The sequence below is a fragment of the Labrus bergylta genome, chromosome 10 (genome assembly GCF_963930695.1).
Source record: "Labrus bergylta chromosome 10, fLabBer1.1, whole genome shotgun sequence".
NCBI classification, from domain to species: Eukaryota; Metazoa; Chordata; class Actinopteri; order Labriformes; family Labridae; genus Labrus; species Labrus bergylta.
Window position 1 is genome coordinate 2,284,473 of NC_089204.1, and position 144,179 is coordinate 2,428,651.

At 38.9% G+C, this 144,179-nt stretch overlaps 3 protein-coding genes across 4 annotated transcripts; all 3 read right to left on the bottom strand.

The window, feature by feature from the left end:
- Positions 1–279: 279 nt before the first annotated feature.
- si:ch211-195b21.5 (uncharacterized) lies at positions 280–13,628 on the bottom strand. 2 transcript variants are annotated; one of them, XM_029280055.2, is made up of 9 exons: positions 13,309–13,628; positions 7,079–7,209; positions 6,370–6,967; positions 4,657–5,188; positions 3,622–3,741; positions 3,364–3,431; positions 3,162–3,258; positions 2,938–3,056; positions 280–1,693 (listed from the first exon to the last, which is right to left on the bottom strand). In XM_029280055.2, the coding sequence occupies exons 1-9, from the start codon at positions 13,483–13,485 to the stop codon at positions 1,100–1,102; spliced, it is 2,436 nt and encodes an 811-aa protein (XP_029135888.1). In that variant the 5' UTR covers positions 13,486–13,628; the 3' UTR covers positions 280–1,099. The 2 variants fall into 2 exon arrangements, with proteins under 2 accessions (XP_029135888.1, XP_020503486.1); XM_020647830.3 differs by lacking the exon at positions 3,622–3,741 and having other exon boundaries at positions 13,309–13,627.
- Positions 13,629–23,709: 10,081 nt separating this feature from the next.
- LOC109994473 (dynein, axonemal, heavy chain 2) lies at positions 23,710–90,420 on the bottom strand. Its single transcript, XM_029280052.2, has 87 exons — positions 90,388–90,420; positions 90,104–90,268; positions 89,407–89,635; positions 88,734–88,844; positions 88,255–88,493; positions 87,682–87,873; positions 86,986–87,143; positions 86,521–86,608; positions 85,431–85,636; positions 84,209–84,338; positions 83,554–83,736; positions 81,079–81,293; positions 80,625–80,771; positions 79,684–79,840; positions 79,278–79,387; positions 78,097–78,226; positions 77,145–77,333; positions 76,419–76,563; positions 75,433–75,625; positions 74,483–74,683; positions 73,860–74,016; positions 71,681–71,855; positions 70,883–71,046; positions 70,545–70,706; positions 70,203–70,306; positions 69,000–69,156; positions 68,672–68,754; positions 66,413–66,593; positions 65,687–65,825; positions 63,811–64,028; positions 63,325–63,417; positions 63,067–63,192; positions 62,686–62,796; positions 60,301–60,489; positions 59,907–60,010; positions 59,236–59,425; positions 57,774–57,954; positions 57,428–57,555; positions 56,163–56,315; positions 55,515–55,640; positions 54,733–54,951; positions 53,495–53,612; positions 52,787–52,923; positions 52,186–52,323; positions 51,942–52,100; positions 51,571–51,723; positions 50,692–50,783; positions 50,321–50,516; positions 49,967–50,191; positions 49,394–49,498; positions 48,723–48,911; positions 48,076–48,161; positions 47,861–47,991; positions 47,422–47,571; positions 45,714–45,881; positions 45,281–45,441; positions 44,739–44,878; positions 43,649–43,781; positions 42,448–42,587; positions 41,764–41,974; positions 41,343–41,459; positions 41,003–41,144; positions 40,729–40,898; positions 40,023–40,139; positions 39,575–39,739; positions 39,338–39,460; positions 38,916–39,064; positions 38,663–38,729; positions 37,340–37,490; positions 37,001–37,149; positions 36,708–36,841; positions 36,268–36,412; positions 35,750–35,949; positions 35,070–35,196; positions 34,723–34,909; positions 34,355–34,500; positions 33,644–33,827; positions 33,217–33,407; positions 32,836–33,027; positions 32,237–32,421; positions 31,473–31,707; positions 29,998–30,149; positions 29,530–29,644; positions 26,144–26,320; positions 25,650–25,724; positions 24,714–24,864; positions 23,710–24,346 (listed from the first exon to the last, which is right to left on the bottom strand). Exons 1-87 carry the CDS (start codon positions 90,418–90,420, stop codon positions 24,192–24,194), a joined length of 13,314 nt encoding a protein of 4,437 aa, XP_029135885.2. The 3' UTR covers positions 23,710–24,191.
- A 2,600-nt stretch (positions 90,421–93,020) lies between these two features.
- Positions 93,021–100,761, bottom strand: fam98a (family with sequence similarity 98 member A). Its single transcript, XM_065959763.1, has 8 exons — positions 100,624–100,761; positions 99,807–99,955; positions 99,319–99,453; positions 97,893–98,074; positions 96,743–96,823; positions 96,545–96,661; positions 95,259–95,426; positions 93,021–94,350 (listed from the first exon to the last, which is right to left on the bottom strand). The coding sequence occupies exons 1-8, from the start codon at positions 100,659–100,661 to the stop codon at positions 93,703–93,705; spliced, it is 1,518 nt and encodes a 505-aa protein (XP_065815835.1). The 5' UTR covers positions 100,662–100,761; the 3' UTR covers positions 93,021–93,702.
- Positions 100,762–144,179: the final 43,418 nt, after the last annotated feature.

A 144,179-nucleotide genomic window follows, 5' to 3' on the forward strand; every position in this document is an offset into this window, starting at 1 on the left:
GTAACAATCTCTTCCTGCCTCAGCCAATTTGTAATCTGTATTTCACTGTAATTTGAGGCTGTAGTCCTCAAAGCCCAACTCTCTCTCCACAGGTTTGGACCCTATCCACTGTCTATATATTAACAAATATATCAGCGTTACTTCAGTTTATCTTCCCTGGCACTAAGTTCCAAACATTCTGCCCCCCCCAGTAGAATTAAGCAATTTTGGTAAATGATTAAAAACGATGCACTGTAGACAAAACCTTCATTTGATCACACAAATTACACAAAATCAAGACATTTTTGACTTTTTTATTCAATTGAAAACATATTTCTGTACTTGCCTTTCTTCTAAAATACTATACAGGTGAGAGACATGGGAGTCATCTTGGGTTTCAGATAAAAAAATCTGAACAAAGTGGAAGAAAACAGAACTTGAAAAAACAAACATCACATGTTTAACACTACAATGCTGTTGGTCCTAACCTTGGAAAATATGCACTCAGAATCAATGGTGTTGGGAAAGGTGGATGAATAGGCACATTTTTTTTTTTTGATAAGTAACTAAAAGATAAAACCATGATGCAAGGGCGCATTTCTGACATGTCACATGAAGAGTTCATTCATGGGAAAATTTAAAGTAAGCCATTTATAAAGAAAGACATGCCATCATTTGGATAATTCATGTGCTAGTAGACGTAGCAACATCAAAACATGTCTATCAGTTCCATTTCTGTGCGTCAGGTAGAGATCAGTATTTGGCATAAACATTGGAAGCAGCTCAACCAGGAGAGGAAGATGTTTCTATTTCTAACCTTCACCTGCTTCCAATCTTAAGTGAATAACCATATCTGCACTTGATGCACAAAAATAAACCTGATATAAATAGTTTTATTTGACCACTGATAACTGCAACAAACGCACATCCTGACATGTCATATTATTCCATTAAACCCAGCAATGAATAGCTCCTTTAAACCTTCCTCAGTATTCTGATCAATCCAACAAGAACAAAACTAAAAGGGCAGAAATAAGAAACTAACAAAAGTGGTTCCAAGGATCCCACTCGGAAGCAAAAGGCTTCATGAATATGGAGTCGGACCAGCATAACACATGGATTAGGACTTATTTCGCTTATCCTTCTTCTTCTTTTTGTCCTTCTTCTTTTTCTTTTTAGGTGTCTTTGTCTTTTTCCCCTTGTCACTGTCACTGCTATCACTGCTATCAGATACGTTCTTAGGCGATTTTCTTTTTCTTTTTTTCACTTTGTCAGTGTCACTGTCGCTGCTTTCATCTTTTACACCTTTTTCTTTTTCTCTGCCTTTACCGTCTTTGTCTTCCACTTTGACTTTGCCTCCGTTAGCTTTCTCCTTGTCGACCTCCTCCTTGACCCGGATGGTGGGAGGAGGAGTCTGCCCCCGGGACACCGTTATGAGCATCCTCTCTTTTCTCATCTCCGCTTGTAAGGAGATGTTTTCCTGCGCAGCCTTGTGGCTTTTGTGCTCATCGTTGTGTTGGCCCCGGTGACCTCTCTCATCCTTCCACTCTCGCTGTTGGTCCCTGGGATTCCTGTGCTCTCCTGTATCTCTACGGTAACCATGATCCCTGTGATCTCTCTTGTCTGAGGAGTGTGAGTGTTGGTTACTGCTGCTGTTCGGATAGCGCGAGTGTCGTTCCTTGCTGTCTCCTGCATGCCTTTCTTTCTGGCCTTTCTGCTCAAAACACATAAATACAAATTTGCAGCGTGAAGAAATTGTACAGTGAACAGAGGTGGTCAAAGCTGAAGTGATCGCTAAACCTTCATCTCCTCCTTAGCATTGTTAACAACTTATCGTTAGGTTAAATATAAATATAGCTGTAAGGAACCTTTACCTTGTGTTGAATTTGGCAGCCCCTACTGACAGATTGGTACTTGATGTTTTTTTTGTTGCTGATCCTGTCCTTTACATGTGTGCAAAATAATCTCGTAAAAAATCATCCCCTGCTTCACTTTGACTTTAAAACAACCTGTTTATGGTGAAACTTTGCCAGTCAAACATAAAGGCTCGTTCTGTCTATGAGCTGTAATCCTACCTTAAATCAGTGAAGACATTAAAAAAGCAACTATTAAGATACTTCTGTTTTCTAGCTGATGTTCTGATTTGCTGTTGTAGGACAGACAGGTATCTGTTTTGAATTGAAACTGTTAGACAACTCGTTGAATATTTCTCAAAGTAGGATTCATTTAGGTACATTAATAAGACATTTTAGTCTTACACAAGGATGTTACAAGGGTTATCCATTTTCCAACTCATTTTTTGAGAATTCAAAGACACGTCATGTTTTTCACTCTGCCTTGGGTGGCCATTGGTTTGGATACAAACACCTGTTTGCATCCTGAGTTGCTGATAGATTGGCTCTTCCTTAAAGTCCATCGAGCTTTTAATGAACTTGGTAAAACTGCATTTTCTTTTAATGCCCCAATTTCATGGAATGCCCTCAAGCAAATTATAAAGATTGGAGTTCTTCCCTCTCTTGCAGAGTTTTAATTTGATTTCTAGCCACTTTGTTTGGAATTCTATCCGTTTTTAATTGGATCTCAGTGTTTTTTGTAATTAATTTTGTGTGTTTGTTGTTTTTGCTTGTTTTACTGTGCTTGTAATCTTGATGGCATTGGAAATGAGGGAAACCTCAAGGATTGATTAATCTTATTTCCTATATATCTTTGCATTTTAAAAGAAACAAAAAACTCAATGAACATGGTTGTCTCTCTTTAGTTGCAGAGTTCTTTACCCCTTGTTACTACTAGACTTTTTTTTCTCAACAAAATCAAAAACATTTTGTGTGTTTGCTAATTTTTTAAAAAAGTTTGAAAACGCACTTTACATTTTTTTCATTGGCTTTTTAAAAGACAAGACGTAGACAAACATCACAGACTTATCTACACATGTTGTACGTGAACAGGTTGAATACTTACACTGCTAGAGGTAGTGTTGCGGTGGATGGCTGCATGGTTTTCAGCACTATTCAAATCTCCAATGAACTCCTCACACTTTTGGCAGTAAAAGCCAATTACTGGTGTCAGAAAACCCAACCCTGCAAAAGGACAGGACAAAATCAGCAAACAATATTGAGTATTTCAAATCATGCAAGACAATAACGTAGGCACGAAACACGGCTGTTGTAGCGGAAATACTCTACCATCCTGTTTCAACAATTCCTCAAGTTGTTTCATCAAGGACTCTGTTTTATTCATTATGGCTTGTTTCTCTCTCTTCACATCCTCAACATCTCCCACCTGGGAAACAGAAGAGAACATTTTCATTGTAAGAGGATTAGGCATTTTTTTAAATGTTCAACTTAACCAATCACAAGTTAAAACGTACATAAAACATGATTTTACCTTGTGCTTATCAAAGGATGCTTGAGATGTGCCACTGCCATCACTCTTTGCACGTTTCTCCTTTGTTGCTGCGCAAAACAGAAGAACAATAGTTCTCATAAAGTTATATATTCTAGACCAAAGGCAATAAAATTATAAAGGCAGCAATGATACGAAATAAGGCCAGGTGTAATCAGTATTCCTCAAGTTAAAGGGATACTTCAGCCGTTGAAACATGAATCTGTATTGACATTGGGTCATATTAGAAATGTGAAATACATTTTGAAGTTGATGCCTTCTTGGCCGTGAAAAGGCAGAAAGTGTCTTTTTGGCTCATGTTGATGAAAGACACCAAATCCCAGAATGCACAGCACTGCAGGCCACTCCCACTAAGGTCCTCTAGTTCAGAATCAGAAATACTTTATTAATCCCAGAGGGAAATTCGATCGTTACAGTTTCTCCAAAATATACAATATAGTAGTAGAAATATAGAAATAAAAACATTTACAGACATATTTACTTCAACACATAAGACCATTTCCTCAACTGATTCAGAGATTTCTTCCAGAATTGATCTTGGAAATTCCTAGCAGAAAACAGACTCTATGTCTGTGTCCATAGGCAAACAGTGAGAGCACCGACACTACCAGTCCGCCCCAGCTCGAGCCGGCCCCGGCTCCTCGTCCTCACCGCCGCCGTCAGACAGGCCTTATGTCGCGGCTGCTGAGCTGGCAGCGGCTGCCGGCGGCAATATAGTAATATAGCCACGAGATGGTTGCTGCCGACAGGCCGGTCTTGGCCAGCGACCGGTGGCCGCCAAAACAGTCCGGCCTGTCGGCAGCAACCATCTCACTGCTATATTTATATTTTTTCGCCATTATATGCTTTCTCCATAGAGCCTGTTAGCATAACTTCCAAGCAATATGGCGGACGTTAAGATTCAATTCTGGCAGTGAGTTCCCACCCACTGATCTGTGATTGGTCTGTAGCTTGGTCATGACATGTTCACGTCAAACTTGAACTTCTTTATTCCGTCGATTTGTTCATAAACACTTTGTCAGGGGTTAATTGTGGAGTGGCCTAAATGGAGGCATTAAGAAAAGGGGTGGTATTACTTTGGTTGGATACTTGGTGAATGTTGGTCCCTTTTCCTGGTTTCCCCAGAGTTGCAACCAAAACTTTTACAGATGCTTTTCAAGCTTCAAGTATCATCAAATGTCCATAACAATAAACCCAAACATATTGACTTCATTTAGAAAGCATCTCTAGAGAAATATTTTTAAAAACATGTTAAACAAGTTTAATGATCCTCACCTTTGATCAGTGACTGTAGAGACTCCAGAGCTTGCCGAACATCCGGGTTACTCAGTGCTGGCAACGCTAAAGCTGCTGCTGTTTGGTCTGCAGCTGAAAGTGTAGGAAGCTGCTGCTTCTCATCCTTCTGCCCCTGCATCTTTCCCATGAAATTACTGATGTCTGTTGAGCCCAGACTTTTCAATATGTTTTTGACCTTCTCACATTCTATGCTGTCCAGATTGGCTGAGGCTAAATTTAGGGAAGTCATTTGAAGGCTACTGAACATAGACCTGTTCTGACTGTGACTATCTTTTCTCTGTGGTTTGTCATGTTCGCCATTTCCATACAAGAAAGACTCTTCATCTTCAAGCTCAACAGATTTCTGGACTGCAGGGACCTCTTCACTTTGCGTCTGGAGCCAGGAGAAGTCACAGCCTACTCTGTCATGGGGAAGGAGCATGCTGTCGTTATCGATCGATGCTGAATTGTCTTGGCTGTGCTCTTGCTGTCTGTAGTCATCTGGCATACTCCCTTTGCTGTCATCTGGAGCCTAAACACAAGAGATCACAAAAATGTTATACACTTCTTTACTAATCAGACAGTAACTTCTTCACTTTTGATCTCTACTGAATAAATTGAACAACATTGTTCTAAAAGTTTGCAAAGCAAGATAACAAAGACTTGTATAATCAGCAGCACTTGGTGTTTCTACCACTTTCTTAAACAATTTGTGTCGGTTATTCCTTATGTTTACAACTGCTGTATATGAAATGTCCACTGTTTGAGCAGTTGTTACAAGACATTCAAAACAAGCCATAGCACAACTGCACATGCATGTGTCTGCATCATTGGTTTACACTTGTACTTGACAAAAAAACACTACATTTAGTTTTCTGTAAATTGCAATATGCTAGCACTCCATAGCCCTTTTCACATATGAACTCCTGGCATTTCAAGATCATTTCAGGACATTCAGACCCTTAAATTTTCAGGAACATACCATTAACACATGCACCTCATACAGTATCAATGTCAGACATTCTCTGGTGTGGAGGAGCAGGAGGAGTCTTCTATAATGGTAACAGTTCCTGCATTAATGTCACCACAACATGTACATGTATAAGAATGTTTCCACAAGACAAACACAACAGAGTAATACATCTGAGGCAAGCAGTATATAATATAAATCAGAACAAACTCTGCTCAGCGTAAGCAGTGTCACCGTCCTGCCCTCTTCCTCATGGTACATTTTCCATACAATGGGGCACCAAGTAAGCTCAGAGGCTAAATCGTGCCTTGTATACAAAGGCTATATTCCTTGAAGCAGGGAGTCCAGGTTTGATTTGGCATTGCCCATTGTCATTCCCTACTCTCTATTCCTCATTTACTACTATATTCTCTGTACAATCCAATACCCCTCCAAAACATCAATGGAAAACATACTTTTACCCACTGCATTCAAACACTGCTCACCCCGACTTCAAACAGACATTTTACAAGGGGGCTGGCAGGAAAAGTCTGGATAAAGTCATGGTGAACAGATTCTGTCTGTTGCGTTCATAAAGTACAGGATCTACACTCAGATACTTCTTTTTTCTTCCCCACACAAAAAAACACAAGCGTGATGGGAGTTAAAAATAATATAAGAAAATTGGCTCATCAATTCTTCCCAGTCATTACAGTTTATGATAAAAATACAAGAAATATTGTAAAAGAAAAGATGAACTCTACCTTAATTGTGTGGATGGCATCTTTGAAGTCAGGCAACCGATTTTCCATTTCTTTGCTGTTCATAACCAGCTTCAGTCCTTCTAGGAGACTACTTCCTGCCAGATTACTGTTCATACTGCTGCTGCAGCGGCTGTGACTGGGGCTCCTCTTTCTCTTTTTGTCCTTTCCCCGACTTTTTTCACCACTGCTACTTCGTGACTTGGACCTCCTGACATGGTTCTTGCTCCGTGTATGACTCTTTTTGCTCCTGCTCTGGCTCCTACTCCTACTGCGAACCCTACTTTTGCTTCTCCCCATACTCTTCCCACGAACTCGACTTTTGCTCCTTCCTCTACTTCGGCTACCTGCTCTGCTTTTACTTCGAGCACGGCTTTTGGCTCTAGACCGGCCACAACTTCTGCCACGACTGCGGCTTCGACTACGGCTTTTGCTCTTGGTCACATGCTTCTTGAACTCAGGGTCTGATTTGACTGCTTGTTTCAGGATGCCAGCTGACTTGAATGCATCTGCCAGGTTGTATGCCATGTTCCCTTTGAGATAGTTGGGGAGAGGCTTGTTTGCTGCAATGCATCTCAAAAATTCCTCACCAGCCCGATCACTGAAAATCAAAAACAGGTGCTTCAAATACCAACAACAAAAAGTACATTGGTGCGACTGTTCAAGGTCAGAAGAGCCACAGTTACATTACACACAATTATCAAATATATACCTGTTGTCAGAGGGTTGATGTTTCACAGGAGGGAGATTCCACTGTGGGACCTGCATTGGTTCTGCGATCTGCTGCCTGCCCCCCGAAGGAATCACTGTACTACGATCTACAGGGTAGCTGCTAGAATGGGACTGAGAGTGTTCAGAATTCATGTTATAGTACTTTACAAGACAGAGCTGCTGCATATTTCAGATAACGCTCAAACTGGAGAATTGTTCGCCATCAAGGGCTTGCAAGTCTTGGAGTAATACGTGAACACAGTTTTTGACATTTGCAAACTGCTTAAAATAGCGACTTATAAATAATCTGTGGTTACAACACAGACAGTGTACAGTAACTTTTACAATTGCCAGCGGGTCATTTTACATTTACTGTCAATCATCTACAACTACATGGCTTTCCTAAATACCCAGAACAATTCCAACAACTTCTTGACTAGATACCCAATTAAAGCTTTTAAATACTGTTTCTTCTGAACACCATCTGAGTAGTTTTAAAGTGTAAATAATCTTTGGAATCTTTCAACAAATAATGGAGAACCGTATCTGCCTAAATGAGAAAACATTAGCCAACCAGTGTCATGCGATGATCTGTCATTATCAGGGATGTGATTCGCATATTATCCCATATGCTCTTTTGTAAAGCGTCTCGAGATACCACTTGTTATGAACTGGCGCTATACAAATAATGATTGATTGATTGATGAATCACTGCAGCTCAATCAATGCTGCTTAAAAGGAAACGTAGCATTGGGTGTCTTTCTCTCCGATCACCTGCAGGGCATTTAGACGCTACTCGTGAGGGAGGGTTCCAGAGCAAACAGATCGTCTACTATCGTCTACTGTTAACATACTCACAACTTTACACCATAACAAACAATGATACACATACAACACTTTTCCAACAGTACACAGACTCAAGACAGTTTAAGTATGAAATACTTTCATTGTTGTCAGTATTGGTAAAATGTATAGTAGTGGTGCAATGTGTCGCAGCCCGGTATTGGACCAAATTTAAAATGATGACAGAAAACAGGGTTTTCTTTAAACTCTTTGATATATTTACAATAACATGTCTTAATTCCTTTTGTGGGATAAAACAAGACACAGCAAAATGGGGACCATTTTCATAGATTACACACAAATAAAACAAATGATGCCATTCATGCGACATGAATGAGGCATATGAAATGGTCAAGGGGAAAGAAAACAGTCTTTTATAACTACTGTTACTTAATAAAAAAAATCCATCCTTTAGTTAGTAGATGCTAGCTGTAAGAATTATTTCCAGTAGCAAAGGTCAAAATTGTTCTTTTTAACTTATAAAATGTATTGATGAATGAACAACTTATCAATTAACTACTTGGGGTTTTGAGTTACAGTAGACCTGAATCAAATGTCTACCATTTTCATGGATTGTATAAACTAAAAGAAAAAAAAAAGATAGAAAAATCACTAAAACAACCCATTGTTTTAGTCCTTGAGAAAATCAAGCCAATACGTGATAAATATGACTCATACGGCGGAGTAGCTCAGTCGGAGGGTCGCTGGTTCAAGTCCCGGCACGGACCAAGTCCGGAAATTGGCCTGGTAGCTGGAGAGGTGCCAGTCCACTTCCTGAGCACTGCCAAGGTACCCTTGAGCAAGGCACCTAACCCCCCCACCAGCTCAGGAGCGCCCACTGCAGGCAGCCCCCTCACTCTGAGACCTCTCCATTAGTGCATGTCCATAGGATCCTGTTTGTGGAGCTAGACAGAGTGTAAAAACGAATTTCCCCTCACGGGATCAAGAAAGTATACATTATGATTTTCTTTTTAAAGAAACAAATGCAAAGGATTGCAAGTCATAAAAATAAAGTATTAAAATGTTCAAGAGAAGATAATAAAAACAGAAGCTGAAATGTAAAAAGTTAAAGACAATGTGAAAGTTACAGTGCAGTGTTATATGATTAATGTGGGTGTTACCATAGAATGTCTAAATCATTTAATAAAAAGGCAGCTATAGAAATAAAATAATAATGACAATTCTAGACGCAGAGCACTTTCTGTAGAAGTTGTCTGGACAGTGTTGCTTAAAAAAACAGTAGCATAGTTTTAGGGTCATTTATGAATAAAGCAATCACAGTTTATAAAATGAAATTAAGTAAGTTCAATAACTCTTTCTTAGCTTTTCCAACTTCAATTCAACTAAATCGTGTACAGTGGAATGACCTTAGAATACTCTGTTTCTATGAAGCACAGAAAGCTATTTTACAATTGTACATAGTGGTTACCTTGCTAGTTTTAGTAATTAACTATCCTTGCAGCTTCTTTAAGTATTGAGAAATCACATGTTTACTAAAGACATGAGAATAAACATTAATCCTTAACTTTCTTGTGTGACTGGCCCTTTGGGGTTATGCCACTATGGTTAAAAAACATTTGGCCTTAGTAAAACTGATACGAATGTATACTCAAAAAATCCCCAACAAAGTCTTCCGCTAAACATAAAACACATTCTGTTCAGGTCTGAAACATGATTTATCAATTAGCATCAGCTTTAAAAGCCATCAAGATCATTTTTCTTCTCTACATTAATGAGCTCCACAAAACATTTAAGTCTTCATTGTCAGTTCTGAGCCCTCCATGTGACTCTACTGAAGTGATGACAGGCTCAGGTGCTCATGCTCCTCTTTCACTGCTTTTGAGACTTTAATATTTCCTGGGAAAGACCAGTCTCACTTATCTGCAAGAAGATGCATATTAAACAAGGCAAGGACAGGTTTAATGCCAATACTTTCCATGAACCTTTGCACTCATAAAAATGATGTCAAGCAGCGGGAGCTTTCTTCATCCTTTTCCTCAGGAGTAGAGGAACTCAGCAAACACTTTTCTTCTTGGTCCAACAATTTAGCCAAAGCTTGAATCATTTAACTTTTATCTGCAAAAATTGGAAACAATGTAAAGAAAAGTGATATATTAAAAGGATATCAGATTACACAAAAATGTATTTGAATAAATCGCATTAAAAAAATAGGAGAAACTTAATTTTAGAATAGTCATAAAAAGTAATAATTACTTATATTTGGAATTATGTGGCATAAAAAACACTCACAAATAACCTGTACTATTTCTCTTTAATAAGAACAAAAAAAGCTTGCACTTACCAAATTTCAGCAGCTGTTCGTTGTCAGGGAAAATGTGAAGTTTGTAGAAAGTAACTGCATCGCTGCCGGAGTGCAACATTGAAGTTGCATTAAAAATGCGCAATTGATTGCAGGACCAAAAGTCAGTTATTGTTACAATACTTTGTAACTTTGTAGTCAGAGTTTTACGTGCCTTGTAGGTTTAGAGTAGGGCATGTCTTGAACATGTCTGATTAATGTGATTTATAGAAGATTTAAACTAGACAATTAAACTTGCTTACATTTGAGTTTTTGCAGCACACTGTACATGCACAGTCTGTGTGCTGAGGGCATCCACCACACCCTTTTAATTCTCACACAGTACTGTCATTAACATGCAAAGCACCTGCAGTAGACCTCTTTGTCCAGTTGCTGGCTGGACTGCATAATTAGTCTGATCTCATGTACATGACATCGTTGTCTAGCTGGCTTTGTTTTCATAGCATTGGCAAGCAAGCTATATAGCTACATGGCTATTGAAGGCCGCTCGCTATCTGGGTGCAATATATCCTACCGGTAAAGCGGGCTCCCTTGCAGGATCAGGAAAGCCCTCATTCAGAGAGGCTTGCTGACTTCTCATCACTTCACTTGGATAAATGTTTCCCTGCGTGTAAAACAGCCACATCAGAGGCAAAGATGAAAAAACTAATGTCACTTTCCTCTGCAGCACTCTTACTTGATGAGTTTGATTACACTCAAGGTTTAACCCTAACCCCTATCCCTACAGAAACAAACACCAGGACTACGACTGGCGTTTTGAAAAGTTCCACTTGATAGTCCATTATTTATAGGAGTTCAGCACAGCATCAGCAGCAAGCAGCTGTACATTAACAACAAAACCATGATTAGCTTCAGTTCTGATTGGAACAAGGCACCTCAATCAGTGCATTTACAAGAGAGGTGTACGGACAGTGGAAAAAATATTGCAATGTCACTTTTTTCTCCAATATCATTGAGCCCTAGTTAAGAGTTACTTATACCTTGACTACTCTCTGGGTTCATGGATGTTTTTCAATTATCAAAACAAAGATCTGTCCAATGTCAAGAGAGCTTTTCACTACTTTCACACGGTTCAAACACGGGCTGGGCAATATATTGAGTTAGATACAGGTAATAACAATAATGTTTAATATCTATAAAGTTCATGCTGCATTCAAATAATATCATATTTTTATTATTTTGATACATTTCTCTTCTCACTGTGTCGCTCCTCACCCGGCTACACCTCTCTATCTGAGCAGATCTCAAAATATGCCTGCATAACAAAATACACAGCTGTGTGAATTTTAGGAACATTTTTTATTGATCTTATTTTATCTAAGGAGAATATTTATTCAATAAAATGTATTATTTCACAAACTAGTAGTTTATTCTATTGTCCTTTTTCATGATCATGTCACCATTGTGCATAAAGTGTGGCTGTTCATAAAAGTGCCTGTGTGACATTTGTGACAAGTACTGCAGTGTTTCCTCTAGGTTTACAGCGTTGGGGGGGTGGGGACAAGCCGACATGGCGACACGACGACACAAACACTTGAAGGAATCTTGGTGTTCATGTGTTACTTTAAATGACAGCTGTCCTTTTCTATTGGAAAGGTATCCTTAAATGACTTCTTTCCCTGATTACGGACTCTATCCACTATCCTATCTCTACAATAAAGGCACAAAAAGCACAAAAACAGGGGCCGCCCCCCTAATATAATGGTAGGGGAAACACTGTACTGACTTTCTGTTATTTCTTTAAAAAAAACAATAAAAATATTAAGATTTATATTGTTTATCGCTATTCGGCTAAAAAATATCGAGATATTATTTTTGGTCCATATCACCCAGCCCTAGTTTAAACAGTTCTTGTGCAGTGCACGACAACCTTAAAAATCCTAACTACTTATTATCTACTGATAACTGATAACAGCTAAGCATATCTATGCAAGATAACACACATAAAAATTGTATTTGCTTGAAGACACATTTAAATATGATCTTAAAATTAGGTTTCCAAAAATACTGATGTTAATGACAAGGTGTTGCTCACATGATGCCCCTGTCTAGTTCTCATGCTCAGGTTGTATTACTGATGTATAGATGTAAGATTTTATTTTCCTTTTAACTATTTTCTACATGTGAATGCTGCCACATGCAGCTTACTATATAAACATCATAATGTTGTTTCTCTACAGTGGTACAATGGTCTCTATCAGTACTTACTATCACTACACAGGGTCACCTGTTCCTGTGCTGTATCCCTGTGTCATATCTGAAACATGCAATTCATTACTGGACTTTTTTTTAAATCACATTTAATTGTTTGTATTTGACTTCAGCATACCTATTTGCCAGATTAATTGAGTTTTTTTTCACATTACTATGTTTTAGGAATCCGTCAGGAGCTAGGGTTAGGTAGCACCAATCAATGCAAATCATTTTAGCACAAAAAAAATCTTAGTAGCCTATTGTTCTTTTTTTAAGACTGCATGCTGCACAACTTTGATGTTATTCCATGAAGGAGCCTGAAGATTCAGGGTTACCAGCATTAATGCACACTGGACTCAAGTATTGTATGTTTAAATCTAACACTGTTTCTATGTTCACACTGCATATCTCAATTATCATGCACATTCCTGTACAGTTGTACATCTCCATTAATCCTTTAGGAGATATAGTATATTGTTGTTTATCTCACTCTATTTAAGTTTCTTAGCAGTAAGAATACTACTGTAGAATAGCTTGTTTTTAATTTATTCTACTTTGATTTAATCGTATTTGCACTAAAACACAAAGAAATATTCTTTGTATGTGTACCTGACTGTAGTAGATGTGTAGGTCTGTGGTCTCTAAACATAAACCTGGGTCTTATGATGACGTCAGCAAAAGGTCAGGGGATTATAATCTGTATTCTTAATTTCTGAACATTATGAAGATCAATTGAACATAAAATGCACATTAGATAATGTTGTGTTTAGATAGCTTTGTCTAAAAACAGGTCTAACCTTATAGCAGTTTGCTTTTAGCATAATGCTATCTTGTTAGCTTGCTATCTTATTTTTACTCGACTATTGGGTACCTACAGTGATGAAAGGTGACCTGTTGTGGAGGAAGTCCGGTGGTGGTGTCGAAAATGGTCCAGGGGGCAAGTGTCCAGGAGGAGGAAGTCTACAGGGCCCACCGATACCGAAAGGAGGGCCGAGGGGAGGTGGAGGTCCGTACGGCGGTGGACCATGTGGAGGTTTACCTGGACGGTACATGTTCCGACCCAAACAAGGTATCCTGTATCGAGGAGTGGAGAAACTTCAAATAAACAATCACAATGTGTTTTTCACACAATGGCGCATTTCTGGTAAGGTACAACTGTCTGTGGCTCCAATAGAAAACAAGTACATCAGTGACCCAGGAAGTAAAACGTGTCAAACCTTCAAAGTAAAGGTCCTGGAGTCAGTACAGTAACCATGGACTGTAAGAGTAAGACCGATTTTTTTTCTTCTAATTTTATGAAGCTACTTTTCATTATCCAAAATATGCAGTTCATATGCTAGAAAAAAATGAATCAAACGCAAAATGTTTAAATATACTTTTAAAGGAATATAGTGCAAGTCGACTCTTTGAAAATAAAAGCCATGAACTCTTCGACATAATGTACGTTTTTTTTTAAGTAGAGGGAAAATAAGAAAATTGTATTTCCACTCTTTAGGGGTCATGCATTGAATATGATAAACTAGTAAAAGAAAAATAGTTTTAACAAAAAACACACACACACACACAATTGAGAGCACCAATGGTTAAAGTGCTTATTATGCAAGGGGGTCAATCTAAAACATATTTAATAATAATATCATTGTACATTTCCAAGGATAGATAGTGGTTGGATGAATTAAAATGAACATTTTGGTTTTAATGTTGCAGCTTTTAAATGTGTAGCATATTCTAAATACATAAATTAATTTAACATAGTCCAATAGTCCCATACTGCAGGGATGTCAGACATACGGCCCACGAGCCGTATCCGGCCTGACAGCAGGTTTCATCTGGCCCGCGAGACGTTTTGGGAAGAAGGAGGAAATGTATTGAAAAATATTTAGAGATTTTTTATAAATTATATATTTGTAATAAGTATTTTCCCCGAATTGTATTAAAACCTATGTAAAATGAGCAACGTAAAGGTTGATATCATGATACGAATATGAATTAAACCGGGCACTTTGAACTATCTTCTCAGCAGAGTATCACGAGCTGCTCCTGCATTACGCTGGTAATACATCACATCAGCAAACAGGCTGAACACCTGAGAGAGGTGACACAGAATGCAGGTTTTCAAGAGAGATCGAAGGAGCGATATTTCTTTAGTTTTATTTGCTCACAAGTTGCCAGAATTTCATCAAAGCTACAGGACTTAACGACAGGGGGCGCTGCACTGCGCGCATCCTGACAGTCTTCAGTTCACACTTCTTACCAGTTTCTCCTGTCTTGACTGATGTAAAACTAAAGTTTGACTGATAATAACAAAGCTTCTTATGGAGTGAGCCACAAAGAGCAGCTCGTGCAAATAAAAAATAATCCTCTGTGTCCTGCGTAACGGCCCAGACTGTCTCCTCACATCCACACTAAGTGTAGGTTGCGCACACCGGCGTTGAGCCACTGCGGTCAAGCCAGCCGCTCCTCGAGTTTACATGGTGAAGTGAGCCGCCCCTAAATTTGAAGTGCTCACGTATTCTGATCTTTATGGTAACTGCTCCGGACTGCAGAGCGAGCAGGAGGAACAGACAGAGAGAGCGTAGTCATAAAACTGACTATGAGATACACGTGTATGAAACGGGAGCAAACACAGTAATGTTCAGGGACAAGCTTCGGAGGTCGGTGAAATTAGTTTGAGAATAATACTGCGTGTCTGCGGTAACTTTCAAAATAAGGTGTTTTCCTGGGAAAAAAAATATAAAAAAAATATGTTCTTCCATACGTAGACAATGATTCTGATATGGTTGGACTTAGTACTTCTTAGACTACATGCACAGGTACTATGAAGTACTTTTACTTATACTGTGTACTTTTTGAGAAATCCACTGTCAAAGTTCCTTATAAATCACTATAATGAGTCTTTTTTCTGACTTTGATGTTGAGGAGCTGTGCAGTTGTGCAGATATGTGTATGATTTGCAGTCTAAAACAGAATGCAATGTAAACAGAAAATAGTCCAGTGAGCATTAATGTAACGCATCAAATCAGTTTCAGCCTTCACATTACTGTCATGTATTGAGCTGAACTGTACTTTTGGCACAAACCGGCAGCACTTCTATACAGAGATGTTCCTAAATTAAAATTTGGTCTCAAAGGCTGAATTTACACATACTGTAAATGTAGCAGAAATCCAGTATATCCTCTGTAAATAACTCTGTGAGTCATGACTGTCTACAATGAGTGTAACACCTGAGTCTCACTGTCTGTGATGTTGTCTGAGCCGTATCTACACCGTGTTTACATGGACGGGACAGCCGGCCGGATCATCCCCTTGCTTATAAAAGTTGTTTGTAAGTGAGGTACTATAGAAAAGAAGAATAACATACTGTACTCACTGCTTATTTGAATGTCACATAAGCGTTTTTAGATCATGGTCATTTTGTGTAAATTTACATGCAGTGTGAAGCTACGAGCAAAAAAAAGAGCGCTAGCATTAGCATGCTAACACAACAATGCAGCGCGAGTTGTTTTGGTTTCATGCTGTTGCTCAAGGGCGACATCTGCTGGATCAAAAAATCACATATAAAGCCTTTAATGTATCATAAACATAAGAAATGTCATAAAAAAATCATACCTTTTAGAATACACATGCTCAAAAGAGTCAAACACATTAAATTCTGCTATTCTAAAATAATTTATTTTTGAATAGTTAAGGACGAGACCTCTCGTTCAGTATTCATGAAGGATTTGGAGGGCCAAGGTCTTTGTTCGTTATAGATGGATGGATCCTTTATTGTCATTGCAGATTACTACACAATGAAATTCAGTCCAGCCTCAACCCCTTGATACTTAAACAAAATGTTTTTAAATAATTAATAGATATAGAAAGTAAACAAGTTTATGGCACATATGGAAAAAAAGAATGCTTGAAATTACAAGTATTTTTTACCAGAGTTTTACCAGAGATTGTACTCTTTCAAAAACCAACCTCTTCTTCATCATTCCCCCCACAAATTAAAAAATAAATGCACCTGCTCAATAATGATATTAGATTTAAGTCTTCTCATGGGAGAGAAGAGCTCAGTTGTTGAGTAGATAATACAGTTACATTATAAGGAGTTGGATTTTATTGCAAACATGCTGCAAACCTTTGCAAAGAGTAATGTAGTGGACACACATTCCCACATACAAACCTAAATAGAAGATGATTATGTGTATAGATTGCCCTGCCTATAGAAATGTTTCTCTATTCCATACGATTCTCTATTCCTGACAAGTTCATAAAGGTTTGCACATTTTATTTTATAGAAACAGTGTGACACATGCCAAAGATGGTACCATGAGCAGTGCTTAGCCATGGATGAACAACAACTCCAACATGCAAGGGTGAACAATTGGGATTGTGCTCTTTGCAGTTAGGGCAGAAAATAAAATACAAATGTCCTGTGGTCTTACCAAATAAAGACATGAGAGCACTTGGGACAAAATGTATCTCATATTTTTAATTTGATGGCTGTATTTTTTGTTAGTTTAAATCCTTGTTAATATTTGTATTGGTTCAAATTTGAAGAAAAAAGATAGATGTATATAGTTGTTGGTGTTTATAATCTTTGTAATTTCATATGTATGTACTAATGTTAATGTTTATAATAAATGTAAAAAAATGTCAATAGTAATGTTTTATTCATGAAAGATTATTAATATTTGAAAAATGTTTGTATGTGTGTTTATTGCAAAATATTAAAAATGCAACATGTAGCTGTGACAGAGCGTATCAAATTGGTACTGTCACATTCAAAACACTGCAGAGAGCTGTGCTGTGTAAGGGAGCTTGACAGTGGATTTCTCAGAAAGCACAGAGTAAAAAGTACTTCATAGTACCTGTGCATGTAGTCTAGGAAGTACTAAGTCCAACCATATCAGAATCATTGTCTACTTATGGAAGAATTTTTTTTTACATGACATCAAAGTCAGAAAAAAAAGAGTCATTATAGTGCTTTATAAGGGGCTTTGACAATGGATGACGTCACTTCTCAGTAGTGTACAGTGGTAGAGAGACTTTCTTGCCCTCCAGGTGGGCGGTTCCATTAGAGTTTGACTTTACTTGAGAGCTATGAATAAGAGTCACAATGACTTCAATATATTTTGCTGAAATTGAAAATGTCAAGAACATTCATTTTATAACCATGTATAATTACAAACATTTAACTCTGTCCTCACTTCTTTATCTGCTATCTTGCCAGGTCTCTCTTGTAAGAGAGATTTTTTAATCTCAATGGAACTTCCTGGTTTTATAAAATGCGTTGTTGTGCATTGTGATCTCACAACTGTTATCTGACTTCTGCTCCTTCTTTGTTGTTTGATCATACCTGTGCACTTAAAAAAAATGGTTTTAAAGATTTATTTTTTGGCCTTTTGTGCGTCAGAGACAGGACAGTGGACATAGCTGGAAATCAGGGAGAGAGCGAGAGTGGGGAATGACATGCGGGAAAGGAGCCACAGGTAGGACCTGAACCTGGGCTGTCTGCTCGGAGGACTACAGCCTCCATACATGGTGCGCACGCACCAACCACCGCACCACCAGCACCCCATACCTGTGCATTTTTACTCTTTTACTGTTTCCAGATTTTCCCATGACTCTTCAGAACAACAGGTTTCTGTCTTTGCAGGGATCTGGGCACATGCGGTACAGTAGGAACACAAGCAGCTCTGGAGACAGTGTCAAGGTCCCCCATACACCCACACTATCACTATTATCCCATTAATAAATACACACAAGCCCTATTCACACGGGACTAGTATTACCTGGGGACCTCATGTGATTTAGAAATGACCCCACCACGTCTGTGTTTCGTGTGGCGCATTCGCACGGGGGTAAGCGAGGTCTGTGTTTTAACTTGAATTTACTATTATATTTATATTATATTCTATTATATTTAATATTATACACCGGATATGATGTCAAGTGTTAACCTTTCCTGCTTCGGCACTCCGACCACAGCGGAGACTGATTGGTCTGCTTCAGTGCCGAAGTTGTAGCCGTCACTTTAAGTGGGGTGCATCAAGATGTAAACAGACGTGGAGAGTCCGGCTTGTTACTTGAGGTGTAGGGCCGTTTATTATGCACACAGAGCTCAAACGGTATACACTTCAGATGCTGACTAGTTTCTCTGCTCTGATTCTACTCCGGTCCCCGACATCAGTAACGTGCCTCTCACACACACCTGCCTCTCACACACACTCCCCTCGTTCTCTCTCTCTCCTCACTCGCACTGAGCCATTCACAGACATACACTACTAGTATAACACCAGGCTCTGTGTAATCTATGCGTAAAAGATAGAAAAATGTTCCATGCATGTAATCCATCTAATCATCTTTGGAGATTTCTCTCTTCTGATGGATTTGAGTTTGCTCTTTCTGTGAATGAGTCTCCATGCTGTGTAGCTAGATGAGCCTCCTGAATGTGCACTCAAAATGCTGTCAAAACTTTCATTTATAATTGCCAATGCAGCCTCCATAATTTTGGACCGGGAAAAGGCAGAAAAAAGGTGCGGAGAACACAAAAAACCTTAAAAACCCCCAAAACTACCCCAAATCACAGAGATGCCGATTCGCACGGGACTAATATTATCACATAACCTCTGTGTTTAGTGAAATATGTTAGGTAATTTGCAGTGGAATTCTTACTTTACAAATTACAGACATGGCAGATTCGCACGGGATGAAGATCACAGACGACCTCCGCATTAATTACAAATTACTAGAGGTCCCCAGGTAGAGGTCTCATTGTCTGAGATTCACTTTTTTAACTTGATCTATTTTCCCCAAAAATAATTGAAATATGAAAAATAGAAAAATAAGACATCGCAATAACAGTTGCCATGGTTGAATCTTAATGTGTGTTTATAGTTTATTGACAGCTGAGTTATCTATTTCACTTGATGAAAGCTGGATCACATGAACTGAAAAAATTCCTGAAGTCTCTTTTAAGTCTGCTTTTAAACAAAAGAAATGGCATTATAACTTCTTCTACCAGCAGCATGTCCATCCCTGAGTCTTCTGAACATCTTTGGTTAGAAATGAAGCGAGTGGACACGGGTGCCTGTGTGCATTTGTGTAAGTTGTTAAATAAATAAAAAGAAGGGACTAAGTGTTCGTGTCAGTGTTCATCAAGGTGCCAATGTGTCTATATCTGTCTGGCTGTAATACTCCTGTTATCCACATGGTGGTGCTGGTACTCTGCCACCATCTGGCCTCTGTCAAACTTCAGCTGCAGCAATGAGTTGAGTACACAAATACAAACTTGTACATATTTAAAGGAAAACAGAGTTTTACAGATAGCACCTTTATAGGCATATGGACAAATTTTGAATCTGAAGCAGAAATCCAAAGTTAAACCTTGTGACAAAAAAGTATATTACACACATATGCGCCCATATTTGCATACTTGAGGTGAAACTTTTTCCAGTGACGTTATACTCTTTTACATAAGCTGTGGTAGAAAAATATGAGTGAGTGTGTGTGCGTCACAGTCTCTACTTGAAGAGGGGTAGGTTAATGGTCTCATTGCAAAGAAGTCATTGATGTTTGAGGTTAGAAGATATCTCAATGATCTGACACGACCTTCATATTTGATTCCAGCAATGAGGCACTTGAGTGCATCCCAGGGACTCTCCTCATCCTCATCCAGGTACAGACTCAGTTTACCATCGCTCACATAACGGAGAATCACAGCAATGATCTTACCAGTCATATTTCTAATTCTAATTAAAAGATTTTTTTAAAAGGCAAATAAAAATGCTCGGCTGCAGTAAAGACAGAACAGTAAAAATAGACTGTACAAGAAGTCTGTGAGCACATTTTAAGTACTTTGTCATTTTTCATTAGTCTAACTGGCCGTCAGTCTGACAGGCTATAAAAAGGCCTTTCTGACTGAGTTAAGTCTACAATGTGTTTTAATGCAGATTACTGACAAAAGGCATCAGCACTGAATGAATTCTGTGCAGTTGCCACAGCCATAACCATTACCTCATCACCGGCACCCAATCCGTCAGCATGTGTGCCCACCAACAACTGTATTGTACTGACGATGGCCTATCTGATGGCAGATATGCCAATGATTGTAACTGCTTATTCGTTTCCTCCGGTATTAGAAGTCTTCCATAAATTTTTCCATTTAAATTGTAATATTTTCTTACATATAAGTGGAGACTTTTGAAGCTTGTGTTTCACTTTTGGATCTTTAGCTGATCAGCCATCCAGGACAAAGGGGACAAATGTATAAAGAAGACTAACAGTGTGGGAACATACAGTGAGGAAGTATAGGAATCAAGAAACCTTCTAACACACTAAATGCTGTTTATTTATTCACTGGGCCACCATATTTAAAATAGATTATTTCCATACACGTGTTTTGGAACATGAAGTACTTATCTAACCTCTGTCCTTGTTTTGCCTTTATTCAAAATGAATGAGGGAGCTCATTATCCAATCAAGCACATAATGTACAGAGTGTAGCAGGCAAGGCAAGGCCAATGAACTTGCAGTAACTTGTTGTATAAATCCAGCAATCAAGCTATCTTAACAAAAAGAGTGGTTAGCACTAGGGCTGGGAATCTTTAAGCGTCTCACAATTCAGAATTGATTTTTGATTTTCAGAAAGATTCTGGATTCAAAATCTATTTATGAATTGGTGCATAGTTCCGGATCTACTCCAGTCATCTGTGAGACTGGCTGAAGTTCTTGTTGCTCTGCATTCTACTGAGTTAAATAGCTAGCCTTAGCACTTAGCAGGGAGTGACTGATTAGCCCCTCCCAAAAAAAATAATAAATAATAATATTTTTTGGAAGTTATGAATCGATTTTAAATCTTAGAAGAGAAGAATCTAATTTTTAACTTAAATCGATTTGTAATCCCTCCTCTAGGTAGCACTGTGTCTACTTAGGCACCAAACAGGAAGAATCAGGAAATAGACTCTCCTCACCACACAAAGTGAGAATAAGTGGTGAAAACCTGTTTGAACTGTGTCTCTGAATTCTGAACAAACATATGCGTGCATCTATCAAGAACTGACCTGTGTGTCACTTGTGCCCAGGTCATTATCAGATGTAAAGATGCAGGAGGATATGGAAGGAAGAAAATGAATCGAAGGAAGAAAATAAAAATTCCCCAAACAAACAAATTGTTTGATGTAAGTGACATTTCCCTTGTTACAGAGAGGTGTGTCTGAAAAGCAACAAACCATAGAAAGTGACAGTCAGTCCTCTACTGGTATAATAAATAGCTGCAAATCATGCTGATGAGCATGAGCGAACAGGGGAACAGTGGGTCGATGCAGGAAGCAATAGATTCGTCTGAATAAACCAAATCAATCAAATATTCATGAAGTATTTTGTGCACTTTGTCAAGCACAAATGACACTTGAGACTACAAGAAACATTTGAGGGGAAGAAAACACACTGCTATGCAACAACATAAATCAGAGACAGAAGAGCAGTAAGGGAGGTAGAAAAAAGATGGTCTTATTTTGTTCTTCATGCCCTTGTCTGTCATGTTTTTGGCAAATGTAGACTGGTTCTGGCCTTGAGAGAAACAGCATGGAAGGTCTTGCTCATGCTATAGAGAACTGAGCTCCTGTGAGGTCCAGACCCAGAGACAGAAAACAGATCAGAGGAGTCCTGGAAGTAGTTTCCTTAACAACCCAGGGAAAGGATAAAGAAGGTGAAAATGAATGAGCCAATGTGGTGTAACTCACTTTGGCAATTAATAGTAAACAGTGTTAGCATTTAGTGAGCTTCTGGGTTGTCAAGTGAGCCTCAACCTAACAGAGTTTGAGGACTGATTTCATTTATACATACAGTTTACAGTTGATACAGTTTTCAAATTAACGTCAAGAACTGAGAATCTCTGGAGCTATTTCTTCATCAGAGTCAATCAAAGAGAAACACAGAGTGAACCACATGGATAATGGAGTAGAGTAAGAACAGTAAAAACAGGGACAGATTGCACAAACAGCTTTTAAAGCAGGTGGTTGTGTAAAGGAAAAACCGAAGAGGGGGCTATGTGAAGAACAAGTTCTGACACATGGAGAACATGGATGGTTTGATGCAAAAAGGGCAGGTGAGATGTGTCCAAGAAAAAGCTAAGTGGAAAGAGAAGGGAATGCGTAATATAAGGAAGTTTTGGTCAGGCAAAGAGCTGGATCTGAGGTGGACCTTAAGCCTTCTGACAAACAGCTACAATTCTCCCACCCATCAGTCAGATCAGCCACGCCCCTCATTTGCTTCCAGCATTCACACTATTGTTATTCCAAAAAATGTATTATTATTTATAATTTATTATTTACTGTGAGCTTTAAAGCGGCAGGTGGTCCAGAGAAATCTCCATCTGGGCTAATGTTAAACTTCAGCCTGACTTCACTGACCAAACCTCTTGGGACTAACTTTTTAAATCGCTGTGGTTTCCACATTTCTTGGATCCCAGACATAAAAATCACATCAACGCGTTCGGCCATTTGTCCTCTTGCTCACAAAATCATCATTTAGCCACCAACTCTTAATTTAAGCCCTTGAAATGAGCACCCAATAGGGAGATGTTTTCCCCTGCCTCTGTGTGTTTCCGTGTGATTGCCCTGATTGTCCTCACCTGTGTCTTGTTAGTCTGTGTATTTAGTCTCTGTGTTTCTTCCCTACTTTTTCTTCATCTTCTACTATTCCTTCAGCTATTTCTGCTTATTCTTCTTCATTCAGCAGTGTTTTGCAAAACATTTCAGCCGTCAGCATTCACACGCATTTTCCGCAGGTAAATGCAAATTATCTAGTTATGAATTACCTTTATACTTCACAAAATCAATACAGACACGTTTTTTTTAAACATCAGCCCCCGTAAACAGAGGTGCTGCTTGTCAATAGGCAGTGTCTCAAAGTGCCTCAAAATGTGCAAATTTTGCAATGACAGTGAGTAGAAAAAAATCCAGTGTGATTGTCCTGATTGTCTTCACCTGTGTCGTTAGTCTCACCTGTGTCTGATTACCCCTGTCTATTTAGTCTCTGTGTTTCTGCCCCTCTGTGTCAGTTCATTGTAGTTATGTCAGATGTTTGTATGTCAGTAGATGGCTGTTTTCCTCATGCTCTAGTACTACCTGTGGTTTCCTCATGGTTAGTTTTCTCCTTTAGTAAGTTGTGTGTTTGCCTTTGGCCTTTTTGTTTAAATAAGTATTTTTTGTTAGCTCTGCATCTGGGTCCTCCTCTCAGTTTTCTCGATCCGTGACAGAAGCAATATTTCACACAAATAAGGAAAATGTGTTTTTTTTTTTTAATAACTGAAGCATTCATTCTCATTTATGTCAGAGGAGATATTGTGTGGTTGTATTTTTTCTGAAGTGTTTTGTCAAAGATTCAATGAGCACATAGAGACCCTTACATGAGCAGACAGTAACTTTATCCAGATGTTACAAAGAAGCAAGGTTCCACCTCACAGCAGGAGACTATCCCCGGTGTATGCCTGTGTCTATGTCAGCATGGAAAGGCTGATGTAGGTCTGTTATGAGGTGACTTATCGTTAAGCTGACATAATGAAAATAAGACAATAGAGAGAAACAAACCAGACCAGAACGAGACCAACTCAAATGTCTTTAGGAGTGACTCAGCACTTTTACTGTTACCTTGCATGTGAAGAGAAGTTACAGAATCAACATGTCATTTATCCTCTGTTGTGGCCTTGTAGCCTTTAAAAATGTAAAAATAATTAAAAAAGAGTCAATGTGTGAGTGTGTATAGTCCCTTAGTTGTCTAGGCTCAGTAGAAGTGCAGTTCCTCTTTTGATCCAGTGGTCTGGGGTCACAGCTCCAGATTTGAGTTCAATGCTGACCACAAAAGAAGCTCTGCCTGCCCCGCCCGATCGAACTGGGTAGAAGTAACACGGACACAGGTACATACCTGAACACAAACAGAGAGGGACAAAGACAGAGTTAGTCTGGTTCTGATCTCAAAGGAACTCTTGCTTAGTGCTGTGCTCATGACGATGGATTCATGATGGGTCTTCAGATAACATTTGTTTTGAATTGGCACAACACCAATAAAGATTGGTTGGTTGGATGATTGAATGGTTGGTTGATTGATTGACTGACTGGTTGATTGATGATTGGTTGGTTGGTGGGTGGGTGGTTGATTGATTGACTGACTGACTGGTTGGTTGATTGAGTGATTGACTGACTGATTGGTTGATTGACATTGGGCATGACTAAGGAAGACAGTTGGTGGAATAGAGTAGAACATTTCGGTTTGAAAGTCTAGAACGACTCACTCTTGGACATCTTCTTGCGGTTTTCCACAGGTTTGAAGTTAATGGTTGGAATGGGACAGACCATCTGCATTGGTTCTGCTTCTACCAGACAAGAGTTCTTCTTGTCCCAACCAGCCCCTTCCAGGAACAGACCTCGGATAAATACCCCATCCTAAAGGGTGGATGTGGAGAAGCAGAAAAACAAGAACATAAAGGAGAGGACAATCAGGGAACTGTGAAGCTGACTCCTGTTTGGGGGTGAGACATTTCAATAAGATAATGCAATATGATGGACAAAGAAGAGGTAGAAAACAAGGGAGATGGGAGGTGTAATGAGGAAGGAGGAAAGAGAGATGGATGAACATGAGTTAGATATATAGGACATAATGAAAAGTAAGGTTTCTCAGTGACATTTAAAAAAAATAATTTCCTCTTAAAGTTAACACAAGATCCTGGTATAGATAATCGTTATTCACAAAGCTGTTTTCCCCTTCAAGAGAGCTCCCCAGGTGATAAACAGTTAGGAGTAGTGAGGAGGACTTTTTAGAGACTCAACAGTTTCTCAAGCAACGTGAAGACGGATAGAAGAAATGTTCTCCAAACACTGAAGGACAGTGAGTTCATTTAAGGCTACAGATGGGATCGTGCAGGGATCATGTTTATGGTGGATCTCATTAGGGATCGCTCTCTTGGAGTACTCTCAGAATGTTTGAATACATGCACAGGAGTGGAGGTAAGAAAGGACATGGGTAGAAAATGAAAGTGAAGGAAGAAATAAAACAAAACAAAATAAGGACAGGAGGAAAAGTCAAAGTCTAAATTTGAGTTGTAAAACTGCCTCATGCATCTATTTAAAATGCAAGAACAGATTTAAGGAAAAGAAGAAGACAGAGGTATAAAGTGTCCTGCTTTGAATGAAAATTCAAATGAAAGAGACATTTGTGTATAAGGAGTCACCTTAGGCGGGGAGAGGAGGTTGCTGTCATCTACAGTGGACACTACAAACTCCCAAGACAGAGTATCCACTGAAATCTGCAAAAGAGTTTCGAAGAGACATTGTGACTAACAGGCATGAACAAAAGTTTATCATTAGATGAATAATGTAAGTTATTATGTGTAATGTTAAACTGTGTGGTGGTTGGCTGTAAGATCCATTCAGAGCCTAGATAAATGTATGGACTCCAAAATAAAAACATCAGAAAAGAATGTTAGGTAGGATAAGATTTCTGAAAATACAAGGGGATGACCTCAGTTAATATCTGATCACCAGTGGGTGTTACAGGAGTTTTTATTGTTATTGTTGGTGATGCACATACAGTAATCCTGATGATCATATTTCAACATTTTAAACTTGTTTTAGAATCATGTGCTTTATAAGTTAAAATACAGCTTCCTGCTGTGGTGTTACTATATCTGTTTTCTTCTGCGTGTATAGGATTGTGTGAACTCACATTGTTCTGTCGAGCAGAGGACTGCAGAACAGCAGTGAGGAAACTGTTTGGAAAGGTGAAGCCAGAAAGCCAGAACAAGGTGGGGGGCTGAACCGTCTCAGCCCAGCGTGCAAACTGAGTGACTCGCTGGGAAAGATCCCTGGTCCAAGCTGCCAGGGGCTTCAGGGAGGGGTAAGCCTGTTAGACATAATGACATATAGAAGAGAGTGAAGGAGACAGAAAAAGAGACACAAGGCAATTCTACAGTCATTCCATGTTCACCAGCTGATGGTAGCTGCTCATAATGGGAGCAGGTTTTGTCCAGTACAGTATTACTGGTCTCTATAAACATGTAGCTGGATACAGAAAGGATTTGGGAGAAATGTGTGGATATTTGAAGTGAGGTGAGATCTTAATATGAAACCTTTTGCTGATTTAATATTGACGAGATAACCTCAGAAGATCTATTCTTACATAATCTGTCATATCACACACAGTGAAATATTCAGAGTCAAATACAAGTAAAGGAAGAAATAATGATTTTTCCTATAAGTCCAATCATTCAGTTCAAGTCGATATAGAAACAAAGGCAGTGCCATTTATATTCTGAAAGATTTACATTTAATCTGTTGGCAAAAAGACAAACTGTATGTATATCCTCTGCTTTCTTAAATCTTTCAGGGATAATAAGAATCTTTTTTGGTCTTTCATCTCTTGTGAACATTGAGAGTTGCACATTATTGTTACCCCCCCCACCATTGACTTTAAAGTCTTAATTACTCCATTCGTCAAAATCTGCTCAATGCTTGTAGTCTTACCATGTTTGAAAACGAAAACAAAAGAACGGAAACTGAGTTCAACCTGCATAACAGTACGGCTGAAGGCTAATTAAAATATCTTCTGAGTTAATGTCACTTTCATTCAGGCGTCTTTGCACTAACCATGGTCCTATTCATACCCACTGCTTTAAGCCTGGAAACTCGTCTATTGTCTGAATATTTGAGCTGCTTTGAGCTGGTCCGCAGCCAATCAGGAGTCTTCTATGCTAAAGGTGAAAGAAAGAGGAACTTGGCTGTTGTGCCTCAGGAATGCTTGTCTTTGCAGATCTAGCATTGAGTAAGGGGTTAGGGTCTTAGTCTTGTTCTGACATACGTTTCACATCTCTAATTTGGTTCCCAAGTTTTTGTTACATGCAAATCTTTTCTATCTGCTCTTATGATGTGTTATGCTACCTGCCTCACCCTTTCCATCTAGACACAGTCTACCATACATAAATGCACAGCCTCAGTTGATGACCTAAAGACATTAAAGGGGATGTAAGCCCGTCCAATTTGTACATAATATGATGTAACTTCTATGTTTAGTTTCTGATTCCCAGAGCCCTCTTAACTGGTACAGACCAACAAGACACTGAAACCAATATGAGCAGTTACACATGTGAGGAAGGCAGAGGTTGCAAAGCACTAGTTCCAACCTTTTATAATGCACTTAGTTGATCCTTATACACAGACATTTGACCAGTAATAATTTAGTATCCACAACTTTCCATAGTATGTAAAAAACTGTCATTCTTTTAATACTGAAGCAGTGACAGAATGTTACATATCAGCAATCGTCATCTTTTTTGTTTGTTTACAAAAATGACTTTGCATCATTTATATAGATGAATTGCTACGCTTGGCTTCCCCTTTATAAGGCTGGATTGGAAACTGTTGAAGCAGGAGGGGGTTAAATTCACCATCAAAAAAATGAAACATGAGCTTTCTGATTTGTCTGGTTCCTGGGATCCTTTTTATATATTTACCTCTCACTGGAAAATGAGCATGAATGGAATCAGTGACATGTTACCTGTAATACTTTTGCGTAAAAGATATGCACATCTTAAATAAATAAAAATGATATGTACATATGCTGTACAGATTTTAAAACGCTAACTGAATCACCAGAGCTCTGTACAAAAACACAATTACATAATGCCATGAGTCTGTGAGTTCAGAACTAATGAGAGGCTGCCATGCCAAGGAAAGGCGGAGAACGGAGAGATGAACGGATGGAGGGATAAATAAGCAGGACTTCTTGTTGCTGCTTAGACCAGACGAGACATAAAGACGTAGAAAAGAGCAGAAGAGATGGAACACTTGATGGAAGATAGAGAAAGAATGTCATGCTAATGAAGATGAAGTAGACAGTGAGTAATTCAAAATATGCACATAGAGAAACAGGGCAAGTTGTCTAGCTTCGTGGTCAGTAGAATGAAAAGGCTGAGCTGGAGGCTGCAGTCCTGATAGCTGTCCACTACTCATAGAAAGGAAATCAAAACAAACACACCATATGTGCATACATTGTACTGTAATAAGCTGTTGGCTAAGTAACAATGAGCTCAAGGTCCTTTTTCAGAAAGTGGAGCCAGCCCTGGAAGGTACATTGCTTTTAACTGTATGGATTAGTCCCCAGATGCTGGCTTTGTTCAGCCCTATATAGGCTGAGGTAAGCTACACCCCATGAAAAAAAACAAGGCAAACGCACACAAAAACAAACACATGCGTTTGCAGTACATTTTCATGCAAAGCCTCTTATGAAAACTTAATTAGACACTTGAAAAACAGAAAATGAACTACTGAATGACCCTTGCCCCCTCCCCCCCCCCCCATGTGTACTGTTTTCTAGCCATACAACCTTGTATTCTCTCCTCCAGCTTTAAGTGTTGACAAAATTACAACTGGAGTCCTGCCACAGCTGTGCCAACTAACTCTGTGAGTGTGTGTGTGTGTGTGTGTGTGTGTGACTGCAGTTGGACACAGGAGAACAATAAGAGTGTGTGTGTCTGTCTCCATGCAGAGTGATGGATAAATACAACTTTAAAAATGGTTAGAATTTACAGGGACAGGCCCGCAGCAGTGTGACTGCTTTAAGAGAAAGAATAGATAGAATGTTCTCTGTTGAGTTTCTGCTGAGCGGAAAATTCAGTATAATTTGTTGCAAAGAGAATATACCTCATCAAGTATTGTGCCCACCAATAGTCGATCACAATAATCGTGGTTGATCACGTTTTTACAAGTCGTACAGAAATATTATAGCTTCTACCACTGATAGGAAAAGTGTTACCCAGAAAGGTGAAACTCTTGTTGGATCAGGATGAAACTATGAATTTGCTCAAGTTTATCTAAAAGTACTTAAGAGGTAGTCAGAAGTTGTCTATTGACTTCAGCCGTCTTACTTTGTGTAGCGAGTCCACTCTCTAAAATCTCATCACGCTAAGAAAAAGATAAGTAAGGAATAAATGAAAGCACCTGCACATACTGTAATGGTGTTAATTAAGTTCAACCACAAAATATGACTTTGAAGGACGCCTGTGAAGTGTGATATTTTGGCTGCTGTTTGTTGGTGAGTGTGTGTATGTCTTGCACCTTCTCCCACAGTGGTGGTACACGGGCGTCATAGATGCAGTGGAAGATCTCCTCCAAGCTTGATGACATCACCACTAAGCCTGTGATCCCTTTCTCCAGCTCCACCAGGGACGAACTAACACATGAAATGCACAAAAACAACACACTGTGGTTACCTTCTCTTCTTTGAGTATTATTTTAGTTTTGCCTGCCAAGACATTTGTAAATGTCACACACACACACACACACACACACACACACACACACACACACACACACACACACACACACACACACACACACACACACACACACACACACACACACACACACACACACACACACACACACACACACACACACACACACACACACACACACACACACACACACACACACACACACACACACACACACACACACACACACACACACACACACACACACACACACACACACACACACACACACACACACGATAGTTCCTACATGATGGTGTTCAGTAGTGCGTTGTATCTCTGGATTTCTTGCAGAAGGACCACATTAAGAGGTGAAGGGTTGTCCTGGAGCAACGACCGGGTGCCCTCGAAGTCAATCAATGCTGGGATCTTCCCTTGAACATCTGACAGCAGCTCTAATACCTTCAAACATCAATGACATGTTTTACAACAGAAGATGAGACAGTTTAACTTATAAATGCACTGCACTCACGTTTAAAATAACAATAATTTATTGATCCTGTGAGGGGAAATTCGTTTTTACACTCTGTCTAGTAAACATGCCACACAAACAGGATCCTATGGACAGGGGGGGCTGCCCACAGTGGGCGCTCATGAGCTGGTGGGGGGGTTGGGTGCCTTGCTCAAGGGCACCTTGGCGGTGGTTGGGAGGTGGACTGGCACCTCTCCAGCTACCAGGCCAGTTTCCGGACTTGGTCTGTGACTTGAACCGGCGACCCTCCGATTCCCAACCGAAGTCCCTACAGACTGAGCTACTGCGGCCCCCAGAATGAGATATTAAAGCTGCATCAAGTCAAGTTGGACCTTTATTAGTTCCTACTGTAGGACTGTTGATGATAACCCTTTTGTCTTCTCGGAAAAAAAAACAGCTCCCATAATCACAAATATCACTAAAAGGTTTATTGATAGGAGGATGCACATCATCCATCAGCACCAATTTTTGTTCAGATCAAATTAATGCAATATATTTAACTCTGAGCCTTGTAAGCATACAGTTAGCTTTCTGTCTCAAAGATGCTCTAGTTTGCTGAGTTGTTGCTGTTATACTTACAGCAGCAGTAAAAAGAAATCCCATGGCATTAGAACTTAATGGGAGTGGCTTTTTGAAGTATTCAGTCAAGCACTTTGGCAAACCTCAGATAAGTAGGTAAGTAGTCGTGCCTATTTAAAAACTTAAAAATAATCTTATTGAAAACATTAAAAGATAATGGCATTATATTTTTTTAAACCAAGGTATAAGCAGGATTTAACCCTTCAAGGTGTCCACTGTCAGGTCAAAAGCAAACATCCATAATAAACTGATAATGAAATACTTGTTGGAAATCATCTTTAACATTCATCATTGCTGATATCAAATACCATTAATACATCTTGAGCAATTAAATGACTTTTATGGATCACTTTTGATAATCTAATAATCCTTTTTTATATAATACATTCAGATGTCATTAATGCTGGTCTTCAAAATGATTTGGCATTTGCTTCTAATATATTACTGACAGCAACTTAAGTTTAATGCCTTAAAGGGTTATGATATTTATATGTATGTGGACAGACAATTACAATTTCAAAAGCTGTGACATGTTTATGATCCATTCATAATCTTTAGATTCTGTCTATGGCCCTGCTTACTGTTCAACTATTAATAATCATAATCTTATAATTCTTATAAGTCATATATTTCCATTTAACTAGTCATTTTCATCCTTACAACCCCCCACTCACCTTTTCTTCTCTACTTGGCCCGGCCCCTGCAGCAGTGGGACTGGTGACTTGGGGTTGCAGAGAGAGTAAGGTGTCAAACAGTGTCCTGGACTCTGCGATCTGGCTGGCTATATCTGCATTAGAGTGTTGGCCAAACACCTCAGGGTGCTCTGTGGAAGGCAGCATACTGATATGTTCCTTGTATGAGGACTGGGGACCATCGCGGGGGATGTAATAGGAGGTTAAGGAGGACAACCTGAAACATAAAGTGGGAAGACAGAATACAAAGTCAGTCAGATATACTGTGAGCCCCAATTTATAGACGAGTCTTAGAAAAAGATGGCTGACTTTTAGGTACAGCTGTGGTTGTTTGTTGTCTGGATTAGGCTTGTCTCATGTTTGGATGTTTTGCGACATGTATGAGTGTTTTTGTTAAGGGTGGGTGGGGGATAAGAAAATAAAAATATTTCCCTGTACAGTAAAAGCTATTTTCTGTTATTATCTTTCAATAAAAAGACCTTTGAAAGAAAAGAAAAAGATGGCTTGAAACAAAGCAGCATTTGCACAAGTCATAACACTTACTCAATAGAAGACTAAGGGATCTTGCTAGTGCTCAGGTGCAAAGAGTATCTTCTTCCCTGATTGTCCACTAGGTGGAGCTGTCACATTATGACAGTTGGCTTCAGTAGGCAATTGAAATTCAGCCACAAAATATATCTAAATGTCTCTGACATCAGCACTGCCAACCACTGCATGTGTGTGTGTGTGTGTTGAACGTGTCTCACTTAAAGAAGGGCTGGTCTACTGCAGAGTCACAGAAGTAGCCGTTGATGTAAGTGGTAAGAAGACGTCTATCCCAGTCGTCTGTCACATGACCTCCATAGTTGACCCCAGCAATGAGATACTTCAGTGCATCCCATGGAATCTCCTCATACTCATCCAGGTACAGACTCAACAGATTCTCACTCACCTAGGGGGATATGAAGATAATGAGATAAGAAACAGACTATGGTCAAGTTAATACTCTGTGATGTGGATATTACACAAAAACAGTTCAAACAGATTGAGTAGGAAGTTAGATGAATTCAGTTTCATTCAAACTAGGTTGTCATGTTTCACATGTCACTCTTCAAAAGCTCTGTCAATCACTTAAAGTCTATATTTGTGTCAGATATGATTATTGAAATGACAAGTAATGATTGAATTATTACAATTATCCCCACCCAACCACAACCTCAACATAGCAATTTTCATAGCATAGCAATCAAGACGTCATCTAGGTGTTGTCACCACCAACACCATAACCGTACAATACCCCCCACCCCCGTTTTCCCTTTTTTTTTCCAGTTCTCTCTGTTTCCTTTAGTATCAGATAAGTTCTGACCTCAAAGTCAGAATCGTTGAAGCCATAGACTATATTCCATCCCAGCTGTAAAAACTTCTTCCTCTCCAGCAGTATGCTGTGAAAGAAACAGAGGGAGAAGAGCAGCTTCCTGTATAAGACAGGTCTTGAACAGCGGTTGAACTGATCCTCGGTCACCAGCTGGTAGAGACGCTTCATGTTGGCTTTTATACCCTAGATACAAAGAGGGCAGTGTTAAAACTGGGGAGGGTTGAATTACCATATTTACCATACAATATATGAAGGTGCATACATCCAATATACAAAGGATAAAACATGTGGATCTATTGTGATGGATAACATTTATGTATGCTTTTATAGTAAACGGCTAATTTCTGAAATCCTCATGTGTGAGTATTGCACCTTTGGTGGTTCAGTGGTCATCTTGATGCCAGCCTGCAGTATGGTGATGGGAAATTCAGGATGTGGGGAAGAGCTCAGCCAGAGTCTGAAGTTTTTGTTTGGCTTTTCCACCTGTAGCTGCTCCACCAGCTTGTCCAACTCAGGCATCCACGAGAGAGAAAGGTGGCAGTTGGCAAGGAACACCCAGTGACCTGGGCAGAAAAAGAAGGCGCAGGTTGCATTGATGTCTTTGTTAGATATTTGATGTCATGCCTAGTTGTTTTTGAGTACCAAGGTTATCTTTTGTGAACTAAAGGAAGACAAAAAAAGGTTAGTAAAGCTAATATGACAAGTTTTGAAAAAACAAGTGGTTGGAGTAAAACATTTATACGGCTAAGCAACAAAACAAATAAGAAATAGAAGAGCAAAGTCAAAGATGGTATTGTACCAGTCTTGACACCCTCCTCTATCATGCTCTTAGCAATGGGGGCCTGCCCCTGACCCAGAGACAGAGCATGGAAATGATTGCTCATGCCAGAGGCGTCAGCAAGCTGCAACAGGGCTCCTGTTGGGTCCACACCAGAAGACAGCACAAAGATCAGAGGAGTCCTGCATGTGGATTCTTCCACAACCTGGCGAGAGGACAGAAGAAATGAGATGTTATGGTTTGGTCTTTTTCTAGTTTGGTTTTTCAGTGTTTAGTGTTTCATGATTTAGTTTGTAGTTGTCCTCTGTGTTTCTTGTATTCCTGTCTGTGTGTTTTTAGTGTTTCATTCTTGAGTTCTGTGTGTTTCCCTGTGTGATTGCCCTCACCTGTGTCTTGTTAGTCTCACCTGTGTCTGATTCCCCTGTGTATTTAGTCTCTGTGTTTCTGCCCTTCCATGTCAGTTCATTGTTGTATGTATGTTGTAGGTATTGTAAGTGAGTTTACTCATGGCTACTTGTTTTCTTGTGTTTGGATTTCTGAAGTGAGTTTTTTGTTTAATTAAATCATTTTTGGTTCTGCATCTGGGTCCTCCTCTTGGATTTCTCAACTCGTAACATGAGAACCAATTACCAAACATGATGTAACTCACTCAAAAACTAACCAAAAAATGACAACCTCTGAATTAAAACTCAAAACAGAGCAAACCATATTCATTAAATGTTTAACACTCACTGCCTTCATATCAAGAACAGGTGGCTCCACAAAGCGTGAGCCCAGGTTGTTTACAATGAAGGAGGTGACACACACAGAGACACGGTCCTGACGCAACGACCGAACAATCAACATCTTCTGCAGCTCATTACAGCGGTTCCAATTACCTAAAATGAAAAGAGAGAGAGAGCATTATATGTTTTCTGCTGTCAGACTTTGTACTTGAGTGTAAATCTGAAATATTTCAATGCACAGCAGCATGGACAACAGTTCAAACTGTCCCATACTGTTCATATAACAGTAATCCAACCTTCCAACACTTTACCCTCACTGTTGCTAAGGTTCAATAAGTACTAAAGCAAAATCAAAGCTCCATAACACATTCAAACCTGGCAGTGTGGCATTCTCTGGCTCAGCACTGGTGAACCAATGGTTCCAGTCTAGGGGATGCTGTTCAAAGGAGGTCATAATGCCTTTGAAATTTGGAAGCTTATCCAGCTCTGTGATGTTGTCCCAGCAGGAGTCTGTCAGCCAACTGGTACATGGATTGTTCATCTGATCCTCCTTATCAAGAACCTACAAAAGTCATGCTTAAATTAACTATTCCTCCAGGGATCAGTGCATCACTAATAAGACTTAACAACTCATCAGTGTACAGCATGTAACTTGACAGCAGCAAATGTAGTGGTGGAGAATGATAGTATTGATACTTTGTATCCCCCCCGTGTTTTCTTACAAGTCCTCCTCGTAGGAAGAAGCTGTACTCATCCATGTTGAGTTTGCCAGCCACCTCCAGGATTTTGGCACACATTCTGAAGCTGAAAAGCAGCTTGTGGGCCTCAAACAGACCTCGACACGTGTACCTGCAAAGGATAACACACTGATATAGTCTATTTGTCTAACTGTTTGCAATAGGCTCCAATGCTAAAACATATCTCATTTAAATGTTTTGGGATTTACATATAATTTTTCAACAGATGTGAAGTACAAGGTACAAATTTGTATTTGTACAGAGAGAAAAAAAGAACAACACACTCTTCTAACCCCACACCCTGAAGAGGAAAAAAAAAGCAAACTTGCAAAAACAACAAAAATATCCCTTGCCATTTTAAATCTCAGGAAGTTGTTTTACCTTCCATGCATTAGATACCAGAGAAGAGCATTTTAACATTTTTACTTTTTATTTGACAGTTTGAAAAAAGTGAGTCAGGAAGAGCGAAAAAATGGCTGATTGAGAGGCAAATTGTGTTTTGCCTGTAAAGGTTGAAAAGAAAAAAAACGTCTATCCACCATTTTTCACAGGACAGTTATATAGCTGGACTTTGAACACTGTTCTGTCAAGAATACACTCAATCAAGAAAACCTGCATGCAGACTTATATTATGAAAAGGTATCTCTTGATGAATTCTTCCTCACCTGTATACTGCATATGTGTGGTAGTCATTGAGGTTGGTAATCCTTTCTTCCAGCTTTTGGCTGCGCTTGCTTTTTTTAATGCTGAGGTTAAACAGGTTAATGTAGGCATCCAGTGAGAACTGGTACATTGGATCGATGCGGCCCATATCGTTGAGGATGAAGAAGAGAATGGAGGCTCGCTGGGCACACGGGCGATAGGCCTGTTAAGAGAAAGCAGTCGAAGCTTTACAAACAGGTACATAGACCACATTACAACTGTCCCTGCTTCCCTTCACGGGCTACCTGTGAGGTTTACCTGTTCTAACAGTTGTAAAGTTTGTTTTTAGAAAATCAATTTTTTCAAATTGTTGAGGCTTGAGGGCGACAATTATATTTATAATTATTACACTGTAGGCACAAACTGGCATGCAGTTGAACCCTTATCATTTTCATACACACATACATAGTATGCAATAATAATAACACCCGTCACAAGTTAAAGTGACACAATCCTTAAATCCATTCATCTATACACTGACCTCTCTTGCAGAATCAATCTCTATTTCGGTCTGTTCACTGCTCTCCAGCTGATCTGAAACCTCAGTGGCTGTGACTTTGGATGTTTGCAGGGTGTTCACCAGCTGCACATCGTCCAGTAGAGAGCCAGTCGCCTCATTAAGCAGCCTGGCAAAGTAGACATGAAAACATATAACACATTACAAAAACCTCTAACCAGAACACTGCCACCCTAAGCATGATGGACCAAGACAAATATTCACAACTACAAGCTCCTTAGGGTTCACTCTATACATGTTATTTTTTCATTGGACTTAAAAAAAAAAAAAAAAAAGAGCAAAATCTGCTTTACAATATAAAAAATGGACTGATGTAGTAAAAAGATGACCTGTGATAATGGCTTCTACTTCATTACTTGAAATTATAAGTCACATGATTCTAATTGTGTTTTCTGTTTAACAACCTGAGAATCTCATCCTCCAGCTGCTGCAGGCTTTTCTTTCCAGAAGCAATGCTGATGACCAAAGAGTCCTTCTGCTCTTCTAGTTCTGGACACTCCTTACGCACCACAATTCCCAGTAGCTGGGCTTCAAGGCCCTGCAGCACAAACAAAACACACAATCAATTCCAAACACAAACAGATAATTAAGGTAGCAGCTTAGACTCTGTACACAAAATGATGATGTACACAAACAAAAGTTAAAAATAGTGAGTTCACATGGGGAAGGCATACTTCATAGAAACACATGCACACACCTGCTCCTTGACAGCAAAGTTGACTATGGTGGTCTTTGTAGAAATTTCTGGTGTGTAGTGGGGGTTTGAGAGTTTGGTGGTGATATAGAAACGAAACTCTGGATTATACTCCACTTCCTTATCACCAAGCTTCAATAGCAGCCTGCCGCCTGGAAAAAATGACCACAATTATACACCACAATGTGGTACACAATAGATTCTGTCACGGCTCATTTGTATCTGATTTTTACCCAAGATATGTAATCTGTGCATTAATATGTATTTGTGTGTGTATCTGAGTTGTGTGTATTTGTATGTGTATGTTGATGATGATGAAAGGTTGATGTGTGAGAGTCTGACCTGCCCGTGTAAGGGACTTGTTAAGAACTGGGTTGAGAGAGGGTTCCAACTCCTCGTGGACATTCTGCAGCAAAACAGGACTCCCAAACTGGATGGCATTCTCCAGTATATGCAGGTAGTCTGGCATTTGAAAGTCTATCACTTTCAGACCCTGCATGTGGACACACACACAAACACACAAATCATAATTGTTGTATACACATTGCACACGTTCATGTTGACCAATTTCTTTTACATCACCTCTTCTACTCTGTTAGGGTTTGGGACCTGAGGAGATTAACTAATGTCATTCTGAAAGTTGAATTTACCATTCTTGCTTCGAGTAGGATTTCAGCTGTTGAACGGTTCAGGGTCTCCTTTTTGTACTGTTACATTTCACTATGCGCCAAATATTTTGATGGGTGATGTCAGGAATGCAGGCAGGCCAGTGTAGCACCTGGACTCTTTAAAAAAAGAATATTGCAGGGGATTTTGGCAAAATGTTTTTGGGCACTACCCACACGTTTAGCTGTGTTGCTCTTTCCACGATCCTTACAAGTTATACCTCGTTATAAAGGTGACTAATCAGACTTTCCAACGATGTATAATACAACACCAATAACACAAAATAATTGACCAAAATAACGTTTCCAAACTTTTATTGAGGAGTTTATATACTGATATCAAGCTGGATGGTCCCTCTCCTCTTTAGCCCAGAGGATGTGGCGTCCATGATTTACAAACAACACAGCTTTTCACCATTTCGCCTCAGTCCCTCTTAAACGAGCTCAGGCCCAGAGAAGGTGGCCACATTTCCTTAACATCATGATAATATTTCTTCAATACATTTGATTTTCTTCATGCACTGGTTTTCTCTCTGCATGGGGGGGTTACAACTGCAGCAACAAACTCTGGTCACTGACAATGTTTTTATTTTTTTAAAACCCAGCATTTCTCATTTTGATAAGTTGTCTTGTGTTATTTTCAACCAAATATGGAATTTCAATGTTTTGCAAATCATAACATTCTGTGAGTCGCAGTGTTTGGGGAATGGTCTTGTACTAACTTTACTGTTGTTTCAAAGCACACTGTATTTACTGCTCACCATACAGAAAAACACAAGAGACATATGGTAAATGTGAAGTAATGAAAAGCGATCATTCACCACATTTTTAAATTTGATTGAATTTGAATTTTAGTCTGGAAAATCAATTACTTTTTTTCCCTATGTAGTCTCACACATTGATTGATTGTCCTTGATTGTCCCTGAAATGTTTCTGTTTAACTGTAATGATTCAAACATTCAACAGGAATCTGAGTCAGTTTATCTGGATTGATACTTACTCTTGTTATTTCCATATTCTTGATCCACTTCAGAGCTTGGCCTTGAGGGTCCACCATCAGTGGCCATCTTAAAAGAAATGTAGAAGTTTGGAGTTATTTTAATACCTTTCTTTGCAATATTAAACATGAGTCTTGTGAAGTAAAAAGCCAAGTCCAAAAGTATAATAAAAACCCAAAATGTGTTTTTTACTATATACACTAAATAAAAGCTAATTAATCCCGAAACAAATGAAATATTTCTAGTTGAACTGACCGGTTTCCACGAGTGACAATAACTCCATTCTCAGTAGAGAATGCATCAGAGGGCAGGCCTTGAATGTTCCAGTCCCTTACTGATGTAGGCTTGGACAGAAATGTTGAGAAACTGAACCCGGGAGTGCATGGAATTTCAAAGTCTCTGACCTATGGAGAGGGAAACAATGGGTCATGGAGATGAGACAGATGGGAAGAGGCTGAAACATATGTTGTGTAAGAAATACAACCATCAAAGCATAAATATAATGAACAGTTTCATAGAGGAAAATTATCTTTCATGATTTGCCAGTAATGTTAGAAAATTAAAAGAAATGACGAGCATTTCACTAACAGGCAAACTAGGATATACTGTATGTATTTATGAGGTTTGTGAGTTGTTTGTGTGTTGTGTGTGTGTGTGTGTGTGTGTGTGTTCCTCACCTCCTTCAGCCAGATGGCAAGCAACTCATCTCTATAGTTGGAAAGAAAGGGTCCCATGTAGGAAAGGAAAGATGCTGCTAGTAGGCAGTCTCCTACCAGGTATCCCATGTTTTCTTCAAGACCCTGAAGCACACACACAAACACATGTGGGTGGACTATTGGACTGGATTTTGAAGTAGTTTCTAATTAATTGTGTGTGCGTGTGTGGTTGTGTTTGTGTGTGTGTGTAAGACCTACAGCAACTCTTTCCTCCCAGCGGACCCTCTCTCCAGCAAGTCCAGTTACCAGTTTGTCAGCTCGATCAAGCTTCACCTCCATCTCCTCGGATTTCCTCCTCAAACTCTCCTTCATGGCCAGCTTCTCACCGTGCTGCTTCTTCAGGTGCTCTAGCTTTTCAGCCACCTGCACAAACACAAGGTTATCAAATCGATCAGGCTGATGGATACACTAGGCTTTTTTTTTTTTTTTTTTTAAAGATTTATTTTGGGCTTTTTTCGTGCCTTTAATTCAGAGGGAGGACAGTGGATAGAGTTGGAAACCAGGGAGAGAGAGTGGGGAATGACAAGTGGAAGGGGGCCATGGGTGGAAGTGAACCCGGGCCTACTGCTTGAGATGAGAGTCTCAACACATGGGACTCGCGCCCTGCCACTGCGCCACCAGCGCGCCCCTACACTAGGCTTCTTACCTCTCTTAGTTTGTTCTGGGCCTCCGCCAATGCAGCCTGTTTCTCGGCTAGCTGGGTGGTGGCAGTGTTCAGCTGGGCCCTCTTTGGCTCCACCACCCTGAAGATACGCCCATAAACCTGGAGCAACATACACATAAGACAATTACATTCTCTGTCATTTTTCCCTGTATCATTTAAAGGGGGCATATTATGAAAAATCCACTTCTACAGTGTTTCTGAACATATGTTTGGGTAACCTGAGTGCCTACTGACCCCCAAAATGTGAAATAAACCCATCCAGTCCTTTGTTTATGGTCTGCATAAGTCTTACAACACAGAGAAAAATGCTAATTTTCAAATGTGCTCTCCTTGTGATGTCACAGTGGGATTCTGGTTAAAAAATACCCTCCCCTCCTCATTGCATTTAAAGAGACACACACACCAAAACGGAGCATTCTGAGAGAGCTGGTTTATACAGGGTCACAAACCTCCTCTGGTGCTTGATTCATGTTATATTTTGACCAAAGCACAGCACAGATGTTTTATTTAGACCACAGGGGACTGTTTGAAAAGGTGGAGAAGGGGGGATAATATGTCCTCTTTAACAAATAGTACTGTGTTTTGAATAGGCCCTTGCTGTCATACATTGAACAAATACATCTCATATTAGTTTGTTACAGGTGTGAGTGTGTTACTAATTTCTGGTAGCCAGAAGACAACCTCTTACCTCCATGGCTCTGACCCACATACAGAGGGATTTGGCCGCTAGTGACACTTTGCCGATAGTCTCTGGAAGGAAATCTGCCTGCCTGCAATACTGGCCGATCTTCTTCAACACGCGGTCTGATATATTGTCTTTGTCAAAGTTAACTAATGTTTTGATGAAGTTGGACTCACCTGCCAGAAACATTATTAGGAAAAAAACAACAAACAAGTTTGCATTTTTTTGGTCCAATTCCACATATTTATATTTTCCTAAGATTCACTCTCAAAGCTCTCACCCAGCTGTCTCTTGGCCTCTGCCCAGGTCGGCTCTTTGCACAGAAGGATCATGACAGCCTGCATTACTGTCTCTACCAGTGTTGGAGGACGGCCGTATGACTTGATCTCTGTCATGTCCTTCTTATTCAGAGACTCCAGAGCCTATGTGAAAAAGGAGGAAGGAATTGAGAATGCTTGGATAGAAGAAGCTATACTATACTGCCTTTTAAACAAATTCAGACTTAAATGACAAAGTGCTTACATTGGCGAAGTAGAAAAGTGTAACAGTATAATCAGCACATGAAGGAAAGACAAAAAAGGGAATGGCAGGTTTAAAAAGTCAACAGGACAAAAATCTACCTTCATGGCCTCTTCAAGGGCAGGAAGGGCCTCATCCAGGTCTCTCTGTGCATTCTCAGCCATAGCTTTACACTGCAACTCTTCTGCTCCAATTTTCTCACTGTTAGCACTCACAGTCTTAACAAAAACACACACACACACGCACACGCACACACACACACACACACACACACACACACACACACACACACACACACACACACACACACACACACACACACACACACACACACACAGCAGTGTGTTTAGACTTTATCTGTCTTTTTCAATAAGACAAATATCAAAGACCCTTTCAAAGAATAGAACACTAATGTAAACTAGTCAAGTTGATTGGGTAGATGGATGTGAAACATTTACATTTCTTAATCTGACAATTACTTTATCAATGTAGTATTTTGTGTATATTGTAAAACTAACGTACTATCTGCTGCTTATCGGCCTCTCGTTTCTGCTGTACGACGACAGACAGGTACTCTTCACACTGCTTCTGGAAGTCGGCCACCTGCTTCTTGGCCTCCTCCAGCTCAACAGACATGGCCTCCACCTTCTCCCGGGTATCACTGATCTTGAATAGGCCATTACGCAGCTTGCTCACCTGCTCTCCCAATTCACTGCGTTTCTCTGCCAACAGCCTGGGTGGACACACACACACTGTCAGGTGGTAGTGATAGAGACAAGCCTGGGCTGTTGTTTTAGAGTGATACATTAATCAATTTGTTTCTTTTGCTTCCTCTGCAACATAGTTTCCTTCATTGTGTTAGTAAGTATAAAAAGCCATGACATGAGGCACGTTGGCCTAGTGGTTATCTTGCCACATGTACAGAGGCTTTATAGCGCTCTCTCTCTCCTTGATTTCTGACACTATCCACTGTCCTGTCTCTTTAAAAACAGCATAAGAGGCCCAAAAGAAGTCTTAACAAAAATCAAATGAAGCCATAACATTATTTATGTTGATCAAAATATAATTATTATGTACTAAAAACCTTCTGCCAACTGCCCTGGCTGAAGAATATCTCAGTCCTTTGCATGGACACACAAAAATTGTGTTACAGGAGAAGAAACGAGAAGCAAGAATAATTGAAGGAGAAAGTTGAAAAGCTCTTACTTTTTGTATCCAGACACCAGCTCCAGGTAATTGGTGGCTGTCACATAATTATATCTCCTCAACTCCAACTTCATCCGTTCAGAGACCTGCGCTACCGACTGATGTGTTGTCACAAAGATACTGGCAACCTTTGTCTGGATCTACCAAAACAGAGTATTTCAAAAATAGTTAACATGACATTCAAACAAGGACTACAACCTGGTCACATCCAAAATCTTTTATTACACTAGAATTAACTTTTAAATCAAACATTTTAAATGGTCAAATGGACTTGAGCTTGTATAATGCTTTTCTAACTTTCTGACTGCTCAATGCGCTTTTTACATTAGAGGTCAAACTTACCAATTCACATCACATTCACACACACGGCAGAAGATTCTATGTAAAGAGTTAATGAGCATTTACTAATCTCATTCAAACACATTCACACACAGATGATGCAGAAGCCAGAGTGATTTGGGTTTCAGTGTCTTTCCCAAGGACACTTTGACATGTGACTGCAGGAGCTGGGAATCAAACAGCTGACCCTCCAGTTGAGAGACTACGGTGCCACTCCTTTTACTTTTTGGAAATACCGCCTCTGAGGTTAAATAGGGCGCACTGTCTAAATTCACATTTGGACATTTTACATCAGCTGTTCTTGTTCTACAAGATGCTTCCAATTTATTTCAACTCTACAAGTCTTCCTTGGGAACATCATTCATTTTTTCAGACTGCAACTTGGCCCATGAATATAAAATAAGTAGAATATAAAATGTGTATGACTAATCGATTCTCATAGCAGCACTTGAAGCACTTCAGCTCACTTGTTAAAGTTGAAGCAGTGACATCATAGGTTGATTAGGAACAGATTAGGAACATAATTTGGGTTTAGCAGAATTTTGTATGAGAATTTATCATTGCAGGGCACAGATGGCCTAGCGGTTAGGTGGTGTACAATTTAAGAAGCTATCATCGTCAAAGTGAGCAGCCCAGGTTCAAGTCCGACCTGTGGCTCCTTTCCTTCATGTCATTACCCACTCTCTCTCCCCCCAGTTTCCTTTTCTATTCACTTTCCTATCGCATAAAGGAAAAAAAAGCCCAAAAATAAATATAAAAAATAAAATAAAAAATGTATCATTGCTTTAAAGACACACCTCTACAATAACAGGGTGAAATCTACAGTCACTCTTTTTAAGTTGTGTGTGCATAGATGCCTCACCCCCTCCAGGGAGCCCAGGTCCATTCCATCCAAGTACCTCTCAGCTACCTCCAGCAGGGCGTCTTTGGGCCACTCACAGAACCAGTCAATGGAGGCACAGTTTACCAGTGCCGGATATTGAAGGATGCGGTTTCTATTGAGAAAGAGCTTTTTGTTAAAACTTTGATAAGATATAATCTGATTAAATATTAATTTTTTTAAAGGGTCAGCAAATCACTACAAGTACATTAGGTAGTTGGCGTTGATGATGAAACTATTGAAAATAAAGAAAGTTATTTTGCACCCTGTGTATGCTTCACAGTATAAAAACTTTTTTTTCTGCAAAGGCTTTCAATACATGAAGTTCCTATTTAATAGTTCTGGAAAGGCCAAGGGTGTCAAGCAGTGTATACAAAGGCATACGGAGTGTGCCCACTTATTTTTCAGTCTCCAAAGAGTATACCCACTTCTTAAACCACCACTATACCACTGGTGTCAAGGATGTATTCTCCCTCAGAAAAGGGTTAATCTTGGTAATGGTGCATGCCATTAAAATTACCAAGTTCAGTGCCACCACTACTCTCTGGCACTAATTACCAGGAGAAAAAGTGTGTAAATATGTTGGTGAAGGGGGTGAATGCAAGACCTCATTCCCTCAAGTATTAAACAGGCATTAAAATGTTTAATCTGGCAAAAGGCCACCAATGACACTACATCTCCTTTGGATAGAAGGTCCCAGCTGGCTCAGATGTCAAGTGCATATCATTTGTGCAAAAATACTTCTTCATTCTATTACAAAGTTTTAGCATAAATTGACTAATTACAGAAATACAGGTTACTTGGTGATTTATGAACACAACTGCATCAGGATTGGAAGTACTGGAAGTTAATTTAATGACAAAGTGACATACAGCAGTTTATGTAATGTACAAACAATTTTGTTAAAGCAATATTGCACATAGATTTGCTAGAGAAATAACTGCTGTATTGCTGTTCAGCCTCTAAAGACTGCATTGTTAATCATACTTGGTTAATTTCCTTAAACCTGTGAGTTGAAAAGAGTGGACACATTGTGAACCAGAGAGTTATAAGACACAGTGTGCTGCTCTACCTGAAGGGCTCTCCCACTGGACTCATACAGAGAACTATGTGCAGGTTGTTCCTCACTCGCTCGATCAGGTAGTGAAATAACGAGTCAGGAGTCTCCACCACTTTGTCTTTCCTGGCTGACTCTGACAGAGCGTTGCATACCTGGAGAGTGTCATGATGTCAAAACTTCAAATAAATCTGTTACTTTAAAAATATTTGAGAGAAGATTATCAGATCATCAAATTGTTCAAGGAACAATTTAAAAATGCAACAATATTTTAAAAAGAACAACATTCTTGTATTTATTTTATTTTTTAGTTATTTAAACAACTCCAAACATTTAGAATTAATAAAATTAATATAATAATTTAATATTCCTTAAATTAAAAAAAGCTGTACTGCTATGACCAAATTAATCTAATTTTAAACAAAAGGAATATATGTTATTTTTAATATTTGAGATTGAATAACTGAAAAAAACAAAATAGGAAGTGTAATCCAAGGTGTTTACATTACAGTAATGGACAGATGGGAGAGACAAAGAGTTTTTCAGAAAACACTGACCTCAACAAACTCATCCGGCTTGTAGAGGTTAGGCACCTCTCCAGAGCTTAGGATATTATTGATGTCCACAAGGAAGGACTCATCTACAATCTGAGTGTCATTGAACAGGAAGATTGTAGGCTTGTTGTCGACACCAGTCAAACGGTACAGCTTCTTGATATCTGAAAACACAGACGGGAAAATCTCCTAGTGTTAGACAGCTGGCTGACGAAAAGATGAGGGGAGTTGATTTAAGACAGATTATTTATCACACAAAAATCATGGTCAATCAGCTGGGGTCTCATTACATTCACTGAATATAAAGTAATATATTTTTTGAATTCTCAGTTTAAGCTCTTTAAATTTTCCAAAATTAGGGGCATTGGTTGCAGACTTTCTTTATTGACTTTCTGTGTAGGCCTGTGATAGGAGTGTAGTGTGCAGTAAATCTCACCATCTCTGAACTCCTGTTTGCGGTACTGCTTGGTGACTTCCACCTGGAACACCTGGTAATCACAGATGAAGGCAGCCATCTTAGACAGGCTCTGTCTACCAGAACCTCCCACACCGACCAGCAGCATGTTGCCCCTAAGCTGACTGATCACACGTACTGCTCGAGTTACTGTGGACAGAGCACAAAAAATAATAATCACCATAACCTTACTTTTTTTAAATTTTAGATGTGACATCAAGTATCATTTGACAAGTTGTTGGGTGATTGGATGGATGACAGCCTTTTTTCTTTATTTAGTTTTATTATAAAATTTGGGCCTGACTTTATTTAGTGGTAAGGAAAACAACCATACACTGTTCTTTAGTATGAAAGGGTTAGCGTTAGAGGAGGACATTTTTGTATGCATGCTGCATATGGTAAAAATATATAAAATCAAAATTTTATTGACCTCTTTGTGGTTGTACAGCAGACTAGTTTTTTTAAAACATATATTCAAATTCTCTAACAAAATATTATCGCATGTTTGTAGAATATTATTCTGCGTTCTGAACAATCTACAATGTAACAGTTAATTGTAGGGATGTAAAGATTCATCATAAAATCATGATAATCGATTCAAAGGTGTCAAGATTCACATCGGTAAGATGGTTTCTATACTGATTAGAGCTGTCAAGAACTGCCCTCAATGTTGTGCTTTGCCTCTGGTCACTTCCTGTCAGCACCTGTGTGTCCAATCAGACTCAAAGCTGATCGTTTGCTCTTACTGACAATGTTCCCTTTTTCCTAGATCCTTGCTTGTGTTGTTCTTACTCTCTGATGTACGTCGCTTTGTATAAAAGCGTCTGCTAAGTGAATTGTACTCTAAAAAATGAATCGCAATAATATCATGAGCGTCAGCAGCTGCAGAGTAAGATTTAGAACCACTGTCTTTTAAATCGGAGGTGTGGAAGCATTTTGGCTTCCCCAAGACAGAAAATGAAAGAAGTGAGAAGATAACAGACGACACAAAAACTGTGAGCAGATATTACAAGAAGACAGAGAACTACACAAATAACACAACCAACATGATGCAGCATTTAATCTACACCACAACGAGAAGCTCCAATCACCTCCCCTTGTTGAGAGAAAAAAACAACAACATTAAAATGCCAAACCACACTGACAAGCGGGTTTGAGCCCCTAAAGGAATCTGTTTCACTCATCATTTGGCAACAGTCTCATTTTGTAAAATAAATTGTGAGAGATTTGTATCGTGAATCGTATCAGGAGTTGAATGAATCATTACATCCTTTGTTAATTGTATTTTCCAAATATTTGTGGAATATCATAAATCATAAATAAATATTGTCTGGAAATCCCTCCACATTTGAACATACCAACAATTAATAGAAGTAATTGTTGAGCCATGAGTAATGGAGTGATAGTGATTTGGAGTGGCAAACAGGCCATTGACAGCAGAGTGTAGACAGAAGAGCCTGCAGAGACAGCTTCTCTACAGAGGAGTTTAGACCCCCTTATGTTATGCCTTACAGAGGAGTTTAAAACTGGGCCTGGATTGTAAAACTGTAAAACTGTGACTATCAAAGACACATCAGAGTGAAGAGGATTAGAAGATGAGATGGAGTCAGGTAAGTGTGAAAGGGGGGATTGACGCATTAGGAGATTGAACTGTCCCACTAAACATGTGTATAAGGTTGTGTTGACGTACTGTGTTCAATAGCATCACGGAAGAGCACCAGGCTCATGGGCACTACACCCGGTGTCAAGTTGTAGTCTTCCAGCTGCGTCTCCATGAACTTCTTAAGACCTTTGACATCCAGCAGGTCTTCATACACACCAGAACCGCTCAGGAAATCACCTGAACCATACACAGAAAAATTAACACAATAAACACATTTAAAGCTACTTATAGTCGTGTGTCAGTTACATCATTTTATAAATCAATCCTATATCTAATACACACAAGCATTTTTCAAAGCTTTGATGTATGAACAGGATAGGCCGGGTCTTTGTAACATAACAATGAGTAAGGTCTTTTACCTGCTTTTTGTAAAGTGTCTCGAGATAACACTTGTTATGAGTTGACGCTATACAAAAAAAAACTGATTGATTGAAATTGATTTATGTGTTTATAGTCGTAAATGTACCAAATATAGGTGGCTGTTTGTTAGGGCAGATGTTGTGGAACGTGAGGTCAAAGAGTGAGGCCAGTTTCTCCCCAAGCAAAGCAGTAAAGACCTCAATGTCACTGCGATCTACAAGCCTGTCCGAGAAGACTCTGAAATAAAGAAAGAAACACAACAAGTTATCATGTGCATAAACACAGAATAAACACATGAAACTTGACTATTAGGTTGGTTACCTGAAGCACTCATGGATCCAGAGTCGAGTGATGTTGTTTTTGGTATCATGGAAGTCAGGGTGAGCTCTTAACAGACCTTGAAAGACCTAGAACAGGTGTAATGGGACAAAAATACATTTATCTCATTGTCTCATGTAACATTTGAACATAGTATGATCGTATAATCAATCTTCATAGAAATCTTAATCTTTTTCTGACCTACAGTATGTCACACCCAGAATAATTGATATTAGGTGTATGTAAGAGGACCCATCTGTGGACAGTTGTTGAGAACTAGAATGTTTGCTAAAACACTTAAACAAGGCATCTGGTTCATCCAATATATCTGGGATGCCAAATAAAGTCTATAGTAACAAAATTGAACTACCTTTTGTAAATTAGGCTTGTGGTATTAACTTTCTTAACAAACCCATTTTCTGTAGGTACTCTCTGTACAGCTATGCAGGTGGTTTACTAATAAAGCTCTAATCCATCTACAGTATATATATATATACACACACACACACACACACACACACACACACACACACACACACACACACACACACACACACACACACACACACACACACACACACACACACACACACACACACACACACACACACACACACACACACACACACAGTATATATATTAATTTGTACCTTGGAGATATCCCTGAGGTTGAAGAGGTAGTGTATCTTTGCTGGAGTGGGAAGAAAACGAGCAGAAACAGCATAATACAGTTCTAAGGTGGCCTGGGTCAGAATGTCTCCAATGGGCTTCACCTCCTCCTTAAACCCCTGCAGCTTTTGGTTGATCATGGTACTGTAGATCCGTCTGATCTGGGACTCCTGCATAACAAAAAGGACAGATGTGTTCAAGTCCAGTACAGCTTTTTAAGATATAATAACACCATGTTCAAAAGATAGATCAATTTCAACTTCACATGTTCTTGAGTCAATGTAACTCAAGGGTCAGGTTTTTCACTTCCTGAATGCAATATTGCACCCCTCATTTCAAAAGCAACTCTTAATTCTTTGTGGTAATAAAAAAAACAGAGTGAAGAGAAACACTACAAAAACATACACAGAAAAATAGAAAAAAAGGTTGACAGAAGTTCAATAAACAGATTAAAAAAGACAGATATCTTTAAAAGGCTCAAATAGAGTTGATTTTAAGAGGAGTGCATAGTAAGAAAGGTTTAAATTTTAACACATTTGAATGCTTATGAGTAAATACAATTATTCTACTTATTACTTTACATTGTCACAGATTTAAGCAGAGAAGATGGGGCATGGCTTGAAGGGGAGGGAAACATGTCAGTAGGACTTACATTAGGGAAGGTCATATTGATGAGGTTGAATCGACTCTGTAAGCGCCCAGAAATGTGAGTCCTCCCTCCACCAGGAGGTCCCATTGATGCCAACAAGAACATGTCCTAAAGAACGAGACACATACATAAACACACTTAATAGAGTTAAAGGGTTGTTTAAGAAATTAACACCAACTGATTATTTTTTTTTTTTTTACATGTTTTGTTTCTCTCTTACTGAAAAGGATGTTAATTAGTAGGTCTGACCCCAAATAGTCTGATCTTCAACGATTCACTTGAAAGAACCTCAGTCGACTAATCTCACAGTCTAATATTGCTAATGACACAAGGATCATTCCATTCCAGCTATATGGGGTGCTCAGTTTTCTCCAAATAAATCATAGCCTATCTTAGTATAAATATTAACTTATTAATACTTTCAATGCAATTCTGAAAATCCTGAGTTTTAAGCAGCATGTCAGCATATCTAATTGTACATTGTTATACTAAGTCTAGAGGACTAATAGTTTAATTACGTGGTTGATCTCTGATGTTGCAAATAATTTCACACTCTTCAGAAATGATCTATCTCACCTTGACAAACTTTAGGGTCTGTTTCTGGCGGTCATACCAGAAGCCATAGTCGATCCAAAGGCGCAGCAGTTCCAGCGGTGGCTGGGAGCCAAAGAGGTCATGAGCTGGCATGTTTAGGTCATCCAGGAAACAAAGCAGGCGCTTCCCTCCTGTTGGCACAAACACGCCTTTGGTTCTCTTCTCTATGCGACTCTCCACTATGGCTTGGATGTTATTAGACGTTGTCTGGACAATAATAATGACAGAGAAAGAGAAAAAAATACAGAATCTATTAGAACAACAAATAATTTGGCAATCCAATTTTGAAAGGAAAGCAGTGGTGAAAAAATAAATGAAAGCTGTGAAGGCACCAACCTGTGAAGACATGTTGATAGTCAAGGCAGTCCACTTGTTATCTAAGTCCTGCAGGATGCTCTGGGCCACTGAGGTTTTTCCAGTGCCCACTAGCCCAGAGATCAGCACTGGGTACTGACCTAACACCAGAGCCTCCACTAAGAAGTTGTAGCGAACTGTGTCCACTGTAGGAACCATTATTTTATAGAATGGAGCCCTTCAAGAGAGTAGAGAGGGACATGTAAAATGTATTGTTCTTATAGGCTTTGGGTTATCCAGGTATTTTTACAGTCTCAAAATCAGCAGATGGATGAATGAATAAAACATGGCTCCTCAAACATGTCTGACAACAACAGTTTATGGTAGGCATAAAGATTGACTTGGTTACTTACTCTGCATTGTAGCGCCAGCTCTTAGGCAGTTTTTCTTCAAAAGAAGCCCAGATTTTGTTCTTGGTGTCCACATAATACTCATAAACTGTGTCCTGAAAGAGGCGTCAAACAAAGTGTGGAGAATGTTAGTGCATGCTAAAACACATCCATTCAGTTTGATCATGGAAAGTGGGGGTGTAGGGGCGCAGGTGGCGCAGTGGTTAGAGCATGCGCCCCATGTATGGAGGCTGTGGTCCTACAAGCGGGTGGCCCAGGTTCGAATCTGGCCTGTGGCTCCTTTCCCGGATGTCATTCCCCACTCTCTCTCTCTCCCTGATTTCCGACTCTATCTACTGAATCTCTCCAATAAAGGCACAAAAAGACCAAAAAATAAATCTTTAAAAAAAAGAAAGTGGGGGTGTACATATTGAACCCTCAATAGTATCATGCCACTGGTGCATTTAATATGCTGACATTAATGCATTCTAACATGATACTGGTATGCCATAATGGTAAGTGATACTGTAGAAAAAGAGTTAGTGTGTTTGTCTAAAATGTTTAGCTTGGCACAAAATCTTCCTTACTTTTTTGTTAACTGTAATTTTATCAAACTACCTTTGCGATATCAACCCAAATAAAAATGATGGATAGAAAGCTCTGGTAGCCCTCATTGTCACTTTTTGTTGTTGTATCAAAACAAAGTTAAACCACAGCAGTTGAAGTGTGGGGTAAACAAGAAACCTAGGTATAAGGGACGGTACATTTTGACTGTCTTTATATATCAGTAATTCAAAACAAATACACTTTATAAATAAACTTTTTTACCTTTTTTGAAAGGGAAAGGTGCAGAAAAAAATGCGAAGAGAAGACAATGGCATGCAACAAAAGAGCTTTTCAAACCCTGATGGGGAATGTTCCCTCCATCTCCCGCAGGAAGTTGTCGATCTTCCTGCGTCCATCCTCATCAACAGAGGCACAGATGGACCAGATAAGGCTGAAGACGAACCACAGAGAGACCATCCTACCCAGGTTTTCTGTGTTGGAGGTATTTATCTGGAGAATGGGAGACAAAAAAAACTTTTTACAATCGGGATTGTTTTGGATGGGATGATGGGGATTATGAACTAAATTGAAAATTCATAATGCATGTTTATATTACAGTTAGTTACACCAAAAATCATTAAAGCTCAACATTAAAGGCACACTAGAAAATGATTGTTCATGGTAGAAATTACAATGAAAAATGAGGGAAAGAAATGCATTACTCCTACCCCATTGCTGGATGTAGCTAGGGAGTCATAGAGACGGCAGCATGAGGTGATTCCATTAAGCTCAGTGATTGGAATCAGCTCCTTACAGTTGACCTTCTTAAAGTCCTGCGTGCTCTCTATATACTTCTCAAATAACGGCTTTAAATGTTCCACTTCAGCCTGTGAAGAAATCGAGTAATGGTTAGATGGTTAGCGAACCAGGAAAGAGTATCATGTGAAATGATTAGTAATGAATCCATTGTACCTTGTGTCGTTTGTCCAGCCAGGATTGAACAAAAGGCTTCCATCCCAGATCAGCGTAATCATTGTAGACCATCCCACAGCGGGACACAGTAGCTGGAGAGGCCTGTGCCAGGTTCTCCACTTCAAACAGCAGAGACACCTACGACCAAAGAATTAATTTAGCTTTTTCTGTTTGATCGTTTAATTCACTGATCAAGATATGTAAGTTGACTATATTAAAACACCTGATTCATGTCATTGTAAAAAATTAATTTCTGAAGAGACAGAACTCTGAAAATAGCAAACATAAATAATGTACAACAGTGAGGATGTCAAATTAAAACAATTGGTTTTCCAGCACTTGGTTTAAAAGCTAACTTTTTTAACAAGACACACAGTGGTTGTTTGTTCCAGTTCTAAAGTCAACTTTTAAATTATATCATTTTAAGAGTGAAGTAGCTGCAATGAAAGCAATGCATTTAAGAAACTGAATACTCTTAACTATCTACATGGAAAAATGAATAATGACAATTGCCGTATTTCCTGTTTCAAGATGCCTTAAATAATGTAATAGTGAAATAATAATAAAAAGCAGTGACTCTGGTTTCTCATTCTGATCTCACCTGTTCGGGCATGGAAATTCTCTCTCCATTGATGAGTGTTAGCACCTTGTTGTCATCCATGACAGAGTTCATACTCTCTATCCAAAGTGTGTCAACAGGCCCGTCAAACACTATCCACTTCTCATCTGGTTTGTCATCTGAAGAATGAGGAACAGGTGCAAAGTGGGTTAGAAATGGAAAATTACATGCACATAGGTTTGCAAAGTTGATATATCACAATATAAATGATGCTAACAATATTTATACAGAATGATTAATTGGTCAATGTACTGGTAATGCTTTGATATGTAGGTTCCAGTGTTTCCCCTACCATTATATTAGGGGGGCGGCCCGCCCCCCCAACGGCCCCCCATTGAAGGTTTTTTTTTTTAGGATTTCTTTTTGGATTCATTTAAGGATACCTTTCCGATAGAAAAGGACAGCTGTCATTAAAAGTAACCTTGAACCTTGTCGGCGTGTCCTCCCCCCCCCCCAATGCTGTAAACCTAGGGGAAACACTGAGGTTCTTTTATCTAATAATTTGTAAATAAAAAAATTCCAACCTGTGGATATTGAGCTTGAAAACAAATTATTATGTTAAATGTTTCAATGTCGGTATGAACATTAGAAATTGCTACATTGTTTTGGCCAGAGGAAGAATTTCGGATCTTGAATCATTCTCTAGATTGTTGACTAAGGTTACATGTACATGAAGAATGTGTTCAGGACCTGCGCAGGCGGTTCTCATGAGGGTGGAAAGCACTCCATCACTCCACTCATTGGTTGAGAGGTCATTCTCTCCATACAGCTCTCCTAGACTCATCGCTTTGGGGTTTAGAGGGAAATCCTGTTGTTCAAAAGGAGAGAGAATATGATAAACAAGTTGATGAAAAGTGCATTACAATAGCTGGACTATGTTTAGTAGTTTCATAGTTCAGAAGATGGAAACACACAAGGACAGCTTTAATGGAAAAGGATTATATCTCTTCTGATTAGACACATTCTTAAGCTCTGTAGTTGGCTAGAATTTGACTTTTAGACTGGTATAAACATGTATAAGACTAAAGGAAGGAGGAGACAGATGTGTTCTTTTATTAACAACAATCAGTTGAATTTCTCCATAATCTCAGATAGTGTATAATAAGGACAGAGGAAAAGGAAAAACAAATGGGCAATGGTATAAATATAGAAGGATTAGTTGGAAGATAAGCAGGAGCCAGTAATATGTAAAGACAACATAAGAAGAAAACATTAACCTGATTATCACTGTAAAATATTTAAAAAATGGAAATGTCAACCCTAATTATGCACTTAACTTAAGTTTGTCTCTCCCAACCAATCAAATCAAAGAAATGCTTTACAACTGAAGAAAGGTGGACAGTAGGGTAGCTGTTTGCTGTGGAAATAAGAGATATTTTTGAATGCCATTGAATACTTAAGCTCTATTGCCTAGCCTGTCCTGGGAAGCCCGGATGTTTCATTTGACTTTAATTTTTGGATCTGAATTTCAAAGAGGTAAATTCTGAAGAAATAAATTCAGATATGATATATGGTTTTCAAAGTAAAATATTTCAATGCTCTGAATTCAGTGGTGTTTAAATTTCAATATGAAGTATTCAGTGGCTGATATATAATAATTATGTCTCTCTTCTTGCTTCCGTACTCTGTACTTTGGGGCCATGTGTACCCAAATATTGGAACCTGCAAGCAATACACAATCTTTTTTTTTTTTTTAACGTCATTGCTCAGGCGCTCAATTGTTATTTCTTGAGAATAAGTAGGTGCAATCCATTGCCTAAGAGAGAGCTCTTCTTGGAGAATTGAAATAAAAACAAACAAAAATAAATTGTCAGTTTGCACAAATTTTACTACCTGAACTAGTTTTGCTTAAAAAAACCTCTGAATGTTCTTTTATTAAAGCAGTATTAGCCAATAAATCACAGTGCAATTTTGCCACTTTCACCCACCAGGACCAACTGGAAACTAGGCACTCCCTTGTGATGCATGGCAGTGAGAGCACACTGCAGGATCCTCCAGGTAACACTCTTAGCGCTGCCAGTCTTTCCCACCAGCATGGTGGAGTGTCGAGAGTTTTTGGTCTCATAAAGTTGGATGACTTTTGTCAGTGCAAAAGCAGAAACCTGCAAACCATTCTGTCGAAGCTCAGCCTCTATAGCCTCCTTCAGCTGCAACAAAACCACAGAAAAAGATGGACGTATAGTCAGTGATGCATGCTGTCATGACATCCTCTGGGGTTAACATATTAACCCTATTCATGGGATTGTTGGATGGCCTGTCTGAATCCGGGCAGCCCCTTCTGTACATGGGGCTCGCGCACTAACCACTAGGCTACTGGTACCCCCTATTTGGAGTTTTAATTTGTTTTGATGTTACTTAATAAAATATGGTCTAAAATACTTTTTATCTTCAGAGCAGGTTAGAATAAAAGGGACAGCTGACACTGATAGAGTCGGTCAACTCTTAACCAGAAGGGCAGGGGTTTGATCCCCAGATCCTGCAGCCACATGTCTAATGTGTCCTTGAGTGGTGCGTGAATGTGCATTAATGGGATTAGCATGTTTGCACTTGAATATCATTAGCGCTAAAACCTTTGTGAATTAGACCATAACACGGAGCAGATAGCGGGAGCAAATTATGTTAAAGCTTTTAGTGCCCGCAATCCATCTAAGTGAATTAGGCCATTGGTGTACAATAACAATAGGAATTGTAATCTGCACCACTAACTTACTTTGCCATAGTCTATAACAGGTGTCTCTACAGCAGGAAACAAGTCCTGGGTAATCCCGTTGAACAGCGGAACATCTGAAGACGACAGTTTGGCTATGTTCATGTCTTTCATCGCCATAAGCAGAACCTGAGGAGAGACAAAACAGACTTTATCACCATTTCAATTTCTAGCAAACATTTACAGTCTCCAAATGACAGATGACAACCTTAGCAACAGCCTGCCATTCCCATGCATGGGAGTTTTTTTAGCGAGATTCCTGTAACGTGTTTCAAAATCTGAATTTTTTTGCTCATCATTCAGTGGAGGTCCATTAACACAGAGAGCCAAATATGTACAAATTGTTTTAATTTGACAGATGCCAACCTGACTCGGGTAACCATGATTGCTGAAGCATTATATAATACTTCATGTAGACCTTTGAATGTATAAGTTTAGTTAAGGCCAAAATGAAAAGCCAGGATGTTTATAGTGAGTAAGACATGTCTACTTGTCATATGGAAACCAAAATAAAACAGTCAACTTATCTTTGAAAAAATGAATATAAAATACCTGTATTAAGGGTTTGTTTTGTATAAATGGATCCAATGAGCCCTGACCAAGTTTTGAAACGCCTTTAGTGTCAAAGTATTGAAACAGAGAGATACCTACTTCTTCATCGGGTACGTTAGGGCAAACTCGGCGCTTCTTCCCGGCATAACGAAGCAAGGAAGTTAGGGCTCGCAGTCCAAAATCGTAGTGGTCCTGTTTAGAGAGCTGCTGCACAGCTAGGGAGTACAGGGTGAACACTTTCTTAGCCAGAAGCTATAAGGACACAAAAAAGAGACAGAGTTCAAATTATTACATGATAATAGATATAGTAGGCAGAAAAGAGTCAGAAAGCAGAATATTTGTGTATGAGGACATAGATGATCATGACTCTAAACCATTCCTCATTCTGACATTTAATCCAGGCATATCCAACACAATAACAAGACCCTGACAACTTTAGACACACATTGAAATGTTTTACTTAGACACTGAAAGGCAGGGATTGTTTTTGACTGAATAAATCTGATTGATTTGGTAACATAAGTGTGAAAGAGTCTACCTCAGCTCTTTCCATAAAAGAAGGAGGAATAAAGGTTGTGATTGTTCAACAAGATTTTTCTAGAAGACACTGTGTATTTAAACTTAGAGTGAAAAAGAAAAAGAAGATAAATTAAAGCGTTTGAACGCATGTACATTCACTTTAGAAAAAAAAAAAGGTGTTGTAGCGAAAAAGTGAGACAGTGACAGATATTGTAATTACTCCATGTTTTTTCAGGTTTCTGAATGAATTGCATTTTGGTACTTGTCTATAACCAGTACAATAATCTTGGCTTCAGAATGACATTACTGCCCTAACATATATCCCCATTTTGATTTAAATATATATCAGTATACATAATCATAACAGTTTTCAGAGTTTGCCTCGTCTTAGTCTTCATTCCTCACCCACCTTTTCATCTTTACCAATAAAGAGTGTTCAGGAAGTACACTGGTTTTCTGAGTGAGCACTCCAGGTAATATACCTAGTTTTTTAAAAACCAGGATATAATCTTTATATGTGCTTTATTTGGGACTTTGGACAGTACACAACTTTTTGTAGACATTGAATAACGCTGCTGTTCATGGTGTTGTTGTACAGTATTGAAAAGCAAGACACTTTTTATACTAAAGATGAACACAACATAATAATCCTAATAATTTAAGTGTTTACAGAGACTACTGTAGAGAAGTAAACAAACATACTTGTACCTAAAACCTGTATATGTAAATGCCAAATATTTTTAAATAAATAAAGACTTTTAGAGTAAGATGCACATCAGCCTTTTCTTTGTCCATCAGTTCTGTTTTACTAGTTTGCAGTGTAATAGTGTTTTGACTAGTAGAACCTTGCAGTTGTTGAAGCCTTCTCCAAACAGTATTATCTCAGCAATCAGAGTGGAGTCTGGCACCACCATAGAGATAGGTCTGAACATAGACTTAAGGTTGTCTGGGAGCTCGGACCGACCAGCATAACCTTGGAAGAAGAATGAATTGAGACTAAATACAACAATAACAAAAACTGAAAAAAATCATTATCTAAACAAAATAATAATTAAAACACCAACTCAGAATGTTACAAACAATTATTAACAATATCATTATCTGTCAAACTTAATACTCTACTTATTTTTTTTATTAAAAGATGGTAACTTTGAATGCAATATATACAGGTACACATTAATATTAACTTACCAGGATTCATAGTGATAAAAATTCCACATGATCGGACAAGATGTATGTGCTGTCCATCAAAGTGGAACTTGGTTTGTTTGGCCGAGAGGGCAGACAAGATGGAGAGGATCTGCTGGGCCACTACAGACAACACCTCGATGTTGATACGATTGAACTCGTCGAAGCAACCCCACGCTCCTGTCTGTTCAGGGTGGAAATAAAAACAAAATAATCTTTGTAAAACTCTTTTTCATTAGCTTGATAACAAAGCAACTGTCATGTTTTGATCATACCGACCTGGGGCCGTTTCAATGAGCATGTTAATCCTGAGATGTGGGAAACTCTGGGTTTCCCGTTTCAGAGAGGGAGGTCACTCAAACCCGAGAGAGTGGTAACCCAAGGCCGTTCCAGAGAAAGGTAACTTAAACTTAAATATTATACGTTAAGCATACAGCCTACTATAGCCTATAAAACTGTCTTTTAGTCGAGGAGCGTCGAGATGAAGGGGTGCACTACTCAGCAGGGAATAAGAGCCTACATTTACGTCGGGAGATGTTCATTTAATTAGGGCTAATTAAGAACTAAACAGGATAAATGTGAGAGGACAATTAGCCTGTGTGTGAATACAATAGAAATTCAATGAAGATTACTTTGTTTAATCGGCCAATGTCAAATATGATTAAATTAAGGTAGCTTAGTTTGTTCTTATAATTCATTTTGAGCTGCTTTAAAGTCACTTTTCTCTTGCTGGATTGCATCTTTATGAAAATAAAACTTAGGGTTAATACCAATCCACCAGTTGCAATAGGCTATTATAATTCTGATTAAATATTAAATGAATAGACTAGCCTACATTACGTGCTAACGCAGCAGCAGTGTTTTGTTCTTCTTAAAACCTGTTCATATTCACCCTGTGCCCACATGAAGATGTATGTTTTCCAGAGGGTAAACATACGATGACCTCTTTTTTGTCACCTGTTGCCATGGTGAATCGTAGTATCGGGGCTCAATTAATGTTGGCTTATTTTTTTAGTCGCCCAGTTAGAACACCCAATTAACCTACTCAGAGTGGATTTAATGGACTCAGCTGTGTTTCCTACCTGAGGGTAAAAACCCTCAGAGCTCAGGGTTACACTTGATCCTTCTTTCTGAAATGGGCCCCAGGTGTCTATTTAAACATGAATATGGCCGACACAAATACAGAGAAAGAGCAACCTTTCTAAACTAGAACAGCCTGTAGTTCAATGTTTTTTAAAAACATGGCAAAGCATGAAATAAGTGTTTAAATAACAACTTTGTGAAATAAAACTGACCCTGACACGTTTACCAACCCAAGTTTCTGACAATGACCAGTATGCTCACGTACATGGCATCATGAAAAACAAAAACTGTACTTCTTCTTATGTAGGGGAGAAAACATTATCTTTGTTATAAATCAAATCATTGTCACCTTCATTATGAACATTATCAGCATGAGCCCTACCTGTGCCAGACCAGAGTACATCCGTCCCATGGACTTGTAGTCCAGTCCTTCAGAGCAGTTGATTACGATCACATACATGCCCAGAGATTTGCCTAAGTCCTTTGTAGTCTCTGTTTTCCCAGTGCCAGCTGGACCTTTAGGAGAGCCCCCTCGATGGAGATGGAGTGCTGTCGTCAGGGTCATGTAACACCTGAACAAATCAAACATTGAACATTTCTTTAAGAAGACTTTGTTTTTGTTTTTTTGTTAAATGCATACCATATGATCAGAATATTTTAAATTGTTATTTTTGACAAAGAAAACAGACAGGCACTGATAGAAAAATATAAAACAATGCATTATTGGATGTCATGACTTAGTATTGAACACGAGGTCCACAAAAAAAGCAATTTGATGAATAACAATTAAGACTGAAATGAGACTTTTATCTGTGAATATAAAAGAGCCAAGTAGTTACCAAGTCAACGTATAAATGTATGTACCGGTATGTAGTAATATTGCTTTTGGTTGCTTGCCTCTGCTCCATTGTAGTTTACTTAAATCTTTTAGTTTAACAAAACTGGGCATGAGTATTAAATTAAACAAAAACATTTAAGAAGTGACACATGAAGTAACATTGACAGTGTTTTTGCAGAAACGCAGTCTGAGAAGGACTAATGATTGATAGAAACCTGTCAGTAAGAGGAGTGATGACAAGGCGTCCAGAGTTGCCCAGGTACTCGTATCCATACTTGAAATGTGTGTTGGTCTGTCGGATTATGCAATCCTCTATTTCCTATTGATAGATGAAAAAAAGGAGAAAGTTTAAAGATGTTTTTCTAATGCAGTTGGAATAATTCAAAACAATGTATCTGTACTAATTCCCAAGTCAAGGTAGATAGCGATTAGAACCATAAAAAGGAAAAACAGCCATTGAGAGGATCAGATGATTTTTCAGCCCTCATCAAACAAAACAACTGAAAAGCAACGAAGCCAGGACTAAAAATTGCTGAAATTGTGGCTCCCCTCACTTTTCAAAAAATAGTTTCCTTCCAGTGATTCCCATTGGCTTTTCTCAGTACATACCTTTTCCCAGTATAGCCGCAGCTGGCAGAGCCACTCAAAGGCATTAATGTTACTGCAGCCTGCTTTGGCCAGCTTATCAATGACATCCCTCGCATGGACCTCCACTGTGACAAGCGCTACTATCTTAAGACGTAGCACTTTGGTGAGGTTGCCACGGATGCTTTCTGAATACCTCTGAAGCATGGTGACCTTGAAAACAAAGACAGTTGTAACAAAGGTTTAAGAGTTAGTTCTAAGATCATTAAGTGTGCTATGCAATAAATAAGAGAGAACGGCAGGGTAGGGATCATTTTCTTAAAAGAGACTCACCTAACAAAATAGAAACATGAAAGCTTGAGAAAAAAAAAGTTAAACCAAATATTTGTCAACTAACTCATTTAGGGGATCTAACATTTAAAAAACTTTCTGTATTTGGAGACAAAGATTAAAGATACACTTCAGATAAGAGCACACTAAAGAGGACACTCCCTGTGTGCATATACATCATATTACTGCATGTCGCTATCTCTAAATCTCAGTTACTAACCACATGTTTTCCTGGGAGCTCCTATGAGCTCTCATAGGCTCCTCGGGATCGTTGGTGGATGGCCTGCCTGATAAAAGGACGTTTTTTTCTTACCACTGTAACTTTAGCTAAAAGTTGCTAGTGCTACGCTCATTATAGATTAAGACGGGTCTTTGTAATATAGCAATAAGTAAGGTCTTTTACCTGCTTTTTGTAACATAACAATGAGTAAGGTCTTTTTACCTGCTTTTTGTAACATAACAATGAGTAAGGTCTTTTACCTGCTTTTTGTAACATAACAATGAGTAAGGTCTTTTACCTGCTTTTTGTAACATAACAATGAGTAAGGTCTTTTACCTGCTTTTTGTAACATAACAATGAGTAAGGTCTTTTACCTGCTCTTTTGTAATGTTAAAAGACAAACAGTAAGGTCTTTTACCTACTTTTTTTAAAGTGTCTCGAGATAAAACTTGTTATGAATTGACGCTTTACAAATAAAGATAATTGATTGATTGATTGACTAAATCAACCCTTTTCACATGTTGTTCCCCATCGATCAAATTAAACATTATAAAGACAGAAGTTAAGTCTGATCATATCATGTAAGTGAAGGCATTCTGATAAGTGCAAGATATAGAAATATTGGACATATCCACCACTACATCCTCTGCAAGGACTACAAAAAACTCTAATCAGCTAAATTCAATGGGAAAAAAGTTGCTCTAACAAGTTATGTTCAACTATGGAGCCCTGTGTTAGTTCAGGAAGAATAAAGTAATCCTGCCTGCAAGCGGCCATCAGCTGATCTGAGAAAACTGGATGTTTTTTGTTTAATTCTGTGACCACTTGTTTATAGTCATCAGCTGTCTATACTGCTGTACTGTCAAGTTTAAACAAAGTGTTAAAAAATTTATGAAAAGGGACTAGACCAATGGGACAATATCCTTTATCTGCTGCTATAGACTTTAAAGAGGTCATATTATGCCCTTTTTGGGGTTCATATATTTAATCTATGTACCTACTAAAGTATGTTCACAATAGCTAAAGTTCTAAAAAAGTGTCTGTTTTCATGTACTGCCGCTCCATGCACCGGCTCGCTTCTGACTCTCTCTAAGGCTCTGAAGTGCCCACATTCAGAGTCCCCACGTGTGTCAAGTCTGATCTGATTGGTGGGCCTGTTGGCTCTGCCGTAATTGGTCAGTCGCTCAGCACTGTTCTCGGAAATGTCACGCCCCTTTTACCATAATGGGAATGCAGCCACTTTGGCTCCGAGGGCCGAGCAAAATTATTAGCACATTAGCACTACTGTGCTACCGCAGGCTACGGCATATCGTGGGCGTGCTACAGAAGTTGACGGGCGTGCAACATGAGCTGCTGGGCTTGCCACAACGAGCCAATGGGCTTAGATCAGTGATATCATACTGACAAGACGTCACACTGTCAATTTTTTTTTGAGGGGGGCTACAACCGAGCGTTACATGCAGCTAATGCTGCAGCTAGCAGGAGGACGTAGGAGAAGCCGCGTTTCCGCGGACTTTGAATTTTTGCACATAGATGTGCCTAAACATGCACAGGACACATGGAAAACACACTAAAGAGCATATAAAACCAGAAAAAGCATAATATGACCCCTTTAAAGAAATGTAAAAAATGTTACTATATGATGTGTTTAAAAAATATCTACAGAGAGAATTGAGAATATTTATTGTGCCCTACCATGTCATTATTATAGCTGGCTATTTTGCAAAATTCCTTACAATTGAGAGACTTGTGCAGTTAGCTGATATAGTGACTAGTTCTTTATTTCATATACCCTTTTATTTCCCCTTTGAACTTTGCAAAAATATTTGAAACTATTTAATGTCCTGTAGGTAACAAACCTGTTTCTTCTTCATGGACTTAAGAGAGGACTTCTCAGATCTATCCTTGCTGTTAAGAAGAGCTTTTGTAACATCAGTGGTCCACTGGATCTGACTTGCTGTGATGAGCATCTAAAAGAGCAGAAAACATATTGGAGTAAATTGGAATATTTCAATTTAAACAAAAAAACCTTTGTTTCTTTGTTCCAATGCATTTTCATGTTCCAAGTGCAAGAGAAGAGTCTGTAACTAAACATTGAAAGTTAAAAACCCGATGAAAAAGAGAGGTCAATTAGGGTACTGAGATTAAAATCTGCAGAAGAGCAAATATTTTTTTTTAAATTTACTATGTTAGCATGCTATTAGATGCAAATGAAAATAAAAAACTAAAGACAAACGTACCTGTCCTGGCCATTCCTTGACCCATTTGTCTCTCTGTCCTGTCATCCTCTTTAGAGTTTCAAGGCATTTCCATAACAAGTCTTTGAGTGTAATACGCATGGTCGCCTCGACGTCACACAGCCACAACTTCGTAACAAAACAAAACAAAGCTCTAGCAATCTCCACAATAACTCTGTATACATTGTACTCTCAGAACCAACACCATGCTCAGATGGTTGTAACAGAACAGCTTTATGATCATAACCATCACTGCTGTACCTCCACAGGTCTGTCCAGATTAACTTCATCCAGGAACCTGATATACTCCCCATCAGCAGAGAACATCCCCTGCGCATTTGACATCATGCTGCTCTAAAGAAACAAACAAACATAATGACACCTCTTTGTATGTACTTTTACATTCTGTACTGATTTGTATAAAAAAATGTGTAAGCAAATTCAGTGACAGCTTCCAGATGTTGTACAAAGTTCAGTTTGAAAGATATTTCTGGAGCTCATGCAGCTACAGTAGTGGCACATCTTATTATGGCTGGTTTGAGCATACCGAGAAGCTTTAAAGTAAACGATGTACCGTATGAGCTTTCAGTATCACAACATGACATGAAATCAATGTATAATTTTAAGTTACCTAAATTGACTAAATGTCCTTAAATGGATCTCTCTCTGCAGTAGTGTAGTAGCAGTAGTGGTCCTGACAGACAGGGGTAAATCTATGCCTGTAAATGACTTTTAATAGTTTCCTACCTTTTTGATGCGCAAGCTCTTGATGTTGTCAAAGCACTTCTTCAAGTGGGGTTGCATGGCTTGTGGATTCTGTGACTGGCCTAGGATCTCCAGCACATCATCATTAGACAGGAAGTAGAATCTTGGGAAGATCTGCCTCTTGGTCTCCAGATACATGTCGAGGGCCTTCTGGATCTCCTCCAGCTTGGCACTCATCTCTGTTAAGCTCTCCAGCAAGCCTGAAAGGAAGGCAAAGAAGAGAGGCCAAATTCTGAATATTAGCTTTATACAAGTACACTTCCAACTTCTTTTACCAAATGTCTGAGCCTGAGCCAAGCCCCCCCTGTACAGGGCACATTATGTGGCTTTTATCCCCTACCTCATTACCTTGGTCATTACCAAAAGCTTATGACCATTGGTGAGGGTTGGAACATAGATTGACAAGTAAAGGTTTGGCCTTCAAGGTCCACTACAATGCTTGATGTTCGTTGATGAAGTAGTTGGTCCTTCAATGTTACACTCCCTTTAAAACACTGAACAACACCCTTCAACTATTTAACAATACACAAAAATCCTTTAAACTGTTCTGAAATAATAGTTTTTTGGCATTTTCTTCATCCTATATTCAAAGTAAAAATTCCATTTTACTTTTTTTAAGCTGCTGTAGACCAATACCATGAATAAAATAAATACCTTTCTAAATTATGTAATGCAGCACAAAGTTGAGACTTAAAGGGATACTTCACCTGTTGAAACATGAATCTGTATTGACATTGGGTCATATATGTAGAAATGTGAAATCAATTTTGAAGTTGGTGCCTTCTTGGCCGTGAAAAGGCAGAAAGTGTCTTTTTGGCTCATGTTGATGAAAGACACCAAATCCCAGAATGCACAGCACTGCAGGCCACTCCCACTAAGGTCAGGTTTACAGACATATTTACTTCAACACATGAGGCCGTTTCCTCAACTGATTCAGAGATTTCTTCCAGAATTGATCTTGGAAATTCCTGGCAGAAAACAGACTCTATGTCTGTGTCAATTGGCAAACAGTGAGAGCACCGACACTACCAGTCCGCCCCAGCTCGAGCCGGCAGGCATTGCGTCTCGGCTGCTGAGCTGGTAGCGACCAGCAATATAGCAATACACCCGCGAGACGCTTGCTGCCAGGCTGGTTTTGTGTCATGCCACCGGCGGCCAGAGGTCAGTGGTGGCCCCGCCGGCCAGCGGCCGCAGCAGCCAGGACAAAAGACCGGCCTGTCGGCAGCAGCCATTTCTCTCCACTATATTTATATTTTTTTGCCATTATCAGCTTTCTTCATAGAGCCTGTTAGCATATCTTCCAAGCAAGTTCTCACCCACTGATCTGTGATTGGTCTGTAGCTTCAGTGGTCAAAAATATGAGGAACTAGCGTTGTAGTTTCACCCTTCTAACCGCAACAGCTTCCAGTGACGCAGTATGACGATATTTGCGCCACTCCGCCACTGAAGCTCCTTTACAGACTCAGAAATACAAAGATTTCTCATCTCAGGGGAAAATGAGGGAGGGATGCATGACCATTCAAAAATACTACCAGTTTTCTAATGATCCAAAGATTAATGCAAATGGATGAAGTATCCCTTTAAATTCACAAATTTTAACAAGGGAGGTATTTATAGATTTTTTTCATTAGGACAAAGGAAAATGATAGAGTTGTGACTGTGTACTTAAAACATGAATTATTTTTAATATAATAAAAACATGAATTGTATGATACGTTTCTCTTTAAACAAACAAATATATATATATTGGAAAATGTTTTCAAGATAGTTGTGCTTTTTTAATCAGCACAAGATTGAAGTGAAAACATTTATTTTTGTTGAATAAGAACTTTAATAAAAAATGAAATGTTTGTCATACCCGGGTGTTTAGTTCCTTGCAAAGCGTTGTTATTCGCATAGAGTCGTCCCATGATGATCTTCCAATTAGAGCTAACGTCTTGAAACTCTTTACACTCATTAGGCAGTTGCTCTCGGATGTCTTTTCCTTGGAAAATATTCTAGGAGGTAGAAAAAAATACATGAAAAGTGGAAAATGGAAATTGAGATTTGATTGTGAATAACAACTTTCTACAGTAGAATGCATGTCATTAAAATTCACTATTTTCTCAAGACTTAATAATGCCCTTAACAGTCTTTCTTAATTCTCCTCAATAGAAAATCTACTAAAAATATCTGGTTCTAAAAAAGTTCATTTAAAAAATGTTTTTCAGTTGCAGTCACAGCTGCACATCTTTCCCCCCTCTCTTCAAAACCCCAAACAATTGCCAACTTCTGACCATATATTTGTTTCTCGACATATTATTGAGTTATTTAACACAAATATAAAATATGTATCTGTGGTCCTGTTGTAGCATTTACCATTTTGGTGTAACTATGTTAATATGAGAAATAAAGGAGAATTTCTAACCCATACTGTATGTTTCTTTCTTTTATTTTGTAATACTTTTGTTGTCTCTGGCAGACTTTAATATTCTTTTTCGTTCTTGTTTGTTTTCATTTTAACAATTTTGTATTTCCTATTGATGGTGAAATAAAGATGACTGTGTATAAATACAAATCTTTTACTACAATCATTTTCCTGAACCTCCAGATAAATCCATTGACGTTGTACAACGAGGATCATCTCTATGACTTCCAGTATCTGTGATAGTTGCCGTTCCCAGCAGTCCACCTCCCGCTCAAAGGCCTTGACAAAGCGAGAAGCCTTCATTGTTGACAGAATAACCTGATTGTCCTCCAGGGCCTGGAAAACCTCTTCAGTTCCTCTAGAGGAGACAGAGCAGAGAATTGAACATGCCTGCTGTTGATTTCTAAAAATGCATTTCAAAGGTTAAACTTTAAAAAGGTAAAGCTCACTGTTAAAGGAAGAATGTGCAACTTTTTGATCCAGTAGATGTCGCCCTTGAGCAGCAGCATTAAACGTTTGAAAGTGTTGGTACACGTCTGACAGATTTTCAATCATCTTTTCTTTCTATCTTTGGTAAATTACAATCTTACAATTGTCTTATTCCCCCTCTCTATTTAATTTAATTGTGTTTATTTCGTTTCAAACTGTTGTTGACAGCAGCCTTCCCTAAATTGTTGAAAGATCAGAAAGAGTTATGCAATTGTTGAATTTGTTTTTATTTTTTCCTTTTATTATCATTTAATTCTTTCATCATTTAATACATAGATCATAAAGTCATAACCTTTTTCTGCTTTCAACATTTCCTGTTAAACTCACACATACTCGTAGTGTCTATGCACCTGTGAGGTCAAGATGAGTGTGCCATACATTGAAGCAAAACCACATAGGAGTTCATGTGCCATATATTGGAGCAAAACCACATAGGAGCTCGTAGGCGTATAGCGTTTCTGAGGATCAGAAAAGGATCAGCGCTTCTGAGTATCTGCTCGGTTCACGGTCTGCGAGCTGAAACCACATATGAACTTGGTATTACCTATGTCCTGAACTTAGCATGACCTGTGTATGCATCACGTTTCTGCAAACGTGCATTGTTGAGGTGTTACAGGATCTTGAAAAAAGAGAGACTTTTTGGCTATAAAAACCCTGTAGAAAATCTGATCGAGGTTCCTTTTTGCTTTGCAAAACGAATCCACGCCACTCTGACTTTTGAAATCCCATTTTGGGACTTAGTCTCTGAGCCAAGATCTTTTAAAACCTTAAGTGTCTATACTCACAGGTTTAGACTTTGGTCTTTGAGTTTTGTTTTCCTTTTCTTTTTATATTTTTACTTTTACTCTTTTGTATTTGCATTCGTATTATCATTTGAAGTTTTTTAAATAAATTTTCGGAAACTTTTTTAAATCATTTTCTGACTGAAATCATTTACACCACAAAAGACCGGAGTCTCCCTTAAGGACCATGTGTACCTCGGAAGGTAAGTTTTGAGCAGTCACACCACGGCACACTTGTCTTACTGATTTACATTACACACTTCATACACACCTAACATCCTAGTGAGGGGAGTTCAGTTAGTCCCTCTCCGGGGGGTAATCTAGAGTCCTATACCAGGGGTTATCCTGAATCTAATTATTCTAGAAATGAATGTTAGGCAGATGATCCTGGGGCTGTGATTATAACTTGTTCATCTGTACCTCCAAAGGGTGTTAGAGGAGTAATTTTACATAGCTCCTTCCACTAGGAAAGAGTAGACTAGCAGGTTGGTAGGGAGTGAGCTCTCATTTAGTTCTAGGAAAGAGTAGTCTAGTTAACTAATGTGTGGTGAGCTTCCGTTAGCTATAGTAAAGTTATTCACCCCTTTTTGCATGTCCAAAACATGCTACAAAATGATCTGACATACTGCAGGAAGTCTTTTTGAAAGGCAGACCATATGTTTTATAAAAAACTTTACAAGATGGCCATTTGAACTGTATGGGCTAAAAGACATAATTAAGAAATACATCTATGACCATCTGTAGGAGCCAAGTTTAGGAAGTGCAAAACACAAATTGTTCCAGCAGGTGTTGCCTTTAGGTTAAGGTGATACTCTATATAGGTAGAAGCTTTCACTGGGGTGTCAGGTGCTGCTAGACGGAGACGTCGCTGTACGCCACGCTATGAGTTAACAGAGTGAATCTGAATGGAAATGTATGGATTCTTTTTTGAACATTGCACATATGACATTAATGAAGACAACGATGGAATGACAAATAAATATTCCTTAAAATGAGAAGATATTGGACTGTCTTATTTCGCAATCTTACGCTGAGGAGCGAAGCCGGCAAGCTAAATTAGCCCGTCGATGTAGCCCCTCAGTGGCTCTAAATTTAGGAGTGAATTAAAACATGCTTATATTTATAACCTTTACCCCTACCCAAGCCTTCATGGCTTGCCTCTCACCTCAGCCGGTAGTGGCCTTCATGTTTGTAAGGTGCTATGTCGAGCAATGTATCCTTCCAAGTCTTAATAATGTCATCCAGACCCTGATATGAGACACAAACAGATAGAAAATTAGACAACACTATTTGAATATCTTATTGACATCACAGGGCCATGAATATTGTTTTTATACATCAAAGACAGAACTTTTTAAAAATAAGTGGACATGGATTAGTATGTTTTTCTAGTCCTTTACACTACATGTGACATTCACACACTCACACCACATTCTCACGCTAATACAATATTCCCACTTAGTATCAGTCTGAAGCACAGGAAGGGATCAGACCTGCTCTATGGAGAGTTCCTTGCTTGCAGCTCCGGAGATCTCACAGATCTTTTCTGCATACTTGTCCAGGCCCAGAGAGATCATCTTCTCCAGGGTAAATTCAGCGCTGTTCTGGTCAAAAGTGCACTGCAGCTCTTCGCATATCTGTTTCCAGTGCCTGAAAGGTTACATTGAAATTATGGTCAACTTGATCTCAGGTTTAGCCGATAGGTCACCTGACAAATAAAAAGTTGGGGTAAATTCTAGCAGGTACCAGGATACTTTCGGCTGTTAGTAATTAACAAACATGGCTGACAACACTATACAAAAACACTTTGTATGACATAAGCAGCCGATAGATCAGCAGCAGTAACACCAACATTTGAACAACTTCAGCACGGCGACTGAAAAAAAAACCATGTCTGGTGCTTTGGAAAGAAAGAAGGGTGTAATGAAGGAAACAAAGTAGAATGAGTGTATACTGTATCTCTATACTTTCCTCCTTTCATTTACAGGAAGACTCATTTTAAACCTCCTCAAGCAGTGACTAACAGGTATATGTGAAATGTACCTGACATTTGAAACACTGTGTTACAGGTCTTGCTTGGCTACAAAAGAAAATGATGAGAAATGAGGAAACAAGAATTCCATGTTCCTGTCTTGCCTAATAGGTGGTTAATTATTGCAAGACAATAGTCTTAAACACACAGTGTCGACCGTATTCAATATGAACGGGCAAAACCGATTGAGAAACAGAATATGATTACCAACGATGTATCCCAAATATAATCTACATGACGTTTTTATCACAGCAGCACATACAGCAGTAACATATAACAGTGCGGCAGCTTTCAGTAGCAGCTCACGCTTCCTTATGCAGCGGTCTTTGACGTAACATATGGTGTTTCCACGGCAACGATAAACATTTTGTGTCTGTCATGGTGGCTCATCATGGCGGGTGGCCGCGACAAGACACATACTGTTACAATTATAAAATGACGGATTTCTCTGGCTTTGATGTAAAGTTGGAAATATTTGAGGTGTACTCAACAAAAAACAAAATAAAACATAGGTTTAGTCAATTTTTAATGAATTTAGATATTTGAATGTAAACATAGTCATAACATTCTATAAATTATACATTTAAAACATTCAGAAATTACAATTGTTAAATGATTATTTATTTTAATAAATGCATACAAATACTTTGGTTTAAGTCAGTACCTGTCTCTCATGGCTGGGTTCCTCAGATCGGCGATGAGAGGCATGATCCTCTTGAACTGCTCAATCTTGCTCTTTGAGACATTAACTATATCCCACTCTTTATCCTGCAAACAGACATAAACACATCCTCACAGTTTTGTATAATGAATGTGAAATGTGTGTATGTGTAATTTTAAAAGAGCTTGCATTTTTTGATACAAAACTGAAATTGATCAAACTGTTAAGATACAACAATAATTGTGTGCATTCAAAAGAAGAGCACACATTTAGCACTGTTTATATACTATTGTAGGCAATATCTGTGTGTATGAGAACTTAAACAGCGTGTGTGGTAAAACTGACCTTTAGTTCTCTTTGCAGCTTATTGACTTTTTTGAACATGTCCTGTGCTATGTTCTCCATGCTTTCTGTCCGCAGCGTAGCAAACTGACCAACCTTCCAGTTGTTCCACATGACATTCCATTCCCTTGTTATCTCCCAGACCTGCTGCAGGTGCTCTATGTCCTGTACAAAATATGCAGACGTGCACAAATACTTAGATGCATCTAGTTATATAAAGATTAATGTAAAAGCCACAGCAGCTAGTAACCCTTGTTACACCTTTTACCGTTCTCATGTATCCTGTCAGTTTTCAACAATTTAGTTTAAAAGAACCTTATAGGCATAGTGCTGTGTCAGACCTTTTCCAGTGTGAGGATGCCTTTGTTGGGAGACTGGTCTATCTTAAAAACGCCCAGCCCATGAAGGATGGTGGTCTCTTCCTGTTTCAGAGCCTCCAGTTCACTGTGATGCTCAGCTATTTGAGTTAAGGCCATCTTAGTGCTTAGCACGCTGTCAAACGGACCTGGATGTGTTCATGCAAAAAATAGATGGAGAAACAAACACACTACAATCATACAATCACAAAAACATCACATCACACACAATCATATGTCAACAAACAAAAGCACAAAAACATATTGTAAAAGATCTACTGTATCTTAGTGGTCAGGAATAATACAGACATATTTTCTAATATTGAGAGACCTCACTTAAAAACTAATGAGAGGACAAAAAAAGGGAAAAGAAGGGAGGAAAGATACAAACACCAAGAGGGAAGAAGATAGGAAGTAGAATAAAAGGTGAGTCAGAGAGAAGGAAAAAGGAATGAAGGATGCTGATACGGCAGGACAGAAGTTATAAGATATGTCTAACTATTTGGTGTAAGGAAGCAGCTGGATAGGAAATATTCAGGGGAGGAAAAAAATCAAATAAAAGCCATTGGTTTTAGAGGAATAGATCAGTGAGCGATGAGGAGGGACAGAAAACACAGAGAGAGTAACTGAAAGGGGATACTACAAAATTCAAAAAAAGGAGGTGAAGAAAATGAAAGGGGGACTACAAAATTCAAGAAAGGAGGTGAAGAAAATGATTAACCATGGGTATTGAACCCTTAATGATCATTTAAAGGAGTGTATCTTAAACAGAGAGAGCGAGACCTGTGCTCTGGAACTCCTGCACCATTGTCTGGACTTTCTTCTTTAACTCCTCAGAGGAGAGGATGAGGCCGTTCTTAAACTTCTCCTTGTGCTTTTGCAGCGTGATATCACTCTCAATCAAAACCCGCTGGAACCACACCCACTCTCCATTCAGCACCTCTCGCATATTCTGCACCTGTGGGTCATCCAAGAGACAGGACAGTTATAATGTGCAGAAGGAATTGTCTGAACATGAAGGACCCCAGAGAAATCAGAGTTCTGATTATGTCTGAATGAGGCAGAATAAATAGGATTGACTTGAAAAAAATAATTGTAGTGAAATGATCTCTTTTAAAGGAGGAATATGCCACTTTTTGACATAGATGTCGCCCTTGAGCACCAGCATGGAACCAAAACAAACTGCGGTTTAGCGACACCTCCTCCACACTTAATCCTCCACTCTCCTCCAGCGACACACCTCCAGCTCCCCTCGCGATTTCACAAAGGAGTGATCAAATTGGAACGCACCATAATAAAACACTTAGCACTAAGCACTAAGCCTAAAGCGCAAGCGGCATACAAAATTGTCCTTGTCTTGAGCTGCATTGTTGTTGTAGCATGCTAATGGTAGCAATCTTTATTATGCTCATATCTGCACACTGCATGTAAATTTACCTGAAATGAGTGTGATCTACAATTCACTTAGCAGACGCTTTTATCCAAAGCGACGTACACAGCTAGAAACACAGTTAAGCAGTGAGTACAGTATGTTATTCTTCTTTTCTCTAGTCCCTCAATTAAACAACTTTAATACACGAGGGGATGAGCCGGCCGGCCGTCCCATCCATGTAAACACAGTGTAGATACGGGTCAGACAACATCACAGACAGCGGGAGTCATGAATCAGTAGAGGTGGGCAAAAATATCAATTCATGTAAAAATGAGATTCTTCTCTTCTAAAATGTAAAATCAATTCATAACTTCCAAAAATCTATCTTTTTTTTTGATTTACCAGTAATTTTTTTCTGTATTATTATTATTATTATTATTTGGGGCTAATCAGTCACTCCCTGCTAAGTGCTAAAGCTAGCTCTTTAACTCAGTAGAATGACAAGAAGTTCAGCCAGTCTCAGATGAATGGAGGAGATTTCATCTAAATCGAATCGAATCGTGACACACCCAAAGATTCCCAGCCCTATTACTCAGGGGATATTTACAGAGGAAATACTGTCTAAGAGTATGTTGAGGAGTACTTATCTAAAGACACCCAGCCTTCTGCCAGTTATTTCTATTTTTCTTATTTTGCTGTTTTAGGGCATCACTCTGGGCACTGGTTTGTCCTTCTTCTGACAGATTTTTGTTTCCATATTTCATTAATATGATGATGGAAAAATGCATTCTTACTTTTCTGGGGTATCTTTCAACATATATGATGAGGTTAATGAAGGCAATTAGTCACTGCCTTAATCTTCAAAACCATTTTGAGAGTCTTTTCACTTTGTGTTCTGAGAATATTTACTTCAATATGCATTTAATTTTACTTTAAAACTGTGTTTAGCTTTGGAAACCAGAGAGCAATTGGATAATTAAATAATCATTACTTTGTGTACAATGTGTTCATTACAATCTATTCTTTATTTGCATTCTTTTTATTTCTTTATTTCAGAGAGTGAACCACTCTGATTGTTAGGAAGTGTACACTCATCCAGTTCCTTAAATGCTGTTAGAGGTGTTTATGAAGAATATGATAATTTTCTGATTTTTTTTATTTTTTTTTATGTTGAGTCAGTTTATTTCTAATGGATGTTGAATATTTTGAATTTTTATTTTAAAATGTTTTTTCCATAAAGTCAAATTGAATAAGCCAATATGATTTGGTTTCATAGGACCATCATTAGGTCATTTATTCAGAGTACCCTTAAGGTTATTATTTAAGTGCTTTTTCCTTTCTTCAGACTTGTGCACATTTTACAGGGTGGAAAGAAAAAGAGAATTGCAAATCCTGTTTAGATTTCAATGATTTAAATTCAAGTTCACTTCGATCATTTATTTTAACTAAGGGTAGAAATCATGCCAATGGTGATAGGTTTCATCTCCTTAAAGGAAACTTTCTCATGGTCAGGAATGTATTGCGATCATTGTAATTATTTGACAAAAACTTTCTACTGTATATTTGTTTGTTGATGAGCAAGGTACTTACAAGCAGTTCCACAGGGACCTCATATTTGTCCAGAATAGCAAACTGATCATGGATAAGAGGAATCTGAGCCTCTGTTTTCGGCAAATTGCTCTTAAGAGTCTCTAAGAGCTTCAGGCTCTCCCCAAGCTCAGCCAGTGTTTGGGGTGGTTGTGTGAGCCTAGAAACACACAAACAATAAAAAGTCACACAACGTTAAGCACAGCATGATCTAAAATGTTCAATTATTCAACATTTCTCTTTTTTTGTTTCCCGTTCGTACTACCATCAGTGGTAGTGATCACTATGTTAGTAGTAGTGTGTGACTGGGTAGGTGTGACCTGCAGTGTAAAAGCGCTTTGAGTAGTCAGAAGACTAGAAAAGCCCTATATAAGCTCAAGTCCATTTACCATTTACTTAAAAGACAAGAAGATAAAATAAAAATAATAAAATAAACCAGAGTATAAAACAAACAAGTAATTACTTACTTGTAATTATTACTAAAATAAACTCATGTTGTTTTTGATAGATATTGATACAGAGTTTGAGCCCTAGCTTTTTTTTAGACCTATCCTTCTCTCCGTTTGCTTCAAATGAACAAGACACAAAATACCCCACAAAATGAAATATTTTCATTAACTCCCCACCTGTTGGCATTGTCTTGCAAAGAGTCATGAAGATCTTTAAGGCGAGTGCTTGCCATGTGGCTGAGCAGCTGAGTGAACTTGGTTTGCCACTCACTGCAGTGCTGCATCAAGGACGACTTGAGTGGTGAACAGTCCAGCGTGATGAACCGGATTGCCAATACTGTCTTTTCCTGTTCAACACTGTTGGCCTCTTCTGTGTATCTGAGGTTGAACAAGAGAATGGAAACATAAAAGAGATGTCAGCATGCTAAATAATCGGAAACATGTATTAAAGACTACCTACTGACAATAAAGGTCACTTGGGAAATGGATACAATCACAATGTAGGTAATGGTGCATGGATGTCTTAATCCAAGTCGCTGCTGGTTACAATAAAGGAACGATCAAATAAGCTGCCATGGTTAATGAAAATAGAAGGTAACTGACTCTAGCACAGTGGTCCTCAACTGGTATAGTCTCACCACCAACTCCTTAATGATAAAACACAACCCAAAATTCTGTTGTTTTTTAAATAAGATTAATGTAATGCGAAAAAATGGAAAATGTTTGGACCTTAGACGGAACAAACATGTGAAAGAACAATTAGACAGAACAAAACATGTGAAAGAACAATTAGACAGAACAAAACATGTGAAAGAACAATTAGACAGAACAAAACATGTGAAAGAACAATTGGACAGAACAAAAATGCAGTTTTTAAAAGCCCTTCATGGACTACTTTTTTTCCAGCTACAAATTTGCGACCAACTGAAAACAGCTCCAAGAACCACTTTTGGGTCCTGACCAACCAGTTGAGAACCACTGCTACGGTGGCAGAAGTTAGCTTGATTTGGTCCTATCCTATTCTTCAGACATTCTTCTTTGCTCTTTGGCAATAAAAATTATAAAAAGACTAAATCAGGTTTCGCGAAACATGATTTTTATCAAATAGAGTTTTATTTGCACAGTACCTTTGTATATCTGCATCAAAAGCAGAGACTCCAGGGTTTTGTCTCTGGTAGCGTTGTATAACAGAGTCCTTGTTGGTTTGCCAGATGTCCCTGTATTTGTCCCAGGTCTTCAGATAGGCTTGCAGGTGGCTCGCATTAGCCGTCATCCCCGTGGAAACAGCTGCCTGAATCTTCTGAATCTCCTCGTCTTGTTCTGAACAAAGAGGACCAGTGTGGAAGCATGGAGTGAACCACTTGGTCACATATGGCTACTGTATGTAGTAACCACAGTGTGTTATTATGTAATGTACAAGGGTCTAATTCATACATCAGAGATACAATAAAAACAGGTCAAATGTACATGTGATACGTGAGGACACTTCCTTTGATACAAGAAATGGAAAAGTGTTCCATGAGAACAAACTTATAAAAGATACAAAGTTAAAGATAGAATATCAAACTCAATCAATACTACAATAACAAAACATGACGTCTAGGCTAGCAGGGAATCATGGGAGTTCTCTCTGCTACTCCCCCAGACGGGCGAAACCGACTTGAGGAAGAGAATATGTTTACAGACGATGTATCCAAGTATAATTTTAAATGACGTTTTCATCACAACAGCACATACAGCAACAGTACGGCAGCTTTCAGTAGCTATTCCCGCTTCCTTACAAGCGGTCATTGACGTAACATCCAGTGTTTCCATGACAACGATAAACATTCTGTCTATTATGGCAGCTCATCATGGCTGCCGCCTTGACAAGACATGTCCCATTACAACTTAAAAATGATTGATTTCTCTAGCTTTGGTAACTGTTGGAAATATTTGAGGTGATGTAAGTACTGAACAAATAAATATATAACATTTATTTACATAAATTTAGTAAATTTTTAATTAATTTAGATATTTGAATGTAAACATTGTCATAAAATAGTACATAGTGTACGTTTAAAAGATAGCAAAAAGCAGATTAAATGTGAGAAAAAATTAATAAATTTCTTACCCAAGTGGATACATATGGGATTCCCCTGTGACTTCTTGCCAGAGAGAAGTTCAGGCAGACGTTTGAATCCTGAGGTTGTGTGTATGAGCTGAGGCAAAATGTTCACTAGTTGAGAAAGTTTTCCTAGTGTCGGGGAGAACTCAATCTATTAAGAGAGACACAAGAACACCACACACAGTTGACTGTTTGATCTTGATTCAACAAGCAGCAAAATAAAAGGATGGAGAGGTGATACAGAAAGTGTGTACACTGTAGGTAACACTAGTTTATGGTAAGAGAAATAAAAGTAATAGGTTCAATTTTACTTTCTCGTGTGGGGAATGAATAAAGTTTCCATTTGCCTTATATGCAGGTCTGTTAACAGTGACTTTGTGAAAACGTTTATATTTTGCTTTTAATGTGCTTTATTAATACTAGGGGAAATTAGTTTTTCAGACACGTGCTACAAACATAAAAGCCTGCATTAATGGAGTGATGTCAGAGTGAGAGGACTGCACATGGACTGGCGAGCAGTAGACCCTGTGCAGTTCTGGGTTTGTTGCCTTGCTTAAAGGCTCAACCCTGCAGTACTAAATGACATGAACTGGCACCTTTCCAGCTACCAGTCCCAATTTCCACACTTTGTCCATACTGGACACTTTGTCCCAGGTCCTTACAGATCAACTACTGCCCCCATAATGACTCAAAATCCTGTGACAGAATAGGTGAAAGAGTAATTGCTGTTACCATTGGTGGAGATTCAGAGGCTGTCTGGTGCAGAACCACTAGGACTTTGAACAACGGATTGGGCGATGTCTTTCTGTCTCCATTGATGGCCCTGGATAGCTTCTTCATGGACTGCTTGATGTTGCTCCTTAGGGCTTCCTCAACCATGTTGTCTACCTTTTCTGTGTAGTGAACCCAGTGTTCATGGACCTTTCACAAAAAAGCACCAAAGTTTACAAATTTTAATTTTGTTGCATTTCAAGCAGTAGATCGGGAAGTTTGATTTTGAAGATTTCAATTCAATGTTCTATCGTTTTACAGTTTATGTCAAAAACCAGTTTAACAACTTGTTTTGGTCAACATCTTGCTTTTTATTCATACATTTTCTTGATTGATTTTATTTTATCTTCAGGAAAAGAACTGAATTGCTGACCACTTTACAGTTGCAGGTGAGAAGGTAGTTACTAATTTTGAAGAGTGAAATATTAGCAGTTATCCAGAGGGGCTGCTTGTCAACAGGCAAGGCAGGCAACAGCTTGGGGCCTCATGTCAGTATGAGGCATGGGGCCTTCTTTATACAGCCATATTTTATATTTTCTAGAAGCAGTAAACGGTCTGGTATGCTGCTTTATAAGTAACAAAAATAAATTGTTCCTCATTGCCTGATAAGAATTGACCAATGTAAGCTAGCTACCTTGGATATGCATGCCCTCAAATCAAGGTAAAAATCGATTATGTTGAAAATCAAGCATTTTTCAAGGAGTGCTTTACAACTCAATTATTCCCCTTACCCTGAAAAAAACAACATGCCAAACTTTAAGTTTATGCCACAACCTTGCACACTTACAGTTTATCACACAAAGTGCTTCTAAAATAACAGCTTTATCACTATGTCAGTTTATATTACATTTAAAAAGACTTCTGATGGAATGCTTCCAATACTGAATGTATGCCAGGTAGACACAGTACAGACCTCAGGTCCATCATTAGAGAAGGTGCTGTGAATACGGTTCATGGTATCAACAATATCCTGGTGTGCTGAGCGTAGTATTTGGAGTTGGCTTTTCTGGTGAGCTTTCTGGTCATCTTCAAACTCCTGGTTCCTGAAAATTGCAACAACAAAAAACACCCAGGATACAAACAACAAACAAAATCAGAGCTGTTCACTTGTTAACTAGTAGATACAGTATGGACGCTTACAATGGCCATTGCTCAAGAACATGTCATACAGTGGAAAAGATTACTGATCCTCTGTTAGCTATTAGCACTACGGGAACACTTGTCTGGTAAAATGTATACTGTATGTTGCACTCTATTAAAATGAATTACTTAACATGATGCCATTAACAATCAGCTTAAAATGTATGTAGTAATAAAAGAGTGCTTTATGTTGCAGTGTTTCCTATATGAAGATGTATAATGTATAATTACAGCCAGGCAAGTATATTTCCATTATCCATAGCCTATTTAAAGGAAGAATATGCAACTTTTTGATCTAGCAGATGTCGCCCTTGAGCACCAGCATGAAACCAAAACAACTCGCGCTGCATTGTTGTGTTAGCATGCTAATGCTAGCGATCTTTATTATGCTGGTATCTTCACACTGCATGTAAATTTACCTGAAATGAGCGTGATCTAGAAACACAGTTAAGCAGTGAGTACAGTATGTTATTCTTCTTTTCTCTAGTCCCTCAATTAAACAACTTTTATACGTGAGGGGAGGAGTCAGCCAACGTCCAGGCGATGTAAACAAACTGAAGATACTCTGAAAGCATCACAGACAGTGGGACTCGGGTGTTACACCCATTGTAGAAATTGTGAAAAAAAATCGTATATTCTTCCTTTAATCACTATCTTAAACTTAAGTGCGAGAGAAAGAGAGAGAGAGAGAAATCCCCAGATATGTCCCTCCTGTTAACACACATTGCGTTGTGAGCTCTCATTCAAAAAGTTTAGCTTCTTATGTTGTTGTTTTAATATTTTTCTTGAAATGTAACCTACCCCCCCCCCCCCCACACACACACACACACACACACACACACACACACACTAACTCCACTGCGCATGTACAGTTCTCATTCTGTGGGAAACAGTGTTGTTTATTTAATTTGTGTATTTACTGTTTTATAGTCCTTAAGAGATATCTGTTCTTACCTGTACACAGTCTTTCCATTGACTTTAATCAGTAGTGCTTCACTCATCTGGCGACAGAGGTTGGAAATTGATAGATTGGATACTTTGTATTCATTAACTATGACCCGGACCTGAGGAGAAATGAGATGAAGGTTTCTTACTGGACCAGGAATAGATTCAAGATCGGTTGAAGGCCCTTCAGTAACCTTGGACCAGTTCTCTGATAAATAAACACTAATATAAATGCATGCAATGTTCTAAACTAAAGTTCTTTTAACAATCACATATTTTCATCCAGATAGAGGCTATAAACCCCACATACTCTCCCTTTACTTTTGGTTTCTCCACTGCCTTCACAGAAAAAGTCAATTCAGTACACACACAGCTGTACACATGCCTTCACCAGTATGTGGTGAACTGTAAAAACCTTTTCAATGTGTACAAGACACTCTCGGATGAAGATGTTTGAAGCTCCCTTTGACAACCACAGGAGCCTTGACAACCCCGGCTGAATCTTCTTATCTAAGAAGCGAATCCTCTCCCGAAACAGACCATGCTCGTCAGGAGACAGCATTCCAATGATCCTGATACACACACATAGGAAACATAGGTACATGAGGACAGGTCAAAATAGTAAATATGAGTGTGTTTAGATTACTGTATAAGTAAAACTGGAGCAACCAAAATGTTCAGCTTCTAGACTTCTGACTTAGTCAAAAAGAGTGTTTTTGTGTGTTTTAATATGGAATTCAGTTTCTTACATTTAAAGAGAAGCTTTAATTATAGTGCTTTATTAACATTTTTGACAGTATAGGCCTAATAACAATCAATATTTTTTGTAGAGACTCAATATCTCTAAGAAAGGTCCTGGTTCCCACAAAAATAATAAAAATGTATAGAGTAAAATGCATTTTCCCAGTATAACTTCTGGTCTGAACACCTCCAATACATCAATACATCTTAAAACAATCAAAACATTTAATTCTGCTTATTACAAGCCTTACTTCTCATCCAAATCCGTTTCATACTTTAAACTGCTCTTTTGGTGAGGAGGCTGACACAGAATGAAGCTTTGAGGTGTCACAGGTAAATAGATTGTGAACCGCAATGCTGATGCTCTTACACTACTTGGTATAAGAAAACAGCTTATAAAGATCAAGTTGTCTTGTCTTTTATGTTTTGGAAAAAGCAAATAATTGGCATCCTCTCTCTCTTCCTCTGTCAGTTAAAATTGCCCTAACAATTGCGTGACAAAAATGATCATTAATACTCTTCAATAGTAAACATACCGTATGTCCCCATTGCAAACGCCTAAATGTGTGCGCACAAGGTTAATTGAATGTCAGTGTTTGTGAGTGTGTGTTTAACCTGTTGTAGTCCCTGATCAACAGCAGTGTTCCCTCTCTCAGGCCTCTGAAGTCCTCCCTGTCCTGACAAATGTCAGATACACTCTGTGGGATTTCAAACTTAAGTCGATCCCAGTACTGGATCTCAGAAAACATGTTCAATAGATTACTGCAAAAGAAAAGAGAAATAAGTAATAAGTAATGAGCACATGTAATTTTCATGCTACTGTGTATATTATATTTATACTTTGTGTTGAATTGCTTAGGTTGTACATGATTGTATGTTGTATTGAAAATGTCTTATATTTTTGTATCTATACATACTGTGTCAGCATAGATTCAGAGAGCTACACAAAGTCTGGGTATCATAAACAAATGACAGTTAACCATTGAAGACATTAGTGAAATGTTTATTGTGATGCAAATGCTCAGTGTCTCTTGTGAGAATGTGAGAAAGTGTTGTTTGTGTAACCCACTTGTCAAAATTGATGTCCAACTTGGCGGTGTTGTCCTTGCAGCGCACCATGAGTGGCTGCTCAAGCCTCTTGATGTACTGACCGTCCAGCTTCTGGCTCCACATACTGAAATTCTTCCTCACCAACTCATCCAAAACCTGCACCATTTGGCCATTGGAGAAAATGACCTGCTTGCAGCTATATGATTCATGCATAAAATGGGCCGTTTGGAGCAACTGAAGGGGAAAGACAGGGGACAAAATGAAATGAGTCAAGGAAGAGCTTCAGAGCAGGGGTTCATTGAAGATAATGCATAACAGCCCAATTTACACTGTGCCTTTTTACTTTTACAGTGAATTGTAATATTAGTGTCATAAGTCCTATTCGCACGGGACTAGTATTACCTGGGGACCTCTAGTAATTTGTAATTAATGCGGAGGTCGTCTGTGATCTTCATCCCGTGCGAATCTGCCATGTCTGTAATTTGTAAAGTAAGAATTCCACTGCAAATTACCTAACATATTTCACTAAACACAGAGGTTATGTGATAATATTAGTCCCGTGCGAATCGGCATCTCTGTGATTTGGGGTAGTTTTGGGGTTTTTTAAGGTTTTTTGTGTTCTCCGCACCTTTTTTCTGCCTTTTCCCGGTCCAGAATTATGGAGGCTGCATTGGCAATTATAAATGAAAGTTTTGACAGCATTTTGAGTGCACATTCAGGAGGCTCATCTAGCTACACAGCATGGAGACTCATTCACAGAAAGAGCAAACTCAAATCCATCAGAAGAGAGAAATCTCCAAAGATGATTAGATGGATTACATGCATGGAACATTTTTCTATCTTTTACGCATAGATTACACAGAGCCTGGTGTTATACTAGTAGTGTATGTCTGTGAATGGCTCAGTGCGAGTGAGGAGAGAGAGAGAACGAGGGGAGTGTGTGTGAGAGGCAGGTGTGTGTGAGAGGCATGTTACTGATGTCGGGGACCGGAGTAGAATCAGAGCAGAGAAACTAGTCAGCATCTGAAGTGTATACCGTTTGAGCTCTGTGTGCATAATAAACGGCCCTACACCTCAAGTAACAAGCCGGACTCTCCATGTCTGTTTACATCTTGATGCACCCCACTTAAAGTGACGGCTACAACTTCGGCACTGAAGCAGACCAATCAGTCTCCGCTGTGGTCGGAGTGCCGAAGCAGGAAAGGTTAACACTTGACATCATATCCGGTGTATAATATTAAATATAATAGAATATAATATAAATATAATAGTAAATTCAAGTTAAAACACAGACCTCGCTTACCCCCGTGCGAATGCGCCACACGAAACACAGACGTGGTGGGGTCATTTCTAAATCACATGAGGTCCCCAGGTAATACTAGTCCCGTGTGAATAGGGCTTTAGTGACATAGACTTACAGTATGGTATTGCTGAAGAGGCACAACACTCACACATTCCCACAACATTGTTCCATCCACAGATGTTTACAGTGACACCATTTCTAAAAAATCACACAAAAAGTAAGGACATTTGTGTTTTGTAGATTATTTCTTTGTTGCAACAATGCTTCTTGGAAATACATCTTATACCGTTGGAAAGCATGTTTATTCGGCTTTAAATGGTGCCACATTTGTGAGGAACATGCATTTGTGGGATGAGCAGCAGAGCTGAGTATGTGGGTTGCGCACTAGGGCTGGGTATCAAATTGCTTCGATATGACAGAGTATTGAAAAATGGCTTGTCATTCGATACCAAATTTCGATACCTACGGAGTTTGGTGGTCCACATCATTAACCATGGTAATGGTAATTGGCTGCTTAACCAGACGGGGCACACGTGTGTGTTGTTGTGTTTTGAGAGGCTTGATTACAGTGTGCATCGTGAGGTTTAGAAAAATGTCAACAAGATCAAAACAGACAGTGTTGAAACAGACAACTTTAGTTAAACCACATTGTGGTAAAATGGTTTATATTCTCATATTATGAAACTGCTTTGAATGTTTTAAAATGACATGGAGCTGAATTTTTTGTTAAAATGGATTTTTATCAAATTGGTATCGAAGAAAGTATCGTTTAGGAATCGGTATCGAAGTCAAGGTATCAAAATCAGTATCATATGGAACATTTTTGAAGGATACCCAGCCCTCTTGCACCCATCAAAACCTGTATATCCAATGTTGCCAAGAAGCATTGTTACAACAAAGAAATAATCTACCAAACACAAAATTGCTTACCTTTGTGCAATATTTATTTCACCTCTGTTTATTTCAACCTTTGATTCCTGATCAGCAATGAAACAACTTAACCATTATGATTTTATGACATTTACATTAATAATGGATATCAGTTCCATCTTGAACAGGAAATGTAAAAGGGTCTAATATTTGTGTACATTTAAATAGTTGGACACTTTATATGAAAAGAGTTTGTTACAGGTTTTTGATTTCACACTGCTTGTGCACAAAGAGGTTAATTAAATAGATCAATGAACTCACCTCCATGGGTTTGTCTAGGCGATGTCTGAGGGCCCTCACCCAGTGGGCCTGTCCTGATATTGGAGGTATATGGTCAGGGCAAACTCTTGTCTTCTGGTTCAACTCCTTGTTGACCATTTTAAGCTCCTTGTTGAAGACATTGTACACTTCTTCGACCTTCTCTTCTGTGGTGCGCCTTATAGCCTGATTTGAAAGAAAATTAAAAGTACAGAGATAAATTTAAATAAAAAAGATATGATGCCATTTACTTTGAATTGAATTCAACACTAAGCACTCTGGACTCTGAAAGACCTCTCAATACGGGAAAAAGGATAAACTATATGCCAAGCATAAAATGGTGAAGAAAATTATTTTTGCACTGGAAAAGCCAAAACTATGAATTTGTTGCTGCAGAGGAGCTGATTACATCAAAACTCTTGCACTTTATTGCATGTCATTCCTTCCCACGTTTTAGCATATTTACTGTCTCATTAGGAAATAAATAAAGGGGTAATAAAGTTTGAACATTCCCTTATACTACTCTGCATTCTAAAAGATTAGCTCTTAGACTTAGATCAATTTAAGAGCAGAGGCAATAAAGCACCCTGGGCTAGGATCAGAAATTAAAATTGAGAAATTGGCTTTGTAAGCACTTGTCTGTGTGTGAGTGAGTCACCTCTCGAGTAGACATAGGTCTAAAAATGTCCAGAAGCCGAACTCCTTCCTCCACTGTGTTTACTGTTTTAAAAATGGAACTGATCAGGTTCTGCATCATCATTTCCAGATCCTTTACTACTGCACGAAACCTGTGATTCCAAACAAAAAAATATATATTTATATACATAAAAACACCTACACACAAACACACATTTAACATCAAATACAACAACACTTGCATTATGAGCAACTGATACATTCACGCGCTGAAGCAGTGGAGCAGAAGCACAAAATCAAATGCACACTCTTGAAGGGCTTTATTTTTGTGCAGGTGAAAAATATAGACGCAAAGATTAATATGTACAGTGCACCCAAAAAACATTTCACTAACAAAATTCAAATAAAATAAATTCCAGACACAACGTGTCCTGTCCCATGATTGAATATATTACTAGAGTTTTGTTTGATAGTGTAACCAAAAAAACATGTTAAAGGACACCAACATGCCGCACAATGGCATTAGGTAATTTATCATAAAAAAATAGAATTACAGCTTTGTGATTGTATGTCTCTGCTGACCATTCAAGATACAGTTTAAAAGTGTAACTGTGGCTATGGTGGGGGATATAATTCAAATTGGAAAATATTCAAGGGAATATATTGCCTTAATAACAAAGACATGTTAATGTCAATAAGCTCCTCTGACAACAGCAGAACAAATATTTGGGGCAAGGGGCAGAGAGAGGGGAACTCTCCGCCTATCCATTGCTGATGGGGCGGCCCTTTATTTGGTCATTATAAGAACCATAAAGTCAATAAAATATTTGGACTGTATTCATAGACAACTTTCATTATTTATTGCCACCAACTCTCTAAAGGCGCTAATAATTTCCCTTTAATTCGAGTTGTGCCAAGTAATGGTTTTTATGAAAATTGTGTTTTTTGTAGTTAAGTAATTTTCATAGAAAAGGGCCAATTTACCCATAATGTATTCAAAATAGCTGTAGCTATAATAGCTATCAAAGTGCAAACAGCACCAGAGCACAAAGAAGCTATTAGCTCTCCATCTCAAGTAGGGAATCTTTTTACCTTATAAAGGTGCTTAGGGAATTGGACTGCCCCTTTTGGCCTAATTTGTGTTTTACAGTCACAAAAACAAAGAAACACTTTTGAATTGTTCTCTGTACTTTCATTTATATTTGTATTTTTTGTAATAGGGCAGGTTAAAGAGCCACACATACTTGTTGAATTCTCTGAACCAAATGGTGTTCTCGACATCAAAGATGCTCTTAACGACAGAGCGCAGGTTCTGCAGGCCACGGTGGAAGATACTTTCTAGCTCCAGGAGGGACCGGGTGAACTCTGGTCCTTGTCCTCCACTAAAGCATGGCAGGGGCCTCTGCTGACCATCCTCCCAACGGGCAAACTGATGCTGGCAGTCACATACCTAAAAAATGCAATGGCACAAAAAAAAAAGTTGAGATACTGTATGTAATTCTCAAAATACTTGAGGTCTTATCTCCTTGATCTAAATAGGATGATATTCACAAAGAGGCAACTTAATTACAACGGAGCTAAAGGAAAAAAAGATACAAACTATGTACAAAAACAAAGTTGATACAAAAAGGGAAAAGACAGCCACCTTCTGTTACATCTTACACTGGGACAGTGTTTATATCACAAGGAGGATGAAACATAGTAATACCACTAAAACATTTCATTTGACACAACAACTTAGAAAAGATGTTCAATGAAGAGACACTCATTGTGGACTGCACTGTGAAACTAAATCTGGCATATGCAATGAAGGAAATGCAGACTAATTAAGAAGCATGTTTACATTTAATATGGTTGAAAACTCAAGATAAAGGAAGTAGCTTTGACAGGATGAGATCCATGTTTATCCACTGAAAGCCCAATGGAGCACAATGTGGCCTCAATTTTGTTCCTAAAATTCTGCAGGATAATCCTGAAGATAATCTTTTCGGTGTTGTTTTTTGCATGAGGATTTAAAGACCACATCTAGAGGTACTTCATCGAAAGGAAAATATGCATTGGCCTACATTTGTTTACAGGAGTGTTCCCTAATTCTAACTATTTCAACAGAATGAATATAGATTTATTATGCAGAGTTGTGATTGTATGTTTAAGGTTGCATATTATGCAAGATACACTTTACCATGCTTTTCTAACCCTAATATGTGCCTCTAGCCTGTCTTCAAACCCCCCACTTATTAGAAAAGTCCATCCTCTCCAAGACTTATTTAAACTCGTTGATAAGGAGCATAATATGTGACCTTTAATGTCTCTGTGTTATTGAGTGAAGGTTACCTCAAGCAGGTCTTTGAACCTCTGAACAAAAGCATCAACCACCACAAAGATGCTGGTTTGGTCCAGCATCCAACCTTTAGGGGAACACCTGATGTAAAAACAAAAGACAGCATAACCAGAAGGAGGACAGAGAGACTGTGAACAAACTGTAAAGTTTTTACAGTATAAGATGAGCTTGAACACAAACTAAATCACTGCTCTTTAAGGGTATATTCAGAGGTGGGCACAGTTAAACTTACTTCGTAGTAGCAGTTAATCAGTTATTTCTATAAGGAGGTAACTCCTTAATTGAACTAAAATTAAATCTTTAAATGCAGACAACTCAGAACAACAACTTTGCCTTAGCTAATGTGCAATTTAATTTTACACCAAACCCAAATAAAGCAAATAGATTTGAGATTTGAAACCAAACGTAGACATAGATGACAGTGTGTTAAGTCCATAGGCAGGTGAGATTTCTCCTACTTGGTATGAACATTTGATGCATTCTGGTAAACTTCCTTCCAGGACAGGCAGCACTGGATACAGTCATTAAGGTTTTCTTTGCTGGATAATACAAAGCCTTCAAAGATCCTGTCCAGAGAGATGCTTTTAAAGCACAGGCTGATGACCTCATTACTCATCTGCAACACAGTAGAAAACAAAAATATGTCAAATACAAGACACTCTGACTCATTACGTATATGGTATATATTGGTTGTATACTGTACATATATGCATTATTATTTGAAGAATCAGGCTGCAGCTTCAAACACAATAACAACTCATAAACAAAATAACTGTCCAATGAAAATATAAAGAAACATGCTGCTTATGAAAAGGGGGTTGTTGAAAGCCCAATCAAAAAAACTTACAGCAGAAGCACATTGCTGTATGGGAATGGGCATGCTGGCATAATAATACAAGAGAAAATAAGAGCGTCACTGAAATACAGTATGTGGTAGAAGAATTATTTAACACTTTTAACTTGTTTTATTATGGACTGAAGGCAAATCCTTGTTCATTTGTTTTAACCTGTTGAGCCCTACAGTATGTGCAGTTTGTTTAAATGGCCCGTGTTGGATGCAAAACACATAAAAATGGACAAAGGATGGTCATTAATAGAAAGAGGGTGTTAAAAACAAACGTTGTAAACACTTTGATGTAGAAAAATGCAGGTACCTTGCGGAAGAGGCCAGTGATCCTCTCATTAGTGTTGTAGTGGTCGGAGTTAACCCAAATGATGCGAATGAGACTGACAATGTGACACAGCTTAGGAGTAACTTGGTTAGGCTTGAGCTTGGCAAACTCTTCAAAGGGCTCCTTCAGTATGGACAGGTAGGTCAGGTTTGATTTAGCCTGTAAAGAGCAATCCTGGAGAAAACACATGCACAAAATTGATAGATAAAAAAGGAATGACTATCATTATGCCTACTTTTATCACAGTTCTTATTAAATGCTTTAGTTATGTTAACACAAGTTTTCATATCAATGTTTTCCAACTTTCTGCATCGGGAGCCATTGGGCAACACTGCAGTCCTTGAGTATTTTACATACACTTCCTTTCCTCCATCACGGTAGTTGCATATTTAGTCACACAGAGCGACAGAGTTTTGCAAAAAATGCTCTGTAAAGTTATTTAATCTTGTCTAATTATATTGTATTATATTTCATGGCAATCATATTACACTTCAGTTATACCATACTGGAGTTATAAATCAGTTTTAGACTGTAGACTTGGAAGACTGTAAATACCTGGATCTCCTTGGCCAGTTTGAAGAAGCGATGTTCATAGATAGACTTTGAGAGTTGCAGGATCTTCTGGATGTGTTTGACCTTTGGCTTTTGTAGCTGCAGGCTGATGTCCAAAAGCTTGGCAGAGCGGTTCTTCCAGAATGCTATCTCCTGCAGTGGGCCACATGTGTCCCCCATCTCCATTACTTCTTGATCATTCAGTAGCTCCTTGATCTGATCTGTCCAGTGGATCACAACACCTACAAAACGTGGTTAACAACTTAGTCAAAAGAATAGAGGAAAAGGCAAAGAAGAAGAACATTTAAAACTGAAGAATAAATGAAGCAAAGGTCTGTTGATGTGACCTTTTTTTAGATTGAGAAAAAAGATCACATCAACAGACAGCGCTGTAATAAAGCTCTGCCATCATTACATCTTGTACTTTCATATTAATCATGCAATGCACAGAAACAGATAAGGAGAAATATTTTCAGGCTTACTCTCCATTCTTTGTACCAGCTTCTTGTCCTTTCTTGCCTCCTCAGGGCTGCACTGTAGGGCTTCTATTGGGATATACAGCACTGTGTTGCCCATCTTCTTATACACATCATCTGCACAAAAATAAAATAATATAAAATATTAATACTAAAATATATGCAGTTCTGTAATATTTAGAAATAATGGCCATCCTCTGTAGACTGCCCTGAGTGAATCAGCATCATGGAGTTCTATTCTATAATCTGTCCTCTGTACAGGAACGTTTTCTTAACTACTTGTAAACTGAAGTCACTTTCTTAAGATTTTTTCAGCAGCAAAGACATTTGCGAAACCTAATTTGTCCTTCAGACTGACTGCTTTCAGAAAGTGTAACTACAATTTGCTTCAAATAAGGTCAATGGAAATGTATTGTTCAATTCAACCAGGATGTTAATTTATTTCTGCTGCCTTGAAAAACTGTACAAGCGTATCTCTTTGTATGATAAAGAGGGAACCATATGTATGAGATGAAGCATTGTGATATTCGGGACAAAGTAAGGGTTCTTACATTTAAAAAAATATCAAAGAGGAGACCACTCCAAGATAACACCCTCACAAAAGTTGTACAGTTTGTAGAACTTCTATATATGGTTAAAAGAAACCTGTGTAGCTCTCCCTTTTCTCTGAGGTACCCACCCGAGAGGCAGGCCAGGAAGCAGTGCATGTTGTTGGCATAGTTGTCTTTGATGCTCTTCTGGCTGTAGGTTGAGAGGGCGACTGGCGGTGCATGCAAACAGATCATTTCATGGAGCAGCCTTTGGATGGGGTTTTCTCGAAGCATGCCAAACTGTACAGCTGAATCAAATGTCTCTGCTGTGATAATGGCTCCTGGTTTGCGGATAAAATAGCACAGCTGCTCCACCACCTGTCCATTTTAAAATACATTTTAAAGCCTCTGTACAACCACAGGTGTTTTAAATGACTATGTCTTAAAAGACCAGGATGGGTCGTAAATAGATGTAGCCATGGTGAAAATGTAAGACGCAATAAATTCTAAGCACAAACAAGTATGATAACTGCCCGAACAGGTTCTAAGAAATGAACAGGGTATTGGAGCTGTCAGTCAAACAAACCTGTCCTAATGCACATATTACTGAGAAGTGGTCTAATCAAGGTCTAATCACTTACATACGTGTTAATGTACAGGGCTTTAACGGTTTGTTGGGTATGCAAATGAAATAAAACTATAGAATTTAACAAAATAAAACAACACATGAAGGATGAAAAGGAGAGCACTCCAGCTTTTAAGAGAAGTATCAAGCTTTCTCTGATGGGATCAGGCAAGGACGTGCTCAGTTTTTCTTAGAATTTAGGATTGAATGTCAAGCTTTACCTGTACAGGTATGGAGTATTCCACCCACAGCTTGGAGTCAGTGTCCAGGTACACCACCATGGTTGTGATTGTGTCGTCAACAATGAATTGATCCAAAGCCCTCTCATTCTCCTCTGTCCACAACTCCTCCGTTACACCAGGAAGAGCCACACATCTGATAAACAACTTTCGTTGGATGAAGAGATGACAGAAGAGGTCGTAAAAGGAGACATTGTTTTACATTTAGTGGGATAATTGAAATTAAGAGTAAAAGTTACAGATCATTATGAATTACTCTGCTTTACCAGACGAATGGTCCTGGAGTATTCGTCTTCCATTTCTTCGTAGGGTTTACTTCAATAGTATTTACCTGAAAGTTACAGCTTGTAAACAACAACAACATTCAACACATAAAACATTTTGACGTTTTGAGACACCACTTCATGTATAAATCTAAAACTTCATACATTCAAAAAAATGTAAGATTAATATTTTGGACTATGTCGTTGATTACATCTCGTTGTTTTTTTTTTACATGAATTTACCTTTTGAATCTAAAATGAGTAACGTTAAAAACGTTACAAAATATAGCCTGAAGCTAACTATCGAACTACGTTACCGACCTACTGCTGGAAACCTTTCAGCCGTGTGTACTAAAGTACTCACAAGCTGAAACTGACCACGAAGACAAACGTTCAGGTGTTTCTTTCCAACCCTCTGAAGAAATAAGTCATTTTGTGAAATCTACCGTTCTTTGTAAATGTTCGCTGTCCACTTAGTCAAACCGTTGGCAGAGTGAACATGTTTCCATGGAAACGTTTGGTTGCTAGGCAGGGCCGCTCCTCGAGTTTACATGGTGAAGTGAGCCGCCCCTAAATTTGAAGTGCTCACGTATTCTGATCTTTATGGTAAATGCTCCGGACTGCAGAGCGAGCAGGAGTAACAGACAGAGAGAGCGAGTCCGTTATTAATCTCCTTTTCCAGACAAAAGTGATAAATGCAGAAGTCTTACCATAAAACTGACTATAAGATACACGTGTAAAAAAAAAAAAAAAAAACAGTTTTCTTGGAGAAAACAATAATTATATATATTTTCTTCCATAAGTACACCATGATTCTGATATGGTTGGACTTAGTACTTCTTGGACTACATGCACAGGTACTATTAAGTACTTTTAGTGATTTATAAGGGTTTAAAATTTAATAATTTAAGATTTATAATTTATACTTCATAGTACCTGTGCATGTAGTCTAAGAAGTACTAAGTCCAACCATATCAGAATCATTGTCTACTTGTGTAAGAAGATATTTTTTATATATTTTTTCCCAGGAAAACACCTTACTTTGAAAAACGGAAGTTGCCGCAGACTCACAGCAGTATTATTCTCAAACTAATTTCACCGACCTCCGAAGCTTGTCCCTGAACATTACTTTGTTTGCTCCCGTTTCATACACGTGTATCTCATAGTCAGTTTTATGACTACGCTCTCTCTGTCTGTTACTCCTGCTCGCTCTGCAGTCCGGAGCAGTTACCATAAAGATCAGAATACGTGAGCACTTTAGGGGCGGCTCACTTCACCATGTAAACTCGAGGAGCGGCTGGCTTGAGCGCAGTGTTGAGCCGGATGCATCTCCCGACTAGTTTTACCTCTGATTATTGTAAAAACAGTAAATTACAATGAATAATAACTGATTTTAATTACAGATGGTTCATTTTTAGGTCACCCAGAGGTGAACGTGTTGTGTTGATCACCTAAAAGTTTCAGCGCGACATCACTTCTAAATGCAGTAGACTGCGGTTGCGCCTTCATCACCAGCTTTCATCAGACTGTAAAAATATAACTATTACTGAACATTTCATTCTTATCCAAACACGATATCACGCACAGGCTGTCCGATCATACAGAGGTCCGCTGGTTTAACCGTGGAGCAGCGCTAAAATGCTTCTTCGATTTGTGCACGGAGATGACACAGATTCATGGCGCATAAAGTCAGTGACAGAGTTACATTACGATAGTGCAGACACGGAGAAGAACGGACTGCAGGGGTCAAATCAAAAGTGGTTTAACTGAGTTTACTTAGTTGAAGAACGTGCACTCCACACGGAGCAGATCAGACTGCAGTGATCAACGCTGAAGGATCAATTCATGGCTGTTGGTTTGGAAACAACTTATTCATGTGAGCAGGTTTTATCTGTAATGAACCTTAACGAGTGCAAACTGTGCTGTGGCCTGACACACACAGATCTAAAGTCTCTCTCTCTCTCTCTCTCTCTCTAGTAATGCACTGATCCCAGGGCAGGTAGAGAGTAACCTGTGTCAAAGTCTCTATAACCTTGAACAGCAATATTAAAACATAATATAATAATCTCAAACAAAACATAATTATTGATGTTGTCTTCTGTAATGTGGTACATTTAAATATTTCCATGTGCCAACATGCAGTTTGCAATGACAGAGTTAATCCCTCTGCTTGACGTACTTTTACATTTTATGCGTTAACATGCAGTTTTCTATACAAATACCTTTTGTTGTCTTTTTTTAAATCATATATTAGCCTATATATCCATGAGTTGAGTTATATTTGTCTGCAAAATTAGTCCGGCCCACTTGATGTCTCATTTGAACAAATCCGGCCCCCGACCCAATAGAACTTTGACACCCCTGCTCTTGTAATTTATGCTGTCATACAAATATAGGAAATAAAGGTACAAAATGTGTCTGGAAGAAATAAAGAAACAGGTTATATGAATATACAAGTACGACAATTTTTTGCTGCTTATGTTTTCTGATTTCAAGTATGGCAAGTTATTTTAAAAACATCACGTGGTTGTTCATAATATTTCCAGTATTTTATAATGAGCGTAATTTATATCTTGTGGTTGTCAGCCTCATCAATACATCTATAACAAAGCCATGAGACCAAAGGAATAATAATGTGATATTGCTCTCATCTCAGATTTTATTGCTCATTCACACAACCATGCAAACCTTCCAACATCCATATTTCTATGCACACAACCTTCCATTAGCAGAACAGGATGATATCTTCTGAATAAATAACAAAGGAGATTCCAGTCCAATCTACAGAAACAAAATAAAGACTGAAACTATGTTTTCAAGTAACCTTCAAATTCAATGGAACTATTAAGGATTTTAAGAATCCCACATGTAATAATGATGTGCACTTTAAAGGTTTAATACATAGTGAGTGCACCTACACCAAAATCTTAGCAACTTTTCTGTATTTCCCCAAAAATGAAGTTCAATATAAGGCTAATTTTGTGTCAAAATGAGGTCAAGACAGCAGAGCCCAGTTCATCGACTATCCATTAGCAACAGTGCTGTTGGCTTGAATACTTGGATTGTGAAGAAAAAGTAAAAAGTAACACATCCAGTATGAAACAAACGTAAAGAACTACTTTAGAAGTGCCCTCTGTAGTAAAAGCAAGAACTCCAAAACCACTGGAGAGGGTGTCCACAGCATCTGTATGTGTGAATTTTCTCATTCAACATTTTAGTCAACTTTTAAACATGCTCAAAATTAGAGATTGAACAATAAGGCATTTAAGAGCAGTCGATATTTGGGTGGACTCTGCTGCAATGCCCCACACTTTGTCTTCAACTTGTGTAGTGTCTGCCTTGATTAAAACCAGATTGGTTGAAATTTTGACCACCATGTTGGAAGAACTGTTCAAACTGCCCACCTTGGTTAAAATTCTGGCCACCTCTCCCTCCCCAGCCTCCTCCTCCTCCTCCTCCTCCTCGGCCTCCTCTTCCCCTGCCCCCTCGACCTCCTCGACTCCCGCCTCTCTCCTGATGCCTTCCACCATCTTGATGGAAATTGTCATGGTAACCGCCTCCAGCTCCCCCTCCTGCATGGTAGCCAGGATCCTGGAGGCCTCCTTGGTGGTTCCCTCCTCCTCCATGCCCACTTCTCCCTCCTCCCCCCTGATAACCTCCTGCATCTTGAAAGTGGCCCTGGCTGTAACTGCCTCTCCCTCCCCCACCTCCTTCTCCCCACCCTCCTTGCACCTTTCCACCTCTTCCTCTGCCACCCCTGTCTCCATGTCCTCCTCTCTCATATCCTCCACGGCCACCTTGGGAGTAGTGGTCATAGCCCCCTCTTCCACCTCCATGCCCACCGCCGCCATAGTGTCCTCCACCTTGAGGAGGATCCTGGCGCTTCTGCCACGAGGGCATCTCTGGAGGTGGAGGTTCAATCTCACAGGGACGTCCTCCTCTGTCAGGTACTCGGCCCATGAGGACCTGAGAACAAGAAGATTGTATTTCTGTCAGTTTGAATAACGGTAACATTAACGTGTTGAGAATTTTTTTGTTAACCTAATTTCAGAATTTACAAGAGATGGCAAAAGTAATCTGAGGCATAAAAACTGACCCATTGGAAGTATGAAACTAAATTGAAGATATATTCTGAACCTCTGGTTTAAAAAAAATCTTAAACAGATACTTTTAAATGAACAACTTGTTATATTCTTATCCATAAAACCCACTAAAATGTTTCAGAACACCGAATGTTTAAACACGGGGAGCTGATGTTGAAAAACAAAGTAGGCTAAATGTGTAAGTTATCAGCTGTTTCAGTAGAATCAGTTAATCACTGATTCTAAAAAACACTTAATATATCACTGGTCTATGGATTTGGTAAATGGATTTCCGACTACTCAAAAGCGCTTTTCCTACAAGGTCACACCTACACATTCACACACTGGGTGCTGTTACAGATAGCACATTACATAGCACAGAGGCTGCTTTGTAAAGTGTCATCATTATCAACTAATCCCATTCATACGCTGTCGCCAAAGTAGCAGCTGCAATTTGGGGTTAAGTTTCTTTCTTAAGGTAACATCAGACATGTGGCTGCAGGAGCTTGGGGTCGAATCCCCGGCCTTCTGGTTGAGGGACGATGACTCTACCACTGAGCCACAGCTGCCACCAATTTCACCAGGAACCAATGAGCTTTAGGGCTACAGGTTCTGAGAAACATTGAATGATTCAGCTTATTTTCTGCCTCAGTTGCTAATACTATTACAAACCAGTCATCAGAGATGGAAATGGGTATTTGAAAAAGAAAAAGCAGCTTTTCTACACAAAACAAAGAGCCAAATATTTGTCAACAATTAAAAAAATAGTTACAACTATCATGTTTAACCCACCTTGTTAATGGCACAAGCAGACTTCTCTCTTATCTTTCCGCTGCTTGTGCGTAGAATCTTGGAGAAGTCTTGTCGAGCAGCAAGAAGGTGTGCAACAGATACTATACTTTTTGTTAAGAGGGCAGAGCGTAGTGGCTGGTACACTTTGGACAACTTTTCAGCATGCGTCTGAAATAAGACAAGCAAAAGGAAGTCTTTATTACAGAATGTATTTAGTTTGTAGTAATGTAAGCTGTTATAAATGGTAAATAGTCTTGAGCTTATATAGTTATTTTTTAGTCTTCTGACTACTCAAAGAACTTTTACATCACCTGTCACACCTACACATTCACACACTGACGGCAGAGGTTTTTATGTCTCCATCAGTATTAACTAATCCCATTCATACACCGACATATACCGATTCTACCAACTGAGCCACAGCCATTAATGTGTTATAATATTAGAACCACCACTACTAGATTTTTCAGTCAAATCCTAAAGAAAAACTGTGAGAGAAAAAAAGTGATCAGATACTGAAAGAATGATCTTGCAGTGTTGGTGTCTGGGTAGGAGCCAGAAGTGTTGATGTGGCTGCACTCAAGTCACATGATTATCAGTAGATATTAGATTGTCTATGAATACCAAATATGGGACAGCTTCAGCTACTTAACTGAATTAATTTGCCATTTTAACTTTACTTAAAATATAATTAACTGAGATTCTTTAAGTTCTACAGCTTCAGATGAAGAAAATGAGCCACTTGATGAAACCATGGGCTCTTCCTTTCTTTTATTACACACACTTTTATTTTACTTGTTTTACACCAAACACTTCAAATGAGAGAACCATTGTTGGATTTAATTCACGATTACAATAATCATTATTTGCAGATTATCAGGTCTTTAAAGAAAAATGTTAACAAAGTAGGTAGTGCCAATAAGATGTTGATTGCAGGGACCAAACCCCATTGTGTTTAGGTCATCACAACATTTCAGGGGATGCAAATAACTGTGCAACAACATATAAGCAGAAAGTTAAACTGTGTTAAAAATAAATGGGATTCAAATAAACATACTGAAATGACAAAAAAAGGAACAAAGTTGGGACAATGTCAACTCCACTTGATCAACTGTCTTTCATCTTCTCCACAGAAGAAAGAGCAGCAGGAGCATTTGCAGAAATTGTCCAAACCTTTGCTAAAGCACCAAAAGTGCACCTGTGTCTTAAATGCGTTAATATGTTGTGTGCCTCATCTGAACATTGTGTCTTTCAGATTTAGGAAGATTCTGAGTTTTTCAACGTACCTTCGCTCTGTCTGACCATCCGAAAGACTGCACTGTCACGTCCAGACGTTTCAACAACATTTTTCTCCTCACTTCATACTCATTTACAAGAGCTTGGTTTATGGCTTCAATTTTTTCCTGACAAATGGGAACTAGAGTTAATTCAATCATTTATGCTGTGTCAAATTACACTGGATTGTGCCATTGTTTAGTATTTACCATGTGCACAGGTCCAAGGGCTTTCTTCATCAAAGGCTCTCCGACGTGATTTGGAGGGACTTTACTTATGGCTTCTTTCAGCTACAAACAAAAAATGGACAACATGCTGATGTGTGAAGAAAGAGTTTAGCTAGATGCAAAACATTACACCAAACTGATAAAAGCGGAAATGTGGGCACCATAATAGAGATAATGGTCGTGACTTCAACACTAGGCATACTCTAGAGGTTGTTTTACACTTCTAGTAACAAATACCTATGCAAGACAATGACAGTGTACTGGTTGATGGGAAAGGGACTTGCGCTTGTGGAGCACTTTCTAGTCTAATGACCACTCAAAGCATTTATTACATCTACACATACAGACCAGTGGAGACAGCACTGTTAGGAAGCTCTACGGACCACTCTGATTACTTCATCAGAGTGGTTAAGGTCAATTTGGGGTTAAGTTTCTTTCTTAAGGTAACATCAGACATGTGGCTGCAGGAGCTGGGGATCAAACCCCAGAACTTTTGGTTGAGAGACGACCAACTCTACCACTGCTCCACAGCCGCTCCCCACTGTTATGTATAGATGTCCGAACATTGAATGCTTAACCACTGAAACTGTTTTTGAAGAGTTTCAAGCAAAATCTAATATCACAGAGACCCTGTTAATGTGCTATTTTCTGCCTAACACTAAAATGTTTTCCTTCATGTACACTCTCTTGGTCATTGTTAGTCACTGTATTCATTTCTCAAGTAGAAATGGGTATTGTAATAAAGGTTCTTGACAACCTTGAGGTCAGAGTGAAATTGACCTTAAATAATCAAGTCTCAAATGAGATCATCCTTCATTGTAAGTGGTCATTTGTAACATATTTAAAGACTTTCTCTCCAGGTGTTTCACAAAAATTATTGCCAATAATTTTGTACCCAGGATAACATGACGTGACTTTTGAATTTACTTTTTTATTTTTCAGATCTATTCAGTTCATCCTTGTATATAATTTAATTAAGTGTGAAATTTAGAGATATTCCCTCCCGTGGTTTCCTGAAGCATATTAAATGTGTTGGCTATTGGTAACTAATGTCAGATTTTGAGAGAAAACAACCCACATTGAAACACAAATATGACCCTGTCCGTTTTTCTGTGTCACCAGATCAACATACCTTCTTTTCAATTCCACTGAAGAACTGGAACATGGTGATGTTGGCTGGAGGCTTAGACATGCCCAGTGACATGCAGATGCCCTTCAGTTCCATGAACGCAGGGCTACCTGAGTCCTGGGCTTTCTTCTCAGGCTTATTAACCAGGATCATTCTTGACGACTCCAACTCCGACACCAGAAAGGCTGAAATGAAAACAGAATCTGGTTTAAACTTAACTGTTGTTACAGGGTTTTACTGCCATCTGAAATCAAATAAGATTCAAAGACTATTGACTTCGGCTGAAACAGTTTCCCTGTGTAGTAAAAGTAATCCAGGTATAAAACCAACCTGACCTGTAATGGAGGAAACTGCACGAGTGTACCTAATAAAACTGATGATGGCTCCCTTTGTCCCCACATGAACATGCAACTCTTCTGTTAGGATAACATTCAAACTCTTAAGTCAAAAGTAAAATTCTGACACGTTGTCATTTGACTTGTAGTTTGATATTACAATGCCTGATTAGTCTTTAACTGTAAAAGGTTGAAGCTGTTTCTGGGTTTGCAGAAAAGCCAAATTAAATCATGTCAATACTCCAAAGATGCAAAAGTCAAGTTCTGTTCAAGCTGCGGGAGTGCCAGTAAGCTAGCATTCAAAATACAAGGTGTAATGAATTAGCACACCTCAATAACTTGCATGATAATGTCATTAGTCACACCTGTATTGAGAAGTGAATATCTGTCTCAAGAAAAGCCCTCTGTTCAGTAAAATATTAAGCCCTAGACCATGAACAACTCTCTACACCCCAAACACTGCTTATTGTGAGTATCTCAGAGGCAACCAGCCATACAGGGAAAAAGTATTTTCCATTTAAGTGCCACCTAAGTAGTGACAGGTTTGACTATTAGTTTGTTTTAGTTAAATACGGTTCACTTTGAGTTATTCCCCCTTTTATTCTCATGCCTCACTTTACTTATTTGTAATGTGTATTTATATTTGAAAACAATCTCTTATTTATATAGAATGTAAAAAAAAAAATCACATGTTTTTTAGAGCTATCTTCAATATCCACCTGAGAAAATTTCTGATCATTCAGAATAACCAAAATCACGTATTTTTTAAAGAATATTATATATATATATATATATATATATAAATAATATTTTTTAGAATAACCAAAAACAGCTGTTTGTTGCACAGCCTTGAAAAAGTTACTGCACCCACAAGGCTAATGCTGCCATCTAGTGGTGGCTCCATTCAGTATCAGCACCATCTGCAACAACACACTTCACAATATGACTTGGCAACAGTTAAGCACAGGTGGGTGGGGTTACAAAAGTCCACATACAGTGCTACAGACTTCATTCCACCGACACAAAGGTCAATACAGCAATGCTTTTCTACCATTTGGACAACACTTAGGGTTAAATTGGTGATGTGTTCATACTGAGGAGGAGCAGGCAGTCGGTCCTGCTGAGGAGCCTCTGGGAGATGTCTCCGCTAGTGAGGACAGCGTAAGGACAGGCAAGCTCTGACAGTAGACCACTCATCTCCAGTTGGAAGCTTTCTGCCTCACTCGGACCTTGGAGAGGAAGGGAGACAAACATTGTAAACAAGATGCCACAGTATAGGAAAAAAATAGCCAGTTAAAGCGATACAGTCTGTAAAATAAGGTGTGCTAGTAGTAACTAGTACAACGTCACACAGAAACCCTCATTGCCCCGTTTGTAAAAAATGAAGTTTAGTCATCTAACCAAACAACATAAGCAATCACGAGCTTCATAACAATAACATTATCAACAGTTGCCATCCGCCTTGAGTTAAGAAGCCAATAAAAAAAAAAGTTTAACGTGCAACTCTTCTGGTAGGATAACATTAGAACTCTTAATTTTGCATCACGTACAACTTTACTTTAAAGTTAACAATGTGTCTTACAGTTGGTGGCGTGGACATTTTCCTCCAGCTTACAGTAAAGTCTAAGCTCAGATACAACCCAGGCACAGAGCTTAGTATACTCAGGTGAAGCTGCTCCATTGATCACAGCAGAATCCAGCGCTCCTTCCTCCAAAAGAGGGCCTTGGTACCTACAGTGACACACATTAATGTATATCAATATAATATTAAATACATGAAACAATAATGCTACTGAGCACACAGCGGTTTTTTTTCCTTCCTTATCAGAAAAGCTGGGTAATGATGATTAAAAAAATATTGAGGTTTTGGTTTTGGTGAGAGCAACAGGTTCAAAAGATAAGACTACTTGTCATATCAGCTGTGTTCCCAAACTGAGACAAACCACATTTTAAAATCTGACCATTTAAAGAGTTCAGCTTATGACGAAAGACACGTCAAAAAAGAAACGGTCTCTGCACATGTTTAGTGTGAAAGGCAACTAGATATGTCTACATAAAATGAATGAAAAAACATAAAACGAGTCGATATTGCAGCTTCTGAAAGCAGAGCTCAATATTAAAATAGCTAGTAGGGGGAGAAAAAAGGTGCTGGAGCTTTCTTGATTTGAATCAAGACAAAAGCAGTTTTCTGATGTCGTTGTTAGTCTATAAGTAGGACTTACATTCAGCTTATTAAAAGGACATTACCAACAGACTAACGACAGCAACAGAAGCAAGTTAGCCATTTTGCTTTATGCGCTGGCTAAAATAAGCAGAATGGCAAGGTTGGCCATTGGTGTGCCAGTTTTTGAATATAATCTTCAAACATTGGCAGGTATTGTAAGCTTTTGTTGACTTACCCTAAATCTTCAAGAGAGACGAGAATGTCATTCTCCATCTCAATAACCCGTCGTTATGGTCTAATATCACGTATTATGAGATAAGGTTTTCACATCAGCCAGCTCAGCTGATACACGTTTTACTCCGTCTGCTTCTTCTAGGGATTTATAGATAGTGGTAAAAACGACGAACTAAAGCATTACCGCCACCTACAGGGGTCCAGTGAAATAGGCTACATTGACAGTCCCGGTCATTTTAGATCCATTTTTTAAATTGAATTTAAGTAATCATTTCCAACTTGATCTTGAAATTATGTCAATGCTTTCTTTATATATAGAATATATATCAGGTGATTTGGTAGAACACAAATTATATGAACAACATGACAAGTAAACGTTGGAAAAACGTATGTAAATAATAGCTTGGATTGAACATTTAATTGTATTAAGGATTTTTTTCTTGTTGTTTGTTCTTGTGTTTAACCAACTAATGGATTATACTTGTGGCTGTAGCCTGAACAAACATTCTTTGAACGTAGTCATATAAAGTATTGTGCATTGCATCACAGAATGACTTAATTATTTATTTTTATATATTTAACACTGCGAATTTACACGTTGCCTGGCACTGAATGTGTCATCATTCATGATAAATTGAGGCCAAAGGGAAGTAGGAGCTAGGTAACAGGCATTAATCCAAGGAAGAAGGGCTGCATGAAGTAAATTCAAGGATGAAAACAAGGCGCCATCTGAAGATGTTGTTCCCCTAGTAACATAGCAACACAGTGTCACAATGTCTTCCACCATGAATCTGATCAGATTTTTTTGCAAATTCAGCCATGCAGGATTATTGTGCTTATAAGTGCTTTTCTTTGTGGTTGATGAGAAATTGAGTCCTGGGTTCGCCTTTCAAGGCCCACTAAAACTCAATAACTCAGTTATTACGCAGTATTGAAATAAACACAAGATACTTGTGCCCTAATGAAGAGATAAGTTCTCAGTGAAGAAAACCATGATCCCAATTGTGGCCCAATGCTCTACTAATACATAACATAATAAATCCTACGGCCACCACACCCAAACCAGTACTCCCAGTATATTTTCAAAGCTTTCAAAGGCAAGGGTTCTGCAACATTGATATTGTCATTTAAAATCAGGATGTGTAAAGCTCTAAATTGGACACATCAGGAGCATCCAGTAATGGGGTGCTGGTGGGGCAGTGGTTAGTGTGTGCGCCCCATGTATGGAGGCTGTCTTCTCAAGCGGGCAGCCCGGGTTCACATCCCACCTGGGGCTTCTTTCCTGCATGTCATTCCTCACTCTCTCTCCATGATTTCTGACTCTATCCACTGTCCTATCTCTCCATAAAGGGCACAAAAACCCCAAAAATAAATCTTAAAAAAAATCCAAAACTGATCAGTAAGTACTACTCGTTGGGGCAGTTTTATTTGACAAAATCAACTGCATGATTTTCAAGAGATTCTTAGGGAAGAATCACTCTCAGATAACTTCAAATGGAGCCACTGGTGATTCAATTTGTCACCAGCATTTCCTAAACACATGCACTGACTTGGAATATGAATGCAGTAAGTGCTACTTGTTGGGGTAATGTTGCTGACCACCAAACTCCTAGATTTCAAGACTCAGCAGGGCAATGTTTCCTGTCCATGTTTATCAATCAAGACATGTACTCTATCTGGCTTCCTTTTATTCCCCAAATCCGTCATTAGTATTACCCTAACTTGAGCATTGGCTTGTCACTTGAATCAGTAAGTGCTACTTGTTGGGGCAGTTTTATTTGACAAAATCAACTGCATGATTTTCAAGAGATTCTTAGGGAAGAATCACTCTCAGAAAACTTCAAATGGAGCCACTGGTGATTCTTGTGTTCATAAGTGCTTCTCTTTGGGGTTGTCTTGGATGTGAAAAGTGGACACGTCCGCACTGAGCTGGTTAGGTAAGCGCTACTTGTTGGGACGGTTTCAATGGCAAATAAAACGGACTGTAAATGAATACAGTACTATATTAAACCACATTCAGATCACCTCAAATGGAGACAGTGATGATTCTTGTGTTCATAAGTGCTTCTCTTTGGGGTAGTCTTGATTGTGACTTTGCAACAGATGTATCTCCAGCATTGAGAATGTGTGTTTGTTTTTGCATGACTGGCTGAATTTATCAATTTGTCACCAGCATTTCCTAAACACATGCACTGACTTGGAATATGAATGCAGTAAGTGCTACTTGTTGGGGTAATGTTGCTGACCACCAAACTCCCAGATTTCAAGGCTCAGCAGGGCAATGTTTCCTGTCCATGTTTATCAATCAAGACATGTACTCTATCTGGCTTCCTTTTATTCCCCAAATCCGTCATTAGTATTACCCTAACTCGAGCATTGGCTTGTCACTTGAATCAGTAAGTGCTACTTGTTGGGGCAGTTTTATTTGACAAAATCAACTGCATGATTTTCAAGAGATTCTTAGGGAAGAATCACTCTCAGATAACTTCAAATGGAGCCACTGGTGATTCTTGTGTTCATAAGTGCCTCTCTTTGGGGTTGTCTTGGATGTGAAAAGTGGACACGAGTTGTACATCAACCTATGATATTGTCTGACTCCATAACTAATACATTGGCAGGCATCTTGGGTTATATCTACTGGAATTGAATGCCACACAATTTGATGATCAATATTTCGATCTGGTCAGTATTGTTACCCTAACATAAACACTAACTTTGGTATAAATGCAGTAAGTGCTTTTTGTTGGGGTAGTTTTACTGACCTCTGCATGTTCAGGAAGTCTGAGATGCACTTAGAGAGAACCCTTAGATATAAAGATTGTTTTAAAGGAAAGAAAATGAAAATGAAAATGAATGAAAGTTTTACATAAATTGTTCTTAAAGTTGCTTTTATTTTTTGAAAACTTTGCAGCTGAAGGAGGCTTGGATCAGAATGACATAACACCCACTGATTAGCCCTCTGTGCATGCAAATTACTTGCATGTTGATGGCCTTTTCTCCAAGTACAGGTATTCCAATTGTCTATGACCAATTATCAAGACCATTGAAACCTGTTAAAAATGAAGGCGGACTTGGGTTGAAATGGCTGCCTTGAGAATAAAAGATGGCCAAATATGTGAACCAGTCACAACTTCTACTGCAACGGGGAATCAACACAGAACATGCCAGAAGAAAGAGCTGGAGAAGCGAACAAGCAATTGTGCATTTTGTGCCTGGGATATTGACCTGACTTGGGCATGTACTTGACTTTTAAATTAGGTAAGCGCTACTTGTTGGGACAGTTTCAATGGCAAATAAAACGGACTGTAAATGAATACAGTACTATATTAAACCACATTCAGATCACCTCAAATGGAGACAGTGATGATTCTTGTGTTCATAAGTGCTTCTCTTTGGGGTAGTCTTGATTGTGACTTTGCAACAGATGTATCTCCAGCATTGAGAATGTGTGTTTGTTTTTGCATGACTGGCTGAATTTATCAATTTGTCACCAGCATTTCCTAAACACATGCACTGACTTGGAATATGAATGCAGTAAGTGCTACTTGTTGGGGTAATGTTGCTGACCACCAAACTCCCAGATTTCAAGGCTCAGCAGGGCAATGTTTCCTGTCCATGTTTATCAATCAAGACATGTACTCTATCTGGCTTCCTTTTATTCCCCAAATCCGTCATTAGTATTACCCTAACTTGAGCATTGGCTTGTCACTTGAATCAGTAAGTGCTACTTGTTGGGGCAGTTTTATTTGACAAAATCAACTGCATGATTTTCAAGAGATTCTTAGGGAAGAATCACTCTCAGATAACTTCAAATGGAGCCACTGGTGATTCTTGTGTTCATAAGTGCTTCTCTTTGGGGTTGTCTTGGATGTGAAAAGTGGACACGTCCGCACTGAGCTGGTTAGGTAAGTGCTACTTGTTGGGACGGTTTCAATGGCAAATAAGACAGACTGTAAATGAATACAGTACTATATTAAACCACATTCAGATCACCTCAAATGGAGACAGTGATGATTCTTGTGTTCATAAGTGCTTCTCTTTGGGGTTGTCTTGATTGTGACTTTGCAACAGATGTATCTCCAGCATTGAGAATGTGTGTTTGTTTTTGCATGACTGGCTGAATTTATCAATTTGTCACCAGCATTTCCTAAACAGATGCACTGACTTGGAATATGAATGCAGTAAGTGCTACTTGTTGGGGTAATGTTGCTGACCACCAAACTCCCAGATTTCAAGGCTCAGCAGGGCAATGTTTCCTGTCCATGTTTATCAATCAAGACATGTACTCTATCTGGCGTCCTTTTATTCCCCAAATCCGTCATTAGTATTACCCTAACTTGAGCATTGGCTTGTCACTTGAATCAGTAAGTGCTACTTGTTGGGGCAGTTTTATTTGACAAAATCAACTGCATGATTTTCAAGCGATTCTTAGGGAAGAATCACTCTCAGATAACTTCAAATGGAGCCACTGGTGATTCTTGTGTTCATAAGTGCTTCTCTTTGGGGTTGTCTTGGATGTGAAAAGTGGACACGAGTTGTACATCAACCTATGATATTGTCTGACTCCATAACTAATACATTGGCAGGCATCTTGGGTTATATCTACTGGAATTGAATGCCATACAATTTGATGATCAATATTTCGATCTGGTCAGTATTGTTACCCTAACATAAACACTAACTTTGGTATAAATGCAGTAAGTGCTTTTTGTTGGGGTAGTTTTACTGACCTCTGCATGTTCAGGAAGTCTGAGATGCACTTAGAGAGAACCCTTAGATATAAAGATTGTTTTAAAGAAAATGAAAATGAAAATGAAAATGAAAATGAAAATGAAAATGAAAATGAAAATGAAAATGAATGAAAGTTTTACATAAATTGTTCTTAAAGTTGCTTTTATTTTTTGAAAACTTTGCAGCTGAAGGAGGCTTGGATCAGAATGACATAACACCCACTGATTAGCCCTCTGTGCATGCAAATTACTTGCATGTTGATGGCCTTTTCTCCAAGTACAGGTATTCCAATTGTCTATGACCAATTATCAAGACCATTGAAACCTGTTAAAAATGAAGGCGGACTTGGGTTGAAATGGCTGCCTTGAGAATAAAAGATGGCCAAATATGTGAACCAGTCACAACTTCTACTGCAACGGGGAATCAACACAGAACATGCCAGAAGAAAGAGCTGGAGAAGCGAACAAGCAATTGTGCATTTTGTGCCTGGGATATTGACCTGACTTGGGCATGTACTTGACTTTTAAATTAGGTAAGCGCTACTTGTTGGGACAGTTTCAATGGCAAATAAAACGGACTGTAAATGAATACAGTACTATATTAAACCACATTCAGATCACCTCAAATGGAGACAGTGATGATTCTTGTGTTCATAAGTGCTTCTCTTTGGGGTAGTCTTGATTGTGACTTTGCAACAGATGTATCTCCAGCATTGAGAATGTGTGTTTGTTTTTGCATGACTGGCTGAATTTATCAATTTGTCACCAGCATTTCCTAAACACATGCACTGACTTGGAATATGAATGCAGTAAGTGCTACTTGTTGGGGTAATGTTGCTGACCACCAAAATCCCAGATTTCAAGGCTCAGCAGGGCAATGTTTCCTGTCCATGTTTATCAATCAAGACATGTACTCTATCTGGCTTCCTTTTATTCCCCAAATCCGTCATTAGTATTACCCTAACTCGAGCATTGGCTTGTCACTTGAATCAGTAAGTGCTACTTGTTGGGGCAGTTTTATTTGACAAAATCAACTGCATGATTTTCAAGAGATTCTTAGGGAAGAATCACTCTCAGATAACTTCAAATGGAGCCACTGGTGATTCTTGTGTTCATAAGTGCTTCTCTTTGGGGTTGTCTTGGATGTGAAAAGTGGACACGAGTTGTACATCAACCTATGATATTGTCTGACTCCATAACTAATACATTGGCAGGCATCTTGGGTTATATCTACTGGAATTGAATGCCATACAATTTGATGATCAATATTTCGATCTGGTCAGTATTGTTACCCTAACATAAACACTAACTTTGGTATAAATGCAGTAAGTGCTTTTTGTTGGGGTAGTTTTACTGACCTCTGCATGTTCAGGAAGTCTGAGATGCACTTAGAGAGAACCCTTAGATATAAAGATTGTTTTAAAGGAAAGAAAATGAAAATGAAAATGAAAATGAATGAAAGTTTTACATAAATTGTTCTTAAAGTTGCTTTTATTTTTTGAAAACTTTGCAGCTGAAGGAGGCTTGGATCAGAATGACATAACACCCACTGATTAGCCCTCTGTGCATGCAAATGACTTTGCATGTTGATGGCCTTTTCTCCAAGTACAGGTATTCCAATTGTCTATGACCAATTATCAAGACCATTGAAACCTGTTAAAAATGAAGGCGGACTTGGACTGAAATGGCTGCCTTGAGAATAAAAGATGGCCAAATATGTGAACCAGTCACAACTTCTACTGCAACGGGGAATCAACACAGAACATGCCAGAAGAAAGAGCTGGAGAAGCGAACAAGCAATTGTGCATTTTGTGCCTGGGATATTGACCTGACTTGGGCATGTACTTGACTTTTAAATTAGGTAAGCGCTACTTGTTGGGACAGTTTCAATGGCAAATAAAACGGACTGTAAATGAATACAGTACTATATTAAACCACATTCAGATCACCTCAAATGGAGACAGTGATGATTCTTGTGTTCATAAGTGCTTCTCTTTGGGGTAGTCTTGATTGTGACTTTGCAACAGATGTATCTCCAGCATTGAGAATGTGTGTTTGTTTTTGCATGACTGGCTGAATTTATCAATTTGTCACCAGCATTTCCTAAACACATGCACTGACTTGGAATATGAATGCAGTAAGTGCTACTTGTTGGGGTAATGTTGCTGACCACCAAAATCCCAGATTTCAAGGCTCAGCAGGGCAATGTTTCCTGTCCATGCTTATCAATCAAGACATGTACTCTATCTGGCTTCCTTTTATTCCCCAAATCCGTCATTAGTATTACCCTAACTCGAGCATTGGCTTGTCACTTGAATCAGTAAGTGCTACTTGTTGGGGCAGTTTTATTTGACAAAATCAACTGCATGATTTTCAAGAGATTCTTAGGGAAGAATCACTCTCAGATAACTTCAAATGGAGCCACTGGTGATTCTTGTGTTCATAAGTGCTTCTCTTTGGGGTTGTCTTGGATGTAAAAAGTGGACACGTCCGCACTGAGCTGGTTAGGTAAGCGCTACTTGTTAGGACGGTTTCAATGGCAAATAAGACAGACTGTAAATGAAGACAGTACTATATTAAACCACATTCAGATCACCTCAAATGGAGACAGTGATGATTCTTGTGTTCATAAGTGCTTCTCTTTGGGGTTGTCTTGATTGTGACTTTGCAACAGATGTATCTCCAGCATTGAGAATGTGTGTTTGTTTTTGCATGACTGGCTGAATTTATCAATTTGTCAGCAGCATTTCCTAAACACATGCACTGACTTGGAATATGAATGCAGTAAGTGCTACTTGTTGGGGTAATGTTGCTGACCACCAAACTCCCAGATTTCAAGGCTCAGCAGGGCAATGTTTCCTGTCCATGTTTATCAATCAAGACATGTACTCTATCTGGCTTCCTTTTATTCCCCAAATCCTTCATTAGTATTACCCTAACTTGAGCATTGGCTTGTCACTTTTGGTAAGTGTAAGTGCTACTTGTTGGGGCAGTTTTATTTGACAAAATCAACTGCATGATTTTCAAGAGATTCTTAGGGAAGAATCACTCTCAGATAACTTCAAATGGAGCCACTGGTGATTCTTGTGTTCATAAGTGCTTCTCTTTGGGGTTGTCTTGGATGTAAAAAGTGGACACGAGTTGTACATCAACCTATGATATTGTCTGACTCCATAACTAATACATTGGCAGGCATCTTGGGTTATATCTACTGGAATTGAATGCCATACAATTTGATGATCAATATTTCGATCTGGTCAGTATTGTTACCCTAACATAAACACTAACTTTGGTATAAATGCAGTAAGTGCTTTTTGTTGGGGTAGTTTTACTGACCTCTGCATGTTCAGGAAGTCTGAGATGCACTTAGAGAGAACCCTTAGATATAAAGATTGTTTTAAAGGAAAGAAAATGAAAATGAAAATGAATGAAAGTTTTACATAAATTGTTCTTAAAGTTGCTTTTATTTTTTGAAAACTTTGCAGCTGTTGGGGCAGTTTTATTTGACAAAATCAACTGCATGATTTTCAAGAGATTCTTAGGGAAGAATCACTCTCAGATAACTTCAAATGGAGCCACTGGTGATTCTTGTGTTCATAAGTGCTTCTCTTTGGGGTTGTCTTGGATGTAAAAAGTGGACACGTCCGCACTGAGCTGGTTAGGTAAGCGTTACTTGTTAGGACGGTTTCAATGGCAAATAAGACAGACTGTAAATGAATACAGTACTATATTAAACCACATTCAGATCACCTCAAATGGAGACAGTGATGATTCTTGTGTTCATAAGTGCTTCTCTTTGGGGTAGTCTTGATTGTGACTTTGCAACAGATGTATCTCTAGCATTGAGAACGTGTGTTTGTTTTTGCATGACTGGCTGAATTTATCAATTTGTCACCAGCATTTCCTAAACACATGCACTGACTTGGAATATGAATGCAGTAAGTGCTACTTGTTGGGGTAATGTTGCTGACCACCAAATTCCCAGATTTCAAGGCTCAGCAGGGCAATGTTTCCTGTCCATGTTTATCAATCAAGACATGTACTCTATCTGGCTTCCTTTTATTCCCCAAATCCGTCATTAGTATTATCCTAACTTGAGCATTGGCTTGTCACTTGAATCAGTAAGTGCTACTTGTTGGGGCAGTTTTATTTGACAAAATCAACTGCATGATTTTCAAGAGATTCTTAGGGAAGAATCACTCTCAGATAACTTCAAATGGAGCCACTGGTGATTCTTGTGTTCATAAGTGCTTCTCTTTGGGGTTGTCTTGGATGTGAAAAGTGGACACGTCCGCACTGAGCTGGTTACTTGTTGGGACGGTTTCAATGGCAAATAAGACAGACTGTAAATGAATACAGTACTATATTAAACCACATTCAGATCACCTCAAATGGAGACAGTGATGATTCTTGTGTTCATAAGTGCTTCTCTTTGGGGTTGTCTTGATTGTGACTTTGCAACAGATGTATCTCCAGCATTGAGAATGTGTGTTTGTTTTTGCATGACTGGCTGAATTTATCAATTTGTCACCAGCATTTCCTAAACACATGCAGTGACTTGGAATATGAATGCAGTAAGTGCTACTTGTTGGGGTAATGTTGCTGACCACCAAACTCCCAGATTTCAAGGCTCAGCAGGGCAATGTTTCCTGTCCATGTTTATCAATCAAGACATGTACTCTATCTGGCTTCCTTTTATTCCCCAAATCCGTCATTAGTATTACCCTAACTCGAGCATTGGCTTGTCACTTGAATCAGTAAGTGCTACTTGTTGGGGCAGTTTTATTTGACAAAATCAACTGCATGATTTTCAAGAGATTCTTAGGGAAGAATCACTCTCAGATAACTTCAAATGGAGCCACTGGTGATTCTTGTGTTCATAAGTGCTTCTCTTTGGGGTTGTCTTGGATGTGAAAAGTGGACACGTCCGCACTGAGCTGGTTAGGTAAGCGCTACTTGTTAGGACGGTTTCAATGGCAAATAAGACAGACTGTAAATGAAGACAGTACTATATTAAACCACATTCAGATCACCTCAAATGGAGACAGTGATGATTCTTGTGTTCATAAGTGCTTCTCTTTGGGGTAGTCTTGATTGGGACTTTGCAACAGATGTATCTCCAGCATTGAGAATGTGTGTTTGTTTTTGCATGACTGGCTGAATTTATCAATTTGTCACCAGCATTTCCTAAACACATGCACTGACTTGGAATATGAATGCAGTAAGTGCTACTTGTTGGGGTAATGTTGCTGACCACCAAACTCCCAGATTTCAAGGCTCAGCAGGGCAATGTTTCCTGTCCATGTTTATCAATCAAGACATGTACTCTATCTGGCTTCCTTTTATTCCCCAAATCCGTCATTAGTATTACCCTAACTTGAGCATTGGCTTGTCACTTGAATCAGTAAGTGCTACTTGTTGGGGCAGTTTTATTTGACAAAATCAACTGCATGATTTTCAAGAGATTCTTAGGGAAGAATCACTCTCAGATAACTTCAAATGGAGCCACTGGTGATTCTTGTGTTCATAAGTGCTTCTCTTTGGGGTTGTCTTGGATGTGAAAAGTGGACACGTCCGCACTGAGCTGGTTACTTGTTGGGACGGTTTCAATGGCAAATAAGACAGACTGTAAATGAATACAGTACTATATTAAACCACATTCAGATCACCTCAAATGGAGACAGTGATGATTCTTGTGTTCATAAGTGCTTCTCTTTGGGGTAGTCTTGATTGTGACTTTGCAACAGATGTATCTCCAGCATTGAGAATGTGTGTTTGTTTTTGCATGACTGGCTGAATTTATCAATTTGTCACCAGCATTTCCTAAACACATGCACTGACTTGGAATATGAATGCAGTAAGTGCTACTTGTTGGGGTAATGTTGCTGACCACCAAACTCCCAGATTTCAAGGCTCAGCAGGGCAATGTTTCCTGTCCATGTTTATCAATCAAGACATGTACTCTATCTGGCTTCCTTTTATTCCCCAAATCCGTCATTAGTATTACCCTAACTTGAGCATTGGCTTGTCACTTGAATCAGTAAGTGCTACTTGTTGGGGCAGTTTTATTTGACAAAATCAACTGCATGATTTTCAAGAGATTCTTAGGGAAGAATCACTCTCAGATAACTTCAAATGGAGCCACTGGTGATTCTTGTGTTCATAAGTGCTTCTCTTTGGGGTTGTCTTGGATGTGAAAAGTGGACACGAGTTGTACATCAACCTATGATATTGTCTGACTCCATAACTAATACATTGGCAGGCATCTTGGGTTATATCTACTGGAATTGAATGCCATACAATTTGATGATCAATATTTCGATCTGGTCAGTATTGTTACCCTAACATAAACACTAACTTTGGTATAAATGCAGTAAGTGCTTTTTGTTGGGGTAGTTTTACTGACCTCTGCATGTTCAGGAAGTCTGAGATGCACTTAGAGAGAACCCTTAGATATAAAGATTGTTTTAAAGGAAAGAAAATGAAATGGAAATGAAAATGAAAATGAAAATGAATGAAAGTTTTACATAAATTGTTCTTAAAGTTGCTTTTATTTTTTGCAGCTGAAGGAGGCTTGGATCAGAATGACATAACACCCACTGATTAGCCCTCTGTGCATGCAAATTACTTGCATGTTGATGGCCTTTTCTCCAAGTACAGGTATTCCAATTGGCTATGACCAATTATCAAGACCATTGAAACCTGTTAAAAATGAAGACGGACTTGGACTGAAATGGCTGCCTTGAGAATAAAAGATGGCCAAATATGTGAACCAGTCACAACTTCTACTGCAACGGGGAATCAACACAGAACATGCCAGAAGAAAGAGCTGGAGAAGCGAACAAGCAATTGTGCATTTTGTGCCTGGGATATTGACCTGACTTGGGCATGTACTTGACTTTTAAATTAGGTAAGCGCTACTTGTTGGGACAGTTTCAATGGCAAATAAAACTGACTGTAAATGAATACAGTACTATATTAAACCACATTCAGATCACCTCAAATGGAGACAGTGATGATTCTTGTGTTCATAAGTGCTTCTCTTTGGGGTAGTCTTGATTGTGACTTTGCAACAGATGTATCTCCAGCATTGAGAATGTGTGTTTGTTTTTGCATGACTGGCTGAATTTATCAATTTGTCACCAGCATTTCCTAAACACATGCACTGACTTGGAATATGAATGCAGTAAGTGCTACTTGTTGGGGTAATGTTGCTGACCACCAAACTCCCAGATTTCAAGGCTCAGCAGGGCAATGTTTCCTGTCCATGTTTATCAATCAAGACATGTACTCTATCTGGCGTCCTTTTATTCCCCAAATCCGTCATTAGTATTACCCTAACTTGAGCATTGGCTTGTCACTTTTGGTAAGTGTAAGTGCTACTTGTTGGGGCAGTTTTATTTGACAAAATCAACTGCATGATTTTCAAGAGATTCTTAGGGAAGAATCACTCTCAGATAACTTCAAATGGAGCCACTGGTGATTCTTGTGTTCATAAGTGCTTCTCTTTGGGGTTGTCTTGGATGTAAAAAGTGGACACGAGTTGTACATCAACCTATGATATTGTCTGACTCCATAACTAATACATTGGCAGGCATCTTGGGTTATATCTACTGGAATTGAATGCCATACAATTTGATGATCAATATTTCGATCTGGTCAGTATTGTTACCCTAACATAAACACTAACTTTGGTATAAATGCAGTAAGTGCTTTTTGTTGGGGTAGTTTTACTGACCTCTGCATGTTCAGGAAGTCTGAGATGCACTTAGAGAGAACCCTTAGATATAAAGATTGTTTTAAAGGAAAGAAAATGAAAATGAAAATGAATGAAAGTTTTACATAAATTGTTCTTAAAGTTGCTTTTATTTTTTGAAAACTTTGCAGCTGTTGGGGCAGTTTTATTTGACAAAATCAACTGCATGATTTTCAAGAGATTCTTAGGGAAGAATCACTCTCAGATAACTTCAAATGGAGCCACTGGTGATTCTTGTGTTCATAAGTGCTTCTCTTTGGGGTTGTCTTGGATGTAAAAAGTGGACACGTCCGCACTGAGCTGGTTAGGTAAGCGTTACTTGTTAGGACGGTTTCAATGGCAAATAAGACAGACTGTAAATGAATACAGTACTATATTAAACCACATTCAGATCACCTCAAATGGAGACAGTGATGATTCTTGTGTTCATAAGTGCTTCTCTTTGGGGTAGTCTTGATTGTGACTTTGCAACAGATGTATCTCCAGCATTGAGAATGTGTGTTTGTTTTTGCATGACTGGCTGAATTTATCAATTTGTCACCAGCATTTCCTAAACACATGCACTGACTTGGAATATGAATGCAGTAAGTGCTACTTGTTGGGGTAATGTTGCTGACCACCAAACTCCCAGATTTCAAGGCTCAGCAGGGCAATGTTTCCTGTCCATGTTTATCAATCAAGACATGTACTCTATCTGGCTTCCTTTTATTCCCCAAATCCGTCATTAGTATTATCCTAACTTGAGCATTGGCTTGTCACTTGAATCAGTAAGTGCTACTTGTTGGGGCAGTTTTATTTGACAAAATCAACTGCATGATTTTCAAGAGATTCTTAGGGAAGAATCACTCTCAGATAACTTCAAATGGAGCCACTGGTGATTCTTGTGTTCATAAGTGCTTCTCTTTGGGGTTGTCTTGGATGTGAAAAGTGGACACGAGTTGTACATCAACCTATGATATTGTCTGACTCCATAACTAATACATTGGCAGGCATCTTGGGTTATATCTACTGGAATTGAATGCCATACAATTTGATGATCAATATTTCGATCTGGTCAGTATTGTTACCCTAACATAAACACTAACTTTGGTATAAATGCAGTAAGTGCTTTTTGTTGGGGTAGTTTTACTGACCTCTGCATGTTTAGGAAGTCTGAGATGCACTTAGAGAGAACCCTTAGATATAAAGATTGTTTTAAAGGAAAGAAAATGAAATGAAAATGAAAATGAAAATGAATGAAAGTTTTACATAAATTGTTCTTAAAGTTGCTTTTATTTTTTGCAGCTGAAGGAGGCTTGGATCAGAATGACATAACACCCACTGATTAGCCCTCTGTGCATGCAAATTACTTGCATGTTGATGGCCTTTTCTCCAAGTACAGGTATTCCAATTGGCTATGACCAATTATCAAGACCATTGAAACCTGTTAAAAATGAAGGCGGACTTGGACTGAAATGGCTGCCTTGAGAATAAAAGATGGCCAAATATGTGAACCAGTCACAACTTCTACTGCAACGGGGAATCAACACAGAACATGCCAGAAGAAAGAGCTGGAGAAGCGAACAAGCAATTGTGCATTTTGTGCCTGGGATATTGACCTGACTTGGGCATGTACTTGACTTTTAAATTAGGTAAGCGCTACTTGTTGGGACAGTTTCAATGGCAAATAAAACGGACTGTAAATGAATACAGTACTATATTAAACCACATTCAGATCACCTCAAATGGAGACAGTGATGATTCTTGTGTTCATAAGTGCTTCTCTTTGGGGTAGTCTTGATTGTGACTTTGCAACAGATGTATCTCCAGCATTGAGAATGTGTGTTTGTTTTTGCATGACTGGCTGAATTTATCAATTTGTCACCAGCATTTCCTAAACACATGCACTGACTTGGAATATGAATGCAGTAAGTGCTACTTGTTGGGGTAATGTTGCTGACCACCAAACTCCCAGATTTCAAGGCTCAGCAGGGCAATGTTTCCTGTCCATGTTTATCAATCAAGACATGTACTCTATCTGGCGTCCTTTTATTCCCCAAATCCGTCATTAGTATTACCCTAACTTGAGCATTGGCTTGTCACTTGTTAATCAGTAAGTGCTACTTGTTGGGGCAGTTTTATTTGACAAAATCAACTGCATGATTTTCAAGAGATTCTTAGGGAAGAATCACTCTCAGATAACTTCAAATGGAGCCACTGGTGATTCTTGTGTTCATAAGTGCTTCTCTTTGGGGTTGTCTTGGATGTAAAAAGTGGACACGTCCGCACTGAGCTGGTTAGGTAAGCGCTACTTGTTAGGACGGTTTCAATGGCAAATAAGACAGACTGTAAATGAAGACAGTACTATATTAAACCACATTCAGATCACCTCAAATGGAGACAGTGATGATTCTTGTGTTCATAAGTGCTTCTCTTTGGGGTTGTCTTGATTGTGACTTTGCAACAGATGTATCTCCAGCATTGAGAATGTGTGTTTGTTTTTGCATGACTGGCTGAATTTATCAATTTGTCACCAGCATTTCCTAAACACATGCACTGACTTGGAATATGAATGCAGTAAGTGCTACTTGTTGGGGTAATGTTGCTGACCACCAAACTCCCAGATTTCAAGGCTCAGCAGGGCAATGTTTCCTGTCCATGTTTATCAATCAAGACATGTACTCTATCTGGCTTCCTTTTATTCCCCAAATCCGTCATTAGTATTACCCTAACTTGAGCATTGGCTTGTCACTTGTCAATCAGTAAGTGCTACTTGTTGGGGCAGTTTTATTTGACAAAATCAACTGCATGATTTTCAAGAGATTCTTAGGGAAGAATCACTCTCAGATAACTTCAAATGGAGCCACTGGTGATTCTTGTGTTCATAAGTGCTTCTCTTTGGGGTTGTCTTGGATGTGAAAAGTGGACACGAGTTGTACATCAACCTATGATATTGTCTGACTCCATAACTAATACATTGGCAGGCATCTTGGGTTATATCTACTGGAATTGAATGCCATACAATTTGATGATCAATATTTCGATCTGGTCAGTATTGTCACCCTAACATAAACACTAACTTTGGTATAAATGCAGTAAGTGCTGTTTGTTGGGGTAGTTTTACTGACCTCTGCATGTTCAGGAAGTCTGAGATGCACTTAGAGAGAACCCTTAGATATAAAGATTGTTTTAAAGGAAAGAAAATGAAAATGAAAATGAATGAAAGTTTTACATAAATTGTTCTTAAAGTTGCTTTTATTTTTTGAAAACTTTGCAGCTGTTGGGGCAGTTTTATTTGACAAAATCAACTGCATGATTTTCAAGAGATTCTTAGAGAAGAATCACTCTCAGATAACTTCAAATGGAGCCACTGGTGATTCTTGTGTTCATAAGTGCTTCTCTTTGGGGTTGTCTTGGATGTAAAAAGTGGACACGTCCGCACTGAGCTGGTTAGGTAAGCGCTACTTGTTAGGACGGTTTCAATGGCAAATAAGACAGACTGTAAATGAATACAGTACTATATTAAACCACATTCAGATCACCTCAAATGGAGACAGTGATGATTCTTGTGTTCATAAGTGCTTCTCTTTGGGGTAGTCTTGATTGTGACTTTGCAACAGATGTATCTCCAGCATTGAGAATGTGTGTTTGTTTTTGCATGACTGGCTGAATTTATCAATTTGTCACCAGCATTTCCTAAACACATGCACTGACTTGGAATATGAATGCAGTAAGTGCTACTTGTTGGGGTAATGTTGCTGACCACCAAACTCCCAGATTTCAAGGCTCAGCAGGGCAATGTTTCCTGTCCATGTTTATCAATCAAGACATGTACTCTATCTGGCTTCCTTTTATTCCCCAAATCCGTCATTAGTATTACCCTAACTTGAGCATTGGCTTGTCACTTGAATCAGTAAGTGCTACTTGTTGGGGCAGTTTTATTTGACAAAATCAACTGCATGATTTTCAAGAGATTCTTAGGGAAGAATCACTCTCAGATAACTTCAAATGGAGCCACTGGTGATTCTTGTGTTCATAAGTGCTTCTCTTTGGGGTTGTCTTGGATGTGAAAAGTGGACACGTCCGCACTGAGCTGGTTACTTGTTGGGACGGTTTCAATGGCAAATAAGACAGACTGTAAATGAATACAGTACTATATTAAACCACATTCAGATCACCTCAAATGGAGACAGTGATGATTCTTGTGTTCATAAGTGCTTCTCTTTGGGGTTGTCTTGGATGTGAAAAGTGGACACGAGTTGTACATCAACCTATGATATTGTCTGACTCCATAACTAATACATTGGCAGGCATCTTGGGTTATATCTACTGGAATTGAATGCCATACAATTTGATGATCAATATTTCGATCTGGTCAGTATTGTTACCCTAACATAAACACTAACTTTGGTATAAATGCAGTAAGTGTTTTTTGTTGGGGTAGTTTTACTGACCTCTGCATGTTCAGGAAGTCTGAGATGCACTTAGAGAGAACCCTTAGATATAAAGATTGTTTTAAAGGAAAGAAAATGAAAATGAAAATGAATGAAAGTTTTACATAAATTGTTCTTAAAGTTGCTTTTATTTTTTGAAAACTTTGCAGCTGTTGGGGCAGTTTTATTTGACAAAATCAACTGCATGATTTTCAAGAGATTCTTAGGGAAGAATCACTCTCAGATAACTTCAAATGGAGCCACTGGTGATTCTTGTGTTCATAAGTGCTTCTCTTTGGGGTTGTCTTGGATGTAAAAAGTGGACACGTCCGCACTGAGCTGGTTAGGTAAGCGTTACTTGTTAGGACGGTTTCAATGGCAAATAAGACAGACTGTAAATGAATACAGTACTATATTAAACCACATTCAGATCACCTCAAATGGAGACAGTGATGATTCTTGTGTTCATAAGTGCTTCTCTTTGGGGTAGTCTTGATTGTGACTTTGCAACAGATGTATCTCCAGCATTGAGAATGTGTGTTTGTTTTTGCATGACTGGCTGAATTTATCAATTTGTCACCAGCATTTCCTAAACACATGCACTGACTTGGAATATGAATGCAGTAAGTGCTACTTGTTGGGGTAATGTTGCTGACCACCAAATTCCCAGATTTCAAGGCTCAGCAGGGCAATGTTTCCTGTCCATGTTTATCAATCAAGACATGTACTCTATCTGGCTTCCTTTTATTCCCCAAATCCGTCATTAGTATTACCCTAACTTGAGCATTGGCTTGTCACTTGAATCAGTAAGTGCTACTTGTTGGGGCAGTTTTATTTGACAAAATCAACTGCATGATTTTCAAGAGATTCTTAGGGAAGAATCACTCTCAGATAACTTCAAATGGAGCCACTGGTGATTCTTGTGTTCATAAGTGCTTCTCTTTGGGGTTGTCTTGGATGTGAAAAGTGGACACGTCCGCACTGAGCTGGTTACTTGTTGGGACGGTTTCAATGGCAAATAAGACAGACTGTAAATGAATACAGTACTATATTAAACCACATTCAGATCACCTCAAATGGAGACAGTGATGATTCTTGTGTTCATAAGTGCTTCTCTTTGGGGTTGTCTTGATTGTGACTTTGCAACAGATGTATCTCTAGCATTGAGAATGTGTGTTTGTTTTTGCATGACTGGCTGAATTTATCAATTTGTCACCAGCATTTCCTAAACACATGCACTGACTTGGAATATGAATGCAGTAAGTGCTACTTGTTGGGGTAATGTTGCTGACCACCAAACTCCCAGATGTCAAGGCTCAGCAGGGCAATGTTTCCTGTCCATGTTTATCAATCAAGACATGTACTCTATCTGGCTTCCTTTTATTCCCCAAATCCGTCATTAGTATTACCCTAACTTGAGCATTGGCTTGTCACTTGTCAATCAGTAAGTGCTACTTGTTGGGGCAGTTTTATTTGACAAAATCAACTGCATGATTTTCAAGAGATTCTTAGGGAAGAATCACTCTCAGATAACTTCAAATGGAGCCACTGGTGATTCTTGTGTTCATAAGTGCTTCTCTTTGGGGTTGTCTTGGATGTGAAAAGTGGACATGAGTTGTACATCAACCTATGATATTGTCTGACTCCATAACTAATACATTGGCAGGCATCTTGGGTTATATCTACTGGAATTGAATGCCATACAATTTGATGATCAATATTTCGATCTGGTCAGTATTGTTACCCTAACATAAACACTAACTTTGGTATAAATGCAGTAAGTGCTTTTTGTTGGGGTAGTTTTACTGACCTCTGCATGTTCAGGAAGTCTGAGATGCACTTAGAGAGAACCCTTAGATATAAAGATTGTTTTAAAGGAAAGAAAATGAAATGAAAATGAAAATGAAAATGAAAATGAAAATGAAAATGAAAATGAAAATGAAAATGAAAATGAATGAAAGTTTTACATAAATTGTTCTTAAAGTTGCTTTTATTTTTTGCAGCTGAAGGAGGCTTGGATCAGAATGACATAACACCCACTGATTAGCCCTCTGTGCATGCAAATTACTTGCATGTTGATGGCCTTTTCTCCAAGTACAGGTATTCCAATTGGCTATGACCAATTATCAAGACCATTGAAACCTGTTAAAAATGAAGGCGGACTTGGACTGAAATGGCTGCCTTGAGAATAAAAGATGGCCAAATATGTGAACCAGTCAAAACTTCTACTGCAACGGGGAATCAACACAGAACATGCCAGAAGAAAGAGCTGGAGAAGCTAACAAGCAATTGTGCATTTTGTGCCTGGGATATTGACCTGACTTGGGCATGTACTTGACTTTTAAATTAGGTAAGCGCTACTTGTTGGGACAGTTTCAATGGCAAATAAAACGGACTGTAAATGAATACAGTACTATATTAAACCACATTCAGATCACCTCAAATGGAGACAGTGATGATTCTTGTGTTCATAAGTGCTTCTCTTTGGGGTAGTCTTGATTGTGACTTTGCAACAGATGTATCTCCAGCATTGAGAATGTGTGTTTGTTTTTGCATGACTGGCTGAATTTATCAATTTGTCAGCAGCATTTCCTAAACACATGCACTGACTTGGAATATGAATGCAGTAAGTGCTACTTGTTGGGGTAATGTTGCTGACCACCAAACTCCCAGATTTCAAGGCTCAGCAGGGCAATGTTTCCTGTCCATGTTTATCAATCAAGACATGTACTCTATCTGGCTTCCTTTTATTCCCCAAATCCGTCATTAGTATTACCCTAACTTGAGCATTGGCTTGTCACTTGTCAATCAGTAAGTGCTACTTGTTGGGGCAGTTTTATTTGACAAAATCAACTGCATGATTTTCAAGAGATTCTTAGGGAAGAATCACTCTCAGATAACTTCAAATGGAGCCACTGGTGATTCTTGTGTTCATAAGTGCTTCTCTTTGGGGTTGTCTTGGATGTAAAAAGTGGACACGTCCGCACTGAGCTGGTTAGGTAAGCGCTACTTGTTAGGACGGTTTCAATGGCAAATAAGACAGACTGTAAATGAATACAGTACTATATTAAACCACATTCAGATCACCTCAAATGGAGACAGTGATGATTCTTGTGTTCATAAGTGCTTCTCTTTGGGGTAGTCTTGATTGTGACTTTGCAACAGATGTATCTCCAGCATTGAGAATGTGTGTTTGTTTTTGCATGACTGGCTGAATTTATCAATTTGTCACCAGCATTTCCTAAACACATGCACTGACTTGGAATATGAATGCAGTAAGTGCTACTTGTTGGGGTAATGTTGCTGACCACCAAACTCCCAGATTTCAAGGCTCAGCAGGGCAATGTTTCCTGTCCATGTTTATCAATCAAGACATGTACTCTATCTGGCTTCCTTTTATTCCCCAAATCCGTCATTAGTATTACCCTAACTTGAGCATTGGCTTGTCACTTGAATCAGTAAGTGCTACTTGTTGGGGCAGTTTTATTTGACAAAATCAACTGCATGATTTTCAAGAGATTCTTAGGGAAGAATCACTCTCAGATAACTTCAAATGGAGCCACTGGTGATTCTTGTGTTCATAAGTGCTTCTCTTTGGGGTTGTCTTGGATGTGAAAAGTGGACACGTCCGCACTGAGCTGGTTACTTGTTGGGACGGTTTCAATGGCAAATAAGACAGACTGTAAATGAATACAGTACTATATTAAACCACATTCAGATCACCTCAAATGGAGACAGTGATGATTCTTGTGTTCATAAGTGCTTCTCTTTGGGGTTGTCTTGATTGTGACTTTGCAACAGATGTATCTCCAGCATTGAGAATGTGTGTTTGTTTTTGCATGACTGGCTGAATTTATCAATTTGTCACCAGCATTTCCTAAACACATGCACTGACTTGGAATATGAATGCAGTAAGTGCTACTTGTTGGGGTAATGTTGCTGACCACCAAACTCCCAGATTTCAAGGCTCAGCAGGGCAATGTTTCCTGTCCATGTTTATCAATCAAGACATGTACTCTATCTGGCTTCCTTTTATTCCCCAAATCCGTCATTAGTATTACCCTAACTCGAGCATTGGCTTGTCACTTGAATCAGTAAGTGCTACTTGTTGGGGCAGTTTTATTTGACAAAATCAACTGCATGATTTTCAAGAGATTCTTAGGGAAGAATCACTCTCAGATAACTTCAAATGGAGCCACTGGTGATTCTTGTGTTCATAAGTGCTTCTCTTTGGGGTTGTCTTGGATGTGAAAAGTGGACACGTCCGCACTGAGCTGGTTACTTGTTGGGACGGTTTCAATGGCAAATAAGACAGACTGTAAATGAATACAGTACTATATTAAACCACATTCAGATCACCTCAAATGGAGACAGTGATGATTCTTGTGTTCATAAGTGCTTCTCTTTGGGGTTGTCTTGATTGTGACTTTGCAACAGATGTATCTCCAGCATTGAGAATGTGTGTTTGTTTTTGCATGACTGGCTGAATTTATCAATTTGTCACCAGCATTTCCTAAACACATGCACTGACTTGGAATATGAATGCAGTAAGTGCTACTTGTTGGGGTAATGTTGCTGACCACCAAACTCCCAGATTTCAAGGCTCAGCAGGGCAATGTTTCCTGTCCATGTTTATCAATCAAGACATGTACTCTATCTGGCTTCCTTTTATTCCCCAAATCCGTCATTAGTATTACCCTAACTCGAGCATTGGCTTGTCACTTGAATCAGTAAGTGCTACTTGTTGGGGCAGTTTTATTTGACAAAATCAACTGCATGATTTTCAAGAGATTCTTAGGGAAGAATCACTCTCAGATAACTTCAAATGGAGCCACTGGTGATTCTTGTGTTCATAAGTGCTTCTCTTTGGGGTTGTCTTGGATGTGAAAAGTGGACACGTCCGCACTGAGCTGGTTACTTGTTGGGACGGTTTCAATGGCAAATAAGACAGACTGTAAATGAATACAGTACTATATTAAACCACATTCAGATCACCTCAAATGGAGACAGTGATGATTCTTGTGTTCATAAGTGCTTCTCTTTGGGGTTGTCTTGATGAAAAGTGAAAAGTGAAAAGTGGACACGAGTTGTACATCAACCTATGATATTGTCTGACTCCATAACTAATACATTGGCAGGCATCTTGGGTTATATCTACTGGAATTGAATGCCATACAATTTGATGATCAATATTTCGATCTGGTCAGTATTGTTACCCTAACATAAACACTAACTTTGGTATAAATGCAGTAAGTGCTTTTTGTTGGGGTAGTTTTACTGACCTCTGCATGTTCAGGAAGTCTGAGATGCACTTAGAGAGAACCCTTAGATATAAAGATTGTTTTAAAGGAAAGAAAATGAAAATGAAAATGAAAATGAAAATGAAAATGAAAATGAAAATGAAAATGAAAATGAATGAAAGTTTTACATAAATTGTTCTTAAAGTTGCTTTTATTTTTTGAAAACTTTGCAGCTGAAGGAGGCTTGGATCAGAATGACATAACACCCACTGATTAGCCCTCTGTGCATGCAAATTACTTGCATGTTGATGGCCTTTTCTCCAAGTACAGGTATTCCAATTGTCTATGACCAATTATCAAGACCATTGAAACCTGTTAAAAATGAAGGCGGACTTGGGTTGAAATGGCTGCCTTGAGAATAAAAGATGGCCAAATATGTGAACCAGTCACAACTTCTACTGCAAAGGGGAATCAACACAGAACATGCCAGAAGAAAGAGCTGGAGAAGCGAACAAGCAATTGTGCATTTTGTGCCTGGGATATTGACCTGACTTGGGCATGTACTTGACTTTTAAATTAGGTAAGCGCTACTTGTTGGGACAGTTTCAATGGCAAATAAAACGGACTGTAAATGAATACAGTACTATATTAAACCACATTCAGATCACCTCAAATGGAGACAGTGATGATTCTTGTGTTCATAAGTGCTTCTCTTTGGGGTAGTCTTGATTGTGACTTTGCAACAGATGTATCTCCAGCATTGAGAATGTGTGTTTGTTTTTGCATGACTGGCTGAATTTATCAATTTGTCACCAGCATTTCCTAAACACATGCACTGACTTGGAATATGAATGCAGTAAGTGCTACTTGTTGGGGTAATGTTGCTGACCACCAAAATCCCAGATTTCAAGGCTCAGCAGGGCAATGTTTCCTGTCCATGTTTATCAATCAAGACATGTACTCTATCTGGCTTCCTTTTATTCCCCAAATCCGTCATTAGTATTACCCTAACTCGAGCATTGGCTTGTCACTTGAATCAGTAAGTGCTACTTGTTGGGGCAGTTTTATTTGACAAAATTAACTGCATGATTTTCAAGAGATTCTTAAGGAAGAATCACTCTCAGATAACTTCAAATGGAGCCACTGGTGATTCTTGTGTTCATAAGTGCTTCTCTTTGGGGTTGTCTTGGATGTGAAAAGTGGACACGTCCGCACTGAGCTGGTTAGGTAAGCGCTACTTGTTAGGACGGTTTCAATGGCAAATAAGACAGACTGTAAATGAATACAGTACTATATTAAACCACATTCAGATCACCTCAAATGGAGACAGTGATGATTCTTGTGTTCATAAGTGCTTCTCTTTGGGGTTGTCTTGATTGTGACTTTGCAACAGATGTATCTCCAGCATTGAGAATGTGTGTTTGTTTTTGCATGACTGGCTGAATTTATCAATTTGTCACCAGCATTTCCTAAACACATGCACTGACTTGGAATATGAATGCAGTAAGTGCTACTTGTTTGGGTAATGTTGCTGACCACCAAACTCCCAGATTTCAAGGCTCAGCAGGGCAATGTTTCCTGTCCATGTTTATCAATCAAGACATGTACTCTATCTGGCTTCCTTTTATTCCCCAAATCCGTCATTAGTATTACCCTAACTCGAGCATTGGCTTGTCACTTGAATCAGTAAGTGCTACTTGTTGGGGCAGTTTTATTTGACAAAATCAACTGCATGATTTTCAAGAGATTCTTAGGGAAGAATCACTCTCAGAAAACTTCAAATGGAGCCACTGGTGATTCTTGTGTTCATAAGTGCTTCTCTTTGGGGTTGTCTTGGATGTGAAAAGTGGACACGTCCGCACTGAGCTGGTTAGGTAAGCGCTACTTGTTAGGACGGTTTCAATGGCAAATAAGACAGACTGTAAATGAAGACAGTACTATATTAAACCACATTCAGATCACCTCAAATGGAGACAGTGATGATTCTTGTGTTCATAAGTGCTTCTCTTTGGGGTTGTCTTGATTGTGACTTTGCAACAGATGTATCTCCAGCATTGAGAATGTGTGTTTGTTTTTGCATGACTGGCTGAATTTATCAATTTGTCACCAGCATTTCCTAAACACATGCACTGACTTGGAATATGAATGCAGTAAGTGCTACTTGTTGGGGTAATGTTGCTGACCACCAAACTCCCAGATTTCAAGGCTCAGCAGGGCAATGTTTCCTGTCCATGTTTATCAATCAAGACATGTACTCTATCTGGCTTCCTTTTATTCCCCAAATCCGTCATTAGTATTACCCTAACTCGAGCATTGGCTTGTCACTTGAATCAGTAAGTGCTACTTGTTGGGGCAGTTTTATTTGACAAAATCAACTGCATGATTTTCAAGAGATTCTTAGGGAAGAATCACTCTCAGATAACTTCAAATGGAGCCACTGGTGATTCTTGTGTTCATAAGTGCTTCTCTTTGGAGTTGTCTTGGATGTGAAAAGTGGACACGTCCGCACTGAGCTGGTTAGGTAAGCGCTACTTGTTAGGACGGTTTCAATGGCAAATAAGACAGACTGTAAATGAATACAGTACTATATTAAACCACATTCAGATCACCTCAAATGGAGACAGTGATGATTCTTGTGTTCATAAGTGCTTCTCTTTGGGGTTGTCTTGATTGTGACTTTGCAACAGATGTATCTCCAGCATTGAGAATGTGTGTTTGTTTTTGCATGACTGGCTGAATTTATCAATTTGTCACCAGCATTTCCTAAACACATGCACTGACTTGGAATATGAATGCAGTAAGTGCTACTTGTTGGGGTAATGTTGCTGACCACCAAACTCCCAGATTTCAAGGCTCAGCAGGGCAATGTTTCCTGTCCATGTTTATCAATCAAGACATGTACTCTATCTGGCTTCCTTTTATTCCCCAAATCCGTCATTAGTATTACCCTAACTCGAGCATTGGCTTGTCACTTGAATCAGTAAGTGCTACTTGTTGGGGCAGTTTTATTTGACAAAATCAACTGCATGATTTTCAAGAGATTCTTAGGGAAGAATCACTCTCAGATAACTTCAAATGGAGCCACTGGTGATTCTTGTGTTCATAAGTGCTTCTCTTTGGGGTTGTCTTGGATGTGAAAAGTGGACACGAGTTGTACATCAACCTATGATATTGTCTGACTCCATAACTAATACATTGGCAGGCATCTTGGGTTATATCTACTGGAATTGAATGCCATACAATTTGATGATCAATATTTCGATCTGGTCAGTATTGTTACCCTAACATAAACACTAACTTTGGTATAAATGCAGTAAGTGCTTTTTGTTGGGGTAGTTTTACTGACCTCTGCATGTTCAGGAAGTCTGAGATGCACTTAGAGAGAACCCTTAGATATAAAGATTGTTTTAAAGGAAAGAAAATGAAAATGAAAATGAATGAAAGTTTTACATAAATTGTTCTTAAAGTTGCTTTTATTTTTTGAAAACTTTGCAGCTGTTGGGGCAGTTTTATTTGACAAAATCAACTGCATGATTTTCAAGAGATTCTTAGGGAAGAATCACTCTCAGATAACTTCAAATGGAGCCACTGGTGATTCTTGTGTTCATAAGTGCTTCTCTTTGGGGTTGTCTTGGATGTAAAAAGTGGACACGTCCGCACTGAGCTGGTTAGGTAAGCGCTACTTGTTAGGACGGTTTCAATGGCAAATAAGACAGACTGTAAATGAATACAGTACTATATTAAACCACATTCAGATCACCTCAAATGGAGACAGTGATGATTCTTGTGTTCATAAGTGCTTCTCTTTGGGGTTGTCTTGATTGTGACTTTGCAACAGATGTATCTCCAGCATTGAGAATGTGTGTTTGTTTTTGCATGACTGGCTGAATTTATCAATTTGTCACCAGCATTTCCTAAACACATGCAGTGACTTGGAATATGAATGCAGTAAGTGCTACTTGTTGGGGTAATGTTGCTGACCACCAAACTCCCAGATTTCAAGGCTCAGCAGGGCAATGTTTCCTGTCCATGTTTATCAATCAAGACATGTACTCTATCTGGCTTCCTTTTATTCCCCAAATCCGTCATTAGTATTACCCTAACTCGAGCATTGGCTTGTCACTTGAATCAGTAAGTGCTACTTGTTGGGGCAGTTTTATTTGACAAAATCAACTGCATGATTTTCAAGAGATTCTTAGGGAAGAATCACTCTCAGATAACTTCAAATGGAGCCACTGGTGATTCTTGTGTTCATAAGTGCTTCTCTTTGGGGTTGTCTTGGATGTGAAAAGTGGACACGTCCGCACTGAGCTGGTTAGGTAAGCGCTACTTGTTAGGACGGTTTCAATGGCAAATAAGACAGACTGTAAATGAAGACAGTACTATATTAAACCACATTCAGATCACCTCAAATGGAGACAGTGATGATTCTTGTGTTCATAAGTGCTTCTCTTTGGGGTTGTCTTGATTGTGACTTTGCAACAGATGTATCTCCAGCATTGAGAATGTGTGTTTGTTTTTGCATGACTGGCTGAATTTATCAATTTGTCACCAGCATTTCCTAAACACATGCACTGACTTGGAATATGAATGCAGTAAGTGCTACTTGTTGGGGTAATGTTGCTGACCACCAAACTCCCAGATTTCAAGGCTCAGCAGGGCAATGTTTCCTGTCCATGTTTATCAATCAAGACATGTACTCTATCTGGCTTCCTTTTATTCCCCAAATCCGTCATTAGTATTACCCTAACTCGAGCATTGGCTTGTCACTTGAATCAGTAAGTGCTACTTGTTGGGGCAGTTTTATTTGACAAAATCAACTGCATGATTTTCAAGAGATTCTTAGGGAAGAATCACTCTCAGATAACTTCAAATGGAGCCACTGGTGATTCTTGTGTTCATAAGTGCTTCTCTTTGGGGTTGTCTTGGATGTGAAAAGTGGACACGTCCGCACTGAGCTGGTTACTTGTTGGGACGGTTTCAATGGCAAATAAGACAGACTGTAAATGAATACAGTACTATATTAAACCACATTCAGATCACCTCAAATGGAGACAGTGATGATTCTTGTGTTCATAAGTGCTTCTCTTTGGGGTTGTCTTGATGAAAAGTGAAAAGTGAAAAGTGGACACGAGTTGTACATCAACCTATGATATTGTCTGACTCCATAACTAATACATTGGCAGGCATCTTGGGTTATATCTACTGGAATTGAATGCCATACAATTTGATGATCAATATTTCGATCTGGTCAGTATTGTTACCCTAACATAAACACTAACTTTGGTATAAATGCAGTAAGTGCTTTTTGTTGGGGTAGTTTTACTGACCTCTGCATGTTCAGGAAGTCTGAGATGCACTTAGAGAGAACCCTTAGATATAAAGATTGTTTTAAAGGAAAGAAAATGAAAATGAAAATGAAAATGAAAATGAAAATGAAAATGAAAATGAAAATGAATGAAAGTTTTACATAAATTGTTCTTAAAGTTGCTTTTATTTTTTGAAAACTTTGCAGCTGAAGGAGGCTTGGATCAGAATGACATAACACCCACTGATTAGCCCTCTGTGCATGCAAATTACTTGCATGTTGATGGCCTTTTCTCCAAGTACAGGTATTCCAATTGTCTATGACCAATTATCAAGACCATTGAAACCTGTTAAAAATGAAGGCGGACTTGGGTTGAAATGGCTGCCTTGAGAATAAAAGATGGCCAAATATGTGAACCAGTCACAACTTCTACTGCAAAGGGGAATCAACACAGAACATGCCAGAAGAAAGAGCTGGAGAAGCGAACAAGCAATTGTGCATTTTGTGCCTGGGATATTGACCTGACTTGGGCATGTACTTGACTTTTAAATTAGGTAAGCGCTACTTGTTGGGACAGTTTCAATGGCAAATAAAACGGACTGTAAATGAATACAGTACTATATTAAACCACATTCAGATCACCTCAAATGGAGACAGTGATGATTCTTGTGTTCATAAGTGCTTCTCTTTGGGGTAGTCTTGATTGTGACTTTGCAACAGATGTATCTCCAGCATTGAGAATGTGTGTTTGTTTTTGCATGACTGGCTGAATTTATCAATTTGTCACCAGCATTTCCTAAACACATGCACTGACTTGGAATATGAATGCAGTAAGTGCTACTTGTTGGGGTAATGTTGCTGACCACCAAAATCCCAGATTTCAAGGCTCAGCAGGGCAATGTTTCCTGTCCATGTTTATCAATCAAGACATGTACTCTATCTGGCTTCCTTTTATTCCCCAAATCCGTCATTAGTATTACCCTAACTCGAGCATTGGCTTGTCACTTGAATCAGTAAGTGCTACTTGTTGGGGCAGTTTTATTTGACAAAATTAACTGCATGATTTTCAAGAGATTCTTAAGGAAGAATCACTCTCAGATAACTTCAAATGGAGCCACTGGTGATTCTTGTGTTCATAAGTGCTTCTCTTTGGGGTTGTCTTGGATGTGAAAAGTGGACACGTCCGCACTGAGCTGGTTAGGTAAGCGCTACTTGTTAGGACGGTTTCAATGGCAAATAAGACAGACTGTAAATGAATACAGTACTATATTAAACCACATTCAGATCACCTCAAATGGAGACAGTGATGATTCTTGTGTTCATAAGTGCTTCTCTTTGGGGTTGTCTTGATTGTGACTTTGCAACAGATGTATCTCCAGCATTGAGAATGTGTGTTTGTTTTTGCATGACTGGCTGAATTTATCAATTTGTCACCAGCATTTCCTAAACACATGCACTGACTTGGAATATGAATGCAGTAAGTGCTACTTGTTTGGGTAATGTTGCTGACCACCAAACTCCCAGATTTCAAGGCTCAGCAGGGCAATGTTTCCTGTCCATGTTTATCAATCAAGACATGTACTCTATCTGGCTTCCTTTTATTCCCCAAATCCGTCATTAGTATTACCCTAACTCGAGCATTGGCTTGTCACTTGAATCAGTAAGTGCTACTTGTTGGGGCAGTTTTATTTGACAAAATCAACTGCATGATTTTCAAGAGATTCTTAGGGAAGAATCACTCTCAGAAAACTTCAAATGGAGCCACTGGTGATTCTTGTGTTCATAAGTGCTTCTCTTTGGGGTTGTCTTGGATGTGAAAAGTGGACACGTCCGCACTGAGCTGGTTAGGTAAGCGCTACTTGTTAGGACGGTTTCAATGGCAAATAAGACAGACTGTAAATGAAGACAGTACTATATTAAACCACATTCAGATCACCTCAAATGGAGACAGTGATGATTCTTGTGTTCATAAGTGCTTCTCTTTGGGGTTGTCTTGATTGTGACTTTGCAACAGATGTATCTCCAGCATTGAGAATGTGTGTTTGTTTTTGCATGACTGGCTGAATTTATCAATTTGTCACCAGCATTTCCTAAACACATGCACTGACTTGGAATATGAATGCAGTAAGTGCTACTTGTTGGGGTAATGTTGCTGACCACCAAACTCCCAGATTTCAAGGCTCAGCAGGGCAATGTTTCCTGTCCATGTTTATCAATCAAGACATGTACTCTATCTGGCTTCCTTTTATTCCCCAAATCCGTCATTAGTATTACCCTAACTCGAGCATTGGCTTGTCACTTGAATCAGTAAGTGCTACTTGTTGGGGCAGTTTTATTTGACAAAATCAACTGCATGATTTTCAAGAGATTCTTAGGGAAGAATCACTCTCAGATAACTTCAAATGGAGCCACTGGTGATTCTTGTGTTCATAAGTGCTTCTCTTTGGAGTTGTCTTGGATGTGAAAAGTGGACACGTCCGCACTGAGCTGGTTAGGTAAGCGCTACTTGTTAGGACGGTTTCAATGGCAAATAAGACAGACTGTAAATGAATACAGTACTATATTAAACCACATTCAGATCACCTCAAATGGAGACAGTGATGATTCTTGTGTTCATAAGTGCTTCTCTTTGGGGTTGTCTTGATTGTGACTTTGCAACAGATGTATCTCCAGCATTGAGAATGTGTGTTTGTTTTTGCATGACTGGCTGAATTTATCAATTTGTCACCAGCATTTCCTAAACACATGCACTGACTTGGAATATGAATGCAGTAAGTGCTACTTGTTGGGGTAATGTTGCTGACCACCAAACTCCCAGATTTCAAGGCTCAGCAGGGCAATGTTTCCTGTCCATGTTTATCAATCAAGACATGTACTCTATCTGGCTTCCTTTTATTCCCCAAATCCGTCATTAGTATTACCCTAACTCGAGCATTGGCTTGTCACTTGAATCAGTAAGTGCTACTTGTTGGGGCAGTTTTATTTGACAAAATCAACTGCATGATTTTCAAGAGATTCTTAGGGAAGAATCACTCTCAGATAACTTCAAATGGAGCCACTGGTGATTCTTGTGTTCATAAGTGCTTCTCTTTGGGGTTGTCTTGGATGTGAAAAGTGGACACGAGTTGTACATCAACCTATGATATTGTCTGACTCCATAACTAATACATTGGCAGGCATCTTGGGTTATATCTACTGGAATTGAATGCCATACAATTTGATGATCAATATTTCGATCTGGTCAGTATTGTTACCCTAACATAAACACTAACTTTGGTATAAATGCAGTAAGTGCTTTTTGTTGGGGTAGTTTTACTGACCTCTGCATGTTCAGGAAGTCTGAGATGCACTTAGAGAGAACCCTTAGATATAAAGATTGTTTTAAAGGAAAGAAAATGAAAATGAAAATGAATGAAAGTTTTACATAAATTGTTCTTAAAGTTGCTTTTATTTTTTGAAAACTTTGCAGCTGTTGGGGCAGTTTTATTTGACAAAATCAACTGCATGATTTTCAAGAGATTCTTAGGGAAGAATCACTCTCAGATAACTTCAAATGGAGCCACTGGTGATTCTTGTGTTCATAAGTGCTTCTCTTTGGGGTTGTCTTGGATGTAAAAAGTGGACACGTCCGCACTGAGCTGGTTAGGTAAGCGCTACTTGTTAGGACGGTTTCAATGGCAAATAAGACAGACTGTAAATGAATACAGTACTATATTAAACCACATTCAGATCACCTCAAATGGAGACAGTGATGATTCTTGTGTTCATAAGTGCTTCTCTTTGGGGTTGTCTTGATTGTGACTTTGCAACAGATGTATCTCCAGCATTGAGAATGTGTGTTTGTTTTTGCATGACTGGCTGAATTTATCAATTTGTCACCAGCATTTCCTAAACACATGCAGTGACTTGGAATATGAATGCAGTAAGTGCTACTTGTTGGGGTAATGTTGCTGACCACCAAACTCCCAGATTTCAAGGCTCAGCAGGGCAATGTTTCCTGTCCATGTTTATCAATCAAGACATGTACTCTATCTGGCTTCCTTTTATTCCCCAAATCCGTCATTAGTATTACCCTAACTCGAGCATTGGCTTGTCACTTGAATCAGTAAGTGCTACTTGTTGGGGCAGTTTTATTTGACAAAATCAACTGCATGATTTTCAAGAGATTCTTAGGGAAGAATCACTCTCAGATAACTTCAAATGGAGCCACTGGTGATTCTTGTGTTCATAAGTGCTTCTCTTTGGGGTTGTCTTGGATGTGAAAAGTGGACACGTCCGCACTGAGCTGGTTAGGTAAGCGCTACTTGTTAGGACGGTTTCAATGGCAAATAAGACAGACTGTAAATGAAGACAGTACTATATTAAACCACATTCAGATCACCTCAAATGGAGACAGTGATGATTCTTGTGTTCATAAGTGCTTCTCTTTGGGGTTGTCTTGATTGTGACTTTGCAACAGATGTATCTCCAGCATTGAGAATGTGTGTTTGTTTTTGCATGACTGGCTGAATTTATCAATTTGTCACCAGCATTTCCTAAACACATGCACTGACTTGGAATATGAATGCAGTAAGTGCTACTTGTTGGGGTAATGTTGCTGACCACCAAACTCCCAGATTTCAAGGCTCAGCAGGGCAATGTTTCCTGTCCATGTTTATCAATCAAGACATGTACTCTATCTGGCTTCCTTTTATTCCCCAAATCCGTCATTAGTATTACCCTAACTCGAGCATTGGCTTGTCACTTGAATCAGTAAGTGCTACTTGTTGGGGCAGTTTTATTTGACAAAATCAACTGCATGATTTTCAAGAGATTCTTAGGGAAGAATCACTCTCAGATAACTTCAAATGGAGCCACTGGTGATTCTTGTGTTCATAAGTGCTTCTCTTTGGGGTTGTCTTGGATGTGAAAAGTGGACACGTCCGCACTGAGCTGGTTACTTGTTGGGACGGTTTCAATGGCAAATAAGACAGACTGTAAATGAATACAGTACTATATTAAACCACATTCAGATCACCTCAAATGGAGACAGTGATGATTCTTGTGTTCATAAGTGCTTCTCTTTGGGGTTGTCTTGATGAAAAGTGAAAAGTGAAAAGTGGACACGAGTTGTACATCAACCTATGATATTGTCTGACTCCATAACTAATACATTGGCAGGCATCTTGGGTTATATCTACTGGAATTGAATGCCATACAATTTGATGATCAATATTTCGATCTGGTCAGTATTGTTACCCTAACATAAACACTAACTTTGGTATAAATGCAGTAAGTGCTTTTTGTTGGGGTAGTTTTACTGACCTCTGCATGTTCAGGAAGTCTGAGATGCACTTAGAGAGAACCCTTAGATATAAAGATTGTTTTAAAGGAAAGAAAATGAAAATGAAAATGAAAATGAAAATGAAAATGAAAATGAAAATGAAAATGAAAATGAATGAAAGTTTTACATAAATTGTTCTTAAAGTTGCTTTTATTTTTTGAAAACTTTGCAGCTGAAGGAGGCTTGGATCAGAATGACATAACACCCACTGATTAGCCCTCTGTGCATGCAAATTACTTGCATGTTGATGGCCTTTTCTCCAAGTACAGGTATTCCAATTGTCTATGACCAATTATCAAGACCATTGAAACCTGTTAAAAATGAAGGCGGACTTGGGTTGAAATGGCTGCCTTGAGAATAAAAGATGGCCAAATATGTGAACCAGTCACAACTTCTACTGCAACGGGGAATCAACACAGAACATGCCAGAAGAAAGAGCTGGAGAAGCGAACAAGCAATTGTGCATTTTGTGCCTGGGATATTGACCTGACTTGGGCATGTACTTGACTTTTAAATTAGGTAAGCGCTACTTGTTGGGACAGTTTCAATGGCAAATAAAACGGACTGTAAATGAATACAGTACTATATTAAACCACATTCAGATCACCTCAAATGGAGACAGTGATGATTCTTGTGTTCATAAGTGCTTCTCTTTGGGGTAGTCTTGATTGTGACTTTGCAACAGATGTATCTCCAGCATTGAGAATGTGTGTTTGTTTTTGCATGACTGGCTGAATTTATCAATTTGTCACCAGCATTTCCTAAACACATGCACTGACTTGGAATATGAATGCAGTAAGTGCTACTTGTTGGGGTAATGTTGCTGACCACCAAAATCCCAGATTTCAAGGCTCAGCAGGGCAATGTTTCCTGTCCATGTTTATCAATCAAGACATGTACTCTATCTGGCTTCCTTTTATTCCCCAAATCCGTCATTAGTATTACCCTAACTCGAGCATTGGCTTGTCACTTGAATCAGTAAGTGCTACTTGTTGGGGCAGTTTTATTTGACAAAATTAACTGCATGATTTTCAAGAGATTCTTAAGGAAGAATCACTCTCAGATAACTTCAAATGGAGCCACTGGTGATTCTTGTGTTCATAAGTGCTTCTCTTTGGGGTTGTCTTGGATGTGAAAAGTGGACACGTCCGCACTGAGCTGGTTAGGTAAGCGCTACTTGTTAGGACGGTTTCAATGGCAAATAAGACAGACTGTAAATGAATACAGTACTATATTAAACCACATTCAGATCACCTCAAATGGAGACAGTGATGATTCTTGTGTTCATAAGTGCTTCTCTTTGGGGTTGTCTTGATTGTGACTTTGCAACAGATGTATCTCCAGCATTGAGAATGTGTGTTTGTTTTTGCATGACTGGCTGAATTTATCAATTTGTCACCAGCATTTCCTAAACACATGCACTGACTTGGAATATGAATGCAGTAAGTGCTACTTGTTTGGGTAATGTTGCTGACCACCAAACTCCCAGATTTCAAGGCTCAGCAGGGCAATGTTTCCTGTCCATGTTTATCAATCAAGACATGTACTCTATCTGGCTTCCTTTTATTCCCCAAATCCGTCATTAGTATTACCCTAACTCGAGCATTGGCTTGTCACTTGAATCAGTAAGTGCTACTTGTTGGGGCAGTTTTATTTGACAAAATCAACTGCATGATTTTCAAGAGATTCTTAGGGAAGAATCACTCTCAGAAAACTTCAAATGGAGCCACTGGTGATTCTTGTGTTCATAAGTGCTTCTCTTTGGGGTTGTCTTGGATGTGAAAAGTGGACACGTCCGCACTGAGCTGGTTAGGTAAGCGCTACTTGTTAGGACGGTTTCAATGGCAAATAAGACAGACTGTAAATGAAGACAGTACTATATTAAACCACATTCAGATCACCTCAAATGGAGACAGTGATGATTCTTGTGTTCATAAGTGCTTCTCTTTGGGGTTGTCTTGATTGTGACTTTGCAACAGATGTATCTCCAGCATTGAGAATGTGTGTTTGTTTTTGCATGACTGGCTGAATTTATCAATTTGTCACCAGCATTTCCTAAACACATGCACTGACTTGGAATATGAATGCAGTAAGTGCTACTTGTTGGGGTAATGTTGCTGACCACCAAACTCCCAGATTTCAAGGCTCAGCAGGGCAATGTTTCCTGTCCATGTTTATCAATCAAGACATGTACTCTATCTGGCTTCCTTTTATTCCCCAAATCCGTCATTAGTATTACCCTAACTCGAGCATTGGCTTGTCACTTGAATCAGTAAGTGCTACTTGTTGGGGCAGTTTTATTTGACAAAATCAACTGCATGATTTTCAAGAGATTCTTAGGGAAGAATCACTCTCAGATAACTTCAAATGGAGCCACTGGTGATTCTTGTGTTCATAAGTGCTTCTCTTTGGAGTTGTCTTGGATGTGAAAAGTGGACACGTCCGCACTGAGCTGGTTAGGTAAGCGCTACTTGTTAGGACGGTTTCAATGGCAAATAAGACAGACTGTAAATGAATACAGTACTATATTAAACCACATTCAGATCACCTCAAATGGAGACAGTGATGATTCTTGTGTTCATAAGTGCTTCTCTTTGGGGTTGTCTTGATTGTGACTTTGCAACAGATGTATCTCCAGCATTGAGAATGTGTGTTTGTTTTTGCATGACTGGCTGAATTTATCAATTTGTCACCAGCATTTCCTAAACACATGCACTGACTTGGAATATGAATGCAGTAAGTGCTACTTGTTGGGGTAATGTTGCTGACCACCAAACTCCCAGATTTCAAGGCTCAGCAGGGCAATGTTTCCTGTCCATGTTTATCAATCAAGACATGTACTCTATCTGGCTTCCTTTTATTCCCCAAATCCGTCATTAGTATTACCCTAACTCGAGCATTGGCTTGTCACTTGAATCAGTAAGTGCTACTTGTTGGGGCAGTTTTATTTGACAAAATCAACTGCATGATTTTCAAGAGATTCTTAGGGAAGAATCACTCTCAGATAACTTCAAATGGAGCCACTGGTGATTCTTGTGTTCATAAGTGCTTCTCTTTGGGGTTGTCTTGGATGTGAAAAGTGGACACGAGTTGTACATCAACCTATGATATTGTCTGACTCCATAACTAATACATTGGCAGGCATCTTGGGTTATATCTACTGGAATTGAATGCCATACAATTTGATGATCAATATTTCGATCTGGTCAGTATTGTTACCCTAACATAAACACTAACTTTGGTATAAATGCAGTAAGTGCTTTTTGTTGGGGTAGTTTTACTGACCTCTGCATGTTCAGGAAGTCTGAGATGCACTTAGAGAGAACCCTTAGATATAAAGATTGTTTTAAAGGAAAGAAAATGAAAATGAAAATGAATGAAAGTTTTACATAAATTGTTCTTAAAGTTGCTTTTATTTTTTGAAAACTTTGCAGCTGAAGGAGGCTTGGATCAGAATGACATAACACCCACTGATTAGCCCTCTGTGCATGCAAATTACTTGCATGTTGATGGCCTTTTCTCCAAGTACAGGTATTCCAATTGGCTATGACCAATTATCAAGACCATTGAAACCTGTTAAAAATGAAGGCGGACTTGGACTGAAATGGCTGCCTTGAGAATAAAAGATGGCCAAATATGTGAACCAGTCACAACTTCTACTGCAACGGGGAATCAACACAGAACATGCCAGAAGAAAGAGCTGGAGAAGCTAACAAGCAATTGTGCATTTTGTGCCTGGGATATTGACCTGACTTGGGCATGTACTTGACTTTTAAATTAGGTAAGCGCTACTTGTTGGGACAGTTTCAATGGCAAATAAAACGGACTGTAAATGAATACAGTACTATATTAAACCACATTCAGATCACCTCAAATGGAGACAGTGATGATTCTTGTGTTCATAAGTGCTTCTCTTTGGGCTAGTCTTGATTGTGACTTTGCAACAGATGTATCTCCAGCATTGAGAATGTGTGTTTGTTTTTGCATGACTGGCTGAATTTATCAATTTGTCACCAGCATTTCCTAAACACATGCACTGACTTGGAATATGAATGCAGTAAGTGCTACTTGTTGGGGTAATGTTGCTGACCACCAAAATCCCAGATTTCAAGGCTCAGCAGGGCAATGTTTCCTGTCCATGTTTATCAATCAAGACATGTACTCTATCTGGCTTCCTTTTATTCCCCAAATCCGTCATTAGTATTACCCTAACTCGAGCATTGGCTTGTCACTTGAATCAGTAAGTGCTACTTGTTGGGGCAGTTTTATTTGACAAAATCAACTGCATGATTTTCAAGAGATTCTTAGGGAAGAATCACTCTCAGAAAACTTCAAATGGAGCCACTGGTGATTCTTGTGTTCATAAGTGCTTCTCTTTGGGGTTGTCTTGGATGTGAAAAGTGGACACGTCCGCACTGAGCTGGTTAGGTAAGCGCTACTTGTTAGGACGGTTTCAATGGCAAATAAGACAGACTGTAAATGAAGACAGTACTATATTAAACCACATTCAGATCACCTCAAATGGAGACAGTGATGATTCTTGTGTTCATAAGTGCTTCTCTTTGGGGTTGTCTTGATTGTGACTTTGCAACAGATGTATCTCCAGCATTGAGAATGTGTGTTTGTTTTTGCATGACTGGCTGAATTTATCAATTTGTCACCAGCATTTCCTAAACACATGCACTGACTTGGAATATGAATGCAGTAAGTGCTACTTGTTGGGGTAATGTTGCTGACCACCAAACTCCCAGATTTCAAGGCTCAGCAGGGCAATGTTTCCTGTCCATGTTTATCAATCAAGACATGTACTCTATCTGGCTTCCTTTTATTCCCCAAATCCGTCATTAGTATTACCCTAACTCGAGCATTGGCTTGTCACTTGAATCAGTAAGTGCTACTTGTTGGGGCAGTTTTATTTGACAAAATCAACTGCATGATTTTCAAGAGATTCTTAGGGAAGAATCACTCTCAGATAACTTCAAATGGAGCCACTGGTGATTCTTGTGTTCATAAGTGCTTCTCTTTGGGGTTGTCTTGGATGTGAAAAGTGGACACGTCCGCACTGAGCTGGTTAGGTAAGCGCTACTTGTTAGGACGGTTTCAATGGCAAATAAGACAGACTGTAAATGAATACAGTACTATATTAAACCACATTCAGATCACCTCAAATGGAGACAGTGATGATTCTTGTGTTCATAAGTGCTTCTCTTTGGGGTTGTCTTGATTGTGACTTTGCAACAGATGTATCTCCAGCATTGAGAATGTGTGTTTGTTTTTGCATGACTGGCTGAATTTATCAATTTGTCACCAGCATTTCCTAAACACATGCACTGACTTGGAATATGAATGCAGTAAGTGCTACTTGTTGGGGTAATGTTGCTGACCACCAAACTCCCAGATTTCAAGGCTCAGCAGGGCAATGTTTCCTGTCCATGTTTATCAATCAAGACATGTACTCTATCTGGCTTCCTTTTATTCCCCAAATCCGTCATTAGTATTACCCTAACTCGAGCATTGGCTTGTCACTTGAATCAGTAAGTGCTACTTGTTGGGGCAGTTTTATTTGACAAAATCAACTGCATGATTTTCAAGAGATTCTTAGGGAAGAATCACTCTCAGATAACTTCAAATGGAGCCACTGGTGATTCTTGTGTTCATAAGTGCTTCTCTTTGGGGTTGTCTTGGATGTGAAAAGTGGACACGAGTTGTACATCAACCTATGATATTGTCTGACTCCATAACTAATACATTGGCAGGCATCTTGGGTTATATCTACTGGAATTGAATGCCATACAATTTGATGATCAATATTTCGATCTGGTCAGTATTGTTACCCTAACATAAACACTAACTTTGGTATAAATGCAGTAAGTGCTTTTTGTTGGGGTAGTTTTACTGACCTCTGCATGTTCAGGAAGTCTGAGATGCACTTAGAGAGAACCCTTAGATATAAAGATTGTTTTAAAGGAAAGAAAATGAAAATGAAAATGAATGAAAGTTTTACATAAATTGTTCTTAAAGTTGCTTTTATTTTTTGAAAACTTTGCAGCTGAAGGAGGCTTGGATCAGAATGACATAACACCCACTGATTAGCCCTCTGTGCATGCAAATTACTTGCATGTTGATGGCCTTTTCTCCAAGTACAGGTATTCCAATTGTCTATGACCAATTATCAAGACCATTGAAACCTGTTAAAAATGAAGGCGGACTTGGGTTGAAATGGCTGCCTTGAGAATAAAAGATGGCCAAATATGTGAACCAGTCACAACTTCTACTGCAACGGGGAATCAACACAGAACATGCCAGAAGAAAGAGCTGGAGAAGCGAACAAGCAATTGTGCATTTTGTGCTTGGGATATTGACCTGACTTGGGCATGTACTTGACTTTTAAATTAGGTAAGCGCTACTTGTTGGGACCGTTTCAATGGCAAATAAAACGGATTGTAAATGAATACAGTGCTATATTAAACCACATTCAGATCACCTCAAATGGAGACAGTGATGATTCTTGTGTTCATAAGTGCTTCTCTTTGGGGTAGTCTTGATTGTGACTTTGCAACAGATGTATCTCCAGCATTGAGAATGTGTGTTTGTTTTTGCATGACTGGCTGAATTTATCAATTTGTCACCAGCATTTCCTAAACACATGCACTGACTTGGAATATGAATGCAGTAAGTGCTACTTGTTGGGGTAATGTTGCTGACCACCAAACTCCCAGATTTCAAGGCTCAGCAGGGCAATGTTTCCTGTCCATGTTTATCAATCAAGACATGTACTCTATCTGGCTTCCTTTTATTCCCCAAATCCGTCATTAGTATTACCCTAACTCGAGCATTGGCTTGTCACTTGAATCAGTAAGTGCTACTTGTTGGGGCAGTTTTATTTGACAAAATCAACTGCATGATTTTCAAGAGATTCTTAGGGAAGAATCACTCTCAGATAACTTCAAATGGAGCCACTGGTGATTCTTGTGTTCATAAGTGCTTCTCTTTGGGGTTGTCTTGGATGTGAAAAGTGGACACGTCCGCACTGAGCTGGTTAGGTAAGTGCTACTTGTTGGGACGGTTTCAATGGCAAATAAGACAGACTGTAAATGAATACAGTACTATATTAAACCACATTCAGATCACCTCAAATGGAGACAGTGATGATTCTTGTGTTCATAAGTGCTTCTCTTTGGGGTAGTCTTGATTGTGACTTTGCAACAGATGTATCTCCAGCATTGAGAATGTGTGTTTGTTTTTGCATGACTGGCTGAATTTATCAATTTGTCACCAGCATTTCCTAAACACATGCACTGACTTGGAATATGAATGCAGTAAGTGCTACTTGTTGGGGTAATGTTGCTGACCACCAAACTCCCAGATTTCAAGGCTCAGCAGGGCAATGTTTCCTGTCCATGTTTATCAATCAAGACATGTACTCTATCTGGCTTCCTTTTATTCCCCAAATCCGTCATTAGTATTACCCTAACTTGAGCATTGGCTTGTCACTTGAATCAGTAAGTGCTACTTGTTGGGGCAGTTTTATTTGACAAAATCAACTGCATGATTTTCAAGAGATTCTTAGGGAAGAATCACTCTCAGATAACTTCAAATGGAGCCACTGGTGATTCTTGTGTTCATAAGTGCTTCTCTTTGGGGTTGTCTTGGATGTGAAAAGTGGACACGAGTTGTACATCAACCTATGATATTGTCTGACTCCATAACTAATACATTGGCAGGCATCTTGGGTTATATCTACTGGAATTGAATGCCATACAATTTGATGATCAATATTTTGATCTGGTCAGTATTGTTACCCTAACATAAACACTAACTTTGGTATAAATGCAGTAAGTGCTTTCTGTTGGGGTAGTTTTACTGAACTCTGCATGTTCAGGAAGTCTGAGATGCACTTAGAGAGAACCCTTAGATATAAAGATTGTTTTAAAGTAAAGAAGATGAAAATGAAAATGAAAATGAAAATGAAAATGAAAATGAAAATGAATGAAAGTTTTACATAAATTGTTCTTAAAGTTGCTTTTATTTTTTGAAAACTTTGCAGCTGAAGGAGGCTTGGATCAGAATGACATAACACCCACTGATTAGCCCTCTGTGCATGCAAATTACTTGCATGTTGATGGCCTTTTCTCCAAGTACAGGTATTCCAATTGTCTATGACCAATTATCAAGACCATTGAAACCTGTTAAAAATGAAGGCGGACTTGGGTTGAAATGGCTGCCTTGAGAATAAAAGATGGCCAAATATGTGAACCAGTCACAACTTCTACTGCAACGGGGAATCAACACAGAACATGCCAGAAGAAAGAGCTGGAGAAGCGAACAAGCAATTGTGCATTTTGTGCCTGGGATATTGACCTGACTTGGGCATGTACTTGACTTTTAAATTAGGTAAGCGCTACTTGTTGGGACAGTTTCAATGGCAAATAAAACGGACTGTAAATGAATACAGTACTATATTAAACCACATTCAGATCACCTCAAATGGAGACAGTGATGATTCTTGTGTTCATAAGTGCTTCTCTTTGGGGTAGTCTTGATTGTGACTTTGCAACAGATGTATCTCCAGCATTGAGAATGTGTGTTTGTTTTTGCATGACTGGCTGAATTTATCAATTTGTCACCAGCATTTCCTAAACACATGCACTGACTTGGAATATGAATGCAGTAAGTGCTACTTGTTGGGGTAATGTTGCTGACCACCAAAATCCCAGATTTCAAGGCTCAGCAGGGCAATGTTTCCTGTCCATGTTTATCAATCAAGACATGTACTCTATCTGGCTTCCTTTTATTCCCCAAATCCGTCATTAGTATTACCCTAACTCGAGCATTGGCTTGTCACTTGAATCAGTAAGTGCTACTTGTTGGGGCAGTTTTATTTGACAAAATCAACTGCATGATTTTCAAGAGATTCTTAGGGAAGAATCACTCTCAGAAAACTTCAAATGGAGCCACTGGTGATTCTTGTGTTCATAAGTGCTTCTCTTTGGGGTTGTCTTGGATGTGAAAAGTGGACACGTCCGCACTGAGCTGGTTAGGTAAGCGCTACTTGTTAGGACGGTTTCAATGGCAAATAAGACAGACTGTAAATGAAGACAGTACTATATTAAACCACATTCAGATCACCTCAAATGGAGACAGTGATGATTCTTGTGTTCATAAGTGCTTCTCTTTGGGGTTGTCTTGATTGTGACTTTGCAACAGATGTATCTCCAGCATTGAGAATGTGTGTTTGTTTTTGCATGACTGGCTGAATTTATCAATTTGTCACCAGCATTTCCTAAACACATGCACTGACTTGGAATATGAATGCAGTAAGTGCTACTTGTTGGGGTAATGTTGCTGACCACCAAACTCCCAGATTTCAAGGCTCAGCAGGGCAATGTTTCCTGTCCATGTTTATCAATCAAGACATGTACTCTATCTGGCTTCCTTTTATTCCCCAAATCCGTCATTAGTATTACCCTAACTTGAGCATTGGCTTGTCACTTGAATCAGTAAGTGCTACTTGTTGGGGCAGTTTTATTTGACAAAATCAACTGCATGATTTTCAAGAGATTCTTAGGGAAGAATCACTCTCAGAAAACTTCAAATGGAGCCACTGGTGATTCTTGTGTTCATAAGTGCTTCTCTTTGGGGTTGTCTTGGATGTGAAAAGTGGACACGTCCGCACTGAGCTGGTTAGGTAAGCGCTACTTGTTAGGACGGTTTCAATGGCAAATAAGACAGACTGTAAATGAAGACAGTACTATATTAAACCACATTCAGATCACCTCAAATGGAGACAGTGATGATTCTTGTGTTCATAAGTGCTTCTCTTTGGGGTTGTCTTGATTGTGACTTTGCAACAGATGTATCTCCAGCATTGAGAATGTGTGTTTGTTTTTGCATGACTGGCTGAATTTATCAATTTGTCACCAGCATTTCCTAAACACATGCACTGACTTGGAATATGAATGCAGTAAGTGCTACTTGTTTGGGTAATGTTGCTGACCACCAAACTCCCAGATTTCAAGGCTCAGCAGGGCAATGTTTCCTGTCCATGTTTATCAATCAAGACATGTACTCTATCTGGCTTCCTTTTATTCCCCAAATCCGTCATTAGTATTACCCTAACTCGAGCATTGGCTTGTCACTTGAATCAGTAAGTGCTACTTGTTGGGGCAGTTTTATTTGACAAAATCAACTGCATGATTTTCAAGAGATTCTTAGGGAAGAATCACTCTCAGAAAACTTCAAATGGAGCCACTGGTGATTCTTGTGTTCATAAGTGCTTCTCTTTGGGGTTGTCTTGGATGTGAAAAGTGGACACGTCCGCACTGAGCTGGTTAGGTAAGCGCTACTTGTTAGGACGGTTTCAATGGCAAATAAGACAGACTGTAAATGAAGACAGTACTATATTAAACCACATTCAGATCACCTCAAATGGAGACAGTGATGATTCTTGTGTTCATAAGTGCTTCTCTTTGGGGTTGTCTTGATTGTGACTTTGCAACAGATGTATCTCCAGCATTGAGAATGTGTGTTTGTTTTTGCATGACTGGCTGAATTTATCAATTTGTCACCAGCATTTCCTAAACACATGCACTGACTTGGAATATGAATGCAGTAAGTGCTACTTGTTGGGGTAATGTTGCTGACCACCAAACTCCCAGATTTCAAGGCTCAGCAGGGCAATGTTTCCTGTCCATGTTTATCAATCAAGACATGTACTCTATCTGGCTTCCTTTTATTCCCCAAATCCGTCATTAGTATTACCCTAACTTGAGCATTGGCTTGTCACTT

Excerpts from the sequence above, each read along its gene's own strand:
- fam98a (XM_065959763.1), bottom strand. The coding sequence starts at position 100,661 with ATGGAGAATGACATTCTCGTCTCTCTTGAAGATTTAGG. Across the intron at positions 96,824-97,892 it reads TCAGTGGAATTGAAAAGAAG|CTGAAAGAAGCCATAAGTAA; the intron begins GTATGTTGATCT and ends TTTTGTTTGTAG. Across the intron at positions 95,427-96,544 it reads GATGGTCAGACAGAGCGAAG|ACGCATGCTGAAAAGTTGTC; the intron begins GTACGTTGAAAA and ends GTCTTATTTCAG.
- si:ch211-195b21.5 (XM_029280055.2), bottom strand. The coding sequence starts at position 13,485 with ATGTACCGTCCAGGTAAACCTCCACATGGTCCACCGCCGTACGGACCT. Across the intron at positions 7,210-13,308 it reads ACAGGTCACCTTTCATCACT|TCCCATTCTAGCAGCTACCC; the intron begins GTAGGTACCCAA and ends GAACACTCTCAG. Across the intron at positions 6,968-7,078 it reads CATCAACCCTCTGACAACAG|TGATCGGGCTGGTGAGGAAT; the intron begins GTATATATTTGA and ends TTTGATTTTCAG.
- LOC109994473 (XM_029280052.2), bottom strand. The coding sequence starts at position 90,420 with ATGGAAGACGAATACTCCAGGACCATTCGTCTG. Across the intron at positions 71,856-73,859 it reads AGGTCCCTGTGGAACTGCTT|GTGCAGAATATGCGAGAGGT; the intron begins GTAAGTACCTTG and ends GATGACCCACAG. Across the intron at positions 29,645-29,997 it reads GCACTACTGAACACCATCAT|TTCGTCCCTGGTGGAGCTGG; the intron begins GTAGGAACTATC and ends TTCATGTGTTAG.